This window comes from Acomys minous (genome assembly GCF_964271855.1).
Source record: "Acomys minous genome assembly, chromosome: 1".
Classification (NCBI taxonomy): Eukaryota; Metazoa; Chordata; class Mammalia; order Rodentia; family Muridae; genus Acomys; species Acomys minous.
The window spans coordinates 24,156,767-24,300,945 of record NC_140483.1 but is presented as its reverse complement, the minus strand read 5'-3'; the positions used below and the strand labels follow the sequence as shown (position 1 = coordinate 24,300,945).

At 42.5% G+C, this 144,179-nt stretch overlaps 2 long non-coding RNA genes across 3 annotated transcripts; both read right to left on the bottom strand.

The window, feature by feature from the left end:
- Positions 1–21,871: 21,871 nt before the first annotated feature.
- Positions 21,872–52,318, bottom strand: LOC311595068. Of its 2 annotated transcripts, XR_014778302.1 has the most exons (6): positions 51,933–52,318; positions 37,083–37,196; positions 35,819–35,900; positions 26,031–26,240; positions 24,512–24,662; positions 21,872–22,680 (listed from the first exon to the last, which is right to left on the bottom strand). It is a non-coding gene; the product is annotated as an uncharacterized lncRNA (long non-coding RNA). The 2 variants fall into 2 exon arrangements; XR_014778303.1 differs by lacking the exon at positions 35,819–35,900.
- Positions 52,319–59,517: 7,199 nt separating this feature from the next.
- Positions 59,518–136,667, bottom strand: LOC311595076. The gene is made up of 3 exons (XR_014778307.1): positions 136,557–136,667; positions 108,222–108,348; positions 59,518–59,527 (listed from the first exon to the last, which is right to left on the bottom strand). It is a non-coding gene; the product is annotated as an uncharacterized lncRNA (long non-coding RNA).
- Between the last annotated feature and the right edge of the window lie 7,512 nt (positions 136,668–144,179).

Below are 144,179 nucleotides of genomic sequence, written 5' to 3'. Positions count from 1 at the left end.
GATGGTACCAGCTGGCTACAGAACCAAGTTGCAAAATCATGAGCTATGTGGGCCAAAGGTAACTTGCAGCCCTACTAAGCTCCTCTCCAGAAATTACTGTAGACATCAAAAGTATGCACAGTGATTGCCATCTTAGGGTTAGAATCACTGGGCACTGGGAAGGGCTAAGCTGCTTTCCAAAGAGACACTACAGGAATGTGAACCCAGGCAGCCTGGTTGCAGACAGCAGAGGCTCCGACTGTGTATCCTGATGCCTTCCAGTGTGGACTAGATGAGTTTATAGCCATGATGCAGCTACCCCAGCTTTCCACAGCTAGTACTCAACAAGGTTAGCAGGTATGATCATTGTTATTAGCTGCTGCATGCTGGGGACGGTGGCTTCTTCTTTAACCAGGGTCATACTTCCAAAGGGCCACAGCAAAATTGTGATGTGTGCCCCCAAATTATCCCTTGTGATGCTAAGAGAAAATTAAAAAGAAAACATATATTTGGTCACATTTATTTGGTCTTCATGTCTAGTTCTTGACCTTAGAATTTCTGTGTGATGGGGGTGAGAAAAGAGTCTTTCGCTTCTCAAAAGAAGACCCTTCAAACAAATACACAAAGTGAGAGTTAATGAGATGACCAGCGGCTGAAAGCCCCACATAGTAGGAAAGGGCCTGGTCACTGAAGGAATCAACTACACACTAGAGTCTAGGAACTTTCAGCCTCACAGAGAGAATGTGTTGAGCTAATCAGCAACATACAGTGATGCCTGGGCAATAGAGGGCCTGAAAGGCCTAGCAAGGGGTCTGAGGTTCTGGGTTAATGAAGTATTCCAGGAGAATAGCAATTCCCAGACAAAGACAAGACAACTGCCCACTCAGGGCCTTTTCCAGCTTTGCCATATGCTCCTGTTCATTTGCATTTTTGGTGACATAAAGACAGTACTCTCCAGATTTCTGTGTGCCATTATTGCAACGTATTGAAACAGAGGAGCCTCCCAGTTAGCAGTGAAGGCAACAGAAGCATGGTGCCTTGGAAATTATCCTGTGATTAGATGGAGAAGGGGCCTCCTCTTGCAAGATCAAGCCTTTGACATTTTGCTTCTATGCTGACTTCAGGCAATTAGTGTCATAACTAAGTCAAGCCCTAGGACATCTCATTGATATCATGGTGTCAGCAGAGAACTGATGAGGGGAGACAACTACACATTCATTCTAGGTATCGTAAGAAAAAGAGCAGGGCTTTACTTCTGTAAGGCAAAGGACACTGTCAAAAGAACAAAATGGCAGCCTACAGATTGGGGAAAGATCTTCACAAAGCCTACATCTAAAATACATAAAGACCTCAAGAAATTAAACACCAACAAACCAAGTAATCCAATTAAAAATGGGGGTACAGAGATAAACAGAGAATTCTCAACAGCAGAGTCATGAATGGCCAAGAAGCACTCAAAGAAGTGCTCAACGTCCTTAGTCATTAAAGAAATGCAAATCAAAATGACTCTGAGATTCTATCTTACACCCATCAGATTGGCTAAGATTAAAAAAAAAAAAACTCAAGTGACAGCACATGCTGGGGAGGATGTGGAGAAAGGGGAGCACTCCTCCATTGCTGGTGGAAGTGCAAGCTTGTACAACCACTTTGGAAATCAATCTGGAGCTTTCTCAGAAACCTCCAGACCCAGTTATACAACTCCTGGGCATATACCCAAAAGATACTCTACCATACAACAAGGACATTTGCTCAGCTATATTCCTAGCAGCTTTATTTGTAATAGCCAGAAACTAGAAACAACCCAGATGCCCCTCAACTAAAGAATGGATAAAGAAACGGTGATATGTTTACACAATGGAATACTACTCAGCTATTAAAAACAAGGAAATCATGAAATTCACAGGCAAATGGATGGAACTAAAAACAATCATCTTGAGTGAGGTAACCCAAACTCAGAAAGACACACATGGCATGTACTCACTTATAAGTGGATATTAGCCATATAGTACAAAATAACCATATTACAATTCACAGATCCAAAGAAACTAAGTAACAAGGAGGGCCCAAGGGAGATCTTATGAATCTCACTGAGAAGGGAAAATAGAAAAGACAGAGGAAGTGCTTGAAGAGAGGGAAGAGGATAACAGAAGGGGATGCTGAGGGAAATGAGGGTGGGGATCTGATGTGGTGAGTGGGCAGGAGGACAGAGGGTTTACAGAGAAAAGAGACACTGTGACCTGGGACATATCTGAAACAGGATGGAGACTTATGACAGGATAGACTCCTTGGAAGATATGGGATGACTCTAGCTGAGACCCCCCCCTACTAGCAATGGACATGAAAAGTGAAGAGGCCACCTTCTAATCAGACAGGACTCCTAGTAGAGAGAGGGAAACACCAATCCACTTACAAAAAAAAAATTGACGTAAAATGTACCTTGCCTACAAGGTGTGTGGGGATAAAGAAAGAGCAGAGATTAACAAAATGCCCAACTAATGCCTGATCTCATAATGCAAAAGAGCCAAGCCTTAACACTGTTGAGGACACTCTGCTGTGCTTGCAAATGGGAGCTTAGCATAGGTGTCCTCTGAGAGACCCCACCCAACAATGGATCGAAACAGATGCTGAGACTCACAGCCAAATCCAGAGGGACCAGTACCTCCACAAGAAGACCAACAGAGCCAACTAACCTGGATCCATGGAGGCTTGCAGAGACTGAAACACCAACCAAGGACCATGTTTGGGCTAGACATAGGTCCCCTACACATATGTACCCAATGGGCAACTGGGTCTTCATGTTGGGTTCCTTAGTAAAAGGAGCAGGGGCTATTTCTGACAAGGAGTTTCTCGCATGCTTTTTGAGCACTTCCCCCTGGCGGGGCTCCCTTGCCAGACCAGTGTGGTAGAAGACCACAGAAGACCTGATATGAACTGAAGTGTTGGGATAGGTAGGTAGGGGAGAGTTCCCCTTTTCTGAGGGGGAAGGGAGGGGTGATAAGGGGAAGAGGGAGGAAGGGTGGAATTCGGAGGAGGGGAAGGAGGGGGATACAATTGGGATGGAAAGTAAATTAATTGATTGATTAAAAAAAGGAGAATAGGGCTTTCCTTTACCCTCCCAGGCCAAGCTTGTATAAAGTGAACTTAGCATCAAATGCTCAGCTAGGAGGTAGAAAGTATAAAAAGTCAATTGACTCCACAATGCAGAAGGGTGATTGCAAGAATAAAGCATTTTCTGATTCTGTTGATAAGAGCTCTGGTCCTTCTCAGTGCCACTGTACACTTCCTTGAAGTTCAAGGCAGAACCTCATGTCTTGGCCAAGCATTCAGACCTTCAGCTCAGAACAACCACTCCCTGTGTTTCCATTAAGTTGAGTATGTGCTGATATTTCTACCTGGAGTGTTTTGCTCTTCTCCATAGTACAAACTCCTACTCATCCTTCAGCACAAAGGCCACATGTCGTCTCAATTTCCTTAAAATTCTGTTAGCATTTTTAAGATACTATTTAAAATGTTCCCTTGCATCCACAGTAGTGCGTGCCTGTCTCTCCCACGAAAGCCCGGACTGTAAACAGCTGGAAGAAATGAGCCATGAATTATTCATCTCTGTATCCTTTCATGCAACACAGAGCCAAGCCCAAAGGAAAATTTCTATGGAAGTCTAAGGAAAGCAGTGCGTGGTGACCTCTGTGCTTTTAGTCTATCAATTTCACCTCCAAGTCTGGCCATCTCAGAATCAAGAACAAGGAAGAAACCTCACCCACAGATGTACCTACGCTGAGAGCTCCAGAGGTTGTGGGAAAAATCTAAACAAACTCATTTCGACTATTCCTGACTCATAGAAAATAAAGCAATAGCCTCAACCCTGCTTCCTACAAAGCTGTTCAAAATCACCCGCTGGTACCTCTAAAGGTTCTGAGCCTGCTCCCCTGTCCCACCTCCCCAGTCACTGTCCACGTGCCTCCTCAGGAAGGACTTGTTCTCTTTGACATGCCGATGGAGTTCAATCCACGCTTTCCTAGAATCCTAGAGAAAAATGGGAGCAAGCAGAGAGTTGATATAAAGTTTAGAACACTTGTGAAAAACTCTGGATAAAGTGATGGGCACTCCCCACTGTTGTACAGATCATCACCCACTACCCCTCTCCTGGGTTTTGTATTTTTGAGAAGAATGCCATTTGTGTACCAATTTTTGGAAGGGATGGTGAAGTGGTCGACCTGAACACAGATATTATCTCACCTAACTCGCTATGTAGCAGTGACATCTACTGGGGAACATTGTCACTTCAGGGTCCCTGTTTTCATATGGGACTAAGGAACTTGCAACTGTTCACTCCATTTATCTCTGTAGCAACCTTATGAGGTGGTTAATGTTCCGACTTGCAGTTATTACATGATGATGCCAAGACTCAGAGCAACTCAGTAACTGCCCTGATGTCACATCGCAAAGACGGGGAAGAGCTGGGACTTGAACCCAGAGCAGGGGGACTTCAGAGCCTACCCTCAGCTGTTAATACCCACTACTTCTTGTGCAATCCTTCCTCTTCCCTTTAAATATACCCATTGCACAGCATCTTCTCCGCTTCTGTTAAATCACATGTGACTGTAACTTTCCTCCCAATAAACTCTTGCCTTGGTCATCCCAGCCCGTTGCCTTCACTCCTCTATTCGTCATCCTAGTATCTAGATCACTTATTAACAACAATGCTCAAGAAATAGTATGGAATAATTAACAAGAGGCAGTGTGTGATGGCTGTCGATGCAATTTTTGTAGGGAGAACCACAGGGAGGGATGGACTGTCTCCTTGCAAATCTATGCTTTCCCACAGATTTATCCAAGGGCAGATACACAAGTTCATGGTTGACTACATGGCAACCAAGGAAACCATTAGAAGATCTTCATGGGTCTTAGAGGCCACATTTCCTCACTAGGAACAAAAAAGCTCCATGACATTTGGCTCCTGATGACCTCACCTGCTTTTCCAGCAACCACCCCACCCTGCACCTCCAGCCCCTGAGAGCCACTGATTCCTTCCAGGCAGCCCCCTGCCTCTCACACTTTCGGTCTCTGGCATCGCCTCCTGTGGGAATCTCTTACTTTGCTGCACACAGCCTTACCTGTGAAACCTCCACTTATTTTTCAAGAATTGGGAACCGGCTCTCCCCCAGAACATTCCAGAGGTGTCCATCAATGCTGAGAGTCTCACAGCACCATGGAGAGTGAAGGAAATACTACAGGATGGACCTAGTCCATGGCCAAGACTGAAGTCCAATTTGGCCGTTTATTAGATATGTGACCTATGGAAGTTACTTAGTTGCTCTGGACTTCAGTCTCCGCTTCTCATTTTGAAAATGAGGAAAATAAGAAGTGGTGTCTGGAACAGTGCACAGTACAGAGGGGAGAGTGTTGGCTGAAGTCTCTCTGTGCTATCTGTTTAGTCATCTCTGTTCCTACAGTCACTAAATTGCTTGACCAGAGACTGTTTTAGGGGCACTGGAGAGATGGCACAGCAATCAAGGGCACACTACATACTGGTCTTCTCGGGGAATCTAGTTTGGTTCCCAGAGACAAATTTTGCAGTGGAGGTCCTTAGAATCCATCTTTGTATCTGTTAGAACACAATTCATGTTTAGGGGAGGGTGGTGCTGCAACTTTTTAAATATACAAACAGTCTAAAGAGATGGTTGAGCAGGTACAAGCTGCAAGAGCTCAGTTTGACCATCAGGAACCACAAGCAGTGGGAATAAAGAACCAACTCGAGCAAAGAGTCCAGACGTCTGTCACGACATGCCGTGCTCCTTCCCCCACTCAGTAAATCAATAACAAACACACATACATTCAACTTTGAAACCCACTACTCTTGTACAATAAAATCCACCAATAAAAACATATTAAGAAAGAAACATGCTCATTTTTTTCAAAGGTCACTGGCGAGGGAGCCTGAAAATGGTTACAGAGAGGGCAGCTCTGAGAACCAGGTGGAACAATGGAGTGTATTTCACCATGACTTTGACTCTGCTCTTCTCTGCACAAATTTCATCTTTGTCTCCACCCTCTCCTCCCTCAGTCTTTCCAAATCCGCTCTGCACTAGGACATGTTTGGAGCGCAATCGCTCCCACACATGGCAAGCACATTGAAGTCATTCTGGATGGCCGTTTTCAGAGGCAGAAACCACCGTGATATGATCTTTCTGAGGTCAGGTCTCAGGAGCTGGTTAGGGGGCCATCTCTGAGCTTCAAAGCACAATCTGATCCCAAACACTTCCTTCCTTTGCCCTTCTTTCTCATTGGCTGGAGATTCCAGCAGAACTATTCTTTGCTGAAGTCATCCCACTTCCAGGAAGACCTCATCCGAACTACTAAGTTGCTGCCGTGTAAGACTGGTCTTGTGAACGCCTTTCAAAGGATCTGTTTCCCATGAACAGCAAGGACTTAAGGGCTTAGGCACTGAGCTAGTTCACAATGCAGAGAAACAAAGAGTTGCCACATCTCTGGCGAACTCTCTGTGTCATTAGGTTCTGTGAGAGTGACTTATAAGCCCTTGGTTTTAAGAGTACCTAAGGAAGGCAGTGTCGACCTGCTTGGCAGGAGGAAAAGAGGTTCCGAGGAAATGGTGCAGTTCAAAAAACATAGTGCCATGGACATGGTGTCTCTGTTAACTCCAAAGTCCACACTGGATAGTTTATATGCTGTTGCTAAGAAGACCTTGGCATGGCTGCTCTAGCCCGTATCAGATGGATCTTTCCAGAGACACAGAAGCAAAAAGAGATGCAAAAGGAGATGGGTGACGGGAATCTATCATTCCACTTGGCTCACAAGATTATGGTGTCTGAGACTGGAAAGATCCAGCATGGTTCTGCCAGCTGAAGACTCCAGAATGTGAAAAGGATGCTCAAGGCAAAGGTGAAAGCCTCAGAGCTGGGAGAGCCAGGGATGAGATTCTCAGTCGAAACCAAGGGCTTTAGAACAGAACCAAGGGGAGAGACCAATGCAAGTCCTAGGTCCCCAAGGCTGAAAAAATCTCAGAGATATTGTGTCTGAAGACAAGAAAGGACAAAGAAAAAGACAAGAAAGTGCTGAGGAAAGTGCACGCGTTGTCCTCTGTCTGTTTCTGTTCTCTTGGAGCCAGGGCCATTGGGATCATGTTCTTCCTCCCCAGCACTGAGGGCAGAGTCACAGGCCCCAGTTGACTCAGACTCCCACACCAACCTCCCAGGAACCACTTTCTCAGCTGGACCTAAGGAATTTTCTAAACCAAACAACTTGACCAAAATTAGCCACCTCTCCCCTCTTGTCAAACATTAGCATGTTTTTTTATTAATTTTCTTTTCACTCTTTTCCATCAGATCTCAGCCTGAGAGTGAAGCAAGTGAATAGTTTTCTACAAGACCCTAAGCTGCCTGGCCAGCACTTGCAGTACCCTACCCATGCAAGGCACAGAGGATGCACTGGTAACTCAGAAGCCAGAAGCTCAGCCCCCTGTGCAAAAGCATGGAATTACAGATGTGCACCATGATGACTATATGGCTACTTGTTGGTTGTCATTTAATGTTTGTAATCTAGTACACATATATTTTTTAAGATTTATTTATTTATAATGTATACAGTGTTCTGCCTTCATGTAACACCTGCAGTCCAGAAAAGGGCACAAGATCTCATTGTAGATGGTTTTGAGCCATCATGTGGTTGCCGAAAATTGAACTCAGGACTTTTGGAAGAGCAGGCAGTGATCTTAACTTCTGAGCCATCTCTCTAGCCCTAGTACAAATATATCACATGAAAAAAAAAAACCCAGGTAAAATATTTTCACACAGTGTTGTTGCCTCAAAATATAAAATGCTATTTGCGAGTGTGGCTTTCTTCATAGAATTGATGACTATGTGGCACATTGTGTGGGGAACATAATTTGGGCATGGCTTTTGCTAGTCCACATATGCACCTCTTGCTTGACTGTGGCAAATCCACCAGTCCTTAAATAAGTTCTATCTCACAATGTTTGTTTCAATCACTCTCACTGCCACTGTCTTTGTATTATTTCATGGGAAAGAAATTACTGCTTTCCAAAGTGTGAGGCAAGCCCCTTGGCATGCGTGTGTGCTTAATTAACCCTTTCAAATGCTGAGGGAACTATCCTAATGTTCAGACACCATTGACAGTTTTTGTTACAAATACATACTCTTCTAGTGTGTGTGCTAGCTCACGTGAAATTGCTTTTTATAATCACTCATAGGCTATAAATAGAGAAACCTAATGATTCTTTTCACAATAAAGAGAAGCAAGATAGTGCTTCTTTCATGTTCTGTGCAGATTGGGTCCAAGACCCTTGTAGCCAGCAAAGTCCATTATTTGAACAACAGAGTATTTGCATATAACTTTATGCACATTCTCCTATATATTCCAAATCACCTCTAGATAGAATACACTATCCAACACAATGAAAATATCAAGTAAATTACTGGAACACTATATTGTTTAGATGGTAATAGGAGAAAATTGTCTGAACATGCTCAGTATGGATATTTTCATATAAACCTCCTTTAACTATATCTGTGGATGAAAAATCCTTTAAATCTGTGGATGTGGAAGCCACAGCCACTAAGAGCTGGCAGCATGTGAAAGTCAAAACCCACAAAATGGCAATTCCTCTGGAGATACGTGAAAGCGGCTAGAACACACTCTGCCTGCTTCTTCACAAGGAAGGGAAACTTAACGGGAAGGGAAACAAAGAATAGTGGAGAAGCTCCAGCCGAAAGATCAGGAAGGTCTGTGTACTGGCCAAGGGTAGATGGAGCATAAAGAGGTCTTTTTCCATAAAGGAAAAGAATTAGGAAGAGGGGAAAGAAAGGGAGGAGAGGAGAAGAAGGAAGGAGGGAAAGGAGGGAGGGAGGGAAGGAGGGAGGGAGGGAAAGAGGGAAGGAGGGAGGAAGAGAAAGGAAAAGAGGGAAGGAGAGAGGGAGGGAGGGAAGGAGAGAGAGAGGGAAGGAGGGAGGGACAAAGGAAAGGAGAAAGGGAGGGAGGGGGAAGGGGGAGAAAAAAAGAGGAAGGGGGAGTGAAGGAGAGAACAGGTGTTCATCAAATCTGACACCTTAAGTATACGGGTTAATTAACCCTACTGATGTTAAGTGGAAGAGAATCTATACTGTATAGATGATAATATTTTCAAAGGAAGGAAACAGATTGGAGGACCCAGGAGAACTAGTAATTAGTAGGCCTACAGGGTTGGGGTGCCTGCTCTAAAAGGGGCTGCCTTTAGGGGCCCATGTGCTTCTCATCCTTGTGACTGTGACAAGCTGCAGATCTGCAGGGGAGAAGGCTTCATTGGCCAACCTGACTCAGATTCAGAATGGGAATTAACAACAGCCAAGCTGTGTGGCCAGCTGTAAGGGTGGAGAGCAAAATAACAAAACCTTCATCCCTGCACATTGAAAGCATTTGAAGAACTGGTTATATTGGTGAACAAGCCCAGGATGCCACTATGGGCAAAGCTGCCTGCCACCCAATTGGGGCCTATTACACTAAGCCCTGGAAAAGGCCTCCTGGGGCTCAGAGGGGAATCACGTGATCAGGATGCTGTAGCCACCCCACCCCACCCCCACATCCACAGGCAATTGTATCACAAAATCCTAAACTGAGTTCCTTTAATCACACATCAGCTTGTAAAGGGCACTAGCTTTCTGGGATGGGGTGGCAGGCTGGAGAAAGAGAGGAAGAGAAGAAAGAAGGCATAGAGAGAGGAAGGGAGACCCCGCCCAGATCTGAGAGGAGGTGGCTAAATGTTAAACAATGCCGAATAGCAGTTAGGGGTAATGAAAGGTCCAAATTGTCTCCATCGGTGAGAATGATTTATCATGGTGCCTAGTGTAGTAGATGTTCATTTGTTACCTGAGCTAAAGTCACCAAATATGGACAATAGTAAAAGCAGGTGTATTTACAGTCAGGTAGCCTGAATTCTGTTCTGTAACTCTATGTGACCCTGGGCAAAGGAAGGTTTTTAGCTGAGGATATGAACAGTATATTGATAAAACATGGTAAGGACTAAATAAAATAATCAAGTGCTTCCTTTGGTAGGTAGCTGGGGCCTAGAGAGACGGTTAAGATCACTTGTTGCTCTGACAGAATTAGGTTTCCAGCCCTCACGTTGGGTGGCTCACAGCTGCCTGTACTCTAGAACTCCAGCATCAGAGGACCCAATGGCCTTGTTTCCAAGGGAACTACAGTCCTGTGCATATACCCACACATGCACACATAGCTGGCACATACTAAAATAAAACTAAATAATGACAATACTGAGAAGAGTAAGCAAGCCTCATCAAAGAATATCATATAAATTTGAGAACTGTCTCTTTAAAAACAATTGTTATAAAGTCCTACAGTAAGTGTTTAGGGCACCTGAAGAATCTGCGCCCTTAATAATTTTCCTTGGCCTTGTTAGAAAGTTTACTTCGTGAACGAAGTCTTAAAAAGTAATCCTCATAAGTGTAATAGGCTAGTTAGACATCTTGAGTCTCTTACAAAGCGTATTTCTTACAGTTCATTGAGATTGATCACTAACAGCTGCTGCTGTCCCCACCTGGTGGCCGCACTCTATACACACCTCCTAGTAATGAGTGCATGGACTGAACTCCCGAACATGTCTTAGAGGTGCACATGTCGCACACACTGGAAGGGCCTCTGGCAGTAGCCTTCATCACGTGCTTTCCTCATCAAATCCTCGATGATACCTTTGATCCACACTTGAAGATGCGTCAAGCAGTAAGGCGGATTTTTAAAGGTCAGCTTTTGCTACTGGTGTCCGAACAGCCCTCCTCTGGTGTCCCTGGCGCAGCCTGAAACCAAATACTATAGCATTGCTTTAAAGAATCAGATAAAACCAAACCAGGCCATGCCACCAAAGGGGCAAGCAAAAGAGTGGAAAGAGGGACATAAACTGCACAGCATTGCAATGCAAGGGCCCAGTGTGTAGAAGGATACAAGGAAGAGCATGAAGAAGCCACAAAGTTGCGTAGCACTTCTTAATCATATATTGGAAAAAGGGGTGGTGCCTAAAGCATGCAAAGGTCTGTTATGATTCAGTGATAAAATGCTAAATAACTTAATTTAAAAATAGCCACAATATCTACATAGCTGTTTCTCTAAAGCAAGTATTCTATGAGCCAATAAGTACATAAAAACTATGTTCAGTATCCAAGAAACACAAACGCTAATCACAACGAGATGCGGCTGCATGCACAGGAGCATGGCTAGTGTCTAATGCTAATGACAGGTGAGGGGGTGTGGGAACTTGCACCCTCTTATAGTACCGACGGAAGTGCAAAGTGCTGGAGCTATGATGGGAAACCACTGGCAACTCATCAAAGGTTACTCTGAAGGTCATCTTAAGACCAGGTATTCTATCTCAAGTGATAGGTCATAGAGAAATGAAATGTAAACCTAACACCCAAAATGGTACATGAATAGCCATTCAAATATTATTCCCAACAGGCAAAGATTGAAAAACAAGCCCCTGGGCTCACTCACTGATTCTTACAATGAACTTTTATGCATCAGTAAAAGAACAAGGAGTCCACACATGCAGCATGGTCAAACCTTGAAGATATTCTGCAAAGTACAATATGTCAACCGCAAGATAGGGTGATATGGTATTACACTGATATGGAGACATTCAGGACAGGCAAAGCCATAGAAATAGAAAGTGAACCCATCTTTGCCAGGGCTCGGAATGTAGGACAAGGCTGTGAGATGACATGGAAGGACCGTGGGCTGTCTGAGGTACACATGTTCAATGCGTGAGTAGCATTTAATTAGTGTTTATAAGAACTGGTTTAAAACTAACACAGCACATTTGAATGTGAGAGGGGAGGTTGTTTTTTTTTCCCCCATTTTGAAAACAGAATCATGTTCTGCAGGGGCGGCAGGGGGGGTCTTTCAAACTAAAAATTTTAATCCAGAGCAGGAGATTCCCTTTTTTATAGAATAGGGGTCCTTCATAAACACCAATTTGGACCTTGGGAAGCATTTTTTTTTCCACGAAAGAAGACAACTCTACTTTTGGTTTTGGTGCTACTTGCCGTTATGGGAAAATAATACAATTTCACATGAATCTAACAAGATGCTGTCTAGCTACCCAGAGAAGATTTTTCTCCACAAATCATTCCTCCACAAAGCAATTGTATTGCTATTACATTTATTTATATGCCCCCATCTCATACACACACACAGACACACACACACATTCATATGTATGCACACACCTATGCATTCACACTAGAACACTAGGTTGTAACATGAAAGACTCTGGGAACCTTGTTTACAGAAGCCAAGCAGACCCCAGCCAGGCTGGCAAATGCAACTCTTGAGTTCGGCTTTCATAGATTCCTGAAAACATCACCTCTGGACCTATGTGGCTCTCTGAAACAAATCGCAGGGTCTGTGTGTTAGAATGCACTTTCCACACAGCTCAGTCTCCCACAGACCTTCCAGCGTGAATTAACCCAGCCCAATCTTTCATTCCTATCTGATTCCGCTACAGTCACAGAGATGCCGTGCAAGGGATGAAAGAGCCGTTTTTCATGACCTTCCTCGTTTCTCTGAACAAAGCCCAGTGTCAAAATCTTTGAAAAGCACACATTATAGTAAAAAAACAAGATTCAAAAAATCTGTTTGGAAGCATTCATGGCAGAGAGAAATAATTTTCTCTCTTCCATCTCCAAATAAAAAACAACCTTATGATGTGTTCGATGGAAACGTTTAAATATTGAACCGGTGCCAAAAAGTGATTTGTAAGCCTCAATAAATTTCATGAAATTTAAAAATGGTATTATTGTCCCATCTGACAGTGCCTTTCAGGACTCAGAGCTGTGTGGCCCAGATTAGGGGCCTTCTGATGAAAAGTGGATGTGTAGCATGCTTAACTTACAAATACTGCGGCACAGAAAACACCTGAAGGACGCATATTCAACGACTCGCAGTTGCCAGTTATTGGTGTCAGTTCTGCCTCCTACACAGAACAATGAGTCTTTTCCTTAAAAAGAAGTTGATAGTTATAGCCTAAAGTTTGTTTCCAGAAAAAAAATGGGGTGGGGAGAAACACACAGGCATGCGTGATGCATTTAGAAAAGGTGACATGCATGGGTCTGTTCTCACTCAGGAGTCATCTATATTTGATATTTAAGACGATGGGCAGCTGATTCTCTGGGAAATGGGTGTGATATTCACATGTATAATATGAAGCTTGCAAGTCATTTTCCTACTGTGGACGCTGTAACATAAACAACGTTAAGTGCACAGCAACAATTCTGTCCATCTCATAAAGCTAGGGACAATGGGGGGGGAGGTCTGTTTTGTTCATGGTCCACTGTGTTTCAGATGTTTACCTGAAAGACAGCATTCCTCCGCCCCCCCCCTTTTCCTACCACCTCCTGACACGCTGCAAAGCACTGGAGAAGAAGGGGAAGGAAACGAGAAAGATGGTTAGACAGAGGGGGTGGGACAGGACAAGTCCTTGCTCACTCTTAGCTGCTCGCTCGGGAGCTCAGAGCAAGTACAAGATTGATGACACTCCCTGGGTGTACGGGAAGATCTCCGCGCGAAAGGCTCCTCAGGAGGCCTGATAGACTTGTCATCTCTTAATAAACATTGCTGATGTGTTGGGAGGAGAGAGCCAGGGCAGGAGAAGGGCATGGCCAAGGAGCATTCTCCCTTGACAATTTATTTCGTGTACTCTGTTCATGGCACCTCAGGACTGCAGCCCTGATGTACCCATAAGGAATCCCCTGGAAGGTTTCAACAGCTCTCTGGAGACCTAGAGACTAACAACTTGGGAATCGTGTTCCTCCTTCCTCTGAGATCTTCCTAATTTCCCAAAAATCTCTTTGCATATGCAGTCAGAGTACCCTAGAAGGACCAGAGTCGCACAAAGACTGCACAGCTTTCTTTCTCTCAGTGGAGTACAGAGCCTGCAGTCTCTTGTCCTCTTTTCTCCTAGTGCCCGTGGCATTTTCTTTCTGGGTTTTCAAATCAATGAAGATGAAGTGTCTCACCACCTTTTATAAAGTCACCCTTCAAGGGGAACAACTGCAGGAGAGAATTCCATGGGGTTCTTCCCACACCCCGCGTCTCTACCCAGTGCTTGCTTCTTTTCCTTCCTCTCTGGTAAAACACTCACGAGGCCAACCTCCTCTGCAGGTAGGTGGGGGTCCATTCCCTGACTTGTCCACACTACCCATTACTCCATTCAGAGCACAGGGAAAATGTTTGCATTTCCTCCCCTGGAAAAGGCATCTGCTTCTCTCTCTCTCTCTCTCTCTCTCTCTCTCTCTCTATATATATATATATATATATATATATATATATATATATATATATATATATATATATATCCCCAACCCACCTTAGGAGCTGGCACCTGCACACTGACCATAAATACTCAATACTGAGTGAATTCCACACTTATCCTTTGCCCTCCTCACCTTGAAGCCAACTCATGTTTGCCTATTAAATAAACGTATCGGCATGCCAATATTCACTAAGATGCTTAATTCTACTCCCCCAGGGACAATCAGCCTTCATACACCTATAGCAAAACATCTTAGAAGACATGAAGTCCCCCGCTTGGCATCAATGCCTTTGTACGAAGAAAGAGACTCTCCTGGTGTGTTGCCCAAAAAGATAATAAAGACAGTGATGAAGATACTTGGGGACATCTCCCAAACTGCAGGTGTTTTTCACTGTGGTAAGCCAATCCCACAGGTACCGCAGGCAACTAAAGACAGAGTTTTAGCCACTGAAAAGACACAAATGGAGCCCCAGTCTGGGTTTGTGCTAGGGTCCTGCAGCCCCATCCCTTCCTAACTGAAGCTGGAGTCTCTATGCTATGTTTTCCACACAGAAGACTCCTCTTCTGTTATTTTCAGGCCTTTTATGTGCAACATGTGTGTGTGTGTGTGGCCAGAGAATGAGCCTACATTCTCATCTTGAAATAATTGTGATTAATAAATTACAATAGTGAGGCAGCACACGCTTCATTCCCATGGGAACAGATTGATGTTTATATTCCTGCAAGTCAGCCTCAGCCTGAACTCAGAAGCTCAGCCCCCAAGGAAGTTTACAGAAGGCCTGGATTGGGAGGTGGGGTAGGGGTGGGGAGGTTGGAAAGGGGATGGAGTTTACTCTTGGAACTCTTCTAGAATACTCTTTTGTTCTCTGGAACAGCCCCAGGACAACTGTGTCTTTATCATCCCTCCATGCCTTTCAACTTCAGACACCAGCAAAGAACACAAGAGCCAATGCTGTACCCGCCTTAGCCTTCCACTGTTCAAGGGGAGGGGACCGCAGGAGGAGCTGGGAGATTCCTGGGATGATTGTGGGAGGGTCCATGGATTTGTGGGAGGGTCTTAGGGAAGATCCATGAAAGAGTGATGAGGGGATCTGTGAAAGTGTCTTCAGGAAGCTTCCAGAAGCCATTTTCTCTTCAGCAACGTTGGGAGTGGGGAGCCTAGAAAATGGCTAGCCTGGGATGGTGTGGATGGAGTTAGCTGCTTAACTATCAGAGAATCTTCCTTCACTCCTTTGTTCCCTTTTCCTTTTTCCCCCCCTAAGGTTATTAGAAACGTCATTTATTTTGAAGTATTATAATTCACTACATCTGAGTCCTTAGGTTCAACCTAAGTGGTACAACAAAGCAGTCGTCTGCCCCTGCGTCAGGGTGAGGCTGGCTTTGCTTTCATGCAGGCTTCATCGCTTTCCACTGTTTGGCTTCACTAGTTTTAAAAACTCACCCATTGCACACGTGCCCATCCTGTCACTTGTGAAGTAATGATTAACCGTGGGTAGTGTCTCATAATAGTAGCTTAATATAGCATAGCTATGATTATTATCCCCATAGATTTGTAATTAACATCGTTGTTATCATTGCTAGGAACCATTGAAATCTCCTTCATTAGTTTATCAAACATCTATTGACTGTGTCCTGTGGGGTCAAAGACGAGTGACAGGAAAGCATCTAACATGCATGTACTTCCTGGCCTGTCAAGCAAATCACTCATGAAACACTCTCAGAAATGAGCAATGGCTATACTGTGCACTGTGGAAGCAAGAGATGGACATAGCCAGAAGAGCAAAGAAGCAGAACAATTTTTACTTTGTCTTATTTTACTCCTTTGTCTTATTTTACTCCCTAATTGTTATCCCTACTCTACTCTTTTTTTTTTTTTTTTGGTTAGATAGTGGGATTACAGAAGGACTTTTTCCGAGATTATAAAATAAACATGGCTCTTAACTGGTAAGAGACGGTCCCCCAGGATGGAAAGATAGCTCGGTAGGTAAAGTCCTTGCTTTGTAAGAACTAGATTAAGGAGCTGGGAAGACAGCTTTGTGGGTAAGAGCCCTTGCTGCCCAATCATGAGGCTCTGAGTCTATATCCCCAGCACCCATATACAAAGTTAGAAGTAGCCTCACAGGCCTGTAGCCCCAGCACTGTGTAGGGTGCCGAGATGGAGAATTACAACAGCTTGATGGCCACCAGCCTAGGTTCAGTGAGAGGCCGTGTCTGGGAGGAGTACGTCAGAGAATGATAAAGCAGGGCATCTGATATCCTTCTCTGGACTCTGAATGCTCAGGCTTGAGCAACTGCACACGAGTGAGCATACACTATATTCACACACGCATACAAGTAAGTAAATATATAAATACATAGGATTAGCATCTAAGTTTGATCCAGATCAGATGCCTTAAGAAGTAAAGAGCCTAGGCCTGCTGGCACACACCTGTGATCCCAGCCCTGGGGAGGCAGAGAAAGATGGATCCTTGAGTCTCCCTAGTCAGCCGGCTTAACCTATATGGGGAGTTTCCAAGGCAGTGGAAAAAACTCTGCCACTCAAATGCAAGGACGGCAGCTCCCGGGGGACAATACCAAAGGCCATGCTCTGCCTTCCACTTGCTTGCACACACATGTGCATGCACACTGACACACACATATGTACCTGTACTTACACACACACAGATTCACAAAGAGGCATCCCAAATAGTTTTGTGTATCAGGCTCATCTTCTGCTGCCTGGTCTTTAATAGCTGTCTTAGTTACTTTTCTATTGCTGTTGCAAAGCACCGTGACCAAGGCCTCTCATAAAGGCAAGGATTTAATTTTGTTTATGGTCTCAGAGGGACAGGGGTCCATCATAGCGAGATGGTATGGCAGCAAACAGGAGCAACAGACATGTGTTTGTTGACATTTTGACCCACAAACAAGAAGTAGAGAGAAGGTACATAGGAGCATCACTAGTCTTTTGAAACCTCACAGCCTGTTTCTAATGCCACACCTCAATAAAAGAAAGACAAGCTTTCATCTATCCAGGAGAGAAGATATGGGAGTTGGCTGAGCACTTTGAAAACGCTGGCTCACCCCTTTACACCAACTTCACCATGCCTACTTTGGAAAGACTCTTTCGCCATCAGTAGTATTGTTTCCGTCACCTTGCATTGCACATACATTTGCATGTTTGGCCTGGTCCTTGAAGGTTTTTTTGAAAACACATTTCCCACAAATCCACTGATGCCAACAGTTAGTGGTATACTCCATGGTGGTGTGAATAAGAGTGGCCCTCATAAGCTCATGTATTTGAGGGCCTGTTCCCCAGTTAGTGAAAAATGTTTGGGATGGATGAGGAGGTGTGGCCTTGCTGGAGTAGGTGTGTCCCTTGGGGTGGGCTTTGGGGTTTCCAAAGTCCACACCAGGTTCAACGTTGCTTTCTCTCTGCCTGCAAATTGAGGATCATGAGAGCTCACAGCTACTGCTCCAGCCCCACACCTGCCCCCCACCACACTCCCTGCCGTGATGGTCATGGACTAACCCTAAGAAGTTATAAGCAAATCCCCGACCAACTGTTTCCTTTTATAAGTTGCTTTGGTCCTGGTGTCTCCTTACAGCAATAGAACCCTATCCAGGGCATACTCTGAGGACATCAAAACTGTTGCCAGACCTAGGAGGCCACCCCAGGGTAAGCCTTCCCCTGGCCACTTTTCCATCCAATGGTCCTCCTCCATCCAATGCTCCGCCTCACAGACTGGGGAGTGAATGGTTGTCGTGAGGCATTCCTTCCATATTCCTTCCCACACTGATCAGACTTCCAGGAGGAACAATAACAGCTCGTGCTTTTTGGCTACAAAATGGAGCCAAACTCATGGAGGCGGGGGGAGAATCTCAGTGACACAGACTATAGCTTTACTTTCTTGTCATTCTTGTTCCCTTTCTCCATCAAGTTCTGTGATGGCTGCAGGGACAACAGGGGACAACCTGTTACTTTCACACTAGTGCATGTGGCTAGCATAATTGTTTCAGTCCATCCTTACTCCAGTCCAAAAATTAAAATTAAAATAAAAAAAACCCCTGGGTTCTCAGAAAGCTCTGTCAGTCAGAACTAGAAGTCAAAGGCAGGCAACTTCAAGGGCACAGTGCCTAAAGGCTTCCAATGCCACATGTCCCAAGCTCAGGGGCAAGAAGGACAGTGCCCTCCTGTCTTCTTGCTCTGCCATCCTTGCTGTGAGGTTTCATCTCACACTCTCAGGATGGCAGCTGTATGTTCAAGCACCCTGCCTGCTTTCCAGACAGAGAAAGAAAAAGGGGAGCCGAAAGTGAAAGGGTGTATGAGTCGGTTCTGTCCTTTTTAAAAGCTTTCCCAGAAACCTTATCTAGTAACAGCCACTTTCACTTTGCAAAGCAGCACCCTGTCACATGTGCATCTCAGTCTCCAATGGAGACTGAAGATCATGAATCTTTATATTTTTCCCCCCAACAGGCTCACTACCATTCCACATTAAGCCAGAATGTCTTCCACAGTAAAAGAGGAGAGAGAGATTGGATGCATCTGCCAAGGGAATGGTGTTTGGTGCCGACCACAGACATCTGTATGTGAAAAAGTTGTGATCTGATTCATAAGAACGTTCTGGAAAAGTGCAGCAGGAAGCTAGTGTGGAAAGTTCCCCAGGCCATGCCTCCCAAAGACAAGAAAAAAACAAAACAAAAAAAAAAAATGAGCATTGTGCACAAGTGAATTCCAAAGTGAAGTGGCCACGCATGAGGAATAGGCCTTAGTGTCTAGCATCTGCCGGCTGAGCAGCCCTAGGCAACGTATGAGGGCTTGGGGTTGACCTGTTGTTGAGTCCGGTGAGCAAAGCTCAAGGAGAACCACCCACAGAATCTGACTTTTGTCCTGGAGAGTACAGGGCACAAAGACTGCCATTTGACCCTGCCCTGGCAGAGACTCAAGACAGGAACTTAAGTTTTGTCCTGGCCTAAGGGATGATTGAAGGAGTTGCCTGTGTTCACAGCAGGATGTAGCTCCTTCAAAATCCAGGGGGGTGGGGGGCAGGAGAGGGGGCGAGTAGGTGCTTTCATTTGTTTGTTTTTCATTTTGTTCTGTTTTCAGGAATTAGATGTGAGACCACACAGAAGCAGAACATTCTGGGTTTATTTTGAAAACGGACTGCAAATGAGAAGGCCAAAGGTCAATCCTAAACCACAGCCTTTCTTAATCTCCGTGGTAGCTGAATAGCTGTAAACAGTATGCTTGCCTCCTGGACAATCTGCGACACACTTCCGTGGGATGTGTGCTATATTCCCCAATTTAAGAAGGGCACCACCTTCTGCGTTCAAATGTATTTTATGCTGGATGATAAATTATGTGGTTACTGGGTGATACAGGGAATTCCTAATGACTCGCAGAGGTGCTTTCCCAACCTGTTGTTTCCTAAGCTTCTAAACTGTGAGGACTCTAAGAATCATTGGAAAGGCACTGCCAGACTGCTTTTGAGCAAAAGTATGCATCTAGTCAGTAGATCATTTTGAAGTGGCCAATTTGGCTATGTAAAGCTCACACAGAGCAACTACAGGGCATGGTTAAAGTGCTTTCTCGGAAGCCTAAGTCTAGATAGCCAGAAGGTCTCACCAACAGGTCAACGGACAGGAACCAGGCAGAGGAGGGCAGGGTAACACTCTAGTTCTTTGCTGCCCGTTGTTCTGAGCTCCTCAAATGCTGAGCAAATATGTACAGACATGCCAGCAAGGGGGCTGGCAAGCAGGGTGCTTGTCATGGATTCTCACATGTCTTACTTGAGCCTTGTCAATGCATCGTACTTCTAGCAATTAAGAGCATCAGTTGTTTGATTTCTCTGCAACCTTGTTTGGGGACTAATGTGATTCTAAATATACACATAGGGAAATGTCCTTCCTATATGTAAAAATCAGAAGTTGGATTAAAAACCAATCCTTTTGGATGACTGACCCTACTGCATTTGGCATCTCTCCCAGAATTAAAAAAAAAAAAAACCAGAAGAGAAAGAGAAGAAAGAAGCAAATCTGGTCCACACTCCATGAGGATAAAATTTTCCTGAAGACCGAGTATATTGGACAAATGTGATGAGACATTTCCTTTAAACTTACCATATATATATATATATATATATATATATATATATATATATATATATGATGAAAAAACAAAACAAAACTTGAGCCAAGCTTGACAGTGCCCACCTTAGAACTCCAGCATCAAGAGACCAGGGCAGGAGTTCAAGGTCAGCTTGAGGTACATGCGGAGATCTTCCCTCAACTAGATCCCCTTTTGGAATTTAATTGATCCCCCTTTAAACTGTGATCATTCATTAATTACCTTTTGGATACAGTCACGCATGTACTTTCTGATTCGATTATCCTGTGCTCAGTTCATATTTGTATCATGAATGAGCTGAGTACATATCTTGGTGAAATCTAGCTGTGTCGACCCTGTTTCCCTAGTAAAACTTTCAAAGCAGCAGAAGGGGCTGGTTTGGCATGACTTGTTCTGTGAGAAACTCGCACCACCTGAACCCTTAGCCATGACTTCTACCACTTCCTCAGGGGCTGTGTGGGTTATCTTGCTGTCTTGAGATTTCTAACGTTTGGTTTCTTTTCTTTCCCTTTTGGAAATCAAAATAGCATTTGCCCATTTAGGCTTCTTACACTTTTCTGATTTTCTGTGATACTGCAAAGATCACACATTTCAATAAAAGTTGCCATATGTTAAGGCTTGCTAAGTGTCAATCAATGGGACGGGCGTTCTCTCGTTCACTATCTTCCTTATAGGAAGGAGGTGTGAGACCATCAAATGCTAGTTTTGACACTGTGAATGAACATTATAGAATTGTTGTTTCTCTACAAAATGCAGGTATCTCCAAATTATTGTACCTGCCACACAGGCATCCTAAGGACCACTGTGCAAGCCCTATTCTCACTGTTTTAGAAGCCCTTGACTTTCTGGAGAGCTTCCAAGGAGCCAAATCCCACTGGCACTTGTCCAGTTACAGAATGTGTTGTCACTTGTCACAAAGAGCATCTTTTCTGAGCTTTCTCATATCTTTTCTCCAGACCACTGCATTATGACCTCACTTCTCCGCTCCATGGTTTGATCACCTCTCAAACAGTGCTGATACCCAGCCAAAGCCAGGGGTAAAACAAACCTGGCCCCATTTCTGGAAGATGTACAGTGTGGAATCTTTGTTCACATTCAGATTCTGATGGCTGTGTAGCTGAGTTCAGAACAATATTAAGTAAAGAGAGGGGACCAATAGTCACTGTCCTTTATTTTGATTCCTGGGCTCAGAAGTGAGACTTACCAGATTCTATTCTGCAGAAACCCATAGCCACACAGTCTCTCTGTGTCTCCCACTGGGTTTTTTGAACTTACCAAACCCTTGCTAAGAAAGATGGGAGAAGATGGAGATTGGGGCATGCTGGAATAGAAAAGTGCTCTAAGATCTGGGGGAGAAGGAGCAAACACATATATGAGCTGAGCATTAATTTCATAGATGACTCCATTAAAAACACATTTTCATAGTTTTAATTATGTTAATGCTATGTATTCCATGGAGTCAAGTTTCGAGATTTTGTGAAGGCTTTAATTTCTAGAAACAAGCAAAGGTTATGTTTGACAATTAGATGAGTGATGTGCTTCTGGGTCAAAATCCAGTTGTGACAATATTGTGATGACACCGATGTTTTCTTCACCTGGGGAAAGAGCTGTTAAGTGTGTCCCCAAAGAGGACTTTACAAATACACTCGAGCATGGGTCATGTGAGGACACTGAACCAGGGCACTTGAGAATGAAGCATGGGACTGTGATGAAAACACAGCCTTTGAGGATTGGCTCTGAAGGTAACAGTACACTCTGCTTCTTTGCGCGCGGGGGGGGGGGGGGAGGGTATTTGGTGTGTTTTATTTGAGAAGAATCATCACTCGTGTTATAGTCTTCAGTTGTACTAAATGAATAATGTCTGTTCGGAAGAGTTGCGTGGGCTAGCGTGCTAGGTTCATGGGCCATGGTTGGGGCTTTCTTGATGCGTCTACTTTCCCTGTTGAAGAGGGCAAGCCCAAGATTCTCAGAAGCCAGCTTCCAGCATCTCAAAGGGTATTTTAGAACACATAGAAAAGAATCATATTGCTGTAGAGCATGAAGATCCCAGGTTTGATGCTTTCTGGTTTTGACGTGCATAAGAGCCAAAGAATTACTCCTGAGCATTCAGGAAACAAAGATGTCACATGAGTAAGATATGATTGTCTAAACTCTAGACATCCATCAGTGGTGACTCTATTTTGATAGATCTAATAAGATGGAAACTTGCTCAGAACTTCATTGAGTCAATTGGTAGAAAGTTCAATCAGCTCAATCTGGATGTCTGCAAAATCCAGAACAAATCATATAGGTATTTAGTGAGCCAAAATTTTTATTTATAGAATCTCTCTTTCTCTTTCTCTCTCTCTCTCTCTCTCTCTCTCTCTCTCTCTCTCTCTCTCTGTCTCTCTCTCTCTGTCTCTCTCTCTGTCTCTCTCTCTCTCTCTCTCTCTCTCTCTCTCTCTCTCTCTCTCTCTGTCTCTCTCTCTCTCTCTCTCTCTCATCTAGACATAGACCCCCAAGTTGTGCATATACTGGGAACTTCTGCATCACAGAGTCCTAGAGTGTATTTTCATGCAGACACAGACATGTACACGCACACACTGATGTACATGACACACAGAGGAAGCAAAGTGGATATATATCTAGGAAATATATCTGGTCTAAATATTCTAGAATGAAACAATAAAATAATAATAATGATAAGGTATATAGAGGCATAGTTCTTCATGGTGATAGCCTTTAATAAAGAAATTTTGTCAGTAACTAGGTATACTTACAAAAATATTTCTATTATTAATTTAAATAATAGTAACAATGTTGATAGAAACACCAAGTACTAGACTAAATGGTATATCTGATACAACTGCCACAGCTATATTACTTTATAATAAAATTAGTGCCTTAAATGCACATTCAGGAGTCCATTTTGATAGCTATAAATATCATCATTGATCCTTACAGACATATAAGTTAAAGATATCAAATTCAAAACAGTGTGTAAGCAGTTTGGGTTTCTTGGTATAGCATCTGGCATTGGAGAGCAGACCAGGCTAAGCATTTAAAGATTGTTCTTAGACACTAAAGGGAGGGAGGGAGGGAAGGAGCGAAGTGGGAGGGGAACAGAGGTTGTGAGGGCAAGGAGACAGCCCACTCTTCCAAAGGAAATCGTTTATAGCTGGATTGCTGGTGATTTTTACAAAAAGGCGGGCGGGCGGGCGCGGGGGGGGGGGTTCCAAAGCAAGGGCAAGCGAGTCTCTACAGCAGGCAGAGTTATGGGGTCAGTCTGCAGGCCATAAAGCTCTGAGGTTTGTGAAAGCCTCTATATGGGCCTCGATAAACAACAATGATCAGGTTAAGCTCTTGCCGCTGAGATCCTCCTGCCTTCCCCTCCGCAGCTGGACCGGTTTGTGAAGATGGACAAAGGCAGCGCTGATTGATCTCATCTTTGGCAGAGCCGGTGCATAGCAACAAAGTGACAGAAAGTAATCTCTCGGGATCTAAGGTCTTGATGAGGATGGCTATGAGCCTTGAGTGGGAAGGTGTTTTACATCGCCACCCTCCCTTCAGCCAAACAAAGAGAAAGCGCTCCTCTGCAGAGTGTTTATTTTGTTTAAAGTCCCTCTGATGGGCTCCTGGGCTCCGCAGTTCTGTAACAAAGCTGTGGCGTAATATATGAGGGCAGCAGGGCGGCCGTCGAACATACCTGTATTTGCAGCCATAATGAGAGCTTGGAGGTAACAAGGGGGGTGATTTGGATAATAATTAATAACCCGAGTTGCAAGCACAACTGGAGCCGCATGCAAATTCTATGACCCTGCGGTGGCGCCTCTTGAAGGAGAAGGTGCTTTATTGCCTCTGTCAGGCATTCCCTTCTCAGCTGTGATTCCTCACAGCCTTGGTGGTTTGCATACCGCAGCTAAACATTAGGCCGTAATGAATGACAACTCAGCCACTCTGCACACTGCAGTGAGAAGCTGCCATAATTGGCTCTCCCCATCGCCGGCCCATCCCCCTCTGCAAAGGAGAGCAGTCACGGAGCAGGCACTGCCACATGATGCAAAGGGCCTGAGGATCCGACACACACTGTGAGGGTTCATAGCAAGTGTACCAACCACGCTTTCACACTGCCTCCTGGAGATGCTGAGACACAGCTCTTCCTTCCCGCCCTGGGACTCCCTCTGACTGACGACAGAACATGAGAGTTAGTGTCCTACGTAGGTGAGCACACTTTCAGGTCCTCTTCCCTGTGTTATGTCTGGGTTCCTGAGAAGATCCACACAAATAGTTAGAGCAAAATAACTGAACAAATTCTATTTGTATCCCCCATGAGATATAGCTAGGGGGTTTGCTGGGTTTTTGGTTGTTTGTTTTGTTTGTTTTGTTTGTTTGTTTTGGTCATCAAACTGAGTGCCAAGACCTTAGCTCTAAATACATCTTTCTACAAAATATAAAACCCTGAGTAAGCTGAACAATTGTGAACTGAGTTGCAAATTGCCGGCCTACTCATAATGACTGAAAGACCAAATTTTAGCTGAAAATATTTTATAAAACTTAACATCAAAGCTGCTGGTTGTCTGTTTAGTTGCTACAACAAAATGCTTGACTGAATCAACTCAAGAAAGGGAGGGTTTTTTTTTGTTGTTGTTTTTTGTTTGTTTGTTTGTTTGTTTGGATCATTGCTCCTGGTGTCAGCGATTCGTGGCAGGGAGGTCATGGCAGCGAGAGCCTGACACAGCTGGCCCAGTTCTAGCTGGACTCAGGGAGCTAAGAGCGGTGAATTCAGGTACTCAGCACCCTTTTGCTTTTAGCATTCAGCCTGGCAGCTAAGATGCGCCTTCCATCCTTAATTAACCTAATCTAGAAAACCACTCGTTGATGTGCCCAGAGATTTGTCTCCAAGACAGTTCTAGATGCTCCCAACTAGACAGTCACCTAGAACCATCATGTCTTCTTATATTTCTCTTCTACTCCACGCCCCATTTGTAAAACCTCTTTATGACAAGAGCTACTTCCTGTATCCTGAACTACTTCCTAAACAATAGCCTTCCTGTGGGGCCTCAATGTTTACGTTTAATTATAAACCAAAGTAACTAGCATAAAACTAGAAACTCAGGAACCAGCTTGGTAAGGAACAATGTTAGCCTGAAGGAATTTTTCATGTTGAATGGAAGGTAGGATGCTCAGAGCCAGTACAGCTGCCTTCTGGGAGAAGGTTCTTATCTGGTCATTGCAGCTACTAGAAACTCATCTGGGATTGTTCTTTGATTGCCTTGTTTCATATAGTCTTGTGTTTGATGATTCTTTCTCTTCATCATTCATGAATAATGTGAATTATTTGAAGACAATTAAACTGATTTCAAGAAATTGTATGAACAGGTATAGTAGGGTGCCCAGCACAGCCACTGAGGGAAAGGGCTCTTGAGAGAGATTCCTGAGTTCACATAAGAATTGTAGATTACTGTGAAGATAATCTCAATTTTCTCAGAATAGGCATGAATGGGAGGGGAGGGGAGGGGAAGGGGAGGGGAGGGGAAAGGGAGGGGAGGGGAAAGGGAGGGGAGGGGAAAGGAAGGTAGAAGGGAAGACGTGTGTCAGAGAGTTGGAGAAGGAGGCAAAGGTGGTGTCACTCGCCTTTCAGTTGACTGGCTGCAGTCTGTCTGAAGCCCTTTGTCCTCTTCACTCTTACTGCACAAGCCTCACTTTCTTGGAACTTGGAGGAGATGTATTCAAATAAAGTGTTATCTTCTTCTGTCCCTTTTGAGTGTAGATATGGACAAAAGATTAGATTTTTCCAAGGAGATATGTGTGGGCTTCTTCAAGGGAGATCTTCCAGGCAAGTTCCTAAAAAGCAGAGTAAAGCACCACATGAGTCCCTTGGCATCTTTTCCTGTCTTTTCTCCTCAGGTAACAAATAAAGGTGATGGCTGAGGGTCACCTGCCCTGTGTGGCCATGGAGCATCACTGGGGATCGAAGCCAAGGCTAAGAAGGGCAGACGGGAAGCAGCAGATGTCCTCAGGCTGTGTCCAGCCACCAAACTTGCACGCAACAGCGCCTTCAGGGTGCTTTTACAGAAGAGAATAAGCCTCCATTTGTTTAAATATCTTTGTCAAATCTGTTCTAACAGATGAACACAATCCCTTACAAACACCATACCAGGACTTTCATTTTATCCCTACACTGTGATGAAAAGTCATTGAGAGATTTTAGACATGTGAATAGCATGACTTAATTTACATATTTAAAATCAAAGTGCCTCGTGAAGAATGGATCGAAGGAGGAAAAGAGGAAAACAAATTCAATTAGGAACATGCTGCCTTAGTTCCAAGCAGAAATAAATACAGTGTGTAGCAGCACCAATAAGAATCATGCAATGAAGACAAACTCAAAACTTTTTTTTTCAGGGAAGTGCTTTAAGTCATGTAGAGATGTGCCTCTCGGCTGGGAGATTCTTTGTTGGAGTTTTGTTTCAACTTTCACAGGCCAAAGTTGAAGCCCAGTAAAAGAAGAGGCAAGGCAGAGGTCGGCTGTAGTTTGTTCAAAAAAGGAATCCTTATCAGATATCACAAGATGTAGGCAGACTAATTATGAGATGATTAATAGTAATAGTAATAATAATAATAATAATTTATCACAATATGGGAGAACTTTTCCCTCATACAGTGCTTCTCAACCTTCCTAATGTTGTGACCTTTTAATACAGTTCCTCATGTCTATTCACCACCCACCGCAAAATTATTTTCATTGCTACTTTATAATTATAATTTTGCTACTGTTATGTATCTGATAAAAATATCTGTAGGATTTTTTTTTAATGTCTTGGGTGGACTGTGAAAGAGTCATTTGACCCTAAAAGGGCCACGGCCCACAGGTTGGGAACCCCTGTCTTAGTCATATCTCCCACTCCCAGTGGGTAGAAAGTCAAAGTGAGGGCCTTGGGTTGACCAAGAAGAACATAGTAAGCACATTTCCTTTTGGATTTTATAGCAATGGCCAAGGAGCAGAACTCATAGTGACTAAAAACATAGCATGACCTAGATAAATGCCAGTCTTAAACTTATTAAAACTTGATTTTTAAAAGTTTTTATACATATATAGACTATATGTTGAGTGTAGACCCTTCTAATCCCTTTTGTTTCGTGCGCGCGCGCACACACACACACACACACACACACACACACACACCTTTTCCCATCTGTCCTTTCATCACCCTTAGATAAAGTTATTTCTGCTTTCAGGACACACACACACACGCACACGCACACGCACACACGCACACGCACACGCACACACACACGTATGCACGCAAAGAAAAAAAATTGGGGCATCAACAAAAAATTTAGGAACCACAAGTAGAACTATTGTAGACATAAGTTAATTGTGGAATTAAAATTTGGATTTCTGTACCCCCCTCCATATCTATTTGTTCTGAGAATCTCCTGTCTTCATGTTTTGTAAACATTGCTCCCCAATTGTCCCCTGATATGCCAATAAAGCAGCTTATAGCCAATTGTTGAGCAGGGGACAGAATAGGGCTGGACTTCCTGCCGGCCGGGGCAGAGGAGTTGGAGGAGGAAGGAAGGGATTCAGGTGCAGGAGAGGTCTAAGAGGTATCAGGAGCTGAACCAGGAAAGCTCTAAAGTGCAAGCATTTGTGGAAAGTATACTAGGGGGAAAAAAACCAGATCGCCTTAGAGGGTTAAGAATAAAGTAATAACTGCTCGGTTATTGTGTTGTGAAGCTTATTATTAAACACATATAAGAGACTCTCAATTAGTTCTATGCTAGCTGGGTTAAGAGAGAAACTGAGAAACAAAAACAGTTTTGTAAAAATAACTGTGACAGAACTATGGCTTCTCTTTGTTTGGACCAACAGCAGATTTTGAGGACTAACAAAACCACATAAAAAGATGAATGTTACCCTACGTAGTGCGCTTTTTTTTAAAAAAACTGTGCTTTATTTGGGGGTGTTTGGGCCTCAACCTCTCTTCCAACCTCCCAACCCTACATAGAAGAAACAAGGTTAGTGGGGAGAGGAGGCCCCTTTACTTCTCCTGTTTAGCGTCAAAGGGTCGTTGGGGCTATACTAATCTCCTTCAACATTAGCCACAGCCAACAGTCTACTCCAAAACACTGCACCTCGAAGCGTTTCTCTCCATCTGTCTGCTCCAAACCACAACACTGCCCGTCTCTGGTCTCTTGTAACTGCTACACGCCACATGCCAACACTGTACATCACAGCCACTTCTCTCTCCATGCTCTCAATTTAGCCCTAGACCACACCCATCTCCATAACATCTGGTAAAAGCCACGCCCCACAGGAGACAATTATAAATCGTGGACAAACTAACAGCCAAACTAAAATCTCACACTTGGGATTAAAACAAAAAAAAAAATGTATTTACATAACACAGCTAAGCTTACAATGAAACCAAAACTTTCGTTACAACCCTAGGCTTAAAATATGTCTATGTACTTTTTTCAACTGGTGCTCACCTGGCTCCTAATTAAAGCATGCCTGAGCCTACGTGATAGAAAGAAGACAAAGGATTCATAGACCTCCATAGACTAATAGAAAAAAATGCAGTCCTGCAAACTGAGAAGGACTTCTCCAGGGAAGAAAAGTACAGATTTAAATATGTTTATGACTTATAATCTGCCCCCCAATACAGATAATTTGGAATCATTAACAGAGTTGAAGGATGAATATAAAATTCTCACTTGTGATTGAAATTTTAGAGGGCTTTTCTCAGCTAATACTGTGACGCTTTAATACAGTTTCTCCAGTTATAGTTACCCCCAACCATAAAATTATTTTTGTTGCTACTTTATAACTATAATTTTGAAACAGTTATAAATCCTAATGTAAATATCTTTGCTTTCCAATGGTCTTAGGAGACCCCTGTGAAAGGGTCACTTGATCACCAAAAGTGTCACAAGTCAGAGGTTGGGAACCACTCCCAGGGGGTAAGAAGGCAAAGTTAAAGCCCTGGGTAGACCAGGAAGAATGATAAATCTGAAAGACACATACCAGATTTGAACATCATTATCAAAAAACTTTCTCGAAAACTTTTAATTAGCTTACAACATAATAGATTTCCATCTCAGGTTTTTATACATATTTCATTTTGCTTGATTCTACCTCTCCTGTCTCCTCATCTCCCTGCCCTGTTTTCCTGCTATCTCTTTTCAATCTTCTTTATCCATATTTACTTCCACCTGGATACATTTATTTAACAGTCAGATGGTAAGATCTTCATGTGAAAGAAGCATAGAATATTTGTCATTCTAAGCCTTTGGATAACTTGTTTATAATAATATTTTCCAGTTCCATCTAGTCTACTGAAATTTTCATAATTTCATTTTTCTTTACAGCTGAATATAATTTCATTTATATGTGAATGTCATGATTAATCAATGCTTTCATTGTCATGTACATAATACTGGGCAAATCACTGTGAAATATATTTTTCTTTCAACTGCACAAAAGTATTTCCCAAACTTGACCAAAAGGTCAGCAGCAGCAAAGTACAAAACGTGCAAATCACTCAGAAATTGGTTCTGCTTGTAATGCGTAAAACTAGAGGTCTATGAAAAAAAGAGAATGCAGCTGGTCAGTCATGTTTCAGGTAAAATGCAAATCAAAGAAGAAAACTTGATGGAAGTTGGAAACGTAATGAAAATGATAATGATACATAATGATAATGACTGTTAATGAAAATGTAATATATAAACACGAGGGGTTGGCAAGATGGCTCAGTGGGTGTGGGTGCTTGCACACAAGGCTGACAACCAGAGTTCAATCTGCAAATCCACATGGTAGAAGGTTTTGCTCTGACCTCCACACATGTGCTATGGTGCATATCCACATGCACTCATACACCCAAAATAGTAAAAAAAAAAAAAAAAAAATGTCATTTTAGATACAGAGAGGATGCAGCCAAGGCTATGAATAGAAGTAAATGCATAGCCTTCAATATATTACTAGACCACAAAAAGCTTCAAATCAAGGAACCGATAATAAAACTCAAATGTCTGCCTGCAATGTCTTGATAATCCCACAGCCTAAGAGGGAGAATAAAACACAAAACCAGAAATTAGAAAGCACATACACAACATAGCAGCAACAAAAACCAAAAAAGCGTCTGTTGAAAAACTAATGAAATTAATTATCCCTGGCAAGATTGATCAGAAGAAAAAGGACAGAGAAATCGCCCTTGTACATTGTGGGCAACAAACATCATCAGATATGCATTAGCCCCACAAAGTGTTAGTGCAACTTTTCGATTTGAAATTTTCAATAAAATGCATCAGTTCCTCAGGAAAAAAATGCAAACTACCCAAAGACAATAAAAACAGACCATCTGAATTCCAGCTTGTAAATTCAAGCCTCCTGCAATGCAATCAAGCCCAGATGGCCATAACAACTCTTACCAACCACTCCAAGAAGAAAAGATGCCAGTATTTATACAGACTCCCCAGCGCAGAGACACGATTTCTAGTTCATTGTGTAAACATGTAGCTTGACTTTTAAAAAAACCAACAGAGTTGTTTTAAGAAAAGGAATTTATAGACCCATCTTTCTCTAGAAGAATGGGATAAACGCAGACCTTCTAAAGAATATATTAAGTCCGATTACTTCCAAATAGCAACAGCAGGTGACACTGGCACCTTGAGAGGCGACCCATTCTCAAGGCTGGATGCCTCAGCAGCAGGTGAAGTCCCACAGTGCTTATGTCTTACTGGACAGGACAAGGACTTAGGAGCTGCTCAGTCCACAAGGCTGGGAACCTCAGCAGTCCTCATCTGATCCCAAGAACCCAGACAATTCCTGAAGAGCTGTTGGTCCTCAGTCTACAATGGAAGCCTGAGAACACTGGTTCTGATATCAGCAAAGGAATCTATGGCAGCTGCAACGGGACAAAAGATCACTCGGACGCTAAGAGGGAGACCAATGAGACAAGCAATCTTCCTTTGCCAAGTCCTTTGACTTGGACTGTGAACTGCAAGTGCAGTCACAATCAAGATGGGTCTTCCCGCCTCAGTGAAGGCAGCCAGGGTGGTCCTTCAGTGGAGGGTCTCTACTGGAAAGGGTCTTCTTCACGACAAGACAGAATGAAAGCCAAGCACAGCAGATATTAGAAATGCCAGCCATTCACAGATGAACTCACTTCTGCTCCTGAAGATTTTAGCTTTACTTCTGTCCACAGAGAGGCCTCAACCTGTCCCTTGGTTGGCTCCACTGAGAGACACTGACCCTTTCAATTAGGTCACCATTCCCTGTTAGGCCCCAGATAAAACAAACAAATTAAGGAGTATTAATGAACAATAATGAAATGTACACATTCTCTCTCTCTCTCTCTCTCTCTCTCTCTCTCTCTCTCTCTCTCTCTCTCTCTCTCTCTCTCTCGCTCTCTTGCTCTTGCTCTCTCGCTCTCCTGATGACCCCAGCACCAGGGAGGTGAAACTAGAGCTCCCTGGAGCTCCCTGGCCAGCTGGTATATCCAAGTCAGTGAGCTTCAAGTTGAGTGGGTGACCCTGTCAGAAAAAAAGTTAGGTGGGGGAAGAGTGATCGAGGAAGATGCTGTCTATAAACTCCACGTGCACATGCACACACAAACAGGTATGCATACATATGGACACACACACACAAACATGTGTACATACATATACACAGAGAGAGAAGGACACATTGAGTGAAGACTGAGGGAGACAACTGTGGACAAACGATTGAAAACAAGTCAGGAAGAAACATGTGAATGAGTAAATGCGAGCAGCAGGGAAAGAGGCTGCATGGGTCCTGGGGTGCCACGACTAAGAAATACTGGAAAACCAGACCCCTCGCAGCTTTGAGGGATAAGGCCCCTGAGGAAATGAATGCAAGCATGTAGAGTGGTTCCCACTTGGGCAGTGGAAGAATGGGAACAACTTTAGGGGGGGAGAACCAGGCATCCTGGCTCACAGATGAGATGTGTGCAGAAGGCGCGTGCTAGTGAAGACTCTACAGTCTCAACCTGTGCCCTGTAAGCGCTTATGCTTCCTTCTTGGCAGGGCAGCTGCAGAGCAGCAAAGGCTTCTGAGACTTCCCCCATGTCACCGCGGCCATGTGGCTGCCATGGAAGCTTGCCAAACGCATGTCTGCAGAACCTGCTCCATGTCCCAGCATCTCGCTCTGACATACAACTAATATGCTAGTGTGGACTGCGAGATAAGTAGGAGACATGGAAGGAACAGACTGGGCAGGTGGCTCTGTGGGCAGAGCACTTACAGTCTAAGTGTGAGGGGCTGAGGCTTGGATTCCTGAGCGCCTGTAAGGCTGGACAAGTTAGCGAGCATCTGTAATTCCAGCGCTTCTGTGGCAGGATGGGAGGCAGAGACAGGAGAATCCTCAGAAGGCCGTGGCCTAGCTTGCCTGGTGCACACAGTGGAGGACGAAAAGCCCTGTCTTAGCCAAGGTGGAAGGCAGGGTCTGACGCTGGAGGTTCTATTCTGACTGTACTACACAGCCTTCAACATGAACACAAAGAGAGAGAGGGAGAGAAAGAAACAGACAGACAGACAGACAGACATGAAGACAGAGACAGATTTTTAAAACTTTCTATTGCAAAACATTTTTCATGCAATATAATTTTACTATGTTTTCCCCTCCCACAATTCCTCCCAGATCTTACCTACCCAACTTCTATGTTCTTTTTCTGGAGAAAGATATTTTTTAAAAGAAATAAGAAAGACTAAAAAAGAACAGAATGGTGGAAGAAAGAAATTACACCGTGTGTTTGTTTTTTATGCAAAGTAGCTAAAAATCGCTGTCCTGTATCAGGTTAGTTTTCTAGGCTTGAAAGGGAAGGTGGGAGAGGCTGACTTCAGCTCTCAGCTCATGTTCCCTAAAGCTGAGGCCATGCCATGCCAGCCTTCTGATGCACATCTCAGCTGCGTGCCCTGGGGAAGAGCCTGCTTCATCACTCAGACCCTTGGGAAAACTCAGGCCCTTGTGGTCAGGGACCATGTCCTTGTTTCCTTGCTTTGTGCAGTGGCTACTTCCAGTCCTGTGAGACTGGTGAGACTGGCTGAATCCAGATCGCACGCATTCTTCAAACCCTTTCCAGGGAGAATGCCCAGTCTTATCAAAGGGATTACTGATTAGAACAGGCCCACCCACCCAAAAGTCTTAAATTCTCCGAATCTAAGATCTTAGGTACGTCTCTGAAATATAATGAAGACACTTCAGTTGAAAATTGAACCAATCCAGAATCCATGTCAGAGACAGCCCCTGCTCCCCTTACTAGGGGACCCACGTGAAGCCTGAGCTGCCCATCGGCTACATCTGTGTAGTGGGCCTTGGTCTAATCTATGCATTGTCCTTGCTTGATGCTTCAGTCTGCACAGGACCCCTGGGCCCTAGTTAGTTGGCTCTGTTGGTCTTCTTTTGGAGATCCTGTCACTTCCAGGTCCTTTTATCCTTCCCTGATTTTTTTCTGAGGAATAGAGGAGGGGGGAGGGAGGGAGAACTGGGAGGAGGGAGGGTTTGTGATATAAAGTGAATAAATACATTAGTTTTTAAAAGTTTAAAAAGAAAATTAAGCTAATAAATGGACGCTGTTTGGTTGGGAACTTAGCATTTCTCTCAGAATTCTATCAGCCACAGATGGATAAGGTGTCTCAGTGGATAAAGGAGCTTGCTGCCAATCCTTAGTGTCAGAGTCTGCTGCTCACCACATTGTGGAAGGAGAGAACCAAGTCCTAAAATGTGTCCTCTGACCTCCATGAAAACAAAAGGCACCATGGTACATGCCCACCCCATCACACACACGTACACAAAATAATACATTATTTTAATTACAGAAATTTCTACCAGACCATATAGAAGTCGAACCAAAACATCGCAAAAGCTGCCAGAAAAATCCTTGTAGAATTAAGTAGACTTGTTCATTCGTTAACAATGATATGTAATGAAAAAGGAAGAAAGAGCAAGAACATTCTTAGAAAGTAAACAAGAATAGAAATCTTATTTCAAGGCAGTCTCTCCTCTCCATTCTGGCCTACTTTTCTGCTCTCAGTCTGATGTGTTCTGTGACTCTCCTACTAGGTGAATACATCCTTCCTTCCTCACATCCTTCATTCTTTCAATGAAGTCCCACATTGCTTGATACCAGCAACGCTGTTCTTCCTTGGAGGGAAGGGTCTTTTTGGTCAAGGATGCAGCCATGGAACCCAAGAAAATGGCCTCAGAATCTGTGCAACTTCCCGCACCTCCATTCTGTGGCTACATCAATATCAAACTTACCTTTATCTATGCCAGACTCTGTGAAGCACCCTCTCATGTTATCAGAGCATCAGCTGGGCCTCAGTGGTACAGCATGGGCCAGTGCAGCAGAAGAGGGAGGCACGTGTTTGCTACAGGACGCCACAGGGGTTAGGGGGGAGCTCTGCCACACAGACAATAATGGAACCTCCTTCTTCCCCCTTTCTTTCCCACTGGTGACTAAGAACTTGGTGCCCCAGCTAAAGACACCCAATATTTAAAGTGTGTTTTGTTTTGTTCATGGTGACAGATTATTTTTTAATTGAATGGACCAGAGAAATCATTTTCTTCTAATTCCTGATCTTATGATCAAAGCTTTCAAGTTTTTATCACTGTTTATAGTTAGCTTGTCCTATATCACCTTTGCTATGGTCTGGTGTATTTCATTTACACTGGATGTATTGATATTTTCTTATGATGAAGTGATTTTGAATTTTGCCGCATGCCTTTTCTAGGTTTAAGAGCATCATGCAATCCTTCTTTCTGTCTGGTGCATCACTTCAGTTGATTTGTGGGTGTTGAACTATCCTTGCATCCCAGGGATAAACCACGCTAGATGTTGGTACATGATCCTTTTCATATGAATTTAATTTGATGGTGTTTCATTGAGAATGTCTACATCTGTGTTCATTGGTGGGAAGGTTATTTGTCAATTGAAGTTCTTTCTTGTGTTGCTTTTATTTTACTTTGGAATGAAAGCAATGTTATCCTGATGAAATGAATTTAGAATTATGCCTTTTGAGTTGGATTAGCATTCATTCTGGTGTAAGAGTTAGGTAGAATTCACCAGTGAAACTACCTGGTCATATACCAATCTTTAAAGGAATTTTTCCCTACTGATACAGTCTTCTTAAACTTTACAAATTTGTTCATATTTTGTTGTTTTTCCATTATTCAGTCAAGGTAGACATATGTTTCTAACACCTGACCATTTCTTCTAAGTCACTCAGTGTCCTGGGAACATTGTTCACAGAGTTCTCTGGTGATCCTTTGTTTTTCTGTGCTATCAAGTGTTTGTTTTATTTTCATTTATAGTTAAATTCAGACTATTCTCTTTTCTTGGTTAGTCTAGCTAAAGTTTGCCAATATTTTCATATTTGTAATAAAATGTGTTACTTACATTTCTGTTGCTGTGATAAGACACCATTTAATTTGGGGCTCACAGTTCCAAAGAGAATTTGTGACCATCAGGGCAGGGAGAACTGTAACAGACAGACAGGTGTGGTGCTGGAGTACTGGCTGAAAGCTCACATCTGTCCAGAGATCAGCAGGCAGAGAGAGAAAGAGAGAGAGAGAAAAAAGAGAGAGAGAGAGAGAGAGAGAGAGAGAGAGAGAGAGAGAGAGAGAGAGAAATTGGGAAAGGAATGGGCTTTTGAAACCCCAAAGCCCACTCCCATTAACACACCTCTTTCTAATCCTTCCAAAATAGTTCCACAAACTGGGGCCAGGCATTCCAATATATGAGACTATGGGGGGCATTCTTAGTCAAACTACCAGTTAGAATGACCATTTTGTTGAAAAGCCTATAGATTTTCAAGTCATTATTTCATTCATTTTGGGTGTATTCTTTATAGTTTACTTGTTTTCTACCTTGGGCTTAGTTTTTAGTTCTTTAATTCTGAGAGGCATAGAATTTGTATATTTGATTAATCGTTTTTCTTAATGTATGCATTAAATGACTTAAACTTCCTTTTTAGTGATAATTTTGCCAGATCTCATAAATTGCTAATAGTTAGGGGTTTCATTTTCGTCTGCCTGCAGCTATGTCACTGCTGGTCTCTGGATTTCTTCTTTGATTTGTTGGTTTATTTTTGTCTGTGTGATATTTTTCTTGATGATATAGACATCTAACTTCACATCGTGTGCTCATTAAAACTACTTGATATCATTTCTACATTCTTTTAGTTTTTGTTCATTAAGTTATTTATTTATTTATTTATTTATTTATTTTACATTTTACATCCCAATCACAGCTTCCTCTCCCTCCTCTTCTCCCAGTTCCTCTCTCCCCTCCAGTCACCCTTCCATCCTTCCTGCTCTTCTCCTAAGAAAAAGGCCTCCCATAAATGTCAACCAGCCTCGGCCTTTCAAGTAAGGCTAGGCACATCTTCCTCTATTTAGGCTGACCAGGCTTCCCAGGTAGGGGAAAGGGATCCAAAGGCAAGCAACGTAGTCAGAGACAGCCCCCGCTCCTGCTTTAGGAGTCACACATGAAGACCCAGCTGTACAACTGTTACCTATGTACTGAAGTCCTAGGTCTATCCCATGCACGCTTTCTGGTTGAAAGTCCAGTCTCTATGAACCCCTATAGTCCCATTTTATTTGATTCTATAGGTTTTCTTGTGGTGTTCTTGACCCCTCTGGCTCCTTCAATCCTTCCTTACCGTCTTCCATAGGATTCCTCAAGCTCCACTTAACGTTTGGTTGTGGATGTGTGCATCAGTTTCTATCAGTGTCCAGGTAAAGCCTCTCTGATGACACTTAAGCCAGGCTCCTGTCTGCAAATATAGCAGAATATCATTAACAGTGTCAGGTGTGGGCTCCCTCTCTGGGCATGGGTCTCAAGCTTGGCCAGTCATTGGTTGGCCCCTCCCTAAAATTCTGCTAATATATGTATTCTTAATTTAAAAAAAAATATGCGGTGGTACAACAAAAAAAATTTAGCCCTGAAGGTCTCATGTCTATTTTATAAAAAATATTTCTGCAGTGATTGGATGGAATCCTCTCCGTGTGTGTTTGCTACAGACATTTTGTATATGGTATGGTTTGAGTCATCTTAGCTCTTTATTCATATTTTAAATCTCTGTTTTATCCACTGTTGAAAGTGAGATGTTGACTAGCTTTCCTCTTTCTTCTTATACAGCTGTCTATTACCTCTGGCTCTGTTAATACTTACTTTATACATTTATGTGCTCTGAAATAAAGTGAACATATGTTTACAATTATTATATCTTCTTTAATTAGTGGCCTCACTATTGTTATGCATCCCTTGTCTTTTGTGACTTTTTTTTTACTTAAAGTCTTTTGTCTTGAGTAAATACAGTCAAATATGTTGATATGACATAAATGTAAACAAATATCTGCCATCTTCTGGTTTCTATATGCTTGGAATGCCTTTGCCTTTTCTAATCCTCTTATTTTTAGCCTATATGTATTCCTTAAAGTATAACCAGCATACCTTATTTTCTACCCATACAGACACAGTGTGTTTCTCTACTAAGGAATTTCTTCTTCTTACACTCAAGGTAAATACTGATAAATAACACCTTGTTACTCCCATTTCAAATGTTATCTGACTGGTGGCATCTTTCTTCTTTCTTTCTTTCTTTCTTTCCTGCTTTCTTCATGATAGAGTAGCTTTTGCAGTATTTTCATGAGTCTGTGTTTATTTCTTCCTAATGTCGTGGATATATGACAAATTTTCTTTTCTATGTATGGAATACATAAACCTATCATAGATCTATCATAATTGTAACAGTCAATTTTAAACTGATAAGTTAAATGACCATGTGAAAAATCTACTCTGTGTTCATTCCCATATTTTATGTTATTTAATGTCACAATTCACATCTTTCAGGCATTGGATGCCAATTCTCTGATTATTATGCATACAGTTACTGTTTAATACAGTTGTCACTTAGCCTGTGGTGTGATGTGCCTGGGATACTGTGTTAGAGCATTGTAAGTCACACTTCATTTTTACTTGGCAGTGAGCTTTCTGCTTTCACCAGATTCCATGATAATTAACATCCTTCCAGGTCAAACTGAACGTCTTGCTTTGTCATGGCTTGGAGGTCTAGTAGAGATGAGCACCTACAGATTTTGCTCATCGGAGAAAGTCTGTATCTCACTTTCATTTGTGGAAGAAGTGTTGTTGAGGTTGGTCTTCTCATTAGCACGCTAAGCTTATTACCCCACTGTGTCCAGGGCTGGGCACTCTCCTGATGCTCTTTCTTTAATGTGCTCTTGTCTCTTCCCTTTCTGTGCTCCTTCTAGGACTCTCAGAATGGAGATATGCATTTACTTAGTGACTTCCTGGAAGTCACACCAGATTTTCGTTTTTTAAAAAATCTTTTTCGTTATTTCTTATTTTAGTTTCCTGGTTTTTAGTTTCAGGCTACCTGTTGGCCATGCTACCAAGGAGCTGATTCTACTACCAGACTGGGCTACTGTTGAAATTCTCTATGGAATTTTCAGCTGAGTCACTGGTATTCTGAGCTACAGAATTTCTTGGTGATTCATTTCTGATACTTTCTGTCTCTTTAATAAACCTCTTATTCTATTTTAAATTGCATTGCTCATTCCTATGAGCTACATATATTTTACTTTGTAAATTTTAAAGCATTTCCAAGAAGTATTTATCAAGAGGATAATAGATTACTAAAAATATTCTATGATGTTTGAAGATGCAGATTTTTGCTAAAATATCTCCCTAGCATGTACAAGTTCTTGGGTTTTAGATCCACAGTATAAGGGGGAAAATTGCCATCTACTTATGAATTTGACAACTTACACAAAACGTCCAAACTTCTTGGAAAAGTTACCAAAATACCAAAATGCATTTCTGTACAGATAAGAATAACAATAGCCATATATATATTAAATGAGTTGATGTTGTTATTAATGAGTTAATGTCATTAATTATTTCCTACAAAGGAAGCTCCAGATAGCAATGGCCATTTTAGGTTCTAGCAAATGATTAAAAATTAAGGGAACACCCCTTTACCCCTTCATTGCTGGTGGGAATGCAAACTTGTACAACCAATTTGGAAATCTCTCTGGCGCTATCTCAGAAAATTGGGAATATGGCTTCCTCAAGACCCAGCTATTCCACTCCTGGTAATACACCCGATGCTACGCCACATAACAAGGACATATGCTCAACCATGTTCATAGCAGCCTTATTCATAATAACCAGAACCTGAAAGCAATCTAAATGTCCCTCAGTCAAAGAATGGATTAAGAAACTGACATACATTTACACTATGGAATACTACTCAGCTATTAAAAACAAGGAAATCTCGAAATCTGTGGACAAATAGATGGAACTAGAAATGATCATACTGAGTGAGTTCACCCAGAAGCAGAAAGACTCACATGGTACATACTCACTTATATCTGGACACTAGCCCAAGACATATATCCCATGAAAGTCTTCACTTACCAGGAGATTGGGATAGATGTGAGGACATCCTACTGAGACTCTAGGTGAGCGAAGTATGGGAGAATGCGGAAATAGAAGGATCCAGAGGGTCCTAGAAACCTACAAGAAGAACATCATGACGGGTAGATCTGGGCCCAGGGGTTCTGGGCAAACTACTGTACCAAGCAAGGACAATACATGCAGTAAACATGGAACCCCTACTCTGATCTTGCCAATGGACAGGACATTCTCCACAGTTGAGTAGAGAGTGAGGACTGACTTGGACATGAACTCTGGTGCCCCATATTTGACCACTTTCTCATGGTGGGGAGGCCTGGTGGCACTCAGAGAAAGAATAAGCAGGCTACCAAGGTGAGACTTGATAGCCTATGACCATACAGTGGGGAAGGAGGTCTCCCTTGGTCACAGACGTAGGAGATGAGAATAGGGTGGAAGCTGGAGGGAGGGAGGAATGGCAGGATACAAGTGATGGGTTAACAATTGAGATGTAATCTGAGTAAATTAATTAAATAAAAAATAAAATTAAAAAAATACTTGTCACTAAATTTGTACAAATACTTTCAGAAAGTAAAAGTCTGGCCACATTTCTTAATCCACCTTATCATACCAATAGGAAGCTAACTTTAAAATTATTATAAAATAAATTTCAGAAAAAAACAGTCATTCCAATACGAAGAAAAATATTTCAGAACTTTAATAAGAAACCACAGTTCACTGTCTGTACTATGGTAAAAGTCAGACAACGATGCTCCAACAACTGGATCCTTTTTATGGTCCTAATCAGAAATCTGAAAGTTGCAACTACTTTAGAAAACATTTTGTTGGTTTCTTACTAAATAAAACCTATGCTTACCACATTGATACAGCAATTCCTTTCTCCGGTATGTGGATGAGAACAATTTAGATGCAGTGTGGATGAGCAGACTCATATACAAGAAAAAACTACTGAGTATTAAAAAAAAAAAAAGACAACTTCAATAAAGAGTAGAGTGTGTGAATTATAAGAGTATTATAACAGCCATAAGACTAAACATTTATAATCTAATGGACATGAAACTATAAACTAGAGGAAGCTGATCTGAAATGACAGAAGACAAAGCTGTGACAAGGAGTGGAGTGGCTGGCTACTGGACAGGGTCACAGGACATTATGAGATGACAGAAATGCTTTTGCATAGTGACTGGGGGCAGGTAGCAGCTACGTGTCCTTAGGTTTTTACTCTTGGTCTTTTGTTAGTGAATAAACTCTCTGAGCAGGATTTTCAGTCCAGTCACTCATAGTCTATGCAGATACCTTCAACTGTTACCTGTGCCTTTAAGTTTCACTTTTAATGCTGTCATGTCGTGTTTTTACTTGATGAAGACCCGTTTACCTACTTATTTGTCCACAAGTGACCCTTAGTTCTATAAACTTCCAAATCTGTTATTCCTGTATTTCTTGTCTTCTGAAACTTCAGGACCATAGCCATCCAAACAGAATCTTGCAGATTAACCTGGAAGCCTTATTCTCCCTTATAGACAACTGGTTATTAAGTTTTAAGAATTTCTACTTCTTAGTATATTTTATGTGATCAGCCTTTTTTCCTGGTGTGATTCAAACTTTGAATACAAGATGAGGCCTATTTTCCATTGCAGGTTTGAGAAGAGGGACTCATAACATGATTACTGTGGGCTTATTTAGGTTATTAAGGGCAATGAACAATAATCAACAAAAACTATTTATCAAATGGTTGGGATCAGGATCTCACACATCAGAGAGGGAAACAAGCTGGGGATGAAAGCACAGGTTTGGGATCCCTTGGGTTATAAGGTGGTTTAATTCATGATGGTTTGAGAACCCACTGGTGACCACAGAAATCTAAAAGTTTCTACTTCCAAGTGGAAATGTTGACTGCTGGTAATGAGGAATTTGAGAAAAAGAGCAGAACTCTGAAAGAGCTGTTCTGGAGAACTGAGAATGGGAAAATGAGAAGGATTTTGTGCCACAACTCTAGAAAAGGTATGAAAAGGAGTCAAGAGAACAGGACGAGAGGGGTCAAGACTCATCAAACACTTGAGATGTATTTCAGTGGCCAAGGCTCACCAAAGGACTTGAGATGTATTTCAGTGGCCAAGACCCACCAAAGTACTTGAGATGTATTTTGGTGGCCAAGACCCACCAAAGTACTTGAGATGTATTTCGGTGGCCAAGACCCACCAAAACACTTGAGATATATTTCGGTGGCCAAGACCCACCAAAACACTTGAGATATATTTCAGTGGCCAAGACCCACCAAAGCACTTGAGATGTATTTCGGTGGCCAAGATCCAACAGAGGACTTGAAATGTATTTCAGTGGCTAAGACTCACCAAAGCACTTGAGATGTATTTCAGTGGACAAGACCCAACAAAGCACTTGAGATGTATTTCAGTGGCCAAAACCCACCAAAGGACTTGATATGTATTTCAGTGGCCAAGACCCACCAAAGCACTTGAGATGTATTTCAGTGGCCGAGACCCACCAAAGCACTTGAGATGTATTTCAGTGGCCGAGACCCACCAAAGCACTTGAGATGTATTTCAGTGGCCAAAACCCACCAAAGGACTTGAGATGTATTTCAGTGGCCAAGACCCACCAAAGCACTTGAGTTGTATTTCAGTGGCTGTCCTAGAAGGAGAGAGAAGAGAAGCAGGACAAGGTTGGTCTCCATCAAGGAGTGAGAAGGCACAACAAGAGGAGAATTTGATGTATAACAAAAGGAAGATTTAAAACATGTAAAAGAATGAAGGCTGGTGGGGGGAAAAGCCCATTGAGGAACAGACAGGGAAACAACACAAGAGTCATAATCAACTGTGCATGAACTGTAACTTGGGGACTTTGACTGAAACTTCAGCGATTACAGCAAGACCGCTGAGGGTCCTCCATATTGTAAGTGGATTGGAGATTACCTAGGCATTTTACCAAATATTCAGTTCATTTTTCAAGATTGTGAAAGGACAGGAGCCCATAGTCATGTATTAAGGAAAAGAAAAGTAAGTGAGGAGTCAATAAAGAAACCATTGAAATGGCTACTCTATGATCTTGTTATAGGTAAGAGAGAAAGAACATTCACAAGCATCAGAAAGAGCCCAAAGCCAAGAGAAAAAGCAGCAGACTGGACATGGCCAGGACTATCTGGGAGAGAAGCCAGAAGAGCAGGAAAGAGGGAAGACACAGTAACCTGGGCAGCCAGAGAAAGCTGCCTTATATAGGGAAGAAAGAGAAGGAACCGGTGTCTGGGAGGATGGAAGGCCCTGAACTGTGAGTCTGGGAATTAGCGTAGTGAGGACAAGTTGGGGAAGTGAGGATGGCCAGAAGGATGGTGTCAGCTTTGAAATGCATAACAAGTGCTCATGCACATGTGTGCATGCATGCATGTGTGTGCATGTGTGTGCATATGTGTGCATGCATGCATGTGTGCACGTGTGTGCATGTGTGCGTGCATGTGTAGGGATTGAAGGGACCCAGAGGCCAGCATGGGGCTTGATGTGAAACCACAGGTATACCCAAGGGAAGCATCCTTTCTGGCAGGTAGAAATGCATCTTGCAGATTCCTGAGAAATGCTGGGGTTAGGCTTTTAGCAGTTCTTCTCTAGTCCAGCTTGAGCTGAGGCAAGGCCGTCATTTGCAGACATGTGCACTACCTTTTGGAGTCTGATGTATTGAAAGTATGTTAAGAGGGGTATGGGAGGGCAAGTCTTTATTCCCAGCACTTGGGAAGCAGAGGCAAAGGGACCTCTAGGAGTTTTGCTCCAGCCTGATCTACATAGCAAGTTCTAGAACACCCAGGGTAAATACTAAGACCCTGCAAAAAAAAGTATTAATTAATTAATTAACAAACAGAAAATTATGTTAATTTGAGAGATTATTAATAGAATTGTTCAGGAAATCTGATAGAGCTAGAAGGCAGAAACTGCTCCAGGGCCTGGTACGGATGCTGGGGATGCTGTGTACAACATTGATGAAGTAACAGGATTGGATCTGGGGCCTGGAGTTAAATAAGGGCCTAGGGAGAGACTGGAGAAGCTTATGTCTGTGTGTTTAGAAATCAGAAGGGCACTAGAGGGTGTGTGTGTGTGTGTGTGTGTGTGTGTGTGTGTGTGTGTGTGTGTGTGTGATGGGGGAGCGGGTGTCTAATGAACTGAGATTTTCAGCCTTGAACTCTTTGTCGTGGCGTCAGGCAGGAAATGATATCAGAGGGAGAGATGTTTCTTTTTCTCTTAAAAATAAAAAAGCACTTGGAAGGAAGTCTCTAGAGGAGCCAAGTCACTTTTACCTATGACAACTCCACCTTGACAATGTTTTGGGGGTCACTGGGGACATGAACTTCCTGCCATTCACATAGGTCACACTTGCCTGGAAAAGAATGCAATTAGTATCCTTTATTGATGGGCACACTGACTCACATAGAAACACAAACTTGGTCTCTGTGACCTTTTTCAGCTCTTCCTAATGAAAAGAGAAGTGAGATTTGAGCTGTATTTTTGCTTAATTAATTTTGTTTTAACTGTTTTTTCCTACTTAGAATTTTTTGTAAATCGTAAGTAGAGGCCATAAAGAAGGGCAGGGTGGTCACTGACTATCTCTGAGATGCTGCCTGGAATCAGAAGCTGGGGCCACACAAGGAGAAGGCAAAACACTGGAAACAAAACACAAAGAGAAATCTCCTAATTTGTGAGAAGCCAAAATGTTATCCTGGCAAACACAACACGCTAAGATATTTCCACCCATCATAGAGTTAAGTGCAATGTTGACCACAATGCCTAATTATGGAGAATTTCTCAATGACAAAAGGTAGAAAAAGTAGTAGAGAAACAGGGTGTGGAGTGTGGGGTTAGAGACAGAAGTCTAACTCTCCCCAGACCCAGCTCTAACTCTGCCTTCCAGGAAACCAGGCTGATCAGGAGCCATTGAATAGACACCTCCATCACCCTTCTGCCTTACCAGGAAACTGTGAGAAAGGAAATGTGCCTAGCTCTTCTCAAAACCCATGCCTGAAATCAAACCTATAGAAGAAAGAAAGGAAAAAAGAAAGAGAGGGAGGCACAGAGGAAAGGAAGGAAGGAAGGAAGGAAGGAAGACAGACAGACAGAAAGAAAGAAAGAAAGAAAGAAAGAAAGAAAGTTAAGAAAAATAAACATATTTATGTAGGCAGACATGAAGGTAGATATGTCACTTCTATCCCAAAATCTTTCTAGGCAAACCCTGAGGTTGGAGTGTTCTTACAGGATTTTTCTCCCATTTATGACTGTATTGACCACTCTGGTGTAGAAAATGGGGCTGATCTTCTGTGCATTAGTGCACCTTTGCTACAAGTGGTGGATGTTTTGCAACTTTCAGGAAGCATTTAACATGTTAGACTTGTATAAATACTGAGGAAACCTTTTGATATTTCAGTAGACACTATTGGGGTGATATCACTGGCTATAGACCTCAACTACATAATGGATGGAATACCAAAAAATATACATATGGTCTTTAACATTTGAATAGGAAAAGACAATGAGAATTGAGAAGGCAAAAACCAAAATAAATTAAAAAAAAAAACAGAGACCAACTCAAATAAAAGACGGGATGAGCAAACTGGGTGCAGAGGAGCAGGCCTGTAATTCTAGCACTCTGGGAGACAGAGGCCAGCAGATCTCTGTGAGTACAAGGCCAGCCTGGTCTACAAAGCGAGCGCACGACAGTCAAGGTTACACAGAGAAACCTTGTCTCGAAAGAAAAAACCAAAATACAAAAAAGAAACAGAAAAAAACCCAAAAAATCAAAACAATAACAACAAAAAGAAACAAAAACAAAATGATGGGATGAGGAAAGGAGGCTGGAGATTGCTGTGAGCTCAAGGGCTCGTGAGAAGGACCCGTTCTTAAGTACAGATCAACAAGGAGCCCACATTTTCATTTGTGGCATGCCTTGGCTAGATGTTTGCTTTTGCATATTACTGTGGCAGCATTATTAAAGACAGATTTGTTGGCTCTTGAGACAAGCAAAGGGCAGATGTATCTACTGTGGCCCCAATGAGCACAGTGGCAGTGAAGACAGAGAAACAGACGCACTTCAGTCATACGGAGTAGATCTCCTGTCAGAATTCACTGACTGGAAGGGCTGCCGAGCAAGAAAAGGTGAAGCATGATACCCAAGATTTCTACCCAGGAACACTGCTTCTATGGCTTTTCTACTCACTGAGATGGAGAATACATATAAAGAGACAGACTTCTATGCTAAGTGTTACCCAAAATATGCAAATATAGACCATTTTATCCCTGCCTGCTTCCAATTCTATTTTCTCTTTCCTTTCTTCTTTATTTTTTAATGTTCCTCATAGTTTCACTTCAAATATTTACTTAAAATAATCTGGTGGCCTAACTTGCCAGATACCTTTATTTTAGCACCTCTGAAAAGTTTATAAAAGTTAATCTCAAAATAAGCACAGATAATCCAAAGCAAAAATGTGTGTGTGTGTGTGTATGTGTGTGTGTGTGTGTGTGTGTGTGTGTTCATCTGTTTAGTCTCTCATCCCTTTACTCTTCCAAGTTTTATAATTAAATACTGCTAAGAGATCATCTTAAATGTTTTTGGAAACTAATGATGTCTGTGAAAATGCTTTTGGAGCGACCAAACAAACATCCAATCTTTTGCTCATCTCTAAGGGACATTGCACATGAAAGTGTTAGATGGCACAGTCTAGAGTCACCAGTTCTGAGCCTTTGAACTGTGTTTTTTGTTGTTTAATGTGCCTTTGTAAAGATTTCCAATTTTCTGCACATAGGAGCTATCTGCTAGAAATCTCTTAGGCTCTCTGATTCAGGCTGTAGTTTGTGAGATGTGGACACATTTCTGAGGCGGTGTTCAGCAGCTCATTTCCAGCCTCATTTGGCCCAGACAAGATGCTAGCTTTCCCCAAATTGCAGGTTCTCCCAGGAAAAGGCTTCGCCACCCCTGTCTGTTTTACTTAGTCTCCAGAACCGATGAAGCAATGGATGTTTCGTGCAGGAGCAAATGGAGAGAAAGGGGAATTTGCACATGTCAACATCATGTCGGCAGCAAAATGCCACCCCTGAGTGTGTCCTGAGGCTCTACAGCATAAACCAAGATAGCATCGACACAGAGAAAGAGGGTGCAAGTGCTACATCCCAACCAAAGCATGCCGAGTGTAATTGATGCAAGGCCCAGATAAGTCACTCAAACCTCTTTCCCTCCGTGTTTTCTTGGAGGTGCTGAAGGTTCCATGTTGACATCTTACCCAACACAAGCAAACCGTGTGAGCTTCTGTCAGGAGCGATTCTGGAGTTCTGAAATATTTTTGCACCGTGGGGTCAGCAAAGGCTAAACTCGTCCAGCTAGCTATGGGAACGTACCTGGAGAAGTCCTTCTTTAAAAGCCCTGGAACCTTGTGATGGAATAGGGTTAAAGCCTTTACTCATCTATTTTTTGTTCTGGGACATTCCATGAGGAATGAAGTCAACAGGGTGATTTTATGAAGTAGCAACTTGCTTTTGCCCCCCCACAAAGCAAGTTGGTAGCAGCAGCAGCTACCTCGGCAGCAGTAAGCCAGAGTTGAATTCCATTTAAATAAAATGCCAAAAGGCAGTCAGTGAAAGTGACATTTATGGTGTTACTACAAATGCATTCAGCGGGAAAGCTCAGTAGCAGAAGCAAGGGGGAAAAAACAAGCTGTAGTGAAAACTGCCATCTGTATATTGTGCCCCGTTTTTAATATTCTGTATTCTCATAAAAAGTGTTGTTTCTGTCACTATTCAATCTCACAAACTCACACAGAACACTGTTAAAAGTCAGCAGTGTGTGAAATGGTATTTTAAAATAAATGAAACCCGCTCGCAGAGCTGCGGAGGAATATTGCAATGCTGGGCGCTGACAGACAGGCACTGAAAAGTAACAACGGTTATCATCTTAAAGCAAAGCGGATTAAATAAAAACCCACAGCCAGTGGTGCATTACCAAGTCTGATATTGACACAGCTGCTGTGGTGGTTATTTTTCATTGTCTCATCAAGACAAAGCATCATGGGATATCAATCTTCCCTCTGTCAGGCCATGCCTGGTATAAAGTTTTTCGTTTACATTTTCATTATATGCCTTTTATCTCTCTGGTGCCAGCATTTTTTTCTTAACTGTGGGGTGGATTGACCTGTGGGGCAGTGTTGAGCTATTACCTTCTGGCCAGAAGAGCTTCCTCCCAGGGGCAAAGGGGACTTTGTCCCTCTTCCCTTCCTCCAAAACCTTTAGCGTCTTTCTTCAATGGCATTGCTGGTCTGGTCGTTACTCTCTTGTGTTGGTGAGGATTAAAAACAGCTGTGTGTGTGTGTGTGTGTGTGTGTGTGTGTGTGTGTGTGTGTGTGTGTGTGTACTGCGCGCGTGCGTGCAGTAAAGAATAAGAGGGGGAGGAAGATAATGAGAATGAAAATTACAAGATCATTTGAGGATATTGTTTCCTTTCTTTCCCTTTTCATGGGAAAGAATGGAGATAGTTAGAAATGGCAACTCCCTTGAGAACACTCCAGCTGCAGCAACAGATTCATGCTCAAGTTTTATACACTGTTTTATTCCCCACATGAAAGGTCTCAGAGCCAATAGAGAACACTAAGACAGAGATTGTTCCTTCAGGCCACTGGATTTAACGTAACACCGTGGACAGACAGACAGATAGATAGGCAACAGCAGAGTGGGGGTTCTGAGGAGAGTTCAGGGCCCAGCATCAGAGACAGGTCTCTGAAGAGAAGTGTGGCAGAAGTGACAGTCTCTTCTTGTACCTTTTTAATTGGGGCGTTTTCACAGCACAGAACTACAGCCACACTCTTTATGTTACCAGGCAGGAGTCGGGGAAGGGCTTGGGAGACTTGGGACCATAGAGACTCACTTTTGATCTAAACTGGCTTTCCCAGGTAAGAGACCCTGCTTCCAGGAAGTCTGTGAGCTAGGGTCTTAGAACTCACAGCAAGGTGCCTGTGGGTGCCTGTGAGAGAGCCGCTGTGAAGAATCAATGCCTGAGCAGTGCCCGGTCCAAAGGGAACGAACTCCATTGCCCCAAATTCCAAACGGCAGTCCAAATAGCCAGCTATGGGCTCATCCTGGACTATAGCTGGATTTCTGGTGGTTAAATAAAAGCCAGCATTCCTCAGGAGCTTGTGAAATTGGTTCCCCTCTTCCAAAAGGAGACATTTCCTTTATCACTGTCAGAAGTGCTATGTGGTGCCTATTAGCACACCAGAGCGCACAGTGGTGCCAGGGTCTCTCTCGGTATCACAAGTACCTGTTACACATTTCAAAGCTCATGCTAGCTTCCTAACCTTTGCTCACCTCCTCCCCTCCCCTAAACTGCACCCAGCTGGCTGGTTTCACTTCCCCCAACTACTTATGTGCCTCATAACCCTGTTCTCTCCCTCCCTCCCTCCCTCCCTCCCTCCCTCTCTCTCTCTCTCTCTCTCTCTCCTCTCCTCTTCTTCTGTTTTTCGCGTGGCAAGGTACAATTTTCTCTTCCTTGAGTTGGCTTTCCATCCAGAAATTGACTGATCTGTAGAAAACAGTTTAATTTGAGTCTGCAAAACCAGTGTGTGCAAGAAAGATCCGTTTTCTTTGGGGTAACTAATAGATGTTTCCTCATTCAGTTTCCTGCCATCCCATCCCCCGCTTTCACCGTTCATTACTGAAACTTCTGGAGTTTAATTATAAAGCATTCTTTTTAGTACTCTCGGCTCTATTTCTTAAGTCTTTGAGTACAAGCATCAGGGGAAGTGATTAGGTTCTTTAGAAAAGCCCAGAAACTGGACATATATAAGAAAATAGGGCTTCATATCTCAAGGAGGGTTCTGACATTTTTAGCACCTTCCCTCTACCAGAGCCTTCAGTGGGCTTGGAAATGAATGTGAGGATGGGTTAAATTTTTTGTAGCACACAGAAATGACCTCTCCTTGCATGCATTTTCCATGCCAACATAAGGTGCGTTAGTTAAACCAGAGGCTCTGCATAAGTTACAATAGCACCCAAAAGCTATTGAAGGAAGAACCTCAGCACATACCCTCAAGCCTACAGTAGTTAAGGCACTCGCTTGACTCCTCCGAAACATGTGCTCTCTGGTAACTGTTGAAAGGAAAGTATCCACAGGATGTTTCTAAAGGCAGATGAAAACAATTCCATTACCCCTACCTACAAATATGGACATAGCTGGGGCAGGCTACCTCTGCAGAACTGCAGGAGAGAACCTTCCCAGGGACTCTGAGAAGAGGAACGGTGGACATCTTGTTTCTTTGTTTTATGGACCCAGAAGCAAGGCAGGTGAGGGAAAGTGTAAAGTAGATGTGAGAGACCTTGAGCAAGAATTGTCACACTGGGTCCCATCAAACCCCAGTCCACTAACAGCATTGACGGTGGCTACTGTCTGAAGCCATACTTTTCGAGTTGTATTGCCTAATCCATAAGCAGAACACAGCTGGAATATTAGCCTCTGTTAGCTTGTTCTGCTGTTAGCAGTGGGACAATTGGGTTGGGCCAACTCAAATGCTTCTTCGTGGTTTAGATGCCCGATTATAACACTCAGGCAACTGGGTTCAGAATAGCTGGGACTCCTTGACTATCTCTCCCTATGAGTGGCAGAGCCCTCTACATATTATCTAAGGGTGGCTGGACTTCTTACATGACCACCAAAGCTGTCAGAATTTGAGAAATGAGTCCAGGAGTTTAAGTTGTTGGGTAACCACTAACAGAATCTCAGAAGGCAGGTGGTGTTATTTCTGTCACATTCTGTCCACCAAATTACAAATGCTTCCTTCTCCTCTGCTTTTCCCAAAGATCATGGGAAAGTGGACCTCCACTTATGATTATAAAACCATCACAAGCCAGAAATCTTTTAAAGAACTTATCTTGGGGTAGTGAGATAGCTCAGTGGGTTAAAAAAATAAAATAAAATAAAATAAAATAAAATAAAATAAAAACAAGCTTGCCTAGAAGCCTAACAAACTGAGTTTAATCTCGCTCATAGACAATTTGTTCTCTGACCTCCATATGAATGCTTTGGCATGTACACACACACACACAACACACACACACAGACACACACACACACATACACACACACACACACACACACTAAAAAACTGTTCATCTTAGGAAAGGCTAATATTTCAATAAAAGCTATATTTCTGCTTCTGGAGATTAAGATAGAAATATGTCTGAAATGTTAGTTGTAATCTAATAGAAACAAAACTATTTGCGTATATGAGATATGAATATTTTTCTCTTAGTCACTTAATTTGTACTGTTTTCCTATTTGTAACAACAAGGTTCCATCTAGAACTGCTCTGACTGCTCTGCAGACCCATCCACACCACCCTTCATATGTTTAAAAATACAGAATGGCTTTGTTTAGTCAAAAGTTAAGATAAGAGAAATTTATGAAGAACCTCAAAATGAGACAGTGTCTCCAGTGGCTGTACAGCCTGCCCAATTCATACCCTTCCTCTGTGAAAGGGTGTTGTCTGAGGAAACAGTTGATAGGCGACACAGGAGCTAAGCAGATGCACAGCATGATCCCTGCACCTGAAGCCCGTCTGAATCTACTCTTCCTCTTCAAAGTAAGCCTCATCTCAGGCTATTCATTATGCATTGTCACAGCAAAATATGCAAGGCCATAGATGTGTGAAGAAAAAACAATGATGCTTTGGGAAGGCTCAAGATGTTGTAGCCAAGGAAGTCCAGAAGCATGGTATCAGCATCTTATTATCAGCATAGTGTTTCACAAGTTGGCAGAGAAGAAAAAGGTTAAACGACTACGTGCAAAGAGGAGGCAAAAGCACAGGAGTGCCAAAGTTGACAAGCTGAACTCTCTCTGTAACAACTCACTCTTGAAGAACCTAATCCAATCCCATTAGATCTAGCTCACTCTCAGAAATACCAACCCAGTCTTGAGATTCCCATTAGAATCTTATCATGAGGCTGACACATCAATCCCAACTAACCCACTCTCTCAAGTAAGATTTTAGCCAGTTTATGAGGATGCTGGCACTATGAACTAACCACCTCCCACAGAGTCCTACCTCTTAAAGGTCCAACAACCTCTTCATGCCGTTACCATAGAGACAGAGTCTCTATTTCCAAACTACTAAAGCCTCTAAATCTACTACAAAGTCTGGTTCTTCATGGTGTGTGAAGTTGACGTTGTTGCCTGAAGATGAGTGTGCTGAAGATGGTCTGACAGCCCTCATGTCCTCCAAGTTCAGGTTTACCTCGGACTTCATATACCTTGCCTCTTCTTTAAAATATGGCCTCTGCCTTTGTGTACTTGTGGCACTATGACCACCACTGGTGGTCCCATTGCTAGGGCACTGGAATTCTTCCCGACACTGAGTTCCATCTCTGTCTACCATGGGTTCTGGAGAACAGCCTCCTCATAGCCATGATGCTTTCACCCACCCATCAAAGTACTTACACTCCTGGTCCTATGCCACCCACCAAACTACACCTCTCTGTAGCAGGTTGGAGAGAGGTGGACAGATGGCTAAATTTGCTCCCTTGGTCCTCGTTCTACATCTTACTGTTGCTTATGCTGTTCTCTCTGCAGTGTGCCATCAGGTCTGTTAAAGACTGGACTGGTAATTATAGACAAATATGGATTGTCTATTTTCTAGTTCAGCCACTTGATTTTACCTCTTAGGTTCTTTTCTGCTGAGTTGTATCATTGACTGGCACTTAACCCATAAAATGTTTAGCTTTATTAAAATGACCCGAATTTTTTTTTCAAGACAGGGTTTCTCTGTGTAGCCCTGGCTGTCCTGGACTCGCTTTGTAGACCAGGCTGGCCTCGAACTCACAGCGATCCACCTGCCTCTGCCTCCCGAGTGCTGGGATTAAAGGCGTGCACCACCACCGCTCGGCTAAAATGGCCCTGCTTTAATGTCTGGCAATCTGTGACATCTCTAGGTTAAAGATACAGTATCTTACTTGATTAAGCACAGGAAAGCAGTGTTCTCATTGGCCAGGTGTTCTGATCATTAGAGAGCCATACTTGGAATATTCTAAACCACCTGTTGTGAGATAGTTGGAACAGAACATACTTTTTGTCATCACTCAGATTTTGATATTCAGAAGAAGCATTAGAATCATAGCATAAAACTGACACATCATCTTCACAAGCATCCTCTAACATGGAGTTGTTTGGGGAGAGAAACTTGTTCTACAATAGGAAATGAGCAGCGAGTGGAATCATGGATATTAGCTGGAACTTCGCGGTACTGCTAGCCAGCGTCAGATGGGCCTCCTCCAGAAAGGCACGGGAAGAAAATAATCAAAGTACAGCTGTGGTCTCCGGACACCTCCTTGGGCTTTAAATGTCAACTGCAGTGCTGACATCCTTTACCATACATACCTCCTTTTCTGATATACCAGAGGCTTACTTCTCACACCTTCGCCTTTTTCCCTGACTGAACACACTCACATGCACATACACACATGCATGCACGCAAGCACACATGCACGTGCTCACACGTTCATAAAAGTAGCACAAATTTATAGAATCATTTAAAACCTGATTTTTATTTTCCAACAACTCATGATGTATGTACTATTTTTAAATCCAGATGAAATGGCTTACCATCAGTAAGAAACAGACAATGCCACCATCTGTTGTGGTTAATTTAGAAGTAGGGCCTAATAAATGTTTATTATTAGCCCTATAATTATTATTATGGTGCTTTTTTCTAACCTGCTATCAATCAATAAAAACACAGACACCTGTTATATTTTAAAATAGCCTTGGCTCACCTGCTGCAGGGGAGATATTAATCCCCTAACTACCTCCCATATTGGGGCGAGTATCCCATACCCTGCCCCAATCCCATGCCATCTGTATCTAATAATTTCTATCGAGCTACCTCTCGTCCATAATACCAAATACTTGCTAATGCTCTTGATTTGGGCCAAATCCTCCATCCACCTAACCCATAGCATGGCCTTCCTCCTCCTCCTCTTCCAGTCTCTCTCCTCCTCCTCCCAAGATCCTTCACTCCCCAGCCTGTGAACCTTTGCCACGCCTACCTTCTTCTGTCCTTGCCCAGGTATCAAGTTTTTATTGGTCAAAGAGGGAGGCAATGATATAAACATCATTTTGGGGTCCATGAGTGTCTGCTCATTTGGGCAGCAACCAGATCTTGGGGACAATAATTAACATTAAAATACATAGCACCAGACAAACCCCCAACAACCATCCCTCTGCAAATACTTTGAATTTAACAAATACTGCTTGTGACATGCTACCAGGTCTTTCAGGGGGTGAAGTGAATAGCTATCTCAGATTCTAAGCAAATGATTGCTTTCCATTTTGAACCACATTATTATGGCTCCTTATCAGCGTCTCTCTGATTAGGGATTTTTGGATCACAAGTCTAACTTATATACACTTCATATCATCCCAATAACAGTGGAAGGCTCTTAGGATGCACACTAACTTCATAAAGTTAACGATCCTTTTTATTTATTTAGTAGTTGAATTGTTTGAATTCCTAAAATTTAATCTTAAAACAATAACACGAATTTTATACTATAGGCCTTATCCTCCTGTAATGCAATAAGGAAGTCAAGTCATTAAAAGCTACAGATTTCTTTTTTTCAGGGATCCCAAAGAATCTCATAGCTACGTTATTGGCTGGGGTTAAAAAGAGTAAATGTCAACTGACTCTTTCTTAATCAGGTGCCCGTATTCCCCTCTCAGTCTTTGGATCCTCATATTAAAGCACTATCATCCATACCCTGACGTATGCCCAACAGGGCCCCTGTCCCAGAGGCTCTTACATACAGCCTTCCCTGAGTGTTCATTGGCAGACCATCCTTACAATGCAGCGATATGTCTTGTGCATCATTTGAGTGACAGGCACAATGACCTCCGCACCACTTGCTAAAATTTCACAGAGTGTCACCAACATGGAAAAGAGTCAAGACATGTTGCTAAGTGAATGCATTTATAATTATGCTCAGCTCCATCACTCCTTCCTAAGAAACCCTTTAGCAGCACGTGTCTTTAGAAGCCCATCAGTCACATGGGTTAGCAGAAGGAAACGGGATTGACATTCTTTGTTTATCTATTCACCATTGTTTTGTTTTGCATACTGGAAAGATTATGGGCTATGAGTCAGATAGATTCAGATTTAAATCCCAGCACTGGCATTTACTACTCTGTAAACACTGACATATTACCTACACTTCTTAGTTCTTAATTTCTTCCTGTATGAAATGCAATAAGAACCTTCTTGCAGGATGATTTGCAGGATTAAGATAATACAAATAAAGCTACAGGCACAGACTGGTCTCCCAATCACTTGTAAATCTCATAGCCTCATCTTTACTTCTTTATAATGTCAGTTTGCCCAGGAAAAAAAGTACTTCTGGTCTTGATGGGTTTTTGCAGGAATTCTTTCATAGATCTATGGGCCTTCTAGCAATGGCAACCCCTTAAGTGTTTCATTTTTTTTTTTACAAGGAATATAGTCAAGACATTCCCAATAACTCTATACTTGTGCTCATTAAACCCCCCTTATTTATAATGCATTTCCTATTATAAAATTATAAATTCTTCATTATAAAATAAATGCTATACATTTTCCATTATAGCCCCTCACACAGCATCTATATTCTAGAGTACAAAGTTATTTAGAGATTTTTAAAAATTATTCATAGTTATCATGTATGTATTCCAGCTGATAGACATTAGTGTTATAATATCCTCAAGATTCCTAATAGCTTCTATGACACCTGCTTGGAAACTTTTCCTAAATGTGGCTATGTGGCATAATTCTTACTCAGGATCATACTGATAACCAAAATTTCATTTTAAGTACTGTCATCAAAATCATCATCAAGACCTTTGATTTCTAGAGAGACTATATTGTGTGCTGTCTCAAGAGTCTCTCAAAATCAAGAAAAGAATGACTCTAAGGAAAAGAAGGCAGGCAGTACCCTGCCCTTGTGAAGACTGGTGTACACAGGCTAGCATGTTGGGCTGTGGCTCAAAGAAGGTACAAAGTGGCCTAACTCTTCTTCTCTTTAAGTGGTTCTGGTACAAGTAGAGCGTTCACTGGATGCCCTGTTGTGGCCATACCAAATTAATCACTTGATAGTGGACAATGGAAACCAGACTTAATTTAGAACAGACCCTGCAGTATCTGCAGTTAGATATTAGCCTTCAAATTGAGTGGCTTCTTAGCCAAACTTGTTTATCAGGATCTAATGTCTTGGTCCTTATTCCTCATTTGCAAAATTATTTGAATACACACTGAGCAGCATATATACCAACATTCAATATCACAGTGATTACATAGACAATTTCTTTAGTATGATTAGGCACAGAGCAGAGGAACTTTTCATGTTAGATCCATTTTCAGTACACCCAACAAGGGTTCCAAAAAAGCATCCATGGCACTTCCAACCTGCCCAAAAGCAGGCACACTGCCATGGCCTTCACTCTAGGGCCACCTTCAGCATCAGATGGGCTTTGAATTCTACGCTTCTCCACATACTATAAAAGTAGCACTTTAAAATATCAGTTTATCTGCTTACACTGACTCCAATGGACAGTAAGAGATGTGAGGTTAATCTCAGTAACTGGGTTGATACCACTAGATATTAGCTCTAATCAGACTAAATATCTTTGTCCCTATGCCACTGTTTTGGAACAAAGGTCTCCTTAGTCCTAATTGCAAGTATTTCACTAGGGCAAGTTTGCTTGGCAATCAAACAGTCATCCAAACCATCATAATGCCTCAGAAAGCATCTACGAAACAGACTATCTGTATTATCTCCCTTGTGTCTGGACCTCCTCCAAGAACCAATTTAGTATTGCTTGTCCTTGTTCAAGAAAAATCAGATTTCTAGATGTATGTTGAAAAAAACAGTTTATTTTCTAATTCTTTTTTTTTAAAAAGTCAATGATGACCTCCCCACTATGAACTGTGCATGTGTGTGTCTGTGCATGTGTGTGTGTGCATGTGTGTATGTGTATGTATAAATATATGTGTATGAGTGTATAGGTATGTGAATGTGTAAATATATTTATGTATATCTATGTTTGTATGTACATGTACATAGAGGTATGTGGTAGTATGAGTGTGTGTGTATGCATATGTGTGTATGTGTATAGGTATATATGCACATGTAGTGTATGCTTGTATGTATATATGTGTATGTATGTGTACAACTGTGTTGTTTGTGTATGTACATGCATGTGTTTGTGTGTATACCTGTGTGCACATCAATGTCTTTGTGTCTGTATGTATGTGTATGTATGTATGTGGCTGTGTAATTTTTATGTGTGTGGATATGTATATATGTATATATGTATGCATGTATGTATGTATGTATGTATGTATGTATGTATGTATATCTGTCCATGTACGTGGGAGGTGATGAGTTTAGGACAAAACAGAAATTACTATATTAAATTAAAAGGAAAGCCAAGAGTCAGAGGAGTAAACTAATGCCATCTAAAGACAGCAATGGAAGTCTAAATGTGAGGAAAATTATACACCAAGCCTAAGCCTTGACAGGTAAAAGTAGAAACAAGAAATGTGATCAGGAGATGAAAGAACACTCTGAAATAGTACAACACTAGAAAGGCAGTCTGTCTGAGATAACTGCGGAGACTCAGTAAACAGAAATAAGCTTAGAGGGGGGATGGTGAGTGGGTGCTCTGAGCAATCACGAAGCCCTCTCGCTGGCAAACCCAGCTCAGCTTTACCAGCGCAGGTTAATGGGCCCTATAAATGAGGCAGGCTTATTCCAGTGCCAGAGGCAGGATGTTAATTGCCTGGCTGCAAGCAGTCTTTGGACACAGTGTTGAGCCTTCGACATGCTACAAAGCAAAGATGCCCGAGCTTCTCTGTGGCACTGGCTGCCAGCCATGCCCAGATGATAGGAGGAGACCATGAAGGATTTGGATGTTTAAATCCCATCCTCTCCCTCTCTTTCTCTTCCCCAATTTTATTCAGTAGTTCCTCCCACATTTGGACAGTAAATTAGGAACCATCTCTAGTGCAGACAGAATGAGTGGTGACTTGGGATGAAGCTTGCACATACTTGAGAAAGACAGTAGGTTAGCAGACAGGCTACCAGATAAGTGGCCATTCTCAGTGCCTACGAACTTCGTACATAATAGACTAGTCATTTTCTTTAGTGGTTCTGACTGTACACAGACAGTGGATGTCAGCAGGTCACTACTGGAACAGTCAAGTGTCTAAGAACAAGGCAGGGAGGTGCCTGTTCTTCCTCATAGTCTTCAAATCCCTCTGGCCTGACGTCACAGCTTCGCTGTGGTACCTGGGTCATGTGACCTGCTGGCAGCACTCTTGCCAATCCACTTAAGCCACATAAAGATCACTCATAAGGCTGAATATCTGCTTTGAGTCAGAAGATTCACAGTTATTAAATCTTTCAGCAATTTCTTTTCTTTTCCCTGAGTCTTGGCAGCGGTGCTTTGCATTTCACGGAACAATGTTTTCTCCATTACATAGCTCCAGTATTCTTAAAAAGAGCTGGTGACATGGAAATCCCAGAAGATATTTGTATCCTAAGATGCAGTGTTCTCAGGAGAGCTTCCAGATGCAGGCTATAACTCTGAAAGCCCGGAGGGTCTTGAGTTCTTTCTCATACTTGAAGTGTTCAAGATGGAGTCCTGGTTTTGAACAACGTCAAAGAGGAACAGTCACTGTCAGCAGACTGACATTGGAGCTGACTTTGAGGTAGCATCATTCATGAAAACTCCATCTGCCCAGGGACCTAGTGTAAAATACGTAGGATTTTATGTAAAAGTAATTGGATGAAAGAAACAGTACGTCTCCTTAGCTGTCCCTAAGGAGCGCGATTCCTTCAAGGAAACACTGTAAGTGTAAGCATCGAGTCTGTGAGTGCTTTCAGAGAGCACTGATTGTTGGCAAATCTCTAATGTGTTGATTTATGCAGCTCCTAAAAAAAAAATCAGGGCCATGATCATGCTTCTGTGACCAAAGGGGAAACTGAGGCAGAAAAAAGCTAAGTCAACCAAGGTAACAAACTTAGAGGTCAAGTTTTAGAGAGATTCCTGAGAGTAACACACAGAACTGTCTTCCTGAGCTCACCAGTCAGTTACATCAAAATTTACTATCATCATCATCATCATTTGTGTGTCTACCATGTGGCAGTCAGAGGGCAACTTTGTATAGTTGGTCTTTTTCTTCCATCTTTAACTGGGATCCCGAACTCACAACGCCAGGCTTTTGCTGCAAGACCCTTTAGCCAGCTTGAAGGCCCATAACCAATTAGAGTTGGATAGCTCTATCTATGGCCAACTGCCAACTGCCAAAACATAATGTGGAAAGTTTTTAAATGAAAATTTGAGCATACATCCTATTGAATGTCTACACTTATTAGTAATTTTTCAGCTAGTGTCCAAGTATGTATGACCATTTGAATTCACTGCTTTCAAGTTCATAAGCCGGCCCCAAGTTATTTCCGCAGGTTTACTTACATTAGTGTCTGTTTCTGTTGTTTGGTAGACTTTTTTCCACAGGCTCTCCTGTCAATCAGCTCCACCACACAACCCCCCCCCTGGGGTGGGGGTAGGGGAGTCTTCACAGCAGGAAGGCTGATTGGGTTCTCCTCACCCCCTGGACTTAAAGATACAGAATCATAATAAATCCATAGAGAAAATAGATGAGTGTTTAGCAGGACATGGGACAGGTAGGATAGGAAGATTGCTTCAGAGTTACAGTGTTTTCTTTGGGGTAGCAATCTGGCATTAAAGAGCAGTGGTAAGAGCCTAGTGTTTTGAATGCACTAAGAGCCACAGAGTGGGGCACTTTAAAATGGCTGAAAGGCTGACTCTTGACCATTCTAATTTTATCTCAGTTAAGAATAAATAGAAAGAAAAAAAGAAAGAAAGAAAGGCTAGGGTTTGTATGTTTCTCTCTCTCTCTCTCTCTCTCTCTCTCTCTCTCTCTCTCTCTCTCTCTCTCTCTCTCTCCCCGTGTGTGTGTGTGTGTGTGTGTGTGTGTGTGTGTGTGTGTGTGTGTGGTTTTTCTGTTTTGTTTTCTCCTTTTTTATAGTCTTGTCCAACCCTGACTCAAGAAGCCCCATGAGACTCCTGTAATCTTCTAGATAAAGAGATTTTTTTTTTATAATGTAAGCATTACTCAGCTTTCTTTTACTCCCTGACTTCATTAACTATCCACTTTTGGAAGCTAGCATTCCACCAAAACCACACCTAAGATGTTTTTGTATTGCAATTTTTGCTTTGTTTGTGGCCATATTTGTTGTTGTTGTTGATGATGATGATGACGGTGATGATGATGATGTTTTGTTTGGAAGCAAGGGCTCACTCTGTATGGAGAGCAGGCAGCCCTACATACTCTGTAAAGCAGGCTGGCCTCAGACTCAAAGCCATCCTCTTGCCTTAACCTTTCAAATGCTGAGATTTCAGGTATGAGTCCTGGGTCCACCAAAGTTTTAAACAGTGGCTTTCAAACACGTTCTCCACAGTTTTTGGCCCTTTCCCATTAGAAACCAGAAGATAACAGCATTCCCACATTAATCACTGGCTGGATTTAGTGTCTATACGTCACAAAACAGAGCAGAAATGACCCAATATGATAAGAATGGGAGGGAGTGTTGTGGCTTCCTTTGCAAGACCTAGTTGCCTGGGATAAGGACACTTGAGTAGCAAATAAAGAGGCCCACCAAGTGAATCACCGAAACCAAAGTCCTTTCATAAAATGCAATTGAGAGAGCAACTCTGCCTTCAGCTCCAGGCAAGGATCCAGGTGGGTTTTAGCTGCACACTCAGTCTACGTCAGCTAGCAGCATCTAGCTACACCTTTGCTGGACCCCTCCCAGGGCTGGCACCTGTGTAATGCTCTAATCCAGTTCATTTTACAGGGATTTGTTGTGCAAGTAGATAACCTAACATGACTGTTCTCTATGAGCTTCCTCCCCTCCACCGCTGTTCCTTCATTTTTTACACCATCACTTTCTTGTCTGAACTCTTCAAATCAACAGCTTTTAATTGTCTACTGATTATTCCACAAAGTGAATTAAACATGTCAAATGCAGTGAAATTGAATTTTACAGTGGATAACTATGTACCCACCACTTAGAGTCTGATCATTTACAGATCCTGCCTTCGCACATCTCTATCTGTCTACTCATCTCTTCTTCTAATCACCAATCCATTCTTTTTTTTTTTAAGGCATCTCAAAGTCAATTGCAAATCATCGACCCTCTACCATAAGGATCTCAGTAAACATGGCAGCATATATGTTTTTATACTCATTTGTGGTATTTTTCTCTCATTTGAAGAAAAACAAACACAATGAAATAAGTGAATTGTCCGTGTGTCTATGGATGGTGACACACCTCCCTGCATGCTGAGCACCTGTGAAGGTGCAGAATGCAGAAAAGTGTAAAAGAGTGAATCTACACTTACTGCCACAGCCTACAAGACGCTGCCTTATAATTCTGCCTCTCTGTCCGTCTGTCTGTCTGTCTGTCTGTCTGTCTCTGTCTCTCTGTCTGTCTGTCTTTCTCTCTCTGTCTCTCTCTCTGTCTCTCTCTCTCTCTCTCTCTCTCTCTCTCTCTCTCTCTCTCTCTCTCTGTCTCTCTCTGTCTCTCTCTGTGTGCCTGATTGTATGTGGCACAGAGTATGTGCTCAACCAACGTGTGTGGGTGTTATCTGAAAGGGGAGAGGGGACAGCATAAATTGGCACTGCCGAGCCAGAACACAATGACACTTGGAAACCTCAAGAAGCCAGAAAAAGGACAGGGGAGGTGCTGTCTGTTCTTTCTCTATACAAAGCCCCTTGAGAAATAGTTTGTCCACTGAAATTACCACGGTGTACGGATGGTTTTTAAAAAAAAAATGCTTATGAACAGCGACTTGTTTCCCACAGAACTCACCAGATGACCCGGACTGTTAGGCATTACTGAAATCGCCACTTGGAAAAACCTGTTATTTCCTTCCCTTGTAACAACCCCTTGTCCTAAGCATTATGACCAGTAGTACATGCAGCAGCGACTGTGATGCTTTGCGGCAGCATTTTAATAGCCTTTGAGAGGCTTGTGAGACAAAGATAGCTTGTAAGTGGGAAAAAAAATGAAGAGCATTCTTAGGTTTTAGGAGGGAACTGATAAGAGAAGGGGACAGTTGTGCCCCTGTCCTTCCAAGGACCCAGCTGGATGTCAGATCTACCTATGCTGTGAACCAAGCACTCTGCTTGCCTTCTGACTCCTTCCGTTGCCCCCAGCGTGTCACGGTACTAGCTGACAGGAGATTGCTCACATCAGTTCCTTGAAATTGCCTGTGCGCGAGCAGGCCTAGATTGTTTTGTTTCGTTTTGTTTTTCCTTTTGGCTTTTCTCTGTATTCTCTCCCTGAGCTGCTCTCCTTATCTCTCACCCCTGTCTAGTGCGCTTCCCCTCAACACATTTTCTTCCAGCTCTTTGGCCCTTCGAATGTATTTCTCCTCTCATCACCTACCTCGTTCACGCTGGCTCTCGCATCATTTTATCTGTACCTTCTCTCTCTCTCTCTCTCTCTCTCTCTCTCTCTCTCTCTCTCTCTCTCTCTCTCTCACACACACACACACACACACACACACACACACCCTTCTTCTTCTCTTCATGTTCTTTTTTTGCCTTGCACACTCTCAATCTCTTGCCAAACACCCACTTTTCCAACGCATACCCATTTCCATTCTCCTGGCAGCTAACCCAGCGTGTGCAAACTTTGTGAAAGGGTACCTTTCCTCTTTCCTATAAACCCCAGTCTCGCTCTTTTGCAGCAGACGGAAGAGACCGGATTTTCAACCGTGAAGGTTGCCCAGAGCTGTCTAATTTGTCAGCCTGGTTCCACCTGCCATATGCACACAGCCTGAAGCCCCATGACAGCCCTCATTTTCTAAGGTGAACTCTGGCCTTTGCCCTCTGACCCTTTTGTTCACATTCTGTTATTGCACAGGGACAGAAAACACAACCCACTGGTACCTTATTACAGTTTTAATTTCCCGAGTAGTTCCACCGCCTCATTTTCACCTTGAGCATCCCTCTCCCTCCACAAGAGCTCTCCTCTGCTGACTGTGAAACAGTCCCGAGAATCATATTTGCATTCTCTCTGAGACTGGGATCAATGCTGAGATGAGACTGCTTTAGGTATTTTATTTTATTTTATTTAGTTCTTCTACCCTTCTATGATTCAAGATGCATATAGTAATTAGCATATGCATCTAGCAATTAGCATATAGCTATCTTTAAACAACCAATATAAAACACGTAAATGGCTATAGGACTCGTATGTAATTTTTAAATTTTTCTGATGTCTTAATATCGTTGTTTCCTCTACTGCTGTGACTCACAGTCCTTTCAAATGTGGGCCAACTAGGAGGGCAGGGGCTGCTGGTCAAACCGCCTGCTTTCTAAATGTCCCCCCCACCCCCGCCATGCTGGCTCCACTTTGTTTTGAAACTATAGTTTAAGGATGAATGGCAGTCTTCTTACACATCATGCCGCCCCCTTGTCTATTTTTAAAACTAATTTATCTTTTAAAAAATTTTAAGCAAATGACTAGAAAATTCAATGAATACATCACTACAGAAACTAACTTAGCTGATGTATGTATGAGCAACACGCTTGTAGAACTGCATTTAAAACATCTCCATGGAGCACAAGATGACAAGCAGGTCCCCACACCTGGTCCTTCTGGGCTTCTTACACATCGTAGACTAGAGTTGAAACTATCTTTTGAAACTATATCATTTTTATTTCAACTTCTAGCAATTAGCAGACACCTCACCTATATTCAATAAACTCATAAAATCAATAAGTCCAACCTCACTGATCAGTCTAATCATTAGTCATCACTCTCATTTCGCACTTCAGAGCTCTTGGAAGGAAATCAGTGACTATCCACCGAACACACTGTTGTTCTTGCTTGGCTCCCCGTCCCTTAACAGTGTGATAGTGACCAGTGGCTTGAGAAGGAGAGGCAGGTAAGAGAATAAAGGCTGTTTAAACCTTTGGGGAGGTGGGTAGAGGCTTTTGGGGTGAGTGGACCAGAGCTAAGGTGCTGGGAATGCCTTATTGGCACAAAGAGGAATTTCAGGTGCTTGTTGGACATGACTTTATAATGAGAACAACAAACACACACACACACACACACACACACACACACACACACACACACACCCTTCCTACCACATTCCCCTTATGATCTTATGGATCTTGGTATGTTTAAGAATAAGTTATTTTTATTAGGGGAAAATCATTTGTTACAGTGGCTGATTTCCGTGGTGTAAACATTCCAACCACAACCAATTTCAAACTGTCAACAGGGTATCACTGAACCCGGAGCTCAGAAAAGATAGACTCAATTAGCTCTTACAAGGAGGTGCGTATGAACTAATGGCAGAGTACCAGCACACGCTATTCACTCATTTGTTGTCTGCTTATTAAGCACTCAGTGTATTCTAGGTTGCGTTACCAAGATACTATAGGGAACACAACTGGCCTGATCTCTTCTCTTATATTACAACCTAATTGGAGGATTAAAGCCACTTCCTTGGGAATCCAATTTAGTTTTGTGCTTTTGTTATGCTGCATATAAGTTGCTTGTATGTCATTTGTCCTAAATTATAAATTCTCTCTGAATGGGCCCTTCATTTGAGCCCCAGCATAACTAGCCAGTGCTTTACACCATGGCGGGCTTTGGAAATATTTACTAAAAAGAAATAAATGGACAAATATTGACTTGTTTGCTTTCAAGGGGCCCAGCAGGGCAGTAGGAATTGGGAACGGAATGGAGAGAAAACCCACAGGCCCTGGCTTCCTCCCTCGGGTCCCTTCCTGTCCCACGTGGATGATCTCATTACACAAGTCAAGCGTTTCCAACCCTAACCCTCCTCCACCATCCAGTTTCAAATAAAAATGAGTTACACAGACCCCAGCCGCACTACTTTACGAGTCCCAGCAATTGCTACCGTGCATCCTTAATAGTGGCGTAATCAAAAGTTATGATGCATTTTTCTGTAATCACAAGAAATGATACCACTTAGTGCTAAGTAAAGCCAGTTCCCTACCACACAAGAAGGCAAAAGCATTTCCATTTTCATTTTGAAACGAGTGAGTCAGAATCAATTTGGTAAAGCAGTTAACAGCAACTGTGCGCCCTTTCCCAGCGCATAACAGGTACAATTTTCTTTTAACAAACAGCCGAGCAGAGGTCTCTGTTGCTGGATTAACATGGTGTGCTCAAACCTTGCGACCATTGTGTATTTAAATTGGGTAATAGAGACCATCACACAGACGCCAGTATGAATCTCCAGAAGCAGACCAATTTGCCAGGCCCCAAGCATATCTTTAGAGAAAATATAAATGTGAATGTGCTGGGAAGGAGGGCTTTCGGGGGAATTTCAGCACACTACAGTCTCAAAGTGTGTCCCGCATGCCTCTGTGTGAGCAAAACCCAAGCTGCAGAAGGAAAGAAACATCTTTATTTTGTAAAAAAAAAAAAAAAAAAAAAAAAAAAGGATCTGTGCACTGAATTTCCTCGCTCTTCCTCCCCAAATGAGCACGTCAGCTAAAAAGAAAGAAGTGTTAAATTTTAATTGGGCTTAGAAGACTAACTTTCTTCAGTATTTTACACACACACACACACACACACACACACACACACACACGCCCTCTCTTTGAACCATAGAGATACCTGACAAAGTGTATTTGTCTAATGTAGTTATGTATCCATATGAACTTGAATTTTAACAATGAAACATTAAATTGTCACCATAGTACATGTTTCGTGTCTTTTTTCTTCTCCCCCTCCTTGGTCCCTTCCTCCTATTTCTTCCTCAGCCTACTCCTCTTCTTCTTACTTCTTTTTCTCTTCTTTTGGCTTTTTGAGATAGGCTCATGCAGCCTAGATTAGCTTTGAAATTGCTAGAGCGAAGGCTAGCCTTGAAATGCTAATAATTCCCCTGCCTCTATATCCCAAGCACTGAAATTTCAGGTATGCTCCACCACACATAGCTCTGTCTTTAATAGAAAACAATACTAAAAAGCATGTGCATGCATAAACATGCAAACGTTTGGGTGTTTTCAGAAGAGCTACTGGAACAGTGAAAAAAATCATGTTCTCAGAAGGAATTGGCATTTTGGCTTTGTGGTTTCCTCACAATTTATTTGTTTAGTCAAAGGTTTAAACAAGAAAAGTATATTGAGATTGTTAAATAATATCCCTGATACAGAGTGTTGTAGGGTCATACCAGAGTCTTTATGGTTATTCAACAAAAACACCTGCATAGTAATACTTTTTAGGAACGGGACATTAAAATAATCAAAATATAAATGCTAGACGTGAACGTTGGTTCAATAAGGCAATGTCCTACTCTCTTGTTTTCCAGACTTGAAATAAGTGCTTCCCAAATTTCCACTGAAGCTGGTGTTGGAATCAGTATAACAGGGTTGAGAGTGGGAGACCCAGTTAACGGGGTCCCAGGGAAGCTATGCATTGATCAAGATAAATAAAGTCAATGAGAAACCTGTAGCCAAAACACACATGAAAGAAAATTAACAAGAACCCCGCTTTTATTCCTGTGTGAGAGTTACGCTTTTCTGGCTAGAGCCCCACAGATCTAGTTTTATTTCATTCAGCAAAGGGGTCACTATGTGGTAGGCTGTGGTTTGCAGTCGTAGCTGGGAAAATGACACAGTCGGCAGAGTGCCTACCACACAAGCTTGAGGACCTGAGTCGGAACCCTGGGACCTGCAGAAAAGACACATGCACTCGCACGTGTACATACACCCAAACACACACACACACACACACACACACACACACACACACACCTTTAAAAGTAGAATTTAAAATGGGAACAACCTAGCGAAATTGTCTAATTGAACAAGATGCCAAAAATATCCTGCTTACAGGAGAGTGAACTGAGAGGTGCAGCCATGAACGTAGTGGGGAAGGGTATGGGAGCTTCAGTGTCTTCTTACCTTCTTGTCTCACCACAGCCTGTGGAGATTATCTGGTGCTGGGAGGAGCCTCACCCACAAGTCTGGGCAAGATCTTCTGCAGTGGTGCACATGGAGGCTGAAATCCAATCACGCTGACTTCACTGGTCCCTGGCATGGCATAATCCTCACAAACGCAAAAGTCTCTTTTCTGATCACCCGGCCACACTGTGTGAGCTGTGCAACAGCATATCCACTACAGAGTAGTTCTCTTTTTTGGTTGGAGTATTTTAAAAGCCATCCATAGTTCTTTTCCCATGCCTACAATGCTCAGGAAAATATTATAAACAATATAGCCCGATGTCCCATCCTTTCCTCTTCCAAACCCATGTGTGGGCAACTGAGCACTGGGACAAATGAACAGAGAGAAGGAACATACAGAAAGGGATAACACAGAAATAAGCTGTTAGACTATTTAACCATTTAGCAAATCCTCTGCGTGTGTGTGTGTGTGTGTGTGTGTGTGTGTGTGTGTGTGTGTGTGTGTGCGTGCGTGTGTGTTTACACATGCATGCGCCTAAGTCTGTGTAGATGTAGAGGACAGAATCAAGTCCGGGGCTCTCTCCCTGGATCACACTCTCACTTCTCTTTTTGAGACTGATCCTCTCACTGAGCCTGAAGCTCATGTGTTTAGCTAGCCTGGCTGCCCAGCAAAGTCCAAAGACCCTTCTGCCTCATCTTCTTGGAGAGTACAGGAGTCTATGGCTGTGCTCAGCTGTTGGGGGTGGAATTCAGAGTCTCATCTCTGGGCAGCAAGGACTTTAGCAATCCAGGCAACTTCCCGATCCCCATCTAGAAAATTCCTTTTCATTGTTTCCATTTATTTATTCTATTTTATGTGTATCAGTGTTTCGTCTACATGACTGTATGATCACCACATATATATCTAGTGCCCTGTATCTCAAAGAAGAGCATATAATCCCCTGGAACCAGAGGCAATGGAGGTTGTAGGACATCCCCATGTCTGTTCTGGAAACTGAACCCACGTTCTTTGCACTACACACTGTTCCATGGCCCCCTCCCCAAAGCCCATTTGACAACTCTTATTGTATGGCTGTGGTATGCATGCACATGACACTGGCTAGTGACTGAGAGAAACCATAACCACCTGTCTCCTTCAGAGACTCCCTGTAGCCTTGTCTGTAGTTATGGCTTCTCTGGATGTGCCCAAATGGAAGAGAAATAGGAACAGGAATCAGCATTTCCTGACCAACTGTTACAGGCATGGCTCCACATCAAGTTCTTTTTAAATATCTCCTTAGTCACAGTCAAGTCAATTGGCAATTGATGGTTCTTCAACATGCAATTCTGATATTAGATTTAGCTAAGCAAATCAATAAAAGATTGAGTGGGCACTACCAAGTTCCTCTGGTCCTCTGGCCTTAGCCAACTGAATCTAGGGTGCAGGTTGTTTGAAAATTACTAGGCTGCTGCCCACAGTGAACACTCTGGAGTTGGCAATCAGAGGCCAAGCAGAACAGTGGAGGAAGAAGCAGTTTGTCCATTTCATATCAACAGCCTAGTAACAAACAGCAGCTAAGCACAGAGTGCAGGCATGGGATGCTGACTAGAGCTTTGGACCTAAACAGAAATGTCAGGGCAAGGATGGAGATAGGTGGCAAGAGATTCCTTCTGATCCTTTTCTTCTTCCTAAATCCGTCTCCATGGATACCCTTTAAAAAATATCACTGGATGAAATTCAAAGCGGACACTAGATTTTGAAATGCGGGATAGGGACGTATTAGGCTCGGAAGCGTAGACTTTTATAGCTGGAAAGAATCAGTGAGACCCTCGAGGCAAGTTCTCCCAGCGTGTCCTGGGGAGATCTCCTGTCTCAGGGCCTAAGTGGTTTGACAAGGAGAGACTCAGCCGGCACAGAGAAAAGGGACTAGGCAGGGGCTAATTTTACTGTCTTTCCTATATTAAGATTTTATTTAATGCTTTCTTTAGCAAAAAAAAGAAAAAAGTCTTTTATTAAAAGTGTGGCATCAGCTCTTGTTTTTACAAAGTCTGTTGTACTCATTTAAGCTAGGGAATCATGCCCAGGGACCCGTGAACTGATGACAGTGACTCTGCTCCCCTGACTCTGGGGTAGTCACCACCACACCAGGCTGCCTCTCGTTTCGCAGCCTAATTCCCTGTGAGATGGCTTAATTAAAACTGTGGCCATTTTGGTTTTAATCTTGAGACTCTAATTATTTTATGTTAAATATCTTCGTGGCTAATAAAAATGAATTATACGTATAAATACAACATGAAGTTTAAATAATATTTTAAACAGTGTTTGGATCTTCTGTCTTTCCAGCTCCATGGACTTGAGTATTTTAATCTCCAGCTGCCTCTGCAGATAAAGCTGCATGCCTTTCTTCAGTGTAAAGACCTAAGAACCTTCTCCAAGGTCAGGGTGTTACTTTATATGAAGAAAACTCTTCTCCTAAACAAGCCAAGCATAATTAGCTCATGTTTTTATTATTATGCTAGACTTTATGTAGAAGTGATAAGCAGTGACAGTGGATTTCTTTCTAATCCCTTCCCAGCCAACTCTGGTCCTGCCATAAACCTCCAAGAAAAAAAAAAGTCTGAAACCACAGGAACCCAACATTGCATTTACCACCCCGGGTTTTATGCCCTTTGTTGCAGACACAAAGGAAGAGGAGCTGAAGCTACAAGGCTTACGGGGTCTTAGCATTCCTCCTGGTCTGGTAATATCTCCCCCGGCAGGTCTTAAACAATAAACATATATGCTTCTGTCCAACGCTGTTAAGGCACCTCACATTTATGATTATCCTACTAAATCTTCACAAGGACACAAAGCAATGGCTATGAACCATTATTCGTTCTATACTATAAGAGCAGAAATGAGAGGCATAAAGATTGATTTGCCCCGAGTCATTCAGAATTCAATCTAGGCTACTGGAATCCAGAGCCCAGAAAAAGCAACCTGGAGACACAATGTAGATGCAACTCAATGGCCTGACTTAGAAGTCAGATCTAAGGAAATGAATAAAGACATTGTCTAAAGGATCTGTTTAGGATTTACACACTCATGGGCACATACACACATACACACACACACACACACACACACACACACACACACACACACATGATGGAAGCACATGGCATTCTCTCCTTGGTAAGACTTGACTTCCCATAGGCAGTCTGGAAGGAGAACTGAGAGTTGAGGAGGGAGAATAGAAGGAGCAGGTATCAGTTCAGATGCTCAATCCAGACTCCCAGCAGACTGAGTAACCTAAGCATCAGGTGGCATAAAGGTATGGGGAAGGGGCAATTTAGATCATACGAACATACAGCTGGAATCTGGGAAGATCAGGAGGTAGGAGAGACATAGGCACTGTAGAGCTGAAAGAGGCAGCCCAGAGAAAGACCAGGGGAGATAGACAAGGATCTGGCCAAGAGCCCACGAGGTCACAGGAGAAGTAGAACATGATACACAAGAAGGAGAATCCAAATGGCCTAGGAGAAGGTGACACCGCGGGTCATACTTTCTTCCTCCAGGAAGCACAAGTTCACCATCCCTCAGCTTGTGAGTGAACTTGAAAGCAATGATCATGTCTACTGCATCTTGAGTTCTTTCTGTGGTCCACATTTTTCAAGATCCAAACAGAGCAAAGAGTGAACTCCAAGGAGAATTTTTTTGACTATTGCTTTATTGGCTGCAGGTATTGTTCATGACAATAACAGGTACACACCAATTATGACTGGAATTAAGCTATGTAAATTAATTGGCACCACTCTTGATGCTTCGGGCATGCAACAGAGATACCAGTGAAGCAATCAGAAGTTTCTCAACTTCTAAAATCATCCTTGGTACAGTGATACTATCCACGAGGGCACAGATGTGAGGTGGATGCAACAGCTTCCTGTACCATCATCACCTCAACTGAACCCTTCTCGGGTGAATACAGGAAGAGCACAGATATTTATGGAAGAAGGAGAAGGATGCTGGAGGGTACCAGACTCCCTGCTCATCTCATGGAAAGGAGATCGACCTAACAGAAAAGCTTGTGTGAAGGGAAAACACCCCTAAGCACCCTAAAAGTAGAACCACAGTCTCTGCTGCTCTGTTTATTACTCCTCTTTCTATATGCATCTGTTTCCATTTGACGCAAATGCAAACCTCTCTTGTCCCTGCTGACATCAAAGCCAGAGATCCAAGCTCAGCTTATTGTCATAGCTGCTATCATTAATAATACTTATGACCATGATTACAATGCCATCTACTCTGAGCACTAGAAAGAGAGAAGTTCAGGCTACAGACAATAGAAACCAGATCTCATGTGATGTGGAGAACATTCCCGCTGTCATGGCTCATACCCAGTTTCAAGCAGAAACCCAGCAAAATAGCCCTTGGATGCAACTTTCTTTTGGGAAAGCAGACAGATGGGGTAGGTATGTGGTTAGCAGTCTGTGGCTACAATTGGCTGTTCCCGTTCTCTGCAGCGTCGGACCCATCCATCTCCTCTGCTCCTTGATCTCTGTTATCACCCTTTCTGAATCTGAGTGACAAACAGTGACCCTCACCAGTTGTAACAGTGCACAGATTTATAAGAGTTGAATTGACTCAACCCACCATGCGAAATTAGCAAGAACCTTGACAGTCTCAGAAAGCTAAGTCAGATGGAAGACGAGAATGAAAAAGGTGAGACCGAAGACATGAATGAAAGATAAGCAAGGCTGCTTTCCCTTTCTATGTCTTTCCTGGTAGTTCATGGCAACTGGACAGGGAGCGGGAAGGGGATGCCCAATTGCACAGAGTGGCCTTCATCACATGGGCCTTCTCAGAACCTTTGGAAATACAGAACTGAGTGGAGCTTACCTTGCAGTGGAAAGATATGACAACAGCACTGAGAATGTTTCATATTCATAAAAAACAGACACAGAGAACACATTTTTTGCCCATAGTGTGGAATCAACAAAAATCAGATGTAAAATTATACTAGAATGTGATGTTTTCTGTATGGTCCTGGCTACCACTGTCTCTGGGATATCTACACTGGCTTCTCTTTCCCACCCACCTTGGCATCTGCAGTCCTTGGTGTAGTGAGCTGTTTGCTGGTTCTTAGAGGGATCATATATCGACCTGGGCTTGTCTTTCCTAGAATCCATCTCAGAATCTTTACTCATCCTCCCAAACCTTACCTGAGTCCCTTCTAGGCTAGAAAGATGTCCTTTAACCTTTCTGAGAGCAAGCTCCCTTTTCTTTCTGCCAAGCCTTTCTGTCTCCCTACCCTTCCATTCTACTGTGAAGTACTAATGAGTGTTCACAGATACTTGTACTGAATTCTGAGCTGGGGCGGGGGGCAGGGGGCAGGGTCTAAGCTGGGAATGGTTAGTGCACTGAAAGGGACATGATCTGTACTCAGTCAACATTGATGACTGGAAAAATCCTTTATCTTTAGTTGAATTGCAACAAATGGAACAGGTTTTCTATAACCAAGAGCCCTCTGGAGCCCACCAAAACCCACCAATCCTACAGTACAAACAGTGGATAAGGAGAAGGGCAAGGAAAAGCAGATAATCACAAACTCATTCTCACCTTGCAAAATAAATGGTCCAAGAACTATTAATGGTGAAATAGTAACAGGAATTCAATGCCAAGTAGGTAGGGAGAAGAGCATGCCAGTTTGATGTTTAACTACTTAAGGTGCACCCATTCTTCCGTCACTGAACCTTCACTGGTCTCCACAGAAGTGCCCCCAATGAATTCTGGGAGGCTGGCATAAACTTATTTCACTGAACTGTGACTTCCTATAATAGCCTTAAAATTACCACTGCATCTACAAAGAAAACAACATTTGTCCACATTGAACTCAAGGCCCTTGTTATCAGTATCTATACTATATAAACTCTACTTACAAGCTAGTGTTGTCCCTAACTAACGAATATGCATTTTCCTTCCAGACGGTGGGGATAAATTTCACTTTTGCCTAGGATTCTCAGAAGATCAAAAGTTATCATAAGCACATATATTTGGTTATAGTAATACCTCACTTCTAATTGTTAATTTTTAATCAAAGTTTTCTTTTTCTGACAACTTCTATGTATAATGCGTGTGTAATTTCCAGTCCATACATGATACAGATTATAGATTATGCATTAAGTGAAAGGTAAACATAAAGTATACTCGAGCATTATTAGAAATGAGACAGGTAACCCTGTTAGACTAGTAACTCCCCCAGCCTCAAACTATTAATTTTAATCACAAGAAATTGTCAGGACCTGTCCTGTTTCATTTTCAATAGTGGTGGTAGTATTTCTTAATTTCTGATTCTCATTAATCCATTTTAGAAAGTTTGCTATTTCTTTATTCTGTGTGTCTTGGCCTAAATTTTCACACTGCCACAGTGGCTTCCAGACTCACCTGCATATTCAACTATTTGTGGAGATTGTAAATATTCTCTGCCCATCAGCACACACATAAAATCCTTACCGTTCCCAGAAACGAAAAATCCCAGCAACTTAAAAAAAAACAACCACAGCAAGACAGGGTGATGGTTAGTTGGTTACTTGAATGGATTTGTGTGTTGCCAAAACACTGAAGACTATGGAGAAAATGGGCAAAGAAATTGCATGTGAATCAGCTGAGCGAGTGAAAGGACAGGAAGGGCAACATCTAAGAAATAGGATCAAGTTGTGGACACAAGAAAATAACCCGATTGCCTATTCTGTGTAAAAATCCATTGAGCTGTATAAACTCTGGGGCTGGTAAATTTTGGCGTGTGATATTTCTATTTATTTTCATGTATTCTATAATAAAGCTTATAATTTTTTAATTGATGAGACACGGTGTGCCACCACCACTGTTCATTTACGACACTCCTGACTAGCTCATCATTCCGCCACCGTGGACCATAACTCTACAGGTTGTACTGCCATGTTGAAAACACCCATCAAAATATGAGCAAAGTGCACTGATACACGTGTATGAACCTTTCATACAAAAACCCACTGGTTTTGTATGTTTACTAAACATTTGATTAAAACAGAGCAGGCGGGCAAAATACAGTATTTTACAGCCATGCCACATATGGGTAAGGGTTAAAGGCAGACGCTGGAAGATACGTGGTCTTTTAGGGTAAGACGTAATCTCTTAGAACTGAGCACAAGCAGCAGAATTTCTTAAAGCATGCCAGAGAATTCCACTGGAGAGCTTAGGAAGGAGGCCATAGCTTAGCAGCATCTATTTTGCTCTTCAATGCTTAAGGCTACCTGCAGATCTCATAGGCCTGCTGGGCTCCACCAACCTCGTTGACAACTAACCCTAAAACCTAAGAGACTTATCCCAGACTGATTCTCTCACTAGATTCCCAAACTCTGGTCATTCCAATCCTGATGTCTCAGGGTTACCTGCCGATAGAACAACGGTCCCCTGTCCCCACTTGTTGGGCCCCATGGCCGAATCTGTCAGGCCTCTGAGGCCTTGCGTACAGAACAGAGCCTGGCTCTAGTTTCAGCAACAGTCTCTGGTAAATACTTCTGCATAGGAATGACTCAGCATGGTCCATCCAGGGCACATCCTGGTGCAAGCCCTGCCTGCCAACAGCCACCTAACACAAACCAATTGGTCCCACAGTATCAGGCCATTTTACGTCCTGGGAGACATCATATCTCCTGACACCTTATGCCCTGCCCACTCCCTATATTCTATATAAGAGAAACCTGCCGTAATAAAGTTGAGACCTCGCTCTGACTCAGTGTATTTTTCCTCAGGGCGTAGGAGGAGGAGGCTGGGTCACTGACACTCACTGTCCTTCTCAGCTACCAGGGAAAGGAAGTGGTGGGCCGAGTCCCCTCCCACTCCAGCCTTACCTACCCTGTAAGAGACCTGGGACCCACTCTTCACTCTTGTGACATTGTCAGGTGCTATCATTTCTATTTCTTTACTGGGTGGGCATAAATACAGCTCAGCAGACAAGCCGCAGAACCCTCGACTCTACCTGTGGGTGGGAGGCCTTTCGTGCTAATGGAATTTCTTCCCCACTTCCCCACAGAATGGCCAGAAGAGAGACTTATCTCCTCGCTTCTTCCAACTCTGCTTTCCCAGTGTTTTCCCAGCCTAAGCAGACTTCAGCTTCCATTCTAAATGCTTGGCAATGGCCAGCCATGCCTTTGGAGACCTGGGCATCATCCACCTCGGCTGGGCAGCCTGAAGAGCTAGTGATGTAAGCCAGATGCTGAGTGCTTCAGGCTGAGTGTGACATCATCCCTTTGTCAAGGACTCCCCATCCCCTGCCATTGGCTGCCTCAAGGCATGCTGACGTTCAAGGTGGACACTTAGCACGTTTATTACATACGGGGTTTATTAGATAACCGGGCTCCGTGGTGATAAATTGGTCGTGTGCTTCATTTAGACTCTCAATGCTCTGCAGGTTTTTCTAATTTAGCTTTGCCATGGCTCCGCCAAGACGAGATGCAGAAGAAGGAGAAAGGAGAAACAGAAGGAGAACAAAAAGCTTGTGTTGTATATCAAATCCTTCTCCTTTGTCTTGCTGGCTCAGAAATGAAGGCCTTTTAAGCTGCCATCCTCAACAGCATCCACAGAGCTGTTTTTCTCTGGGAGATGTCCTTTTCTTAACAGGCCTCCGCTCTTTCAGGATGACTCCCCCATTAGTTATGAAGAGCTGCTGCTTTGGTCCATGACTCTCGCTTGTTTCTTCCTTTCCCCCATTCCTTTTAAGTTTGGGTTTAAATGTATACACACACACACATACATACATATACATACATACACACACATACATATACATACACATATACACATATACACACACATACATACACACACATACACACACATACACACACACACACACACTTACCTCCTCAGCTCCACCAAGAAGCACAGATGGGTAAGAAGAATGAAGAGCCGTGCAGAAAGGAGGTAGGAGAGGGTTGTTGTCTGGGTCCTGTGAGACCTGCTTCATACCTGCAGCCTTTGAGAGCTTTCAGATCTCTCCCGCTCTGAAGGAACACTAGAGCATTGAAGGCTGCTTTGAAATGTGGCAGGCTTTGAGTGCATACGTGCCCTTGTGCAATGAAACACAAAAATCTATTTCCCTATCAGAGTGACTGACATTTCTTTCCTCCTTAATGCAGGCCTTGATCTTTCCCTGACTGAATTTTCTGACTCCCTCCAGCTTCCTTATCAGTAAATGAACTCTTCATCAAAGGACACTCATATCAAGTGGTCCTTGATGCCAGGCGTGGCTTAGCCCGTGAAAGCCACTGACCATATCCCAAAGGCAAGATGCATGGAGCAGATGCTGACTCAATGGCGTTGAGTGGGGGCAGTCCCATAACTCCATTTTCCTCCTGAATTTAAAAACTTGGAGATGGGAGGCATGTGTGTTTCTTTCCTCTTTCCAGTGTCTGTGGGGTAACGCCCTACAGGGAACATGCTGTATACCCCACCCTTGTCATCATATGTACCAGTCACTAATTTCACTCATCCTACTGGGTAAATAAAGGTGAAGTTTTGTAAAGCATGAGAACTGCTTAGTTTATAAGCTCCAGGCTTTGGGAATAACCAGATACTCCTATTCCAAATCTGCTCCTGATTTATATTTAGATAAGCAACTTAACTTTCTTAAACCTTCACTTTCCTATGAAGTGGGAAATGGGTACAGAGACTCTATTCCACCCCCTCCACACAGAGTCGTGCTATCAGCACTATGGAGTCAATTTCAGTAATATTTTCACTGTAATCATTCATTCTCATAAATATCTACCTACCTTCTAGACCCTTTGAAATTATCCAGGCTCGTGTGCTGCCTTTGGTAACTTCCTCAAGATCCTCCATGGGTAAGGGATGGGCAGAGAGAGCAGCAGCTGAAGAATGGAGTGATGACTGAGAAAGCAAGATACTACACTGCTGTCTGCATGGCAGCAGGCTGGAAGATCCCACAAAGCAGCTTCCATGACTCAAGATTCCCCATTCTTGGCTGTGCATTTGGTTTTGGTTTGGAATTCAGAGTTTTATATTCATATCTATGTTTACATAGAGTCACTTTTTCCTTTGAGTATTATATTGGGAATATAGCTTGTAATTTTTAACATTAGAATTCAGAAGCTAAACCCTTTCAGAAGAGAGAATATGCCACTTTTAACCTTATTCCATGGACTTTCTTCCAGTTTTACTTAGAATGACCAAGCAGGACAAGAGGCTACGCCTTCATGTTGGGTGTCATTCTGCTTAGAAGTGGGGAAAGTTACAGAAAGCAGAAGCCTTACTATAAGATCCCCCAGCTACCTGACAGCATCATTAGGAATCTCCTGTTTGAACTATAGAGGGTGACTCTGACCAGAACTGAAAAATGTCAACAGAGTAATGGTTCTACTAATATACAAGCATCAGTAAAGACCTGTTCCATAAAATCCAGAACTCCTCCCTTCATTTATGGTCCTTCTTCTGGCTTTGGAAATCAGTTACTGACATTTTCCGAGTAACCACCTACCAGGTAAAAGCTTAGGATATTATGACAGTGAGTATTATCAACCTGAGAGGATCTATAATCACAAGAAATTAAGCTGCTAGGCAAGTCTGCGATGGGTGATCAGATTGGGTTAGTTGAGGTGGGGCGTATCACTCCATAGGCTAAGATCTCAGACTGTATGAAAAGCAGAAAAGGCACAGAGCATCAGTGACCATCTCTCTCTCTGCTTCCTGGCTGCAGATGCAATGTGGCCAGATGCCTCACACCTCTGTTTGCCCACAGTAATGAACTGCACCCTCAAACAGTGGGCCAAAATAAACTCCCCCTTTCTTAAGCTGCTTTGGTCAGGTGTGTTGTCACCAAATAAGAAAAGTAACATACACAAAGTATGTTATATGTTAAATACTTTTGTCTGTTATAAGTAACATACAAAAAAATGTGTACACAAAGATGAGTATGCCCTCAAACACTTTATAGTCTGATCAAAAATAAAACATAGAAAGTTATGTTTTCTAAATGTATTATGAAGCTGTATGGTGTGTGAGCCTCAGAATAACATAGGCTTGGATGTCTTATTCCCAATTTATGGACGGAGAAGCAATGCAATGTGTTGTTAAGAGAGGCCAGATGATTCCATCTGTGGGAGTAATGAGCATTTCAACCTCTCTGAACAGTGCGATCTAGTTCTGCCCCAGCTTCCCTGGTCTTCTCCCCCTTCTTTCTCTACATTTTCTTTTTTATTTATCCACTCATCTTTTGCCAGGTTTAGCATCCTATGTTGTTGAGCCACTCTTTTAACGGACCTTTTCTTTATTGGCATCTCCATCCATGCCACTACCACAGTGACTCTCTCATCCACTGGCCACACACAGATGTTTAACTACATGGAAGGAGTTGAGGGGAGGGGACTTGGGAGGAAGGGGGAAAGCTACATAATTATATTTTAATTAAAAAGATAAAAATATACAGTTGCTGGACAGCTGGCTTTGGGGATGGTACTAAGGGCCTGATTCTTTCTTCCCTTTGTTGTAATGGTGGTATTCCATGGTAGCATTCACAGGCTTATGTTATATGACTTTGTAGAAACAATTAAAGTGATTGACTAAACCTAGGTACAAAATGCAAAAGTGTCCATGTAGGGCTTATCAAAGATCAATCCACTGGGGACTTCTTTTGGCAGAACTGTTAAAAATGCAGGTTCCAGGGCCCCTTCCTTGGCACATTACATAGGAGCTTGAAGATGTGCATGTTAACCCATCTGCCAGACTGCTGCTGTGCACTCCAAAGTTTAGGAACCACTGAGGAGTTACAGATGGAAGTCAAGGCTTGCAAAACAGCAATATTAAATATTTTCATAGATAAAGAATTGAGAAACAGATGTATTCAGTCATTTGTCCCAAATCTCATAGCCAGTAAGTCAGGATTTGGTGTCACGGCCTTTTCTGGTGAATTTTATTGGCTTTGGGAATCATCTTTTCCTTCTTTCCATGTCTCCCACACAGTGCTTCATCAATAAATGTTTACTGAACAAGCCAATGGCTTCTTCTGCGGAGTGAGGTTGAGTGATTGCACTAACTCTCACAACTCTTGGCAGCTGAGGAGCCTCATTTATATGAACCTCCTCCCAGCTCAGCCTTGAAATCCCAGACTTTAAAACCCTGGGTCTGGCACAGGCCAGAAGCAGACAGACTGCACCGGCTCTGAGCGTGGCATGGGCCATCCCTGTCTGGCCAGCAGACGGTTCACCATGGGACAGCAGCAGCACAGGAGTGCGGAGAGAGCAAGCATAATGTAGAAGAGGAGGCAGTGTGGGGCTCCAATGTGGCCAGGGTATTTGTTCTACAGTCCTCCCTCCTCTCTCTCTCTCTCTCTCTCTCTCTCTCTCTCTCTCTCTCTCTCTCCCCCCTCAACTCTTTCTGTCTCTACCTCTGTCTCTGTCTCTCTGTGAGTGTGTGTCTCTGTGTCTCTCTGTGTGTCTCTATCTCTCTCTGCCTGTCTCTGTCTCTGTGTGTCTGTACCTCTCTCTCCATCTTCCTCCCTCTCTTCCTCACCGCCTCTCTCTCTGTCTCTCTCTTTCTCTCTCTCTGTCTCTTCTCTCTCTCTCTCTGATTCTTTCTGTCTCTACCTTTGTCTCTATTTCTGTTTCTGTCTCTGTCTGTCTGTCTCTGTGTCTCTCTGTGTGTCTGTCTCTCTGTGTGTCTCTATCTCTCTCTGTCTCTGTCTGTCTCTGTGTGTCTCTGTCTCTCTCTGTGTGTCTGTATCTCTCTCCCCCCCCTCCCTTCACCCCTCCTCAGCTGTACGATCAGATTAATTTAGCTTTCAATCAAGTGTCTGTACTGCATATCCAATTCTGTGGCCCCATCATTCCTTTACATTTCCAACCAAGGGCTTCATTGCAACAACAACGATAAAGAGCAAGGATATTGTTAAATATTATTTTTACCATAGGTTTCCAAAAAGAAAAAGGGGGAGAAGAGAAGAAAGAAAACACACTCTGACAACATCCCGTGTCCCGTCACATCCTATTTTTACAGGATAGCTGTGGGGTGTGTGATCCATAGCCAGAAATAAAACAGAGCTGGAAGACTCAGCCATCTGTCTGGAAGCTCGCACAGTCCCAGATGGTACTTCCTTTCTGGCTTGCTGGTAACAATCTCCTCTGTCTAACGAAATGAGGCAGAAATTGCCCAGTGAGTTAGTGGGGGTGATGGACCCTCATCCACCCAGCTTTGGCAACAGAGCCTGAGATCCCCTCGGCGGTACCCAGCTTTTTCGTGCATGTTCTCGTACCCCTGCCACTGTCCCACATCACACCTATTCCTCTGGAGTCAGTCTCTGCCACACACACCCCTGCTGTGAGTTCTTCCAAGGGAGGAACCATTTCCTCCCCTTTCTCATGCACCCAGTCCCAGGCCACCTGAAGAATAATATTGGTTCTGTGCCCTGCACATAGTAGGAACAAATGCTCCCTTACCAGCTGACTGGTTTACTAATAGCCAGGCTCCTGGCAGGAGACAAGGAAACCATTCTTCACAAGTCTGACAACTATGGTCTGCCTTCGCCTCTTATCTTAGTTACTTTTCTATCTCTGTGATAAATCACTGTGACCGAGGCAACTTATAATTTGCCTTATGGCTTCAGAGAGTTAAAGTTCATGATGGTAGAGCAAAGGGACAACACAAAGTTCACATCTTGATCCAGAAACACAAGACAGAGAACGAGCCCTGGGAATCGCACAAACCTTTTGAAATCACGAAGCCCACAGTGACACAGCCCCTGCAACCAGGTCCAGCCTCACGCTCCTTCCCAAACAGTTCCACCACCCGGAGACCAAGTCTTCGATTATATGAGCCAGCGGAGGCACTCCCATTCCAACTAGCACACTGCCCCATCTCTTCCCTGGAGGCACTTTTCTGAAGATCAAACCCCAACCCAAATGCACGTGATTTTAAAGCTAGAAACCACGGATAGGGAAAGCAAGAGAACCTCAGTTTCAGGTCCCAACAACGACCCCTCAATCAGCCTCAGATACTGCTTAGAATCCACTACCATTAGTGAGACTTCAGGCAAGGAAATAGTTCACCTTCGGGAATCTTAGATTTCTTATTTTATATACTAAGTTCAGAGCTCTTCGGGATATCACACATTCTATCAGAGTCACCTGAAAAACAAGTGGTGATAGGTTACAGGGATCACGTACAGGAACTTTTGCTTGGACTCTTCTTCTTCTTTCCTTTTTTTTTTTTTTTTTTTTTTTTTTTTTTTTTTTTTTTTTTGAGACAGGGTTTCTCTGTGTAGCCTTGGCTATCCTGGACTCACTTTGTAGATGAGGCTGGCCTTGAACTCATAGCAATCCACCTGCTTCTGCTTCCCGAGTGCTGGGATTAAAAGCATACACCACCAAGCCAGCTTGGACGAGTTTCTAAGTGTTACTAATGTCACAGAGCCACGAAGCACAGTCTGAGGAGCCCAGCACATACTGTACACACAGCAAGGATTCAGAACTGTCTGTCTACATGAATGAACACACAAGCCACGTGTAAGAGACCAGAAAGTAGGTAACTTTGACAAGTGTCGAGTAACTGGAGGACTATAAGGCTGCCTCCTTTTTTGAGGTTTGGAATCATTGGGTTCTGACATTATATAGGGCTCACCACAACCTACTAATATAGAAACAAGAGACTGGAAGTCCAAGCCAAAATCTTCCTTTCTGGAGTATAAAGCCTTAATAAGCTTGAAAAACAAGCAAAAGACTCTTTTGGAAGGATAATTCTAACAATGTTGTTTGAAAGAAAATGCTTGTTTTCTTAGTGGTAAAGATATTTTAGCCCTGGGAAGATAACGATTAAGAATATGGGGGCTGGAGAGATGGCTCAGCGGTTAAGAGCACTGACTGCTCTTCCAGAGGTCCTGAGTTCAATTCCCAGCGACCACATGGTGGCTCACAACCATCTATAATGTAACCTAATGTGCACTGTATACTAAATAAGTAAATAAATCTTTAAAAAAAAAAAGAAAGTAAGTAAGATATGCCTTTCAAATGTTTTTATGCCCTTTTTCTTAGGAGGAAAACTTCCCTATATATTACAAGGCACTCTATAGTAGAAAACAAACAAAATCTTCACACCTATGCTTTACTTCACAACAATTTTTGTTTTTATTGTTTTTCTTTGGGTATTTTTGCAATAAGCATTATCTACTGCTATTGTTAAAGTGCCACATAAACAAATTGGCTTTGCTTCTACTTGTAAGGTATGGCTGCTTTTTCTGGTTAGGAATCAACAGGGGCTTGCTTTTGCTTGACTAAGAAAACCTACAATGAGGTAAACTAACCTTTGAGATAGAGCATCCTCATAAACAAAAGACTTTGGTGGATTTTCCCAAATCTAAGCCAGCATTTAGTAAGTCATCATCTAGTACACTGAGATTTCCAACATTTCCTCCTAAGCCCTTTCTATAAAGAAATAATCGGAAGACATTTTAAACTCAGTAAGAATGTTATTGATGAACAGTATCATGTGTGCATATTCCCTGCTCTTGATATGTACCCTTCAGAATGCAAGAAACTACATAATGGATAAATCAAGCCAATCAAACCATTTAAATATGGAATGCATCTCATATTTCTGTTATTTCTGTGGTGAGAGTTTGTTCTACATCCTCTTGGAACATGATATTAAAAGTTGCAATGGTAACAACTTCCAAATCTATCAGATTCATTGTATCTCAATCACTTAAATTTACTGATTAACATATGAAAACTTACACCAAGTGAGAACGGAGACTGATACAACTTTGAAAATATTGTTGAAAGTGTTCGCAGGAAGGTTGTGGTGTTTGGGAGAGGGGGAACTGCAGGCGAGCACTAGCATGCATCTGCTAGTATGCAGGGATCACTTTCAAACCAACATCTACATGTAGACGCCCAACAGAAAGCAGCAGCCGATCTGATGGAGGAGGCAGATCTACATGTTAGGCTGCTCTCCATGAGCAGTCTGCAGTGTTAGCTGCACTCTGTGAGCAAGAAACTGTCAAGTTACAACCCGAAAAACTCTGATCCCATGGGATTTTGGGGGGAGGAGAGGCAAACACATTCTACATTGTAGTCTAAGACTCCCTGAAGCTGGCAAAAGTTGAGTTCAGGAAGAATTGCGTGGAATGGACATCCTCAAGAGTACACAGTAACGATGGAGCTCTGACAAGCAAGAGCAGGAAAACCTCTGGGAATAAATAACTCGAACATTCAATTGGAAACCCCCCAAAAAAATCATGCCTTAAAAGAAGGGATACTCAAAATAATAATTGTGATGATGATATTAATAATAATTATTATTATGAAGAAGAACAAGAACATAAAGAACAAGAAGGAAAAGAAGAAGGAGGAAAACAAGAGCAAGAAGAACAAGAAGAAGAACAAGAAGAACAAGGAAGAGGAGGAGGAGTGCTACTCCGGATACATTTTAATGTGGCCTTGGGGCAACACTTGAGAGGATCAAGCTAATGTGTCAACAAATGAACTTCCTTCTAAAACAAAACTTACTATTATTTAAAGAGAACAAAACAATGTATCGGTCTCTATGCAGTAAAAGATGGTAGAACTTCCAAGAAGCAGGAAAACAGACATTTACTTAGGAAGGAATTAAATGAAAAAGAAAAGTCAAGGACTGGAAAGATAAAGTTACTGTACAAAAATTTTACAAGGACTCTTCAATTATGTCCATGTATGCCCTCACCCGGTAATGTTTCTAAACTGTGGAGTACAGAAAGAACAGCTATCCTAACCTCAAACTGTAGAATCCTGACCCAATACTGCTATAACCAAATAATTAAGACTACTATCAACAGTAAGTTGGGCTTAGCTTGTATGTGTCAAGTCATTAAAAAAGGAATCTGAGCAGGGTGTGGTGGTGCACGCCTGTAATCCTAGCACTCAGGGAGAGGCAGGCGGATCTCTGTGAATTTGAGGACAGCCTGGTCTACAAAGTGAGTCCAGGACAGCCAAGACTACACAAAGAAACCCTGTCTTGAAAAACCAAAAAGGGAAGGGAGGTGACAGGGGGAATCTGGCCTTCCTGTCTTCTTTTCAGATCCTATAACCCAGGTATAACTACGAGAAAAACATTACACATGCAACACTGAGAATTATTATACAAAGCATCAGATCTGCTCCAACCCATATGGGAATTAAATAGATAAAGAGACCAGAGAAGAAGAGGAGACAGGGAGACTACATGGAATAGAGTAGGAGTCCCAAATGGAATCCCAAACCAGGAAGACTAGGTGAGGGGAGACCAAATTCCAAGCCATTTTACTTCATAATGACAAACAATATTGATGCCTTCCTGCAAATGGAGATGTAGTAAAGAAACCATCAAAAGGCTACCCCACTGGAGGGAAGGTTTTATTGTAGATGGGGGGTGGGGCGGCAGGGGCGAAGCCAGAGACATCTTGAAGAGTCCAGAGCAGAGCCGACTAGACATGGCCAGGACTCTCTTGAGAGCAGAGAGAAGCAGAATAGCAGAGAACAGCAAGGAAGAGAACAGTAAAGAATCATGGGGCAGAGCCGTGGAAACCTTGACGTCATCGCCTGCAGGCTTCTCCTGCAGCCTAGGGCAGAGTATAGTGGGGGAGGGAACTGTTAGTTTCAGACCTGGGACAACTGATTGAGGATTCTGTTCAATATGCCAAAGCAATCCCGCCCTCCTGGTTCTCCCCTCATCCCTCAATCCCTCTTACAGGACCCTTCTGACTGGCATATCCCACCCCCTACCATGAACTCTCCAGCCCAGGGTCTGGGCTGCTCTTTCCCCATATAATCCAACCACTTTGGATATCTGTTGTCTTTGTACCTTTGGGCCTTCTAGCTGCTGCACCTGATTCCCCTCTCTCCCCTCTCCCTTCCCCTCTCTCTCTTCCACATGGCCCTGCTCAGGGTCAAGTACACTCTGGACTCTTCCAGATATCCCTGCCTGTAACTACACTCTCCCTTTTATCGACAATAAACTTTTCCCTACAACATACCTAGGAGCAGTCATGTCCTTTCCTTTTTCCTTCTTTCTTCTTTTTTAAAAATTTTATTAATTTACTTATTCACTGTACATCCTGTTTGTAGCTCTCTCCCTCCTTTCTTCCCAATTCCACCCTTCTTCCCTCTTCCCTATCCCTCCTCCCCTAATCCTTAGAAAGGGGAGCCCCCTCCCACTACCCACACACCCCAGCTAATCAAGTCGCACTAGGACTGATTGTGCCCTCTTCCCCTGTGGCCTGGCAAGGATGTTCTGCCCAGGGGAGGTGATCAAAAGGCAAGCAATAGAGTCCATGTTAGAGACAGCCCCAGCTCCCCTTGCTAGAGGACCCACATGAAGCCTGAGCTGCCCGTCAGCTACATCTATGTAGATAACCTAGGTCCAGACTCCGCAGGCCCCTCTGGGCCCTGGTTAGTTGGCTCTGTTGGTCTTCCTGTAGAGCTCTTGTCATTTCTAGCCTGAGCTAAGAAGAAAAGAGAAAGGAAAGGAAGATAGAGCCTTATATTATCTCCCCTTTCTTTTTTCTTTTCTTTTCTTTCTTTCTTTCTTTCTTTTTTCATTTATTTGGTGTCAAAACCCAGAGAGAGTCATGTTTCCTTTCCTTTTTTATTTTTTGCTTTCCTTCAGTAAGAAAGACGAGAAGAATAGTGTAGGACCGTTGAAATGGAAAAAAGGACTTATGAAGGAGTCTGATGGCCAGCTTGGGCTATGATGTGCAACCGCAGGTATGTGTCAATGGAAAGTCGTATGTCCCTTCTACCAGAGACAAGCTAAATGACTCCTTTCACAAGGGCCTGAAGAATGCTAGCTTTTATCTAACTGCCAGAATTCCTTCTATAGTCCAGTTTGAGCTAAGCCAAGACTGTCATTTCTGGACATACTCATTTCCTGAGACCTAACAGAGGCTCCATAGAGATGCAAGATATTAGCATTAGATACAAATGTGTGACAGACATGTGCCTCTCACTGTACCATTTGTTGGTCCACCATAAAGTTGTAACTAATCTGAAACAACATGTATTAATAAATTATAAATTGCTCCCTCAAATTTCTCTTTGGGAAAAAGCAAAGGAAAGTGTGGATATAATAAATGAACAGATAGGAGATCTCAACAGAGTCATGCAAATTTGTAAATATTAAAATTCTACAACTGAGTAGTAGATATTAATATACTAATGAAGTCCCAATTGATAAATGTGAAGACAAGTTAATAAACTGATGAAGGAATCAATAATAAGAGAGATAATATTGAGTAAGTTGACTGACATGCATGGATTTGGAATTAGAGATGTCACAGAGAAAAAATATACATAAAGATACAATAACCAACAGTTCTTGCTGACTTAATTTGAAAAGTTGGTTGGATATAAAAAGCTGAATAGATTTCAGTCAGAAAACTGCAATCATTTTCACTTTAGTGGAACTGATAGAGTATGAAGGTAAAAGCAGGTTTGTGAAACAAAATTAGGAAAAACAAAAACAAAACTTGGGAGACACCAATTAGGAGAGCCATTGCTGACTTTTTGTCTGAAACAGTGAAAGTTAAAATATAATAGAATGGCAATTTTAAGGGTGACAATGGAGAGAAAAAGATAAAGCACTTATTCAGTAACAAGGTCAGGTGTCTTTCAAAACTGGAGACAAAAGTAGAAATTCTTTATGATAAGAAAAGGCTTTTCTTATCAACTCTGCACAGCAAAGGAAATTTTTAAATTTTTGAAGGGGACCTGTTAAGCTAAATGAAGATAATGGGAGACGAAGTTAGTAGCCACAGGAGAGAAGGGGCGACCAAGTAGAGTAAAATGTGATTATGTTAAAGTCTGCATGATTTCTTTAAACTGCAATTGGCTGTTTAGTCAAAAGTAACAATTATGTGTTAGTCAATTTATGACAAGCAAGCACAGAAGCATCAGAAAGATGGATAGAATTATTATACACAAAAAGGTATTAACTTGGGTTTAACAGGATGTTACTCACACATGTGTGAGTATCCCTAGAACCAGAAATAAAAATAATTAAATATAATAAAGAAATGTGATTAATGGGGCTGGAGAGATGGCTCAGTAGTTAAGAGCATATATTGCTCTTGCAGAGGACCCAAGTTCAGTTCCCAGCACCCACATCAGGTGGCTCACTACCATTTGTAACTGTAGCTTCAGAGGTTATAATAACCTCTTGTTCTCCTCAGGCACTTGTATACCAACACACATACACATACACACACACAAACACACACACACACACACACACACACACACACACACACACACATACACGGAGACAAACTGAATACAAACAACAGTCTTATGGTCTTACACTCAAACATGTTAAATGTAAAGGAGCAAACATAATATTAAAAGGCAGATATTGTTACACTGCATTTTAGGAACTTAACCTGGACCTAACTGTATGCTGTTTACCAGCTTTTCAGTGTAAATCTAAGTACACTGATAAAATGAATGGGTTGAGAAGCACGATCTGTTGAATCATAAAGCTGTTTTAGTGACACACAGATGCTAACACAACAAGCATTACTAGCACTAAGTAGAAACATTTCATGGCAATACATGAGCCAATTCATCAGCAGATGCTTCTGAACCTTGGTGTGCTTAATAACATGTCATCAGAATACAAGATGGCAAAAGTAAAGTAAGACAGACAAAGCCACAGATGTCACTAGAGCTTCAAACACTGTTCTCACGATAATAGACCAGACATAGGAAGGGTGCCAAGATCTGAACAGCGCTGACTGACCAGCAACTTAATCTAGTTAAGACACTTCACGTCATCATAAAATACATCAGTTTTTTTTCAATGTACATGAACAATTTTGAAAAAAACTAAATAGTATACCATAAAAACAGCCCAATGTATAATTTAAAGACTTAAATCAAACACAGTACTCTCTGGGAAATAAACAAACATATGTTTATCTTTTTTAGATTTCAGTAGTGACAAGTTAGGGGATATTCTCAAAATAGCCTGTGAGTCAAAGTAGAGAACAGAAGGAAAGAAAGATTTTCCAGCAAATGATCTGAAAACAAGTACACACATATATGTAGGATGCACTTTAAAGAGTGTTGAGCATGTAGTTCAGTGGTAAATGGTGGCCAAGCACCACTGGGTTTCATCCCTAGCAATACTTGAAAAACAAAGGCCCAAGGACCGGGAAATGATGCTAGGAATTATGTGCCTTTAAATGACTCTATTAGCACATATATACATACATATATGTAAATATATATATATGTGTATATATAAAGATTTACAGATCAATTAAGCTTCATCCAAATTAAGTACAGAATGGGAAATGGTGAAATAACAAAAAAGCACAAAGAGAGAGAGACAGACAGACAGACAGACAGCGACAGAATTACAGAACGAAGTTACTTGCTAAAGAGTGCATTGGAAGAGTTACAACTTAGGAGCTGATGCTCTTCCTTTGTGGTTATTTTTCTATTGTCTAAATACAGCATGTGAAGGTGCCGGGGCGCTCTGCAGCTCCTCGGGTGGCCAACCCAAGACACCTATGACACCCAAAAATGGAACAGAAGAAAGAAGCTGGGTCCTCAGAATGTGGCTGAAGCCTCACATCCTCTTCTTTAATGTACCTTATTACAAAAATAATGCATCGTCCTTGCTCAAGCCACTCTGGGATCAATTTCCTCTTAAATACCATCTAAAATATCCTTGCAGGCTGATAATCAGAATTACAAAGTTGATGCACTGGGGACAGAAAGTCATAAGTAAACAATAAGGAAACAGCCCATGAGGTATGAAGGACAACAATGAAAAGGAGAAGAGAGTAAAAGCATGGGCATTTGTTTTTTAAGGTATAGTTTTTTGTTTGTTTGTTTTATGAAGGTGAGTGTTTTGCCTCCATGCATGTATTATTATATGCACGGTGCAAAGCCTAGTGCTTAAGGAGGCAGATGGAGGATGCCACGTCCCCCAGACCTGGAGTTACTGACAGTTGTGAGCTGCAGTGTGAGTGGTGGGAACCGAATCCAGATCCTCCACAACTACCACAAGTGCTCTTAACCTCTGACCCATCTCTTCAAGGAACCTCTCATAGCATAATAGTATTTAAATTAATCATAGGATCTGTACCTCCTTCTTTGGCTGGACCAATAAGATACATGAACAGACACTGGAAACCGATTCTCAGGGATGATGGGGGTCACAGACCTTACAAAAGAATCTACTACCAGCACTTTGTTAAACCAGCATAAATCTTTACTACATTCTAAATTGTGTCCTTATATTCACAGATAAGTTTGGCTACCAACCCTAATCAATGATGCCTCTCTCTACAGAATTGGAGACCGTCACAGAAAACATACTTTTATATAGTCCAACCAGTCAAAAGCTCATAACCCACCAAGCCTTTTGTTGGCTCTGACAGTCCTGCCACGACTTTCCCTACCCTAAGTCCACAGGACCAGCTCCTTTACCCATAACTTACACTAGCCAACCCGAAATCTTCAAGGTCTGGCTTGCCCATTCCTTCCCATAGCAACCACAAGAAAGGTTCTTGACCTTCTGTGGCACAGGCAACCCCCTTCTCTTTGGATAAAGAATCCTGCAGTATAGGAATCACCTACTGTGTCAGTCTATCATGCCTGAACAACAATTATAACAACAATTATAAACACCTGTATTTCAAGGCAGAAAAGAAAAACAACATAGAGAAATAAATAATGCCCAAATTGCAGCAAAATTCTGTAACATCAACACTTTACAGGGCTTGCATCCTTTCATTAGTCCCACATCGAGTGATGCACCTCAGACTGATGACAGTGGAAAGCCATGCTCCTCACAGTGGTGATTTACAAGATCTTAAACCATCAGCCTAAGTGTAAAAGTTCAAGGTTAAAGTTAGCCTTTGTAAGCACCTTTCAATGCAGCAGTGATGGCTCTCGAAGGTTCTGCCTCCACTGCCAGCACAGGAGCAGTTACCTCTTGTCAAGAAGGTTCTCCATAGTTCACCAGGATCTATATACTCTTTTACTTCCTTCCTGTCCCTTTAGTTAGAGGAAGTAGAAGTCTACTTGCTCTATTCTTAATTCTAAAAAGTGCCATCTCCTGGCATAATTAAGCATCTTACAAGTTTATTGATTTCATGTACAATAAAAAAAATAACCCTCTTATTAGTATAGGGGCTAGCCTGGGCTGATATGTCTCCTGGCGTGTTCCTCTGTTTTGTGGTTTAGAGATAAAGAGAGAAAGGGTGGCTCATTCTCAGAAGCAGAATCCCAACCACAGATGATTTTATCTTTGTCATTATATGGCTCCTCAGGTGTCACTCAAACAGGAAAAAAATCACCTACCCCATTTACATGAGGTGTAAATGTGTTTTCACACTTCTGCCTGGCAAGTACTTTCTGTAATGTTGATGGTTAATTACCTGACAAAGAATCCTCTGGGGGAAGGCGGTGGGGGAAGGACAGAGATTATCTGGACTGCATTTGCTTACACAAAGCAAGCAAAATGACACCTGCTAGTCTCTGGAAGATGTTTTCTCCAAAAAACTGCAACATTCCTGTCCCATAGCTCCGCCCATACCTTCACTTTTTACTCCCCTTTGCTTCTTTCCAATCACAGAGAATGCCAAGTAACCCATTGGGTTTTTAGGAGATTTCATTGTACTTGCTAATATGTGATTTATAAACATAAATAAAATAAATAGGATTCTGAGGGAATAAATTCTAAGTAGAATATCAATAAATCTCCCTCTGAAGCTGTATCTGTGACTTCCCCCACTCCGTCCCTTCTCCCTGCAGCCTGCCTACACCTAGAGAATGAACTCTTCTTCACGTTGGAGGAAATCAGGGCCAGGGAAGGCAAGTAGGACTTAGGGGAAGATGTGTGGGAAACCTAACACAGGGCTGCATTGAAATGTAAATTCCTTCAAATTATTAAGCACCAGAGAGCAGCTCTCACCAGCCCTTTGTTCCTCTGAGTCAGAATGTATAATCTCAATGAATAACTATCCAGTCAGATATCAGCCACACAAAGAAATTGGGGCCATACATATTCAGAACCCCAAGTCCTGCAGCCGCCCTTCTTCCTTATCAGGGAGGGTCTAGCCATAGCTACCCGCCACTGGTCTAATGGAGGGGCTGGTGGTGATTGGTTTCCCCCTTGCCCCAGTCCCTAGCTCTGCACTGCCACCCTAAACTCCCACCACTGTCTAAACAAGATGCTGTCTGGTTAACTCCAACTATCCTGGTTTTGGAGACACAGTAGCTGGGACCTTCTTTTCCAGCAGAGGAGGGATACTTTCCCAACATCTTCGCCTGGAGTTGCACAGCTCACAGCTCGAGATGAATGACTCTGAGATCTCATTTACATTTTTAATTCCCTCCTAGCTTCAGGAGCCCACAGATCTGTGGAAGAACAGATGACTGTCAGTTGGTTCCTCCCCTGTCTTTCTATGTCAAGCCAAGACATTCAGCTAAGAACCCGTAAAGGCAGAAATGGCCCATTTTAGAAGACTCATCAGGCATGGTACCTTCTCAGCTTAGTGGACTCTGTCTCTCAAGTTGCGACTGTCAAGTGCTGGAGGTCATGCACCCAAACATTATTCATTGCCCTCTTCCTTCTGTTCCCATCATGTGCTTAGCACACAGTAGGCTCTTAGACAACTGACTGGAAGATTATATGAGCCCACAGGTTCCCATGGGTATCTGCTGCCTGGGCATGCCGAGGAAGACTGTCCATCCAGGCTCATGAGGTTGTCTGAAGAATTCACTTTCTTAAACTCCATTTCCTATTTTCTTGTTGAATATTGCCTGGAGACCAACTATGTCACTAGGGTTTGGGGTCAGGCCCTTGTTCCATGGCTACCTCCCTAGCAACACCAGCAGTAACATGTAGAATGCTTCTCATACCACAAACCGCTCTTCCTTTTCTGCCAGCCAGAAAGAATCTGTTTTTAAAGGGCTTGCTTCATTAATTCAGGACCATTTGGCCTGTGCAGCATCCACTGACCTAAGACTTTAAAGGTTTCTGTGCAATCCTTCACCCCAGCACTAAGATTGGTGTGAGACTGGATAACTGAAGGCTGACAGTCAGTGTGAAGGAGACATCAGTCTGTTGCTCACCACAGGGGTAAGATGGAGCTGTGGTAATAGAAACCCAGGGATCCTTCTGTCTTGGATTTATCTATGGCTCATCTAGTTGGTGTCTGTGGTTCATTTGGACCAGAGGTAGAAGACTAGTCACACATACAACATTTCATAAACTTAAAAATCACTCTGTGTTCATCATCTCAGCCTCAAACCACACTTGCATTAAAGCACGTCATCATCCTTAGTCCTTGTCTGCCTACGGCCTGCTTGTCCCGGAAGATAAACCCAGTGGCTCACCTGTACCCACAACCTCCTGCTCACAAGGGCAGGTGGCCAGAAATGACCATGGCAACAATGCATGTGGCTCCAGGGAAGTAGCTGTGCTTTCTGAGGTGTCCTCTGTGAACAGTGGGAGAGCCCATTATCCCCAAGGCCATGAAGGACAACAAAGATACTAATACCAGAAATAAACATTTCAGAAAAGATAAATAATAAAGATAGAAAGAAACTTACCAGAACTAAAAAATACACATGAAGAAATCCTAGAGCTCTTAGGAGATCTTACTGGGAGGACACCATGGAACAACACACAGATTCATTAGGTCTAGGCTAAAGTAACAGAGAGCCAAAGTTATGTTAGCTAATACAGTTTATGGTGTAAATACACAGAGCTGATTTCGAAGAAATGGCTTCCTAGATTTTGAAAAGTGACTGAGGGATGGAATTTCACAAAATACTGAAGTCACTCTACTGTATGAGGTTGGGAGAATTCTTGTATGAACATATACGCTTTTCTCTGGAAGCTGGTAACTTGAGAAGGATCCCACTCTACTTTTCAGCAGCAGGCAGAAGCAAGAGACACGAAGACAAAAATGGTGAGGTTCCCAGAGGGAGATTAAACGTCACCGTGAATGATGAGACCTCACGTGACATTTTAATTTTCTTGGTGTCTTCTTTGTACAGCCCACTGCTACAGAAGGAGCTTTTTAAAATATATATATATTGAATCCTTAAACCCCACATGATAACACTAGGAGGAGGAGGAAGAGGCTTTCGGCCTTAGGAAGAGAGATGAGGGGACTTAAACTAAAGTCAGTACAGAACTGCTCAAGGGCCTAAAGTTGCCTTGGTGAGATTAGTTCTTCTAAGAACGGGGACTGGAGCACGCTCCCTCACCTCACCACGTAACATCATGGCAGGATGGTGGCCATTTGCAGTTCAGAAAGAGAGACCTCAGAACACCTGCCAACACCTTGATCTTGAACTTCTGAGCCTCCAGAACAGCATTTTGTAGCAAAGACCCAAACATACCAAGATGCCCACAATCCCAGCAGCAACACATTCAGTCCCCTTTCCATTCATTTCTACCAAATGCTTCTTTCCAAAGCTCAGGGGTCTTTGCTAGGAATGGTTGTTTAGCCCTTGGATACAGGAGGGCTCGTGCGAATGACAAGATTAGATGGAGTCGTCATAGAGTTACCATCTGGAAGTCCAGGTGCTGCTAAGCCATCACTGCTATTGCTGTTGCTTTCAAATCCAGACTGGAACCTGATTCCTCCGAAGAGGTATCACTTACCTGGACCAACGGTTACAACAGGACCAGAAACTGAAGTATTCCCTAGCAGAATTCAGGAGCAGCATCCTCATCGCATATCTGAACTAACTTTTAATTTGCAAGTAGGCTATGCAGTGGGGTCCTACTTTTAAACTGCTCTGTCTCAAAGTTGAGCTCTGGGATGAGGGTCTCTGAGAGCCGGTCTCAGAGTAGAATCATTGTTAATGAAAAGCCATTCATTACTACTCAAACAACAATTCTTCAACTGTAAAGATAAGACTACCTAGTGTCTGAAGCTCCTCCAGATGTTCCTACCTATGGCACACTTACCATGGGGGAGAGTAATTCCATTCCCCTCTTGTTTCCTGATTTAAAGAGAAGTAAAAGCTGTCACTCTTCCTCTGTCTCTGACAACTCTGGTGACTCGTGGCATGTGCTGTGACTTGGCATTCCCCTTCTGCCTTCCTCCTGTACCTCAGTGAGGCATGCCTACCCACCTAGTCAGCGACGAGTTTGTACCTTTTTGCCAGATGTTAGCTATACAAATAGCTAGCCAGGCAGTACCTGACCCATTCTGCATTTTTGTCAGGGCAGTTCCTTTATAAGGGACAACTTATGAGGAATGAAGAGGATGCTCTCCCCCAAAAAAAGAACAAGGTTTCATCCCATTGAAAGTGAAATGAGGTTCATGGATGCCTTTAGACTTAAAGGAATCTAACTGGACCTCCAAGAGTTTCAGTATTACCGTATTTCTTGCCCCCTCACTTTATGGAGTGATGATCACTTTCTGCTCAGTCATAGAGAACGTCAGTCATGGAATAAAAGGTGAGTGGAGCATGGCATGCTTTCCCTCTTGTGTGCATCTTTCATAAAAGGACAGAAAGATGTGCAGGTTGTGAAGAAAGGGTGAGTGAGGGAGGAAAAGCTTGAAGTGAACACCACCTATTTTCTCAGAGCAAAAGACACATCCCAAGGCCCATGTATAAGACCCAAAGCCAGAATAAGATCATCTGCCTGCTCCAGCTGTGGCCTGTCCTCATGGATTCCTGGGACTGGACTGGGTGTTACCAGGAATGGAAAATACAGCCTTTGCATAGAAAAGTGAATCCAGCTCTGGTGGAAAGAGTTGTTTTAATCACTTACTTGGCTTTCAAGCCGAGTTTTTATTTGTCACGTTACAGAATGAACTGCAGGGTTTTGTGTTATGTACACCCCCAGCCCATTACATGGGCTGCCTTTCCCAGCTCTGGCACTTCAGCAGCTGCAGTCCACAGGAAGATCCAAAGCAAAGAAGTCAAAGCTGGGTCATTCATTCGGATTGTTCTTAAGATGTGTGATTTGTAGGCTACAAATAGAAGCGCAAGAGAGTAGCTGTCAAAATAGACCTGAAGTGAATGCGTGTTTTCCCTGGTTACCATTTTGCCTTCTAACCTAACTATTCTGAAACTTAGTTCTCACTCACAAAATAAAGACAGTAGCATCTTCAGAGAATGCCCTGTCACCCCCTTAACCACCTCATTCCTCTAGAAATGAGTTTTGCCATCACAGATTATGATGTTAGCAGAATAAAGAATTCACTTGGATGTACATAGGAGTGTCAGTAGACGAAACAGTATCCTGAGGAAGAAAGGGAGACAATGGGAAGGACTGACAAGAGAAAAAGAAAGAGGATGTGTGGTCAAAGTACAATCTACACTTGTGCGAAAATGTCCTTATGAAAGCCAGTATTCTACAGAACGGATACATGCCAGTAAAAAGAATGTCCTCGTTCTTGTTTGGGGGTTTTGATTCTAGCTTTGGTTTTGCAACCATTCTACACCAAATTCAGTCTGCAGAGGAGAAAATAATCTGAGGGCTTAATGTCCCTAATATGTACCCTCAGGATAATTATATATATATATATATATATATATATATATATATATATATATATATATATATATATATGTCTCCATTGCACTGGCGCTTTAGCTTTGCACCTCCACTCTCCTGAGCAAAACCTTCTGTAGATAATACGGATGAGAGGCTGAGAATGCCTGAAGAGGGGAAGGAAAACAAAGGTAAGAGGATGGGGAGAGAAGGCCATGAATGCTCTAAAGTAAATGGAAGGGGGTACTGATGTCTGTCTCATCCACATAACTATCTATCCATCCATCATCCCTCTATCTATAATATGTATTTCATATATAATGTAGAATAGTGTATGGATATAGATATTTTATTTAAAATACAATAATATAGACATGAGTATCTAGCAAGATAATTCATTAAACAAATGGTAGTTCTTACATTTTATCAATATTATCAAGATGGCAGTTAACATTTACAGATGACCACATCCTTAGAGATGGATTTGTGTGTAATGCACATTGCTAGTTAATGTTGGCTTTCCCTCTGTTCCCCTTGTCTTTCTTCCTTATAGTTAATCTTCAGCAGGGAACACATAATCTACGTCTCATACCCTCTAACTCTGGAAGCCAACTAATAGGGCCTCTACAGCAGCCTCTGGGACCATTCTCATGTGAAACCATTTTTTACTTGGGGTATCCTATCTGAGCTGCTATTATTACATTTCTCAGTCAAGACAGAGAGTTAGCTCTTACTCTCTTTTCAGTTTGGGGTTTTGGTGACTGAGATGCAATCAAACCCAGAGTGAGTCCTTAGTCCATCAAACTGTCAACAATGCCTCCACACGAGCTGGAAACAGACAAAATATTATGCCAATAACAGTATGTAAAAAGAAGGGCTCTCTTTATTGGTAACATCTGGCGCGCTTTGTCAGGACATTCTAACCATGTGGCCAGGCAAGTATTTACTCTGATAAATGAGAACCAGCATAACTGTGGGTACACACGGGGGCTCCCCACTCCCCACGAGAATCATTCCAGCCTTCCATCCGGTAGCTTTCTTCAAGATTTTTGTCTTTCTTCTATAATTTCAACCACATGTCTTTCCAGGTTGGGAGCTGCCAACCTCCCAACACAACCTCCATTTGGACAGAAATCCCGAGGCTGTGGACGGTAAGTGAGATCAGCACTCCACCTCTCCTTTAGAAGCATAGCTCTGCCTAACGTCAACTCCCAGCCTGTCACACCTCCAACCAAACTCCCCCAGACTTCAGGGGACTACCTTCTTCCACATTCTCTTCCTGGGGATTCGGCTACAGCCATGGATAAGTTTAAGATAGTCTCTATTTGCTCTGCCCCTCACTGGCTGAGGGTCATAAGATTTGCCTTTTGTTTTTAAAGGGTTCATTTTAGTGATTAGTTGGAAGGTCTACTGTACAGAGAAAAGGTAAAAGAAGTCATGAGTGTGCCTCCACTGCTTTAAGCCAGCACAGAGACAGAATACAAAAGATCATAGTCAGGGTGAATTTTAAAAGAAGAGCTGGTACAATTGAATAGTGACTTGGCTAATGAGTTATAGGATATAAAACAATTATGAACATGAGACAATTCAAGGACGAGGACTGAAGCTTTTAATTCGTGGGAAAAATATAGAAATGGAGACTAGGAGGATAATTCAGTGGGTAAAAAGATCTGAGTTTGAATCCCCCAGCCCTCATGTAAAAAGCCCAGTGCTGGGAAGTGAAGTCAAGCAGATCCCTAGAGTTTGCTAGTCAGCTGCATAGCTGAAATGCTGAGTTTCTGATTCAGTGAGAGACTCCACCTCTAGACAGTAAAGCACAGAGCAATTGACATCCTGCTTTGGCCTCTCCATACATGTGCACAGGCACATGTGTTTGTATACTCACGTGTATGTGCCACACAACAACACACACAAACATAAATGCATACCACACACACTCAAATGTAGAAGAGAAAATGTCGCTTATCAGAATGGGGGAAATAGAGGAGAAACAAGTGGAAAGGCTGAAGGCTGAGGTGCTTTACACTGCCTGACACTGAATGATGATGGCCAGGCAGCTGGACTGAGCAAAGCTCAGGGTAGGGATAGAGTCAAGTGCTTTCTGGCATAGGAACCATGAGCCTGGAGGCCGTCACTTAACAAGTGAGCAAAGACATGAAAAGAAAAGGCCTGAGCTCGGGATGTAATCTGAATACACTATAATAAAAAAAAATAATACATGAAATAAAACAAAAAAGAAAAGGCCTGAGCATTGTACCAGGGATTACTCTGGAGTTTAAAGACTTGTGAGGGTGAATCAGTGAAGGGGACAGAAGAACCTCCAGTGGGTTAGCAAGGATGCCAGAAAGTGAGGTGCACAGTACTCAGGGAGCCAAACTGAACAAGGGCAGTGACAGGCTGGGTCAGATGCTGCCCTGGGAAGGACAGAGGAAGACTAGTAATGACATTGACCTTCATAGAGGGCAGCTCTGGCGTGTTTGTCTAGGACACTTTGGTCATACTGATGGGAGCATGGCTCCTGCAATCTGTCCACTTCTCCCAAGATGTCCCCTGAGCCTTGCTAGTGGGGAACTTGGCTTGCTTTGTTTTGTTGGGGTATTGATATAGATGCCTAGTGTGGACCTGAGCACCAGGTCCCTAGTCCTCAGCACGATGACCACTTGTGCATCTCTCCATGGACTGCGGCCCACTGCAAAATGGAGTTTCTCTAAGCAAGGGTGAGAGCAGCCCACGTCTAAGCATATTAACATGAATATTTATAAGGCAATTTGATAGTATGGCCATTTAGCAAAGGAACAATTCATTTTTATATTCAAAGGTGTTTAAGTGAGCATTTCTAGTGTGTGAAATAAAAAAACTCAGAAATAAAAATTTATAAAATATGTCCTTCCTCCCCCCACAAAAAGAGTTACTGTCTACTAGAAGATGCATCCCAAATACTATAAATGGAGATGGTACATGATAAACTTCATAAAATAGATACCATCAATGCAGTAAGAGTTTTAAAGGGGAAGAACACACAGGGCCAAGCTTGAATTCTTAAAGGGAGCATATGTGTTCCTACACGAGGATTTCCCAGAAGACACCATGGTGTGACACTGGGGACATATGGCTGTCCTCCCTGGCATTCATGTCGCCTCATTACATGTGCCACTTCTTGTTTGGTTTTTCTTTTACATTGATTTGGGTCAAGAATGACAAACTTATTCAAGAAAAATTAAAGGTTCGCCCCTGCTACGCAAGGCATCCATTATTCAATAACCAAATCGTAAAATCAAGATACAGATTTTTTCTTTTTTTAAAGATAGAAATTGTTGCCAGAGACCAAACCCAAATCCAAAACCATGGATTAGCTTAGGCCACAGAATATGGAACAGAGGCATAAGAGGGAGATGGGAAATGCTTCCTGAACGCGTGTATTCATCAAACGGCGACCTCAGCAGTGGACATACCAGACTAGTGTCCCCAACGAGAAAAATATAATTAGGCATTACAATGTTCCTTGACTCCTTGACAGAACAGATTTAAAGTGGGCAAGGCTGTCTGCTTGACACTCCCACCTCTGTGCACGTGTGCGACCTCTTCAAGTCCCCTAAGTGCTCAGCTTAGCTTTTCCCTCCTCGCTGTCTCCACGCCACACCAGATGAATCAGGTGTCTTGTATCTGGCGACTGTTTGGTCAGAGTCCAATAAGCCGGAAGCCCCAATAAGTCAGAAGAAACTTTTACCAATTTCAGGTTACCATTTCTAGACCTGATGGTTCATTTAAAAATAATAGGAATGTGTGGTCATTGCCCAGTGAGCATGGCTCCATCAGCTGAACTACAGAGAAGAAACTCCTTTGTGAAAATTACCTTTAGGATAAGAAGCTGCTATTACAGAAGAAATAGACATTATTATGTGTGTGCTATGATGCACAGATTAATCCATCCAACCTTGTTCCCTGTGTAAGAGGTGCCTGATTTCAGTGTTTGTCATCACCCTACTGAGCACCCCTTCCATGCTTCTTGTCCAGGGTTGCTTCAAAGTCTTTGTGGGTACCAGCCCATCCTGACTAGCCAGCCCTCTCCAAGGTTACGCTGATTGATTCCCCATTAGCTAGTCAGTCTGGATTGTCGACTGGATGGGAATTAGAATCACCATAGAAACACACCTCTGGATGTGTCTATGAGGATGCTTCCAGAAGCAGTGAACTAAAGAGGGAAGACCAACCACGAATATGGGTGATGCTATCCCACCAGGTGGGATGAATAAAAAGAAGAAAGCAGCTTCAGCACAGCAACGCCCTGCCTCTGCTCCTTGACTGAAACAGCAATGTGACCAGCTGCCTTGTGCTCCTGTCACCGTGATAGCTGCTCCCGTGAACTGTAATTGACACACCCATTAAATTTGACCCTCCTCCCTCCTCTTACCTCCAATCCAACCCTCATGAGTTTGACCTCTTTTTTTTTTTTTTTTTAAGCTCTGGGTCCCACCGCCCAGACTATCAGTAATAATCATAAACAATGCTTATTGTCTTCACCTCCTATGAGATGAGTAGCGCAGGCATCTCTGTTTTACAGATAAGAAAATTAAGCTCAGTGGTGGTTAAAGGGCCCGTAAACCTTGCGCACAGAGAGAAAGTGATCCTGACGGGACGTCAGCTCTTGTGTATGTCTTGTGTGTTCTCTACAATGCTGTGTTCCCCCTACAGAGCACTGCAGAGTGGACAGCCGTCTAAAGACATGATCACACCCTGCTCAAAACACCTCCCAAAGCCAGTGTGCTGGCTCATGCCTTTAACCTCAGCATTTGTGATGCTGAGGCAGGAGGATTGTCAGGAGTTTGGGGTAGCATGTGCCACAGTGGGTCAAGTTGATCCAGAATTACAGGCTAAAATCTTTTTTCAAAAATATAAAAATAAAAGATCCTCCAGATGTTAATTTTCCACAACTTCCCCCTTGTTATGTCTGCCACTCTGCTACAACTCAGTAATGTTTGGGGATAAATGTTTCCTCCAGGCTTCAGTTTAAGATCTAAGTCTACCGAGATATAGTTGTCATCTCGAAGAACCCTGCAGTAAATGTAGCTGACTTAAACTCTGAAGCTTAAAACACACCTATCTTTGTTCATATAAAGCCATTGAATGTTTGTGTGCATGTGCCCTGTTGCATTTAGTTGCACACACATCCACACGTGCGCATGCATGTACAGTTGGAGGTCATAAGACAGCCCTGGCAGTCCTTTCTCAAGTGCTATCCCTTTTAGGGGACACCGACTCTCCCCATAGGCCTAGAAAGTATCTGCTTGCCTTTGTCTCCCTGGTGTTAGGCTCTCCCAACTACACGTCTGTGCCCTGCCCTTTGTCAGCCTGTGTTCTGCTACACCAAACTCAGGCCGCTGTGCTTTCACAGCAAGCACTTTACCAATGGATCTATCTCCCCGGCCTGGAAACTGAGTTCCTTGTCTGTATGATGGGAGTTATGAGACACATGACAGAGTTATTATAAAGATTTTTAAATAATACACACAATGTAGCTAATTAATATATAATCAATAAATCACATACAATAAATATATACTTAACTGTGACATGGAGGCCTGGGAGTTTAGATTGGATTGTTCTGCCATTCACTAACTCTGTAGGTAGAGAAGATAACTGCTCTTCTCATTAATTTTCATATTTAAGAAACAGTGTCATAATATTATCAACACCATCCACACAAACAAGTGCACTAATACATTAAAAGTTGTTCCTGGAGCAGGAAAAAAAAAACCCAGCTAGGTGATAGCCTCAGTTATTATCATCACTTCTGCCATGAGATGAGCTCCAGGTATGCGTCTGCCCAGTATCTATTGATCTTTCCAAACGTCAGCATCATATGCTGATAGGACTTCCTCCTGATAGAATGTGCCAAGACATCCAGAAAAGGAGAGCACTGAAGATGGAGAGAGAGAGAGAGAGAGAGAGAGAGAGAGAGAGAGAGAGAGAGAGAGAGAGAAATAAGGAGCATCCAAGAGGTCATAAAAACAAAATCTGTCACTTCTACCATGCGGAACCCAGATGATACCCTCTCAGTTAGGAGGCCCACTCCTGGAAAGGCAGCTGTCCGCTGTCTCCTCCTCAAAGCACTGCACAAGCTCCCTTTGCCTAACCAGGGCATATCCTGCCTCCTCCTGGTCTCCTACATCCATCATGGACCACTCTCTTCCCACCAGTTACTGACACTCATTTTCCTTCCTGAGGACACACACGTTCTGTTCCTCATGTGTGCAAACGCACTGTGGCATTTCCGGCAAGTGGGAAAAGAACAGAGGTGCTCAGGGGCACCCTCATGTGAACCCTCCCATACGTTCTATCATTGCACATAATAACTTGAAAGGGAGGGAGGGAGGGCATCTCACGCAGAGGCAACAGAGAAGCAGCACCCGTACACACACACACCCTTTTCTCAACCTAAAAAAAGGACAGTCAGGTATCCTTCATGTCCAGAGAGCAGAGGTCAGCCCCTGAGCGAGGGAGGTCACTGTCGAAAATGGGCTTCAGGACCAAATTATGTCCCTCATGACACTGGTTTGCAGCGCAGAACCAATTTGAAAATGTGGCATGACCAGCAGTCTCGCCCCCGGAGAGACCAAGACCAGTGGAAAGGGGTGTCATAAATCAAGGCTCGGTTGCCCTGAGTGGGAGCCATGACTGGACTAGGCCAGGCAGCTGTGAGGCAGGATTGAGATGCAGTGGCAGAGCTGTGACGGTGACCCCCAGACTGAAATAATTGGGGTTGGGGGAAGTGCGCTGTGGGTCAGACCGAGGGGTGGTAGAAGAATAGGTGAGGGTGGGAGCTTTTTAAAAAGACCTGCCTAGACAATGATAAGCTTAGCTTAGAGTAATTATCTGCCATGTTCAGAAACACTGAATTCACTTTTAAAGGCAGCATAAACATGCTCAATGTGCGCTGTGCATACACACACACACACACACACACACACACACGAATCACACACAAGTCACACCAATACACAGGCACAAAAGGAAGGAAAATCTGCCTTCTGAGAGAAAAACGAAGTACTTCCACTGTACAGCAAAAACAATAGATCCCAGAGGGAAAGGCAATTGAAAACTTAAGAACTTCATTTAAAAGTAAACAGTGCCCTCTGGAGGCGTGAGTGCCACCTGCAGGGGAAGTCAAACAAAAGACGTTTCAGTGGCTGTGCATGGTCTGGAAGGGAAAGGATTCGTGCATGTCCTCTTTTGACTGGGTGTCCATCATCCTGTTGTCCATGTAGGGTAACTCCAGCGACTGTGAGGAAAGCCCTCAGCTGAACACAGTTGCCAATGGAATACTGTCATGGGAAGTTCCAGTGACAGACACACACACACACACACACACACACACACACACACACACACGCACACACACCATAAAGATAAGACTGCAGACCACTTTGTGGCATATAAATATTTTGGAGCCTACATTTTGAGGTATTCAGTCAATTTCCTCGGTAAATCTAAATTCAAAATTCATCCCAGCAGCACCAGCCCGAAAGATAAAGGGTTGACAGGAGTAATGTCAAAGACAGCGCACTGAGCTCCTGTAAAGACCAGGATCCCACTCCAGCCTCCTTTCCTGGGCTCCTACTTAGAGAAGCCACCACAGGTCCCAGGCACCTCCCCTCCCTCAACCCTCTGTACTCCACAGATTTCCCTGTTGGGAGAAAAATCATAGCTTTAAGTAACCAGATGTGGCCTCACATTTAAATCCACTGGTATCAGGCCACAGGCTCAGTGGTCTGCGTTTCGATTTTGTTGTCACTCAGAAGCCATGGCTGATGGAGACCTTCTCATTCTCCTGATAGAAGGAGCCAACGGCATAGTGGTAGAAGGTTTCTGGTGTCCAGCAAAAGTCATTACCTTCCCCCTTCCTTTCCAAAGACAACAGCAGAGGCTCCAGTCACTAATCTCTTCCTCTTGAGGCCACCCTGGAAACCAAACACCACCAGGCAATGTCCCCGAGTCATCGTCCCCTGGGCATCCATCCTCTGGCGTCATCAACACCATCTGGTGAATCCAAACTTCTCAAGCATTTAATGTTCCTTTCAATCCGTGTGCTGTTGCTCCGCCCAGCTTCCTGCCAGTCTGGAACGTTCTAAGGCAGTCAGGCCATCTACCTGATGCTCCAAGCACACTAAGCGTGCCTTCTCCCTTGCTTCCTCCACTGGGAGAGCAACTTCACACATTCACTTCTACCTCTCTCCTGTTCAAAATTCAAATTCTACCATCTCTCTGGGTCAGACTCGAGCTCATCTTTGCTGAGGCGTTTCTAGCTTCTCCTAGCCCTCATGATACCTTGACTAGTCTGGTCTCCGGAATATTGTATCAACTTATTTTTCAGTGCTGGGATTGAGCCTGGTGAGCACAAGTTCTCACATGCTAAGAATGTACTCTCTCCCCCACCCAGGCCTTCCCATGCCTTATTAATTTAATTTAAAACTATATAAATAAAGAATGATAGACAGCTCTAAGTATTGACATGGAGAGATGACCACTTCATTGGTGACTTGGCGAATAAATATAATAGGTATTTTCTGAGCCATTTTTGTTAAAAAAAAAAAAAGTTCACGTGTATACATGTGTACACATCTACACACACAGTTACAATGGACGTGGATGGTCATTCTGTGCTGTTTGATTATTTTCCATTCTTTCTTTGTATACTTTTTTATTTCAGGGGGAAACTTTCAAATAAATCAAAAAGCATTCACTTGCTAAGCGTTGATCTAATTGTTAGGAGGGCTTCAGGGAGAAAACCCAACAGAGTCGGAGCAGGGATACACAATGAGCTACGCACTTAGGAGTCAAAGCCAAGCGAACTCTGAGATGCACGAATGTCAGCTTTGTTGGAGGCTAAGCACAAGAAAGCAGTGTTATTGGAGGACCCGACAAAGGAAGGCCCAGTGGAGTCTTGACATGGAGGGTGAGCGTCTGTTGAGTGGAAAATAAAGCAGTGGGCATTCTTAGTGGAAGGAAAGGATGCACAGTAACAAGGTGGCATTCAAGTATTGGGACTGGGTTGTCTAAGGATACACAAACAACTTTGCACATGCAAAGGATAACATATAGGTACAAGGAGAAAAATAAGACTACAGAGCAGTGGTTCTCATGATGGGTAACAGAGTTCTTCATGTTGTGGTAACCTACAACCATATACTTTTTAATTTTTAATTTTAATTTATTTATCTTTTTGTTTGTTTTTTGAGACAGGGTTTCTCTGTGTATCCCTGGATGTCCTAGAACTTACTCTTTAAACTAGGCTGACCTCAAACTGATCCACCCACCTGCCTCTGCCTCACAAGTGCTCACAAATTATTTTTTTATTGCTACTGTTATGAATTATAATGTAAATATCTGTTTTCCTAATTTTGCTAATGCTATGAATCATAGTATAAATATCTGTGTTTTCCAATGGTCCTAGACGACCCTTGTGCAAGGGTCATTCGACCCCTAACAGAGTTTTTACACACAAGTGGAGAAGCATTGCTCTAGAGTCTGGGGGAGTAGGGAGGATACCAAGCTGGGGACATGACTCCAGACTAGAATCGTAAAGACTGCTGTGACAGGAGCTCAGGTTCCTTCCTGGATCCCTTCTCTACCTTATTTTTTTTGAGACATCTTTCTCTCTGAACAGGAAACTTCCCATTCACTTAGACTGATAGGCTAGCCAGCTCCCAGGATCCAACTGTCTCTACCCAGCAGAGCTGTGGTTACAGGCTTAACAACTTAACTCCAGGGCCTTGGCCTTGCACACAACCACCTCCCCAATAAGCTGTCTCTCCAACCCAGAAAGCCATTTTTTTTTTTTTACACAATAGCAAACAACAGACAGTGTGACGTGTGTGTGTAATGGTGTCATGATATGTGTGGCGACTTTTCTGTATCTATTGTTTCTGTCTTAGTGTCCAAGTGAGCAACAGACAAAGTTGGGAACTTGTGCCCAGTTGGAGCAGAGGCAGAGGCCTGAGTATATTTTTCATGAATGAAGTGGAAAAGTGTTGATCTGGGATGTTAAGTGTTGTACGCAGCCTGGGCTCAGAAACATAGAATTTATTTCTCAGAGCTATTCTGTGCATCTCGTCTTCTTCTTAACCCACCCCAGTCCCCACTGGGACTGCCACCCCCACCCCTGGCAGATCCAAAGCCACAGCAGTAGCTTTTGTGAGCGTGCTAAAGAGATGGCGGCTTGGCCCAGGGAGCATCCACATGGCGACCGATGATAACACCTCAAGCAGGAAAAATAAAAATAAAAACCCCGGCTGAGCTGCTTGGCACAGCCCCTGCAGCTGTGTATTCATAATGCTATGTGTAAGCCAAGAGGGGGAAAAAAAAGGCTTTGAACAACGTAATCAATACAGGCTGAAATTTGGTTGACCCACTCAAGTGCTTGCCTCTCTCTGCCTATCTGCTCTTTGAGAAGCAGGAGCTGGGCTGTAGACAGAAGCCTCCCCCTCCAAAAAGTTTAAACCCCTACTGTGTAGAAAAACAGGAACAGATTCTGCCACATGCAGTGTCACTTGGCTGCTTTTCCCATGCATTCAGGATGGGAGGTTTCTGCTGCAAACCTCCCCAGTAAGTGGAAGGGAACCAGACCGTGTGTTGCTCCCACTCTAGGGGCGGATGATGGGGCTATGTAGGCCATCACAGAGCTGGCCCCTCATCCTCGAAGCTGTCCAGACCTACAAGCTCTCTGTCCTTGCTTTCTTGGGCCAGGTATTCGTAGTAAGTGTAGGCCTATGAAGAAAGCTGAGGTCTGATTATGTTGTGTAGTTTTGCTCCCCTTTTGAGGCACCATAAGATAAATAATCGAAACAGAACCTAAGGCAATCTGGCAACACTGGGCGACTTTGTCTTAAAACTCGGGGTGAGGCTGAGTTCAACTAAGGTGTCTCTAAGAGGTAGAGAAATGGCTCGGTGGGTTAGAGGGCATGCTACACAAACATGAAGACCTGAGTTTTGATCCCACATAAAAGGCCAGATGTGGTCACTGTCTAAACCCTCAGCATTGTCCAGGAGGATGGTTGGGAGCATAAAACAGAGAGGACACCCTACCCCCTCCTCTGGCCCCTGAATGCACAGACACGCACAGGTGACAGCACCTGCACACACAGGTCCATACAAGCTGACTCAATGGTCCAGCATCCTTCTCTTCCACTGCACTATTATATCATCTCTATTTAGTTTGAAGCTCTCCAGAGAAAACTCAATAGTTAGGACTAGAAAGGAGCTTGGGGGTGACTTAAAGGAGCCTGTCATCTTTAAGGAAGGTATATTGTTTTAAAAAAAAAAAAAAAAAGTATGAGGCCTGAAGAAAGCCACCCAGCTGGTGAGTGGCAGCATGAGGACATGATTCTGAGCCTAGCACCTTCTACAACAGTCTCCCACAGAAGCCACCGTTTGATAAAACCTCTGTAAATGCGCTTGCCTTCAATGACACCTAGCAATAAGTCACTAGCTCCATACTTCAGAAAAGAAGTGTCTCAGGTGGCCATGTGTGTGGCAAACAGCTCTGTGCGTCCTGAATGCTATCGAGTTGTTCCGAGTGGATTCTGGGATAAGTTATCAAGTTTTGGTGAAATGATTCCTCTCTGAGTCTCTTCTGAGCCTCAATTTGGGACGTGTATTCATTATCAGATGCTGCAGCTTTATCCTGGCTGTGTTCCCTGACTCCAAAATATTTCCCTACAAACAAATACCCAAGCTGTTCTTCTCATATCACCATCTCCAAGTTTAGTTTTAAATAAATAGGCCATTAGTTACCTATGAACTCATAGAAGTCAGATCAGCCAGCAGGTTATCAAGCCCATTGGTTAGCAACATTTAGCAGAAAGGAAGAAAGGGGCCGAGGCCTGGAGCAAAATATGGGTCCCCAAAGGCTCCAGTCCCACCAAGTTTAATTCAGGAGTTAATTGTAAAACAAACAAATCCTCATCTTGTTCCAACTGAGGAGCTAAGTGAGCAAAATTTACATGTAAGAAAAGAGAAAAGGGGGTCAGCCAGCAGGAGCCCCTCTCTCCGCCCTGAATCCCAGTCAGTGTGTGCGGTTTTTCACTCTATGCACAAACTGGAGCCTGACGCACACCAGGAGTGTTCAGTGTGCCGTGGAGCTCATCTTTGTAGGTCCTAGGAATTTTAACATGGCCGGGGGTAAAATGCTAAGCAAACAGAGTAGCCAGCGGGCTGCAGAGTTTTGCCAGAGTCTTCTGAAGTCCTTGCTGAGTTTACAGTTTTTAAGTAGGCAAGGGGAAACACCACAGCAAATGCAAGCTATGAACATTTAGTTAATAAACTGGGGGTAATTTAGCTTATTTAGCATCATTGTCCCCAAAGATGAGAAGTCTCCCCCAAAATGAGCCCTAAAAGGAACAAAGTGGAAGGAAAAGCCACTACATCCATCCACTTTTCCCAGCCTTGTCTTGGATGACATCAGCACCTTTGGAAGAGGAAGAGTCCCCTTCAAAGGGTACCATGCTCTCTGAGAATAAGAAATTAAGATGAAAAATAAAATAAAATCTGACTGGGTCTCAACAACTCATATAATTATTTATGTATTCCCGCAGTGAAAGTTCTTGAGTGTCTACTACATGTTAAGCAATCATTGGGAATACACTGGTGAACAAACCTAGAAACATTTGTTAACTGGTATGGGAGAGGAATCATGTAGAATAAATACAAAAAAAATAAATGTCTGGCATGTAAGTCTGAGAAGACTGGACCAACAAACCCCAGGCTTCCAGCAACTCAGCCTGAAGACTCCAAGTCCACTCTCCATGAGGCCAGCCTCCTCCATCCACACCTACCTTCCTCTCTGACATTACAGAGGACCAAGAGAAGGCCGAAGGATGATGCTATTAAGAGCCAGGTCCTGGATGTGCTGAGCAGCCTCTGCTTCATCCCTCCAAGGAAACAGCAAGCACCTCTTAGGCTCTAGAGAGTCAGAAAGACAGGAAAACACATGGATGTCTGCAGACACCTAACAGGCGATACCGTCTATAGAAACTGAAGGATGAAAAGTGATAAAACTTGGGCTTTCTCAAAGGAGGTAAAAAAGACGCTCTGGCACGATTAGCTTCTAGAATCCTCCCTAGCTAAAGTGTGTGTGTGTGTGTGTGTGTGTGTGTGTGTGTGTGTGTGTGTTGGGGGTGATACGAAGAGTTGTCAATGGGTAACTGCTAATTTTTTTCTCAGTTCAGGTTGTCCATCTGAAGAATGTAGTGGTAGCACTTGCTATTCAGTGGTGTGCTGAGCGTTACAGGACATCTACATGAAGTTTCCAGTACTTTCCTACATGGAGATGAAAACAATGCTATTGCTCTGCACACTCACTGCCATGCCACACACACACACACACCAGTACTTGTGATGAATGAGAATTCTGAAATACCCACTGAACCCCCTATGGAAGCTCCTCAAATGTATTAGCTGATGCAATATAAAGCATCCCTCTTAGACAGTGTGTTCTTGTCAGGCCGCCACAAAGGTCATTGGCTTTTCAATGGCTATCTGAGGCTCCAGATAAGACCTCCGTCCAATCCCCTGTGGCTCCCATGTCAGACGACATGGTCCAAGGCACAGGGAAGAGCAGCCATGCTGTGTATTCAGAACGTACTGAATTATTGTGTGTGGCCAATCTTTGCCAGCACAATGAGCGTGGTGATCTTTCGCTGAGCCCACTAACATTCTTGGAACACCGGGAGAAAGCATAGCTAGCAGAGTAATGTTCCTCAAACAAGATTTGCTACATAGATCACCTGTGGAGCCTATTGGAACAGCACATTCTAATCCACTGGGTGTGGAGCGGGCCTGGCTTCCTAACAAGTTCCCAGGAGATGCTTGGGAGGGGACACTCTCTGAGAGGCAGGGCAGTAGAGGACATAGTCATTGACTTTTCCCACATCCTGCCCTGTGATCCACTTATGTGCTTGTGGTCCTCAGAGACAATGTACTAATGACACTGACAGTTTCTCTGTAGGGAGACCAGGAATATAGAGATCTGTGGCTCAAACAGCAGACATGGGAAAGGTCACATGCCTCATAGTGATAGTTACTGAGTGATGACAGTTATGCCCTCTCTGCAACTGTGAGTTCTTTAAAGGCAACTTTATCATCTCAATGGCATCACATGTTCATTATCTTTCAAAATACTTGTCACATATCTTGTAGATTCTCAACAAATATTTATCAAACAGAAACAAATTCCTCCTCGGTATACACTAAAACGCCTAGTGCACACAGCAGGCACTCAATAAAAGCTTGTTGAGTGAATTAATAAAGCTGGAAAGAAGTAATGACTGTGGTGCTGGATAAAGGAAAATATTATTTCTCATCAAAATCATCTGAGCAAGATCACCTCTTACAGTGAGATGGGCATTGAGGGAAATAGCAGGGATGTTAGACAAACTCCTTGGAAATGAGTAGGCCTCAGCTGACAATCCAAATTGGTTTGGGTACCATCTGGTGCTATGATTGAAGCATTTTTCATGCTCACTAATAAAGAACTCAGGCTGGCTTTTGGGAGGACTGGGTCAAAAGGGTGACTTCTGAGGTTTAACATGGAACCAGCTTGCAGTGGCTGCAGAGAGCCAGGGACTTGGGCTGCCATGTAACCTGCCCTTTCGTCCTCAGGAACTCAGGCCTGTGAGAAAACAAAAGCAAGCTCCAGGGAGTAGCTCGGGAGCCTCTGCTTTGTGTGGAGCCCACCAGGGAGTACCTGCCTGTGAGGCTGGAGCCAATGAAAAGCTCTTTTCTCTGTGTTTGGCTCCTAAGAGAAGCCCATGGCTTGAGTCCACCCAGCTTCCTGCAATCTCCCAACAGCAGAACAGCTCAGAGACCTGCAGACAGGCAAGGGAACAAACCAGGGGCAAAGCTGCCAAAGCTAAGAACAAAAGGTGGCTTGCATTGCTGGAGTTGGTCAGGATGTAGCCTGGGAGCTTCGCTTTCATTAACAAGAAAGAAAAAAGAAAGAAGAGAAAAGAACATTTGGAGTCTGGGATACAGAGGACACAGCAGAACTACTATTCTCCATGAGGAAACCATGGGTGCTGGGGGGCAGTCCCCAAGCAGAAGTATGTTTAAAGACACAACAGCTCTCCAGTAACAACAGGACGTTGGATGGTTACATTAGGCTGCCTTCTGTCTCCGTGCACCCTTGTTTGAAGATGTTTCACGGTACCTGCTGTGGAGAGAAGGTCATGGGAGCTTGTCTGGGCCCTCGTGTTTCCTTGTGTTTTAAGTTATTTCTTTGCTCATTGTCTGGAAGGAGCCAAGGCAAGGGAATGCCTGAAGACAAAGAGGTGGATGTGGGTAAGAGTGAAAGTCATTCTTACAGTTTAATGAGCAGCAGCCCAAGCTAATGCGCAATGAGTGCCCTTCAAAAGCACAGACTGAAGAAGCCAAAAATCCTAAATCCTAAGAGGGTACAAAATCTGAGATGTTTTGAGTATCACATGAAAACTGAAAAGCTTTGGGGGTTTCAATATTTTGAGATTTGGGAAACTCAGTCAACAAAGTCCATATAAAAATGTCCACATTTGGGCCAGTGAGAGTGATAAACATGTAAAGAAACTTGCCATCAAGCCTGGTAATCTGGGTTCTTGTCCCCCAGAACTCACATGATGGAAGGAGAGGACTGATTCCCCAAAGTTGTCCTCTGGTCACATGGACACCAACCTCAACAGTGGCATAATTACACCCGCACACAAAATACAAAAATACAATTGTTATTTATTTTTAATCCCCCAAATTGAAAAGCTCTGACATTGAAAGCATTCCTGGTCCCAAGTATTTGCAATGACCTGTTCCTCACTACTCAGTGTGTGCTAACTAATAGTAATTAGCAGGTCCTTAGCTCACTCTCCACGTGCCAGGAATCACTCCAAGGCTTTGTCTATATTAAGCAATTGCTGTCTACTCATAGATGGGTTACAAGAGAAGCACTGGCATTTTAAGGATGAGGACACTACGAAACTAGAAGAGCAAGTGATTGTCACAAGATCTTTCCAAAATAGAAAGAGTGAAGCCAGGATTGGAAACCAAACATTCCGACTCTATAGCCTGCCTTAAACCATGTGCCTCCTCTGTGAAGGAACACCACCCCTGAGACACCTACCTCTGCTTAGTGCAGGGAAGGCAGTTTTCAGGTATGTTGCCTCCTGGCTCCAGGGACACCCCACCCAACAGCATTGACCTCCAGAGTTCTGTGCTAGAGGACAAGTTGCTCTCTATGGTCCTACAATCACCCCATCTTAGCTCCCACTCGGTCCATACTGCCCTCTCCCCTGCTGGTTCTAACATATATTTTCAATACTTTATTTACTCTGCTGGTCATTTTATTATACTGTCACAGATCTATCTGATTATTCTCACATTTTGCTGAGAAAATCCTCAAAAAAATAAAAGCATGCACATATTTCTCCATAGTATAGTAGAGATAGTAAGTAAACAAATGATCAAACAAAATGACCTCTTTCTTTATTTTTCCTTCTAGTCTTTTGACCTCGGGTAAAAAGTGACATCATTTAAACTTCAGGCATTCTGGAGATGGTGGCATAGGTTATGCCATACATACTAAGAAAGTATTATAAGTCTGAGATGATTACCAAGGTACAGGAGACCAGTGTGGGCCCCAAAATCTCCCCATTACTTTGTTGTATAGAAACTCTGGTGCCAGCGACTCTTTTGGAAAAGATGGGCTACTCTTGATTTCCAGAAGTGAAAAATATCATTCCTGGTGGGGGAGAAAACAAAAGGAAGAGGGGACAGTTCAAGGCACTATATTCAGACAAGCATCGCTGCCCAGAAACTCATGCAAACCTGGGAAAACAGAAATCGAGAACGTGGGTGTATTTCAGCTCAATTCCCCTACTGCACAGCAGAGATAGTGGATAAACAAATGAGCAAACAACAGTGTGTTAGCCTCTTTCTACTGTCTCTCTGACTCTTCTATTTTGCTCAGCCTCCAGGCTCAAGTACAACTCCTAGGTAATTGTGAGGCTAATCTCATAGCATCTGGTCTCCCGGGTCTCACTAAAATGGAGAAGTGTAACTGAATTAAGTTCTCATGGCCTCCTGGGTTGTTTGCCCTGTGTTTGGCTTCCAGCCCAAGCATTCTGCTTTAACTTTAAGACAAGGGAGGTGTTCTTGTGACTGTCCCTCTGGCTTCAAAAAAAAAAAGCCGCTAACTTGCCCCATCCCCACCTCTGTGCAATCCAGCATCACCTAGAAAGATGTAATAACGATGGTGTGGACTCTTTAGTCAGTGTTTATTGGCAAGTTTATTTTTATAGCTGGTCAGTTCTGAGATCTGAGAAGTGATGCTCCATTCTTTGGTGTTATCACAGCTGAAATGAGTTGTCGGAGACAAGGAGGTAATGCGTGCACTTACACTGACAATATTCTCCACGTTTCTTCCAACCCTCCAGTTTTCTTTCTTTCTTTCTTTCTTTCTTTCTTTCTTTCTTTTTTTTTTTGTACAGGCTTTTTATTTCTTCAGACTCTCCACTTATATGCCTTTACAATTCCTCTAACTGCTTGCAACTATTTCCCCCAAAATCTTAGGTTCAGTCACAGCTCCACCTCAAAGGAAGTGAGAACAGAAAAGTTGTAAAGGTATCCAGCTTGAAAATTATAAACGGGAAAGCACTGGAAATCAATGATGGCCTGAAAAGGGAATAAAATGTGATTGAGATTCTGCAAATCTGGGGACATCATCTGGGAGTAAAACTTGTGAGGAAGCAAATCAAATCAGTGTTGCCTTCATTCAGAAAGTACACTTGCCTGAGGGATCACAGCAGCCTTGGGCAATCTCAAACGTGGGGCCCTAAAGCAGTGTAGTGTATTGGAGAAGAGAGAGAAAATAGCCCGTAGCAATTGAGCCCTGAATCAATTGTCTTCCTGGGCCTTTTTGCTGTTGTTCAACCTTCAGGCTCATTCAAGACTCCTATGAACGGGTGTGGTTGACTGCATAGCCTCTGGTGTGCTGGAAGCTCATGACCATGTGTATGATTCAGGGAGAGCTACTGAGCTTCTTTTGGCAAAACAAACCAACAACAAGAAAAATATTAAACACCTTGTTTGTTTGTTTGTTTGTTTGTACTCTGGCAACAGGAAAAAGAATTATAAGAGGACAAAATGACACAAGCAAGCTAATACAAGACACCTACCCTGCAGTGTATCCTAGGTTCAGAAGCCATTCAGTTGTGATCTTTGAAATGCCTCTATTTTCATTATGAAGAATTCGAAATGTGCATATGCCTTATAAGACAGTGTAAAGGAAAAGCTCATTTGTGTCTGGCTAGTCAGGGAGAGTCTATTCAGGACTAAATACGAATCAAATTTGCATTTGCAGGAAAATAGATGGAACTGGGAACTACTATACTAAATGGGCTAACCCAGGCCTAGAAAGAAGATCTTACTCTTGAAGTTTTAGATTTCTGTGTTTAAGTGGGAGTGAGTGTCTATAGATGTCAGAAAACAGGAAAAGAACGGTGGTGTTGAGAAAGAGAAGGTTGTAAAACATGACCTAAAAAAAAAAAAGTAGATGGGGAAAAACTTGGGTCAGACTGGTTTAAACAAGGATGGAGCTAGAGGAAAGAAAAATTGTGCGGGTTGGACAAGAATCATCAAATACTCAGGGTGCATGAAAAAGTCATATGGAAACTCACTAAAACTAACTAAATATATATATTTGAATGGAAGGACTCTCCATGAGTACAGGAGTGGAAAATAGTGCTACAAAAGTCCTAGAATGTTTTAAATGAAAATCTCAGTGCCAGCTGTGGGATAGTTTCCTTGGAGTCATTGACTTCTGAAGACAACAGAAGCTCCCAAAACAATGGAGGCTATGGCTATTGTTCTCAGTGACCCACCAGAACTACATAGTAAGACCCTATCACTAGAGACAATACACACTTTTGATACAGGACAAAGAGAAATCAAACTGGAAGTGAGCTGGAAGCTTTTGCCATGTAAATTATAGTTCATGGTGCCAGATAGTGCATTCTGAATGGATAAGAAGTTTTGTGTTTTGTTTTGTTTTGTTTTGTTTCTGTTGGAATACATACCTGGTACTTTAAACTAAGTCAAATGCTTATGGCTGTGGAGGTCACAGCCTCTAGAGGAAAAGGAGTTTACTAATGATATTTTGCTAAACCTCTAATTTTAATAGAGGAAAAAGAAATGGGTAGGCCGGTGGGGTACCCAAAAGATAGTGTTCAGTCTGTGCATTAAGCTTGCTAGAAAGTAAAACGAATGGCGGCCTGCTAACAAGCATCAATGGTTGTGTTGAACGATCTCCTGTATTGGTCTTTGAAGACAGAAGAGGTGATGCCAGCCTTCGCCTCCTTTATATCAACTGGCTCCAGAAAATGAAAGGAAAGGAAACTTTGTTGTTGCTGCTGTCAGATCACGTTTTCTCTTATTTGTGGACGGTAATCTTTGAATCTCTTGCCTACTAGAAACTGGCCTCAGAGCCTAGCCAGGTACCTCCCTCTGCCGTTGCATCAGGTTACAGCTTTTACTTTTTTCTAGCCTTATTCTAGAAGAAGCTTACCTTGTCCTCTCAGGACTCACCTGCCTGGGTTAGAAGCCCTCCAAAGGTAGTCTTCTATATGATTAACTTGTTTCTCTTGGGAACATGGTTGTATCAGCTCAATTTCTTTTGTCATATAAAGTAACCTTCATGAGAGTGATAGTCCACCTCATGTACAGGCTCTACTTATACCCAGAGAAGAGATCATGTATGTCCTGCACAGGGCAGAACTCTTTGTACCCTCCTTAGAATCTTGCCTATTATAATGCCTATGTATCCCAGCTTCCCTTCAAATTCATAAGCTTCTACTTGACATGGATCGGAACTGAATTAATGAAACAACTACTTGAAATGAGTTTCCCTGGCTTTAAGTGTCTCTAGTTTATATCAGTTTATGTTGAGATTCTCTGGCATAAACTGTAATTAAGCATAGATCTCCATAAATAAAAGGTAGTTTGTAACAATGATTTGTCAATATGGCTGACACTTTTAGGAAGTGAAATTATACAAAGCCAGTATAATGATTAATTCTGTCTTCAAGATAGCCTATTCACTAAGAATTTATGGGTTAACAACCTTGTGTGAACTAAACAACCTCTGAGATTTTATGGGGTGCAAAGCTAGACACCATCTTTTTACTCAAGAATCTCACAACATAGTGTTGGAGAAAGCTATAAAACACATGAAAGAGTGTTATACAGTACAAGCTAGAATTAGTGATGACTTCAGCTAACCCAAGTGATGCAAAAATACAGTGCAGAAACTTGGGAGTTAGAGACCAAGATTGGCTGAAGTCAGAAAAGGAGTCAGGTCAGTTCTGAAGAGTGTGACAGTATGCTAGCTCCTAAAAGTTAGTCAGAGGAGATGAAACGGAGTCTGTTAGCCCAGGAGGCTTGGATCTGACATGGGAAGCCATGAAAGCCACAGGCAAAGAGCCTGAGTGAGGACAGTTGCTGCAAGATGGATGGAGAAGATGTCAAGATGGTGGAGATCATCCAGAAAGCTGGGATGATGAAGACTTGGACCACATGACAGAACTGGCACTAGGGAGAAGACTTACTAAGACAGACCTCACATAGTAATAGGGATTGATTCAAGACTTGACCTAATAAGGAGAGAAAAGAAGAGTTGAAATCTATCGTTTTTAATTTAGGGGGCTGTGATAGAGATTGATAGCTCCACTTCAAAATTCAATACAGTTTCCTTTCTGGTCAAACAGATGGATGATGTTTCGCAGCTTTAGTAGCGATGGCATGTGGCCAAAGCCCTGGAACCCAGCTTCTTTACCTGTGTTCCATGACCCTATAGGGATGGGATCCTATAACTGAAGCAAAGTTTTCACACACAAAAAAAAGTTGGCAATAGTAAAAGGTTCATGGATGTACCATAATCAAACATTAATTGAAATTTAAACACATAGTGAGTCCAAGGCCTTTCCTGGTGTGCTCACCAACATTACATCTAAGATTTCACTAAAGCCTTGGTTCTAAACATGCATGTGTACTTTGCATTGGTGTGCCATCACACAATAGCAACACACCTATTCTGAAACATCTTAGCCCAGATAGGAGACAATTACATGTTAGGAACTGCAGTGTTTCTACAGCACATACAAAGTTTTCTACTTTCCAAGAGACACAATGAGTTAATTACAGAAGCCAGAGATTCTTCCTGTTCCCTACTGCCACTCCCCAGAAGATAAAGAGCACATTGCTATATCTTTGGTTGCATTGTGTTAGAAGGTTTCATCTTAAAACATCTCTGTTTGCACTACTTACTTGAATTTTAAAGTCATTAAATGGATTTTGGCCAGGGATTAGAAAAGAAATCCAATAATTTCTAAAATGGCTTTAAAATCCTACCATTACGTACTTTGTATTTATGTGAAGACCCGTTACTCATAAAATCAAAATGTGATCAACTCTGAAAAGTGTCAAAGACACTCTATGTCCCACAAGAGCAAATTTTCAGCTAGAATTAAATGTTTTATGTAAAAATAACTAAGCATGTTCATGTCATTAGTGTTTTATTAATTACTTTTTTATTGTTGTGGTAAAACACCATGACCAAGGCAACTTATAAGAGAAAGCATTTAATTGGGCTTATAGTTCAGAGGGTTAGAGTTTATGATAGATAAACATCATGGCTGAGGGAACAGCTGTGCACCCACATCTTGATCCATAAGCAGAAGGCAGAAAGAGCACACTGGGAATAGCATGGGTCATTTGAAGCCTCAAAGCCCAGCCCCAGTGACACACCTTCCTCAACAAGGCTATGCCCCCTTAACCTTCCCAAACAGTTCTACTAACTGCTGACCAAGCATTCAAATACATGAACATTTTCTTTTCTCTTTAATAAGTGGTAATAAATATATACCAAATAATTGTTTTAAGATAAATTTCTTTATGATTTATTTTCAGTAAATGTTTTATTTGTATGCCTACTTATAAACCAGTGTGTCTAAGGTCTATAGAAATTACCAGGTGAAAGGGGGATAGGACATAAGCAGAAAGTGTTATCAAAGCCCTAATCTAACCAAGAGAATGGACAGAAACCATGCGCATTCTCAGGCATGGACATTAAACCTCCTGCAACACAATGCATTCTCTTTCCACTTTTCACCTCTCTAGTTTGGAAATAACCTTCATGCCCCCAAAGTGGAACCCACGAGAAGGACCACAGTGCAGCCCTCTTCCACTCTACACTATTATGAAAAGAGAAAACTAATGTCTACCAAGTGTGAACTATTATGCACTGTCCACTTATTTTAGGAACCAGACTATCTTACCACGGGCTTAGAAAATAGTGGCTCCACTAGCAGAAATCCTGATACGGAAAGAGAGTGTTCTTTTGAAGGCTATAGAGAGCACTAAGTCTAATAGTTTGTTGATGTCACAGCAAATGAAAGCATGAGGAGAGCGCTCTATAAGTAAGATAGATTGGTTCTTTGCAAATTAGTTTGCTAATATGTGGAACAGACAAATTCTCAGATCAATAGAATTTAAGATCATACAGAGCAGTACTGGGTCTCAAATATAGGCTCCTTTTAAGTGCTGGAGAAAGGACAGCCAGTGAAGAACTGAGAGAGGAGATTCCAGCACACGGGAAAGGAGCAACGCTCAAATATAAACTGTTATTTCTTAATTCTTGGAGCACCTTCCACTGGCCCACACAGAAAATGTCAAGGTGCCAGGCACCCTCCTTGACCTAAGGACCTGCTGCACTGAAAGCCAGACAAAATCACTGCCTTGCTTAACCCCCCTCTGTTCCTTTTACTGCCAGAAACGCACAAACGAGAGTGGCTGGAAAACAGGGAACACCGTTTTCTCTGCTATTATTTTATTAAAAAATTGGTTTGTCCTCATCTGTACCTTTCATTTGTTTTACTTGGCCACCGGGATATCTTTTCCTAAACAGGACAATGTGGATAACCTTGCCAATCTTCACTATTATCTGTGGAAGTTCCCAAAGCGTTTGGCTGGGTTTTGTCTCTGAGGCTCTAGCTTTTCTTGGTGTTGTATGGGCAAAGCTTCAGAGGTGGCCCCACGTGCTGGAAGAATTATCTCCAATTCAGCTACTCAATAGCACTACAGTGTGTGCTTTGTTCATAGAAGTGGTTCAGTTCTGGGTTTAGGAAGCCTACCCATTATTTTGTTGCTGTTCTTGGCTGTCACACTGGGGCAGTGCTTACCTGAGAGGAAAATATGGAGATCTAAGCAACAAAATTATCTTTAAACTAAATGCCAGTAGCACAGATTTTTAAAAAGGGTCATTTTGGGTGAAGAATAAAGAATGTGATCATTTTTTATGTATAAATAGCAATAGTGGTTTCTGTTCATAGTTCAGAAAATATCAGTCAAAGGTGTCCAGAGTCCATAGGAAGAGCAGAAATCAGAGAGCCCTACATCAGTGGGGACTACGTCAACAGGGCACTTTGCACCTGCTTGACCCTTCAGCCCAAGTCTCGCTAGAACTTGCCCCAGGAGCTTAGCATCACACATCACTTAGGTCGTGTGTTAGTTATCTTTTAAATTGTTGTAACAAAGTACCTCACAAAAAGCAATTTAAGGAGGAAAGGGTTAACTTTGGTTTGGAGTTTGATGGTCCAATCTACCACGGCAAACAAAGAATTGTAATAGGAACATGAAGTAGGTAGCCACATTGCACCTGCAGTCAGCAAGCAAGGAGGCAAATGCTGGTGCTCAGCACATTCTACCCCATTCAGTTTGAAGACCCTAGGCCACAGAATGGCTGTGCCTATGTTAAGCTTGCATCGTCCCATCCCAGTTGAAACTCTGAAAACATTCTCATAGGCACACCCAAAGGTTTGTTTCCTAAAGAAATCTTAAATTCTGTCATGTTGATAATCAAATACTTAACATCAGTACCTGGGGCGATGACTTAGTAGGAAAGCTTGCTGGCTTTGAAAGCAGGGGGAGCTGAGTCTGCATCCCCAGTGCTCACATAAAAGCCAAGCATAGATGCATGTACCTGTAACCTCAACATTGAGGAGCAGAAGCAAATCCTGAAAGTTTGGCGGTCAATCAGTCTATCTGAAACGATAAGCTTCCAGTTCAGTGACAGACTCTGGTCAAGGCAATAACAACATCAGTAGTAGAGAAAAAACACCCCAAGACTTACATATCTCACACACACACACACACACACACACACACACACACACACACACACATTTCATCACATCACATGCACATATAGAAATAGAATGAACTACCACAGGTTGCCGGTACAAAAATCTACAAAAAGAAATAGTTTCTGTAAAGCCACTTGTACATGCTACCAAAGTAAGGGACCACCATGATCAATCCAGTCAAAGGAATTATTTCAATTAAGAAAGCAAATAAGTCAAATAAATGGTTGAATGATACTTACAAAACTAGACAATTATTGTATTGACACACACTCCTTTGTTAATTTTTGTATTGTGTGAGGACATATGTGCTTGACATACAGAAAAGCCCCTCTTATTCTCTTTATCATACAAATCACAACCTTTCCTCCATTCCTTGTTTTATATAGAGAAACTTCCCCAACTTTCAGTTAGACTAAATACCAATAGTGGAAATGACTCAATGATCTTTTTTAATTTCCTAAGCTCTTTCAACCTCTATAGACCCTGCTTTAATGCAAATGAAACTTGAGAAGATTGTACATTACCTACTGAAAAATAGTTTCAATTAGAAATTTAATTACACTGTCTGGAGGAAATGGAAACGACAGTTTCTTTGAATTTTATACATTATGGAAACCTCCAAAGTGCTATAAATCTGCTAATTGATTTCTGTACCTGTTATGTTTGATTAGGTGTATTTTATTGTCTTCTTGGTTTTAATTAACCCTGGGCTTGTCAAAATGTTTCCAACGACAAAGGATATATGATGAAGTGTGATAAACTCTATTAACACAGGCTGACTTTTGTCAGTAATTGCTCTCATGCACAAGAGTTATTAGAAATTAGCCCACGGGGGGAAGAAAAAGAAGCCGTACTTTTGGTAACATTATTTACAACCACCATAAATCTGTGGATCGGCCCCTACGTGCAGATGATAAGCAAGTGTGAGTGACCATAGGGCCCTATAGAAGATCAATCATTCACTGGTTGCCATATAAATATTAACAGTGACAAAAATAGAAAGAATTATGAAGTCTGGATGATAAGAGCAAAAATTATAACAACATCTCTGACTGTTCACATTAAAGAAATGGACCCAGAACGTGAACATCAGTGGGGAAGCCAAATTGTTACCATTGAGGCTGACCTGGAGGGGTCCTCAGTAGGTGCTTGTGCAATCCATACAAGACCAAGCTCTTCAACAAATTCATCCCTTACCTAGATGATGAGGGTACTTTTCCGTACTAAAACCATTCTTGATCGTAACATCCTACTGAGTTGCCAATAAAGGTCTTTCTGTTGAAAAGATGAAAAGAAGCATTTATATTCTTCCTTCTAGTGTTCTGCATAGAGAAGAGGGAAAAGGTTTGGTCATTTGTCTGTCATCGCTGCCATTAATTTCTGTTCTCCTTACAGCCCAGCACCAGCAATATTTTGTAGGCTTTTCATCTTGAAATTTCCAGCAGAAACATCCTCTAGAAAAAAAAAATAACTATGGGGAAAGTCTCTTCTGCAACACCATCATGTCGGAATGCCAAGCGTCTAAATGTGTGACATAATTTATTACAATCGGGTGACTTTGCCCAATCAGGTTAGAGAAATACTTGTGACACCTGGGCCTTGAAAGGAATTTCCGCGTTGAAAAGTACACTATTTGGTATCAAGAGGTTGGTTATAATCTAGAGATGCAACTAGATTAAAAGATTTAAAAAAGGAAAATGCAGACAGCTCTTTGTGACACAGATATGGAAGAGTCAACTGTCTGGGTACCTGAGAACGGAATTAATGAAGCAAATAGAGGAAAGTTAAGAGGAGATAGTCCCCACACTCAGTGCCAGAAGCAGTAGTGCCACGTCTTTGAGGCCAACTTGGACTACATAGCAAGTTCCACCTCAGTCTGGGCTACATAGCAAGACTATGTCTAGGAAAAGTGACAAGAGGAACAAGCCATGCGACGGCAGGCAGATAAGTTGAATTTCTGAATGAAAGGAGAGGGTTTGGTTAGTTCCTGCTGACTTAATACACATTATTGTGTGCTCTGCATGCCAAATTCAGAGCAGTTGTATCCCAAAGATCCCCTCAAATGACATTTGTCTTCCGAAGTTTAAATGCTGTTTTTATTTCCTCAGATAAGGGGATGAGATGGGAGCCGTCCCCAAGCCTTTCTAGTTTGTCCGGAACTCTTGCTGGCTGGTTCAATTCAGTTTTTCTGGCCCAAATGCCTCTCCAAGATGAATGATTCAAACTGGGTTCTTTTGGCTTTTGACTAAATTGCTCTGCTTGGCATCAGCCTAATTCTGGAAACATGTTTTGTTTTTGTTTTGTTTGTTTTTTTGTTTTTTGTGGGTTTTTTTTTTTTTTTTTTTTTTTGAGACAGAGTTTCTCTGTGTAGCCTTGGCTGTCCTGGACTTTGTAGACCAGGCTGGCCTCAGATTCACAGAGATCCGCCTACCTCTACCTCCCAAGTGCTGGGATTAAAGGCATGTGCCATCATGCCCGGCTTCTGGAAACATGTTTTAATCTTCTGATTTTTTCCCCCTTATTCGCTGGTTCATTCTGTCTTCAGCAGTATCTAGATTGTTCTCTCTGCAAGCTGTCTCTGTAAGACTGTCCTGGCAAAACCTCTCAGTAAAAAACAAAACCACAAAACACACAAAAAAAACTTGTGGTAAAAAAACCTCTCTTCTCTCTCCCTCACTGCTCTTAAGTAGGCTCCCTTCCTGTTCTGTTTTTGTGAGAGTTGGGCATATCCTATCTCTGACATTCTGTCAAATCTTCCTCTGATTGATGACTTTGTCTTCCCCTCAATTAGACATCACTTTCAAACATGACTTCTATAAACTAATCTTACCTTGGTTGCTTGGGATGAAAGGTTTGTACTGAGGGCATTTCTATATCACTGTAATCCAGAGTGTATCTGGATCACAGTATCTGGATCACAGTAGATCCCTACTATATGATCCCACCAGAGTACATAGACCTAGATGGTTTTTAGATGTGATCACTTGCCAGAGCAGCCATATTTCTGGATTAAATGTTCTTTAAACAGAGTGAATACATGAACAAAAAGAACAGACACCAACAGCTCCTGGGACGGTGCAATAGCACATAGCATCTAAAGTTTACAAGTACCAGCCTTTGATGCTCAATGGGATGAAAGGTGCCCTGCTAGCCATTGGACCACTGTCCTACTGGGATAGATATTACTATCTCATTTCCATCACCAGTACGTTCTCCATACCTGGAAGTCCCTCATCATCACCAGCACCGCCTCCATTCATAAATGCTCATCTCCATCACCTGACACAGAATAGAGAATGTGGATACTGGTATCTCCTCACCTATTTTGAGGAGAAAAAAGGTAGATTCTTAACTATGACCTTATATAATAATAAATATAAAAAGAAGTACATGTAATATCAAAAAGTCAGATATAATATGTGATTATGTTTTTCCTTGGTCTTGTCCATTTTCTACAAATTTTTCTGTCAGTGCAGAGTTGGATTTTTTTTTAAACTAGAGGATTGCCAATCTTATTTTCTTTTTTTCAAAGAACCAACTTTTGGTTTGACTGATTATATATACTACTATTCATGACATACATGGAAGTTCCTCTTTGTCACTGACATACATGAAGCCCATTTCTGTCCCTGACATACATGGGAAGTCCTCTCCATCACTGACATGGATGGGAACTCACCTCCATTATTGACACAAATGGAAGATCCTCCCCATCATTAAATACATCCTCATTTTCTTTTCCTGTTTTTTTCTCTTTCATTTCATCTTATCATTCTAACTAAGACTTCAAGCACAATAATAAACAGGAGTGGAGAGAGTTGATACTCTTGTTTTATTCCTGATCTTAGGAAAAAAAGTTTTGAGTTTTTTCTCCATTAAAAGATGTTGGCTATCTGTAGATGAAAAGAACAATATATAGAACCAATCAAACAAAAGTTGTTTTTTTAAGCAAATAAGATTGGAAAGTCTCTAGTAAAAAAAAAATACCCAACTGATGTACATCAATTGAAGTATTCAGAAAATTGTGTAGGAAATGAACAAGACCAAGGAAAATCATAAGATTGCATATTATATATCTGTCATTTTAATACTTACACTTCCTTCTTTCAACATTTATTACTCTGTAATGTCCTAGATAGGAATCCACCTTTTGTCTTCTCAAAATAGTAAACATACTACAATATTCACACTCTCTATTCCATATCAGATTTTTAAAAAGATTTGTTTCATCTTTACTTAGTGGTGTATGTGTGTGCATGTGTAGGAGAGAGAGAGAGAGAGAGAGAGAGAGAGAGAGAGAGAGAGAGAGAGAGAGAGAGAGAGATCTAAGCTGCCCAACAGGGAAACATAGGTGCTGCGAACCAAATTCCTACACTTGGATAGAGCCGCCAGCACTATCGATGGCTGGGCCATGTCTCCAGCCAGTCCTTAACATTTTGAAATACCAGGTTTATCATACAATAAATCTGAATATTTCATGAAGTTGTTTATGTTCTGCCACTGATCTGTTATTTACAAGCTGGTAAAAACATTCATTTTTAAGAGAAAATATTTTCTAGAAGATGCCAATCTCCTGGCTGATGAATCCTATTGTAAAACATGAAAGATAAATTATAGGATATTATTAAACACCCTTCATGTTTTTGAAGCCAGATGACCTTCTTCTCCACCAGAGAAACCCTGAATAGATAGATGCCTGTCATAGAGCAGAGTCCTCCACTGCTAGCAAGCCCACTACCTGTCTTGATTTTGAAACTGTTACTAAACACAAGGAACAGTTGATCTTAGCAGAAAGATCCATTACTCCATGTTCACTGACCTAGTTTGGAGCCCAGCAAGTTGTTGTTCAGCTTTAAAAAAAAAAAAAAAAAAAAAGCAAAGGGGAGACTCTAGAGAGTTTTAAAATACTGGTGCCAGGTGCTACATGCCTGCAAAGGCACAGATCAGCGTTTCCAGGCTATTCCAGGCCTTCTGTAGGCTGAAGCTAGCAGTTCTGTCAGTCTGTCCCCAAGGTAGCTAGAAGTCCCACCAGGAAAGTCTTGCTAATTTAATTTTGACTTGCATTAGAGTGCATATACACACATTTTAGTAAGTGCCTGTGAGAGCCTGGCTGTTAGCCTAGTAACTTTTTCAACGTGCAATATATTTGGACATTATCTTTCCTGTTTCAAAGGAGAAAGAGGTGCACCTCACATAGATAAAATGCATGTATACCAGAAAGGCTCCCATGTATAAACATGATTAGAACTAGTTCTGTTTTGACCAAGGATTTTGAGTCTCTTCCAAGTGAGGACAAGTGCGATTTGACATCCCTAAAATTTTTAAACGTTTAAAACTGAAACAAGTTAGAGAGGATTTGTTTTTTGTTTGTCAGGGCTGGAAATCAAAGCCAGAGCTTGAGGACACTAGGTTAAGTGTTCTGCTATGGAGCCACGCCCCCTCCCATCCCAGAGCTATCTAAACATACACCTCTTCACAGTTGGCACTTGAAAATATATCACCAGTTCATTCTGTCACTCTGTTCACTTCATGTCCCCTTCACACACCCTTGGGGAGTGTCCTGAAGGAAGAGTTGGATTAACTGGCAACATGTTTTAGTGAGAGGGGAAAGGAATCGCCAGTATGCTTTGGCCAGATTCCATAGAGTAGGACTGGACAGGGCTGTGTTCTTGTGCATCGGGTGATCAGGGAGCCCGGGTTCTGAGATGTGATAGAACCCAGTGGCTGTGTGAAAATCACTCTTGTGCACAGTGGTCCTGGCCGCAGTTCTCCAGACTCTCAGCTGATCATGAGGAAAAAAAAAAAATAAGTTGGCCAAGTCAAATGATGGGATGTATTTAGCCTCGGTGTTTATAATATCTAACTAGGGGAGGGGTTATCCCAGCACACGCTACAGTCAGGCAGAGACCTCAACCACCAAGACATTGTGTAAACATGACAGTAAAGAAGTGAGTCTGTGTGTGCTCTCAGGGCTGACCTTTTGCTATCAGGTCAGCAATTGGCACGCTCCTCCCTGGGGAAGACTATCTCTCTCCCTCCGGTCATTCCTTGGCTGCCTCTAGTTCTTTGTCAAGGGTTGAGGCTTCATGGGGTTCCCTCTGTCCACTTTAGCATGGCTATTGTTGTTGCCCTTGTTCACACACCAACAACAACAACAACAACAACAACAACAACAACAATAACAATAACAACACCCCAACAACAATTTAAGAAACAGAGGTCATGAATTTGAAAGAAAGCAAAGAGGGCACATGAGGGGTTTGGGTTGAGAGAGGAGAAGCGAGAGGTGTTGTGATTATTAGACATCTTAGGTGAAAACTGGAAGAAGTTTGCAGTCTTGTGGGGCAGATAGATGCACTTGTGTAAAGGTAATCTTACTGAGTGCAAATATGTTAACCCAAAGTAAAAATCAAATAGTTAAAGCAAATAAAGAACCTGCAACATGGACTCTGGAGGCCGAGTTTTCTATGTGTCACCATGAACAAGATATTTAAGTCCTCCAGGCCTCCAACAATATGGAACTTGACTTGAAATTGTATTGTGACAATTTGCAGGAAGTACTTTCATGAGGTGTTTGTTTTGTAGTAGTCATTAAAGAGATGTACGCCATTGTTATCACCTATTCTTAATTTATAGAACAAACAAATGCACTTCCAAATAAAAAGAAAAATGAACATTGTGTATAAAAAATTACACAGTTCAAGAGCAAATGCAAAAAGTACCAACCCAACGTCACTTACACAAGTAAAAAACATAATGAGACACAGTTTTGAGGCCAACTTTATGATTTATTCATAATTAATTATTAATTAACCTTGGAAAATGGTGTGGAAGCGAGCCATCTTAGACCACATGTAGTCTTTGTGAAGAAAAGAAAATGTCAAGATTTATCAAAGGCCTTCAAAATATTGACATGGACTTTACCCAGAAATTATGCTTCAAGTTTTAAGAAGCTCATTAAGCTGTAGTTCTCTGTTTAAAAAAATCTTTATAAATAATGCAGATGTTGAAAAAAGAGGTAGTCTTATGTTATATCAATAGTTTAACTTACCATAAAGTTATAAAAAGAATTCTCATCAATAATTCTTTAAATACTTTCGCTATGATCAAACATTAAGGAAGAAATGGAAAACAAACTTATGATTGACAGAATTTCAACTATGTGAAAATATGTCTGTATCACTGAGTTAGCTTTGTATAACAAAGAATTGCTCAAAACTTATTAACTTAAAGCAACCATTTATTAATCTCATAGTTCTCCAGGCAAAGCTGCGCTGGGCTCAACCGGGCAGAGTTTCTCACTTGGTCGCATCTGTTCGGGCTTTGCAATGGACTCCGGTTATCTGGGACGCTTAGCACGGCTTTGTCTGTTAGAACTCACCAGTGTTTTATTCTTAATCTTTTGGTCTTTTATTCTTAATCAGGCAAGCCTAGGGTTGCTTCTTGTTATGGCATACCAGAAGTGAGTCAAAGACGAGGTGACATAAGGCTCAAAACTGCCACCTTCTCACTTACACTACTCTGTTTTCCAAATTGATCCGTGACACTAACTCATACTAAGTGGAAAGAAAATAAAAACTCATTTCTTGATGGAAGAACACCCACAGTTATATATTATAAGCGATAAGAAAATTCGAGTAATGTATATGAGAAAGCATCCACAGTGTACATAGAAAATAGTTCGGGAAGTAAAAAAAATACTAAAATTGTATTCGTAGAATTATTGGTGATTTTTAGCATGTTATATTTTTCCTTTTTTTTTTTAACCTCACCTACAAAAGGAAGCTTTTCTTTTATTATCAGGTAAAAGTTAGTATTTTAGAATGCATACACCTAGTGATATAGACATAGCAAAATACTTTGGGGCCAAATAGAAAGGGACGTTGGTCCAGCCTGGGTTGAAAGAGGGCGGGGTGCAAGCTGGGGTGATAATTGATCTGGGTTCTGAAGATACATGGGAGAACCTGGCTAAGCTAAGGAAGAACAAGGAAACCGTATGCTTTTTAGGAAAATGAGAGGGCCAAACTAAATAGCAAAAGACACAACTAAGACTGGGGTGGTGCGAGGCTGCATAATAGGTCGAGCAGAGAAACCCCACGCACTTTTGGGAAGATTCCAAAAGGAGGCAGGACGCAAAGCTGAGGAAGCTGCCCAGTCCATATAGCGCTTGTTATGTAAGCCTGAGGCCCTGCGTTCAATCCCCAGATCCCAAGTAAAAAAGCCAGATGTGGTGCTTGCACTTGTCACCCCCTGCCTTGGGGAGACAGGGCTCCATCCAGCCAGCCTAGCCCTGAGTCGCACTGACAGACCTTGTCTCAGATGGCTTCTGAAGAGTAATGCCTAAGCTTGACCCCTGCCTTCTACATGTACCCCTGACACAAGTGCATCCCCCTCACATGCTCATATGCGACCTCCCTCCCTCTCTCTCTCTCTCCCTCTCCCTCTCTCTCTCCCCCCCCCCTCTCTCTCTCCCTCTCTCTCCCCCCCCCTCTCTCTCTCTCCCTCTCCCTCTCTCTCTCTCTCTCTCCCTTCCTCCCTCTCTCCCTCCCAGTCCCTTAGTACCTCAGAGCTGGCTAATTTTTTAAATTCTTATTTTTATTTATTTAATCACTTTATCATTTTACAGCCTGATCCCAGCTCCTCCCAGTCCTACCCTCACGCAAGGGACTCTTTTCCACATGGTTCTAAATGGCATTTTTAGGCTTATATGGACAGTAGTGCCAGGGGAGAGCTTGCTTTTAAGCTGAGGCAAAAACTCCCTGAAAATTAAGGCAGGATAGTAAAAAGCTGGCAGTCTGGTTTCTTGGCTACCCCAGTTTCCTCTCCCTGTTTTGAAACCTCGAGAAGCCTGGCAAGTGTTATGCTATGCAACACTTGCAGAGCAGGATTGATCAGATCTTGATGATTAAATTTGGGGCCATAAAACAGCAATATAGCTGTCAGAGTCGCAGTGACTCTTGCCTGTGTTATGTGTTTTCCAATGAGGTGCTTAATTAAAATGAATGCCTAGATATGTAAATTCCTGGATTCCATCAATCAGCTGGCTGTTTAGGACACATCAGAGGTCCCTTTTGTCCCAAGACTATTCTGGTACAGGATGTAGTTTCTGGCCCCTAACTAAAGGAAGGTAACCTATTCTGAATTGAGTTCACAGCCTCATCTGGACCAGACTCTTGTCAAAGAGATAAAGAAACACCTAGTCATAGGCATCTGCCATGCGGATAGAGATAGGAGGAAAAAAAAAAGATAAGTGGGAATCCAGTCACCACCTTAGGGGTGGGGTTACCTCTATCCTACCCGCTTCTCAGCACTCTTAGGAAGGCTCTGCCACTTAATGTTTATGTTGAGAGGGAAAGCAATTGACACTCAGGAAGAGCTGTGTGAACTTGCACTTGATTTCCTTCCCCAACTGTCTGTGGCTTAAATGTGAGAGGAGAAAAGTGAAGTAGTAGGAAAGATGATGTGTGTGTGTCATCCCAGAGTCAAATTCCACTGGATGTGTGTATTTCATCTGCTAAGCATCATTTTAAGTCTTTTCAGAGATTATATAGTCTCTTCCTTCCATCCTTCTTCTTTCTTTATTCTTTTCTGTCATTTTATTTGTAAGTTATTATTTTAGTCAAAGCTTCATATAGCTCGCCTCATTCTTAGTATATAGCCACAGTTGGCCTTGAACTCCTGATCTTCTTGCGTCTAATTCACAGGTGCAGGGATTGCATGCAAGTGTGTGTCACGCGGCAGCTTACGAAGCCCACTTTTAGAGCAGCATGGGATGATCAACAGGCAAAGGAGAAGGTGAAGGGATGTGGCCTGCAGCAGACAGAGCTACATCCGAGACAAGACAGAACTCGAGCAGTCCTGGGCCCCAGCGGCAGTCTCTTTCCTCACAAGCCCCAGCACGCTTAGGGTTGGAAAGTCACTAGATGATGCCATTATCTTCTGTGTGGCTCCACAGACTTGTATGCAGCATACCCAGAGAGGAAGAAGATAACTTAAATTCCTAAATAACACACATCAGCAGCTGCCTGGTCCAAATGTGTCAGAGCTTCTTTTTTTTAAAAAAAAAAAAGCATTAAAAATGACTTACAAAAGTAAAAGTTTAAGTTGAGGAGTAGATTCACTGATCAACTTTTTGTCCTATCATGCCTATATATTTCTATATACCCCCTTCTTTCCTTTCAACCCCTATCTCCAAACCTAAAAATGAAATATAAAGAAAAGGAGAGACATCCCTGAGTCCAACCTTGCTCTCTATCTAAATAAGACCAATAATAACTTATAACCAACTCCCAGTGAGAATAATCATCTATCGCCCAAGAAAGCAACCAAAAATCTACCTGACTCCCCTTGAAGGAAATGGGGCATCGTCCTCTTAAGGTTTCTTCTGGCTGATTTGGGATGAATAAATACCTTTGTAGAGGCTCAAAAATGGGGAAAATGGTTAAACAATCTAGGAATAGCACTTGTGGTCCAGTTTCTAAATGTTGAGAAATTCCAGGCTTAATCAGAGTCCTGTGTAGGACAATTTTAAATGCTGGACCAATTGGGATTGGAAGCTTTTTTCGAAGCTGTCCTGTCCTGGTGAGGAACAGCAGCTGAAGCACTTGGTGCTGGAACATGAAAGATGCAGGATGTCAGTGTCCAGCATGCTGAGAGGAATGAATCCTGTCAGGTCCGATCCAGGGTCAGTAAATCTACTCCTCAACTTAATGCCTTAATTTTTACTCACAAGGTTATTTTTAATTCACGGGTATAGAATTTTGAATATAGACTCAAAATAAGTTTAATTTTAGACACATTGGTATGGAATTCAAATTTAAGATTATTCTTCATACATATTATATATATGTATATATATACATATATATATATATATACACTCTAATATGTGGTATTATATCCATAGAACTCAACTATAATACAAGGTTTACTTCTAATACGTTGAAAGTGCTATTGCAGGCTGTTTAGGATATGTAAATTATACAAGTTAATTGTTAGTTGATAAAATCATGAACATATCAATTACTAGTCTATTTGTATCACAAGAATATACATACTAGGCGCCACAGATGGTTATGATTCTCTAGAATGTTAAGGTAAAATAGTTAGATAAGGTCTTCAAAACCTCAGGGACCTACAGAATATGGCATTTAAATATGTTTCTAATTTTTTTAAAGATTCATTTACAATGAGACAGGTTAACTCCTGACAACACCCAGCCTACCTCAAAGAAGATGATGAGCATCAAAGAACCTCCTTATGGAGACGGCTTCAAATGTAGCAAACTAGCCACTGGGGAAAATGTCCTCATTTCTACCACAGACAGAATTCTACCTAAAATTGGGTAAGCTTGGACATAGGCAAAGTCGATGGCCAAACTCTGCCAAAACAGGGTAAACAAGTCCTCAGTAGCTCCTGTCTCACAGATATATGTCAGATATATTGGGCCAGAAGGCTGAAGAAGCTGCTCCAACATTATAGAGAATTTTGGGTGACTGTTCAGGCAGCAAACTGTCATTTTTTTCACTTTGGAAGCTGCTAACCTGCACTTCCTGTCTATTCAGGTAATTAATGTTATTCCTTCTCAAGTCTCTGATAGGGTTAAGACCAGTTAACTTAGTTTTACAATTAAGCTTAGTTGTTTAGGAGTTAAGATGTTTTTAGGTCTAGATAGATATTTAAGTTGATAATGACAATATATGATGGATTTTGATTTACATTCAGAAATTTAGATGCACCAAGATAGGAAAGATGTTTTCTTCAAGGTTGCCAAATACAAATAGCCAAAACACTATGAATATATAACCTGATTGTTTTGTGGTTCTTCTTGCTGTGAGCAGTTTGTTATATATATGTATAACTATATAAATGTATATGTAAAAATATTTAATAAAAACTAAGTAAAAGTTACTTTCAGGGTCATGACTAAGAAAGAAATCCCAATACATCAACTGGAGTGACCATAAAAATTGAATTTGGAAAATCACTTTCAACACCTTTTCCATTAAGAAGTTAAAGAGAAAAGTCTTAAGCTTGGAAAAGTCTCTCTTGCAGAGGCAGACAATTTTTTCTCTTCTGTCGGGCCCCGTCTAACCTTAGCCCCCTGCTTACACAGTACACATCACACGGATTCTTCCTTTCCTTTTGCCTCCTTAGAATGGTGCTTCTGTGGCCCAGGGTCCCTGTTACTATGTCAATCCTGTGATTTTACTATGTACAATCTTCCTAGACCCTCCCAGAAATTGTTCACTGTGCATTAGCTCTCCTCTCTGAGTGCGGTCCAAGAATACCCCTCAGGACATCTCTTCTTTCCAGTTCGTTCTGCCAAATGTGTGCTAATCACTCCCCACCGTAGGAAGAGCTTCTCTGTTTGTCTGCTTGGCGCCACAGCTCAGCCTCACTGGCCTGTCTCCGTACCCAAGCGACAGCAGGCGGTTAGTCATTCTCTCAGGAGGGGGAGGACGCTCATTGGAATTGGATTGGAAAATAAATTCCTCACACAGCATTGAAACAGTGACTCCCTCTCTCGATTTTTTTTTCTTTCATCCACAAATAATTGCCAAGTTCCTATTATGTGCCAGGCACCAGACTTGGCTCTGGGAATATGAGACTGAACGAAAGATTTGGCTCCTGTGGAAGTTCCTTACTCATTCAGCAATTCGAATAGTGTAGTATAAAAGGAGGTATAGAAAATGGTATGTGATGATGTCACAGGCAAGCAGCATAGGTTAGCATAGACACGGCTTCTGGAGAAACTCTACTTAAACTGCAGAGTAGTGAACAAGATTAAAAGAAAAGTGAGTAGGGGTGTGTGTGTGTGTGTGTGTGTGTGTGTGTGTGTGTGTGTGTGTTGTATGCCCATGCGTGTATGCGCATATTTGTGTATGTGTATGGTATGTTTATGTATGTGTGAGTATATGTGTATATGTGTGTGCTTGTGTATGTGTTTATAATATATATGTATGTATGTATGTAAACATATATGTATATGTGTTTGGAAAGTGTATATGCATAATTTATGAATGTGTGCATATATTTGTGTGTGAATACATATATGATACATACATGTCTATGTGCTGTGTGCTTATGTGTGTATGTGTGTGTGGTATGTTTATGTGTATGTGTGTATATGTGTGTGTGTGCTTATATGTGTTTGTGATATATAAATGTGTGTATGTATGTGAATATATGTGTATATGTGTTTAGAATGTGTGCATGTATGTGTATATGTGTGTGTGCGTGTATATACTTTATTAATGTGCACATATATTATATGTGTGTATATGTGTTTATGTGTGGTATATGTGTTCTTGTATATGGATGTGTGTATGTATATGTGCATGTGTGGTATATGTATGTGTGAGTATATATGTATGTTACATATATGTGTGTGTGCTGTGTATTGTGTATGCATGCATGTACATATATGTATATATATGTTTATATGTGTACATGTGTACATGTGTGTGGTACATGCATGTGTGTATGTGTGTGTGTGTGTGTATATATATATATATATATTTGCACATATATATGGGACCATGCATGTGGACATGAGTGTGGTATGTGTGAATCTGTATATATATGCTTATATATACATGTGTATATGTTTATGTGAATGTGGAATTTATGGATGTATGCATATGTGTTTGTGTATAAACATGTATATGTGTTAGTATCTTATGCAGCTGAAACAACATGTACAAAGGACTTAACTAATCAAGAACATAATATACTTGTGAAAAATGACCACAGCACAAAGGAGGCTTGAGTTGATTCATATATACACTGGGGCGCCTGCTCTATGCCAGGACAGCTGTAGAGTCTGGAGACAGCTTGGAGTATGACACACAGTGGGGATCATAATTCTAGTGGACAGAGATAGAGGGAACAGAACCACTAAGATAATATAAGGTAATGGCGGGGGCTGCAGCTGCTTGGGGAATGACGGCTTCCCATGCCCAACACTGCGCCCTCTAGGCACCCTCTAAACCAGTGCTTCTCAACCCTTCCTAACGCTGCAACCCTTTAATACAGCTCCTCATGTTGTGGTGATCATTCCATTGCTACTTCAAAACTGTAATGTTGCTACTGTTATAAATCATAATCTAAATATCTAATATGTGGGATATCTGATATGTGGACCCCAAAGTGGCCGTGACCTTCACACTGACAACCACGGCTCTCAACTCTCCTGTCACAACGCATGATGACTTTCATCCTGCAAGTTATTCTCAGTCACAGTCATAGGGGAGGGGAGTAAGGGGAAAATGGGAGGGAGGGAGGATACAAGGCATGGGATAACCATTGAGATGTAATATGAATAAATTAATACAATTAAATTAAATGTAAAAAAGAAAAAAAGAGTTACTGACTACAGTGGCAAACATGTCATCTGTTAGACTGGGTAAAATGCACGCACATACTTTTTGATGTGTGTTTTGCGTAAGAGCCAAAGTTGTAAAGGGTATCCAAGAAGCCAAGGATGTGTGTTTTCCTCACACAGCAATTAAATAACAGTGTCTTTGTGGTAGGTGTTGGCTACAGGTTGGGAGCAAATCGTAAACGAGCTTTCTTTCTTGAGAAATTACTTAAATGGAGAAAGTACCTATTCTGGCTCCAGTTTCAGTCCAGGAGCAGTGCCTGGGTGGCTGCTTCTACAGAGAGGCAGCAGGTATACACTCTACAGGACACAGGGGCTGAAGGGCCAAACTGCCGTCCCACTACCAACCAAGGTGGGGAGCATCGTACTATTGCCCAATAGAACCTAAAGCTTTCCACTGACTTCTCTGAAGCTCAGAGCCATCTTTCCTCCCTAGGGAGTGTGTGCAGAGGAGGAGTGTCTGTCTTCAGTGCCTGGCTCGTGGGCTAAGACATGCAAACTGAGCAGTGAGAGTCGCGTGAGATCTTTCCCAGTCAGGCTACTTCTGTAAGTGGCCCTGTGATGAGCGGCCCTGTGACAATGCTCGGGACCGTGAGTTATTGGTGGCACACACTTCTTGTTCTAAGTAAGACGTTAAGCCCAACTGCCCAACTGCACCTTTTATGTACTATCAAAAATGGCTCGGAGCATTTCACATTTTCCCTCATAAAATAGGGTGGGGGTGGGTTCCCCCAGACCCTGGGGGTTACACATTGTGTAAGCAGAGGCAGGATTTTCTCCTAGGCCTGGCCTTTTCACTGCTGATGCCATCGCTCCCATCACTGTACAAATCCCTGTTACCAGGTAATGCCAGTGAACTTCAAAAAATCTGGAGCAAGCAAGTGTGGTTTAGTACATTTTTAAAAAAAAATCAAATTCATTACCATAAAAACGAGCCTCCCCTCTGTCACAGCCTGCAATTCTCCCTGACACTCAACTGACGGATCAGCAGACCTGTGCTTTGTAGCAGGAGACGTTTGCATTCCTCTTTGATCTGATTTCCCCCTATTTAATAGACAATTATAGGCTCTTTAAATCCCAAAGGTTCAGAGACAGCAAATAATTACTAGTAGCAATTTTAGGATAAAGCCAATCTAAATGAGTTCAGTTAAATTATGCAACACCAAATAGTGGCTTTTTTTTTTTATTATTTTAAATAAGGACAGCTAACTAAAACCCCAAACAATCGTTAAGCTGCCTCAAATTCCTCTGACAGCCGCCTGTTAAACTTCTGACCTGTTTGTGAAAATCCACACAACCGTCTACCAAAGGGATGCCCGCATGATTGCAAACTTCTGTTCTAAGGATGCTAAATAAATTATTTCTTTAAGATCATATGGCAGATCTATAATTAATTAAACTCACCATGATATTATCACAAAATAATTTAGCTTTTTCTAAAAAAGGTAAATGTAATTTGCCGATCTGGTATTTAGAAGAATGCTTTGCCCAAAATCAATTCCTTTAGCTTCCAGAGAATAGAAACGAGAGGCAATCTCATTTTAATTATATCTCTTTATTGCTAACAAAGGAATGATTTATGCAATTAAATTAACTGGCTAGAAAATTATTCTCAGCTGGGCTGTCCTAATTCTTTGCTTTCTGAATTGCAGGCTCTTACACTTTCCTGTGTAGATTAATTTTTCTGATATGCAAACAATGCCCCTTGTGTTCATCTCTTCCATTTTTCTATTCAAAAATCTCCTTTTCTTTTTGCCAACGACATGAGTAATATTTGTTGAACTGCTAGGCTTTTTGACTAACTGGTGTTTTTTTTTCTTTTTCTTCTTCCTCTTAATGTTAAAAAGATGGAAAAGATCTTTTCTTTTCCAATCTCATTATTCCAGAACAGAGCAAGATTTGAAGGTTTCTTATCTGTAGTGCTGGGACAGCAGCAGGAACACGGAAAAATTGCAAAAATGTCAGAGCGCAAAACTGGAAAGCCGTTTCAGCAGCCCCCAGAAGTTACAAGTTAGCCAGCCCCTCTCCCTTCGCCTACATCACAGTCCCTTTCCACACCCAGTCCCTCTCTGTCTGCCCCAGTTATTTCCAAGGAAGGATCTGAAGCCCTAAGTCAAAAGCCACACAGAGTGACGTCACAGGGTTAGAAAGGTGAGGGGAGGTCATAAAGGAATTCAGAGACAGTTCAAGTGCTTGAAGATCCAGGAGACTGTTTTGGCTAGGAAATCTTATAAAATTAAATCCATTTCTGTATTTGTGAATTAAAAACAGAATGATGACACTGCTTAGGGACTGGTGTGGCCTAAATTAATTCAAGTTGGGTTTTTTTTTTTAAATTGTACTGAATATTTTGTGATTTGTTCTCTTTAGACAGAATTAGGCAAGGGGCTACCAAATGAATGGCAAATGTTAAGAAAATGGCTGAAGAGAAATTTGGTGAATATTTTTCTTTCTAAATAATATATATGTGCACATGGTACGCGTCTTAGTTAGGGTTTGTACTGCTGTGAAGAGACACCAGGACCATGGCAACTCTTATAAAGGAAAATATTTAATTGGGGCTGGCTCACAGTTCAGAAGTGTAGAGCATTATCGTCATGGTGGGAAGCATGGCAGCATGCAGGCAGACATGGTGCTTTGAGAGGGAGCTGAGGTTCTATATCCAGATCCGCAGGCAGCAGGAAAAGAACTGTGAGTCAAAGGCCTGGTTTGAGCTTTTGAGACCTCAAAGCTCCGCCCCTAGTGACGCACTTCCGCCAGCAAAGCCACACCCACTCCAGCAAGGCTGTATCTAATTGTGGTACTCCCAATGAACCTGTAGGGATCATGTTTATTCAAATTACCACAGTGTACTTCCTACTAGCCTTTCTTTTAGCTCCTAGAGCACAAATTATAGCCTCCCGCCATTAAGGGCAGAGCAGTAAATACTTCCCCAATTGTGGGCCATACGGTTCTGTCACAGCTACTCAACTAGGCCATTGTGGTGCATTCATTGCCAGAGATGAAATCATAAGCAAATAAGCATGGCAGTGTTCAACTAAAACTTTATTTGTAAGGTAGGTACTAGGTTATTTGGCCATGGGATGTAGTTTGTCCGCTTCTGTTCTTGCCTCTACCAGCTTTGATGTTGCCTGAAGAGAGACTCAGAAGTGGAAGGCAAAGGAAAAAGAGAAGTTCAAGGGCCAAGGAAGTGCAATGCAGGGCATGAGGCCCTCGGTGACTAAGGACAAATAGTTTGACGGAGCTCACAATCCAGTGGATTATAATGTTTTTAGCAATGCATGCTTCTCTCTCTCTCTCTCTCTCTCTCTCTCTCTCTCTCTCTCTCTCTCTCTCTCTGTGTGTGTGTGTGTGTGTGTGTGTGTAGGTACATGTGTGTCACATTGAGTGTGTGTGGAGGACAACTTTCAGGGTTGATTCTCCCTTCCATCATATGGATTCTGGGGACTGAACTAACTTTACTGCAAGTGCCTTTAGCCACTGAGCCATTATGTTGGCCTCATGGTTTTGTTTGTTTGTTTGTTTTGTTTTGTTTTTTCCTTTTTCATAAGTAATCAGATGTGAAAAAGTCACTACATTTGTAGTGAAAATTTATATCTGTAAAAGGAAATAGAAAAATCTTTTAATTCAATCATTGAGTAATGATTTTTGATCACTAACTATATCAGCAAAATTTAAGAAAATCAAAGTAAAGAGTCTGTTTGACATTTTGAACATCTACTTCCAGAGAAATATTCAACTAGCCAACCTCAGGTTAAATATACAACACTGTTATTATACTCAAATAGTGCTGGTGACAGTGATGCGCTCAAATGCCAGTCCAAGGGCAGCTTCTAGTTAGATTGCTGGGATGTCTGGACCAGAATGCTATGCACCATGCTTAAAATTCTCTAGAAGTTCACCTTTAACCAAGAAAAAAAAAGATGTTACCCTCTGGGAAAATAGAGAACAAGGAGTTATTATAGCTGGGAGAGCTTGGAAAAATCCTCACAGTAAGTTCAGAGGAGTCTGGGCTGTGATATGCAGCCCTCTTCCACTACAGCCGGCACACAGCAAGGTCCAGCCTCACAGGACCTGGGCTGCTACAGCGGCTCTGAGGCTGTGTGTCTTCTGTGTTGATGGAAGCAAGACTACCGTGCAGGGTCAACTTCTTTATGACTGCAGTCACCTTTGTGGGTACAGTCCACAGATATTAAATCATTGGAACTGCTGTACATTAGTCTTGATTCCTTGAAGAAAAATTGTGGAGAGCCAAAATATATCGGGCAAGGAGCCTGGTAGTAATTCCCAGAAAGCCACAGTAGAAATGAGAGTGGGAAAGACTCACATTAGTTCTCATGCAGGAACCAAAGCTCCGCGGTCAAACTGGACTTTCCAAAACTTTCAGATTTATACATCTGGAATTGCACTGGGTTCAGTGTTCAGGCAATGGGCCCCTAAATTCTGGAAATGTGCTTGGCAAATGTCCGTTTGCCTTTTATTAAAAATCAAGAGAAAGATCCTGTGTGTAATGCTTAAACCAATGATAAAGCTATCTCATTAAAGGTCCAGTTTTAAGAAGGCTTGACCGCCAGCTAGGCAGATCAGAGCGGAACTAACAAGGATGCTGGCAGTGGTCTTCGTTTTTCCAGGCAAGTAAATCAACTGGTTACCACTAAGAGCCACTCAGAGCCAAAGTTCCCCATCTGTTCCACGTGAGGTAATGAGTCTTCTACGCTGCACTGTGATCGCAGCACACAGGTATAACACTCCAATCAAGGGCCAGGCAGGTTGCAAGGGATCCATGGGGCCTGGAGGTGAGGAGGACACACAGTGCCTTGGGGCAGTCATCAGGGTAAGTAGCCAATCGAAGGAGTAAAACCTTTGACTCACTGTAGCAAAGCTGTGCTTGTCTGAATCGCCAATACAGGGACTGAGTTGATGATGGTAGCCCACCCCGCAGGCAGCTCCTAAGGAATTTAGCTTCTTACTCATTGCACGGTTAAGATGTGGTTTGGCTGTGTCTCCCCTAAGGAGTTATGCTGGAACTGTGACCCCCCCCCCCCCAGTATGACAATGCTGACAGGCAGAAGGTCATTAGGTTATTCGGGCAGCCCCATTTGGAAGGGATCAAAGCAGTTCTTGTTTGGGGGGGGGGTAGGTCCTAGTTAGTTCCTCAGCGTGTTGTTAGAAAGCAGCAATTGGCAGAGGCAGCCGGATCACTGTGAGTTTGAGGCCAGCCTGGTCTACAAAGTGAGTCCAGGACAATGAAGGCTACACAGAGAAACCCTGTCTTGAAAAAAAAAAACCAACAACAAACAAACAAAAAAGCAGGAATCAACTGCCACCCCCACCCCCCACTCTCAGGCTTCCTAATTTACCATGCGCTGCTTTCTTAGCACGTGTTTCTGCCACTGTAATGTTATCTGCCATGAGGCCCTTTGCCTTAGCTGAAGCCAAGCAAATGGTGGTGCTACACTATTAGAACTCCCAGGACTGTGAGCAAAAGTAAACCTCTTCTCCTTATAATTTACCTACCCTCGAATATGCTGTTACAGCAACAACATCCAAAATAGAGGCCTGCAGAAAGCCGTGCCTTTTCGTGACTCCCTGACACATTGTATGAGGGGTGGCTAAGTGACTAGCAAGGCACCGAGGAAGTGGTGACATATCACTTCTAAGTTCAGGTTACTAAAGCTATGCTGTCATTCTGCCACCCCTACTGCCTTTACTCCTGCTATTTTACTCTCTTTTGCATCTCTCTATCCAGTCATTTGTCTAGCAGCAGACAGCTGCCACGTGCAACTTCCATAGGAAGCCTGGGTGGTAAGGAACCAAGGCTACCTAGTACCACTTATTCCTTTGATGAACTACCTCTCCCCAAATCTGGAGACTCTCTCTCTCTCTCTCTCTCTCTCTCTCTCTCTCTCTCTCTCTCTCTCTCTGTGTGTGTGTGTGTGTGTGTGTGTGTGTGTGTGTGTGTGTTTTAAAGCTAGTAGGCAGCAATCTCCAAAAATCCTTCTCTCTCTACCCTGCCCAAGGGTGGGGTTACAGGCGCATGTGGGATCTTGCACAGGTAGGTACATGGTGTTGAGATTCAAACTGCATTCCTAATGGCTGCGCCATCTCTCCATTCCCAGGCACTGTCTTTTGGCCTCAGCTTCAAATGTTTTAGACACAGCCCTGTGGATAGTAGTCTTGGTAAATGCTCCCTGAGTGGCTGAGTGGAGAAGAACAGGCCTACCTCCGAGAGAGGAGTAAAGGAAGCCCAACTGCGGCATAGGAAGAATGGGACAAATGGAGCTGATATAAGGTGTTTGCTTAAAAAGAGCAGTGGTTCTGCTTTGCACGGCCTGCAGGCAAGGGTGCCCCGAGAGGGGAAACATTCAGGGCTAAAGTCAGGACAGTGAGGAAAAAAAAAGCAGCCTTTTAAAGGAAAACAGTGAACACAATGGAGGGCACCTGGAAGGTTCTTCACTCATTACTTGGCTTGTGGTTTGTTTCTCTTACTTGCTCAGCTCTACCTCCTTGAGAGTAGTGATGTGACCTTACCTTGATTACACAAGGAAGAATTTGACTTCCTGATAAAACTCAACTGTTCTCTGAGAAGTTTTGTTAAGATAATGCCCCTGTGGCTTTCCCTACAGCAACAGCCTTACTATATGGCTGTGAGCACCTCAATATCTCCGGAGTCCTTCCTTCCTTGCCTAGTGATACCCAGGGCTGCCCTACAGGTAGGTCATGATCAAGAATGCCATGATTTTTTTTAAATTCTGGTTAGATTCTATTTCTTGCAGACTGCTAGAGCTCATGTGACAGCTGCCACAGCTGTGTTTGTCACCTCTGTTTCTTGGGCTTTACTGGCAACAGCAGCATTTGCAGTGTGCTAAGTAGTTTATCATCCGATTTCATCTCTGCAAAAGCCTTGCTCTACCGAGTGCTTCAGTTGAAAAGAGGACCTGGGTGGCACTCTGTCTGGGCCTCAGTTCATGAAGCTAATCTGTTGGGAGTTGGTCTTGTACAGATGCTGACCTCTGTGCCTCGAGATCAGGTGCAGTCTGGACACGGGCATGGTCATAGACTGCTGAAGAATTTTCTGTATCAGTGTTCTGTAAAGAATAAAGAATACTCCCCAGTTATCTCTGGTTGGTTGATAAAGATGAAGAGCCAATGTCTGGGCAGAGGAGACACTGGGTAGGACTCCAGTTCCTAGTCTGGAGCTCCCAGGTGGAGAGAAAGGGGTTGCGGGGGGGGGGGGGAGGTTGCTGGGTCAGAGAGACAGGTAAGTAGGCCACACTAGCATAGTCAGGCTAGAGCAGGTGAGAACCTGGCCAGCTATCATATCTACAGCTTATATAAATGGAACAGGTCTCTGTCTCATCTGGGGGGAGCAAGAGTGGGCGTAGGAAAAAACCCTTTATTTCAACACTCACGAGTTGCAATGGGATGCAGGAGTGTCTCTCAAAAACCCATTCTCCATGGTTGTACTAAACACCTCATCAAAATTGCTCCTGTTAAAGTTCAGGATGCTGTATGGCACCTTACAGGCATCTTCTGTCTTACAGGGCAGAAAACTTGGAGATGCAGACAGGACCAATGGCAGGAAGTAATGAAGACCACTCCTTGCTACTGCAAGACCCAGCTGTCTCCTAGCAGCATCAGGAGTGTTTTAGAATTGGGGGCTCCCATTGCCAGCTTCCAGCTTCCAGGTTGGCAACGGGATCACCAGCTAACTTGGAAGAGCATCAGAGTTTTGAGGAATCCTGCCATAAATCTGTGGATAAAGCTCCACTCCGGCCAGTGTGTTTCTCTAGCATGGCGCTACTCTAATGGGGACCCCTGAGGCAGCCACTTCACCAGGGAACAACTTGATTGAAATACAGACTCTGGAGCCCACCCAAAACGTACTGACCCCAACACTCTGGGTCCATCTTCAGGTGACTCCAATGAGTCAAAGTATCACTATTTGCAGATGTTATGATCGTATACCTAAGTGATCTCCAAAATTCTACCAGAGAACTCCTATAGCTGAGAAACACCTCCAGCAAAGGGGCTGGAAACAAAATTAATTTAAAAAGATCAGTAGCCTTTCCTGTATACAAATGACAAATGGGCTGAGAAAACTATTAGGGAAACTTCACCCTTCACAACAGCCACAAATAATATCAAGTATCTTGGTGTAACTCTTAACTAACAAGTCAAAGATCTGTATGACAAGAACTTCAACTCTTGACACACATTTGCTATCACAGTCTCATTAAAAAGGAGTATGAAGACTAGTTTATGCTCATAATTGTATTGGAATTTCTTCTTAGAAGCAATCCCCAAGGATAATTATTAAAGCCACTGTGGGGTTGAGAGTAATGGCTCAGTCAGTAAAGTGTCCACAGTGTGAATATGAGTTTGGATCTCTAGAGCCTATATTAAAAAAAAAAAAGTTAGGGGCCTCTGGGGAGGCAGAGACATGGTGGTGAGCTCCTGAGGGTGACCTCTTTTGGCTTCCAAATGCACACATGTGAACACCCACCTGTACAAACATATAAATGTGCACCACATGGACATGGCCCCATACTCTCCCCCATACAAACTAAAAATAAAATCACTTTGTTTTACCTATAGAGTAAACATGCTTTCAAGGGGAGCTAGGTCATATAAAGCCCAGAAACCCACATCGAGGAGGTGGCAAGTTTAACAACTGCTTTAGACACATTTTGCACATACTCAGTTTGGGGACTATGGTGTTACCGTACTCCACCGCCACCAACTGTGGCTCCTTAAATGATTGCTGTTCCTGAAATGGCTTAGCATCAGAGATTTGTGGAGACAGCTGTATGGACAGGATCAAGTGTTTCAGAGACGGTTTTGTGTTGGCAGAAAGAATGGATTTGAAGAAGCTCTTGGTGGTAGAGGTTGATGGTATTACCAGGAAAAAAAATTCAGAAAGAAACAAAACAAAACAAATATCATGCTGAGCCTCGGGTGGCAGGTCTATAATCAGTCTCTACGTGACGCAATGCATGGATCTCAAGTACTCCTCTCAGGAAAATTCAGTTGTTAAGAGTTATGCGAAGTCTGAACTAGAAAATCTAAGCCACTTATAATCAAGGAGGTAAACATGGGGTCAGAATTAACACCTTGAGGTGAGAGTTATCCTTTCACCAAAACTTTCAAATATGTCAGCTATTTAGAACCTATTTCAACCAGGTAGATTCTAAGTTCTCTCTGCCACTTTTAGTTTTCAAGTTGTCACTGTCACTTTAAAACTTTCGGCTTTTCCATTTCCAACCTGAAAATCCACAGCTATTTTTGCCTTGGTTATGCAAGCCGTGTTGTGCCCCCTGGTGGCAATCTGGATAGGAAGATGAGAAGCATATTTCAATCAGGGGGAAGAGTGTGCCGACTTAATTGAAAAAGGTGGCAGGCCTGAATTTGAAATGGAATTTCATATCAAACTTTTCTGTTCTTACTAAAAATAGGAAACATCCCGTTAAACTAAAATCCGATGTATTAACTTCAGCCTGCGAGGTGCATATTTCAAGTCCCCTGGCTTTGTCACAAAATGGATTAGCTTCTTGAAATATGTCAGTTCAACGTGAAATTAAATATTTGCTCTCCATCCAGCTAAGGAGCTGAGCTCACAAAGGAGGACTGCAGTCTGGCAGCACGGCCTTTCCTCTGCCATCGGGGAAGCACGCGCCACAGACACGTGATGGCACCTGCTTCTTCAGGATATGAAATTCCCTGTATTACAAAGTCAGCTGGGCACCAACAATGCCATTTTCAAATCTCTAAATTTTAGAATTTATTCTTCAATCAGAAGAGCCAAATGGATTTGAGTAATTATGCTGAAGGCCTTTGATTAAAATTTAACTATTTGGTGGCAGAAAGGAATGATCAAAGATAGTCACCAGAAAATGTATTTGGTAGAAACACAGAGTGCTCCGTGTTCCGATAAGCCTGCTTCTGTGACTCTATTTAGTCACAAAATGATGAGCAAGTACATACACAGGATGGCGCTGAAGGCGAAATGCTAAAACAGAAGTCAGAAGCCTCCAGAACAGAGGGTAGCCATGTTGAAACTGTGTATAAGAAACTAATCAAAACAATACAAATGACAGCAGACATAGAGAGGAAAACCTGGAAGTTACAAAAACCAAAGTGGGCCAGTGAGATGGCACAGCAGGTATAGGCGCTTGCTACCAAGCCTGACAGCT